We start from the raw sequence: 144,179 nt of genomic DNA on the forward strand, positions 1-144,179 counted from the left end.
AATGAAATTGTCTACACAAATTTAGCAACATGGTCATGTTTTTCTTTGCATCAAGATGAGGCATATCTAGAAGAGATCCAGCTTATTTATCCAAAATGAAACAAAGTGTAATGGGTAGCAACTGGCGAAGAGAGACCAAATAGATTGAGGTGCCACAACATTTCTCATCGATGGAAAATTTCTCTTAACAAGAAAATAAATATATGATAGTCTCGCATACCACATATAAACATATTTTAAAATGTTTAAAATGGTTTGGAGCCAGCCCTTTTCTAAATTTTTAGTAAACAATTATTTGTATAAATAAGGTATAAGAACATACAGCATGCTGCCAATATACTGGAGGAAATATGGGTGCAGTGGCTCTTATCAATGAACTTTCATAAACAAAAACAACTTGTTCATTGTTTTTCTCCACAAGCTGGCATGTAATGCAAAAAATAAAAAATAAAAGCAAAATTTTAAATAAAGACCATCCAATCTTTTACATTAATTTAAATTTAAATTAATGCATTATCACTGTGATCTTTTCCTGCATAGAATGTCAAATAAAAACTTGTTTGAAAAAAACCCAAAATGAGCTTGGTCTTCTCATAATTAAAGCATTTTTTCTACATTTCCATGTTAAAAAAACAACAACAACAGAGCTGGGAATGTTAAAGTCAAAGTGACCAAGCAACTATGTGCAGAAAGTAACCCTTTTATTATATTATATACTGTAATAGTAATAAAGTTTGTTGGAAGTGCATGAATAAAAAGTTAGTGAAATTACAGGAGGAACAATCTATATAGCAATAATAGGTGCATTCACTGTGCATCTGAAAAGAAAAGAGAGGGGGAGAGGGAGGGGAGAGGGAGAGGGAGAGAGAAAGAGTTTTCACTCATTTTGGCCTAAAACTTGTGTTCAGGTTTCCAGAATTCTGACATCAGAACCCAGATAACACTGATTAGAACCATAAGGCTTTACAATAAAAGCTAAAATATTGACCATATGATGGCAAAAAAGTCTTTATTTTGTGGTTAACTTATTCTCTTCTAGCTACTCTCTGATGAAGTGGGTGGTGCTGTAGAGGAAGACCTCCGTCTTCTAGACAAGGACCTTGATCGTTCTGCACTGTAGGTTACATGCTTATCATAATTTTGTATCTGAGCTTCAAGAAATTCCCTTTGCTGTTGGCTAATTGTCTGGCTAATCAGTCCAGGGAGAGCTTGGATGCTACCAATTAAAGTTTCCAGTTTTGTTTCCAGAGTAACAATCCTCTTCTCAAAGTCTTCACTTCGTTCATTCAAGTCCGAAATCATATCATACATGATGTTTTGAGTCTAAAAGGAGAAATAAAAAGTGAAATAAATTACAGCAAACAGATTTTTAAGCAGTATTTTCCAACGTTCAAGTTTCACTCATAGGCAAGGAGAATGTACACAAAAAGATTCCTAACTGGAATCAACCTATTTTACTTAACTTATCTTTTTATGCTATGTACTGCATTGAACTGAGGCTATTAATTTTTGGTGGAGCACTTCCATATGTCAAGCATGAAAAATCCGCCAGAAGAATAAAGATACACAAACCGGAATCATGCGTGTCTAGAAATCTATTTATCCCAGAAGCTGTAAAGATTCTCTGCCTGTGAAATAGATTTTAGTAGATCAATTGTTTCATTTTTCTCCAATATTACCAGAAGAAAAATGTTATTTTCTCAAAGATCTCAGTGCACATTATGCAGTAGTATTTTTTCCTGTTTTCTATGTAGTGCAAAATGATTCCTTAAACTCTATCCCATATTCTCCACTCTGTCTCTTGGCTCTGTGGTACTCCAATACTTTTTCCCACCAGGAGCCAACTAAAGGGTTTACAAAGTCTACCATCTGTTATATTGCAGAATTCCTCTAACCTAGAGCAAAGCAGGAAATACTCCTCTGATTGAAAAGAGATGTTGAGTATAATATAATCAGATAGGTAAGTGTTACAGGCAATGTGATACTTAAGGGTCTAATCTAGTCCAAGAAAAGGCAGTGCAATAAAAATAGAAAAATATGGTATTGATTGAGAAAACCCTGGCACTTATACAAATCAAAACAACAACCTAATGCAACTACCTGATAAGAGTCTTTTCTCTCACTTGGAAGCCTTGGCACAAAACAAAACAAAACAAAACAAAACAAAACAAAACCCTTTCAATTAATCTGAGTTGAGCCTTCTCCTCTTTTTCTTTTATCAACCACCACCATACAAACCCAACATAGAGTACTAATAGCTGACTGACTTTCCCTCAGTGTCTGCCACCCTCTACCTTAAATAACCATTATAGTTTATACATATTGTGTTCATACCCCCTATGCACCCTTTGCATACTCACTGGCCCTACACTAACAGCAGGATCCACTCTAAATTTGATGGATTTCATGATCACAGAAGAGAGAGGCTCTGGATAAGTCAGTTGCCATGGCCATATTATAATCTGATCAGCTTTGAGATGACTGCTGATATAAGCCTTCATGGAATAGTGAGCTGTTAAAACATGTCATCCCAGGAACTTGTTGGATCCTTAAGGGACCTGGAGATTTACTTTCTCTCTTGAGAACACAGAATACCCCAGGAACAGGTACTATTGCTTCAACGCATCCACATCTCTTTTACAAAGCTATTATCAGTCAATTTGGTTTGATTTACATCCTTCCTTCTACTGAGTCAAGCAGCATGATAGCCTTAATACTAATTATGTTTGTGTTTTAATAGGGAGTTGAGGGCAATGAACCAGAATGAAACATAAGGATGACATCTCAAAATAAACTGACTCAAGTACCGACTACAGCCTTTTCTGGAGCAGTATTCCATGTTAGTGAAGGCAGTGAAAAATGCACAGAATAGGCCAGAGTTACTGTGTGATTCCTCTTTCTTCAGGAGGGTGGGAATAAGGAACCAGAGTAGTACGGTGCTTGTTATCTGTAATTTGCAATATAAAGTAATTTGAATTCAACTTGACCTAAACTTCAGAGTTGGGACAGAGGATTATGATGTAAATTGGCAGCTCCTTGTTGTATAGTTTTAAGTTATATTCATTTTGAGGATTTGAAGGATACTGATAGAGGGTTTGAAAAAATAAGGGTTACCTCCTCCTATAACCCTATCCACCCGGTTGCTCAAATTGATAGCAAAGTCAGCCTCAATGCTTAAGAGAGATAATTAAGGCTTCTCTGGAGGATGGCTATATTTTTTGTGTCAGAAAAAAAGTAATGATAAATCTACTATTAAAGAAACGTTCTGTTAAACATAAAGAGCTGGAAAATGATCTACTTCAAACATACTATTTCCAAAGATAGTGTTGTATATGAGAACTTCAGACACATCCAGAGAATGCTAATTATGTGTCGCAATTTCAAGTAGACTTTCAGTCAAGTGGTGTATAGAAATTGCTTTGGGTACCTTGGTATAACAGTTACATCATGAATTTCTTAGGAATTCTTATGACTTCTTGGTTGCTATCCGGGCAGTCACCACAAGTCAAGAATGGCTCAAAGGTACACATATACACAAAAATCAAAGAGAGACTAAAGCTAAAGTTTAATTCCAGATTCACTTATTTAAATATTAAGTTTATACCCTGCCTCATTCTGGAGGTCCAGTGGTACTCCCTTCTCAGTTTTTCACACCACAACCTTATGAACTATATTAGGCTGAGAAAGAGTGACTGGTCCAAAGTCAACCAGTAAATGTTCATAGCTGATAATGAATTAGCAGCAGGGTCTTCCCAGTGCCAGTTCAACTCCTTAATCACTTCATCACTCTGTCTGTTGTGCCTCGTCCTCCCTCATCAACCCAGCCGGGCCCCTCCCATCTCCTGCCAGGCCTGCTATCAGATTCAGAGACTGATAATGAAGAGGAACGGCCTGGCATGCCTCCAGCCCCCAGCCCTGGCCCCATGCCTGGAGGGGATGTCAGGAATGAATAAACAAACCTCACTCACATGCAGCCATCAGAGGGAGTCAGCCACGGATTGGAATTGCCCGGGCCTGCTCCTTCCAATCCCTCCCTTTCTCAAACAGCAGAAGACAATCTAAAGTGGGAGGATCCTCGCTTCTGGAGATCTGAGAGGCGACGTCAGCAGAAGGAAGGGAGGGGCAGGCCTGGATAAGTGCTGAGTCATGGAGCCACACCCCATGGCCTATATAAAAGACCAGCTTGAGTCAAGCAATTTGAGTCAAGCAAAGTCTCATCTGGTTTGCTGAAGTCACACCTTGGATTCCTGCCTGCCCTGAGAAATCTGAAAGGAATTTGGCAAAGCTGCAGAGGCTTCGTGGCCACGCTTGATACAGACTTCCCAGACCCGGTCGTCGGAGGGGAAGTGGGACACGACACTGTCTCTCAAGTTTTCTAATTACATTTTGAAGCTATTTGTACTGAATCTCAAAGCTCAGAAATGAATTAAATGGATCGACAAAAGTATGAAAACATACTGTTCATTTATAACATTGTACCAACCTTCGCCAAGTCCACCAAAGTGTTTGCCTGATCGTTCAGTTTCCTCTGTTCCATTTTAACACTTCTTAATCTAAAAGACAGAAATCCACGTCAGATATCTCTTGTCTGAAAGCTCATAAAACCTGTATATGGCATGCATCTAAACAAATAACTGCATGGACAATGTCTTGAATACTTTGTGTACAGTCATAACTGGTTATGTGTCTGGGTACAATGAAGAGCATGCTTCCTTAACACCGCAAAAAAGAAAGAGAGAGCAAGAAAATGTGATGTCCCCGAAACTACTAATTGCCATGGTTAACGCTGAATTCAAAGAGGGAAGTAAGGATTTATCCGTAGTATATGAAAGAAAGCCAAAACATTCCTTAAAGCTCCTGTATCCTATCAAGTAGCCATAGGAAGTAATGAGTAATCTCCTCATTGTTACCTTAAGTAATTATACTTCTTCCTTATGCCTACATGATTAGATACAGGTAAAAGCCCTCTTCAGTCTGAAATGGATTTGGTTAGGAGGTGTTTGAACCTGATGAAAACACAGTGATAAGTGAGTTCCTTCTCAATATGTAAAAACTTTTATCTGACCAGCAGCTAAATGATTAATATGTTATTAATTATATTATGTCATTATTATATTATTAATAACATATTATGTTAATATGTTATTATTGTCCTTGTTGCTATGGCTGACCTAAGTACTTTAGAAAAAATCTGCATGGATAAATTTTTTAATTGGTTTAGTTAGCCTGTTTATCTGTCAGTGATTGAGCTGGAACATTTAGGCAGATCAGATGGGTATACTGTAAAAGAGACCCCTGGGTATATCCTTCCCTTGATGCCTAAGTCATTCCATTCATGCTAATTAACTGAACACGGTAAGAAAGGAAAAACAGGGTATATTAAGCTGCATTGCAATACGAAAGTTTTTGCTCAAAGTTTACATCCCAAAGAGGCTGATTTGAGATTGACAGAGACTGGCAGCTCTTTTGTCCTCATGATTCAAAGGGGGGGGAAGACAGAAATAACTATTTTGTGGTTCCCTCCTCCACCCACACTGTTTTTTGCTGCAATTTTTTTCTCCAAAAATTTCCTTATTCACACCAAAGTACATTCAGAGTTTTGATATGCAAGCATTCTTTATTTCGATCAGGGGAAGAAGTTTTACATGTAATAATTTCTTTTGTGCACCAGGAACTATTATCTATACCAAAGCCAATATGGAAATCCTGCAGGTAAGGACATTCTTTATGTTGGAAATCAATGGCCACAAAGAATTGCTTGGAGGATTATTTTCTAGGTGGCCATCTATCACCACTGGGTTGCACTGGCAATAAAGGCATCTGTGCAAAAACCTACAATCCACTGGTTTACATACATAGCCCACTGCTGATAACTGCATGAGGAAGTTATTTAGTCCATAGCATAGTTCTCATTTGTCACTGTTCTGTGCTCTATGTTTTTATATCTGAAAATCTATATCTCATTAAACAAAATACCAGTAACCTCAAATGGATAGAGGTTTTATTCTGTTCAAAGTCATATCCGTCAACCCCACTGAAATTGCCTTCTTTACATAATTTGGAATGCTTTTATTTACATATTTTAATCAATTTATCTTAAAAGTGGTATTACGGTATATAGCCTTTCCCGACAGATACCTATGGAATTTTTGTTCATCTTTTATTTCTTCAGAATGAAATCTGGCTAATTCACATGCCCAGAATTCAGAAATTTCCTAATTCCCTTTAAAAAGCCTGCTTGAAATGAGGATGAAAATATGGCTATAGTTGCACAAACTGACTATGAATAGAAAAGGCTGAACCTCATAATATCAGGAAGAGGAAGAATCTATGAGCAAACATCTAACAAGGTCCTGTGTGGTTGTAAACATAAACCAAAAAAGGAAATAAAACAAGAGTGCCAGTTAAATAAACACAACTTGAATATATCTTTAGGCATGGCATGTTGATTTGTCTGTACAACCATTCAGAACAGTGGTGGGTTTCAAACATTTTTACTACTGGTTCTGTGGCTGTGGCTTGGTGGGCGTGGCATGGCTTGGTGGGCATGGCTTGGTGGGCGTGGCAGGGGAAAGATACTGTAAAATCTGCATTCCCTCCCCAATCTAGAGGAAAGTTATTGCAAAATTCCCATTTCCTCCCAATCAGCTGGCACTTGGGAGGCAGAGAATGGGGGCAGGGCCAATCAGAATTTTTACTACCGGTTCTCCGGACTACTCAAAATTTCCACTACCAGTTCTCCAGAACTGGTCAGAACCTGCTGAAACCCACCTCTGATTCAGAAATGTATTAAAACTAGATTGCCAGTTATTTTTAAAAACAAAAAGGCCAGTTATTACTTTAGAATTGATACTCCTTCCTTCCTCATATGACATACGGGACAAGTATGGAAAAGTATAAACTCTGTTCCAATTTTTTTCCTCACAAATGTGTGTTACTAAAAGAGTATTTCTATCTTTCAGGATATGGATGTTCTTAGCCTTACTTAATCTGTGAGAGGAAAACCTTTTTACACTATTATTTTCTTAGCTGCAACAGTCAGATTAAAAATGAACATAGTCGGATCTTTCTCTGTAAATTATGAAATATTGATACTCTGATTCATCCCTTCTGAACTTCACTTATCACAGAAAAAATTCATGACTTTGGATTGCAGTTCCACAGTAGCAACCAGACTATAGAAATTCACAAATAAAGTATCCATTTGTTGCATGCAGACAGAGGTAAATTCTGCAAATTTTAAAGGAACAGCTCACACAACTTACTTCCGAGCTCTATTTTCATTGTTGAAATAAAAGACAAAACAAAGAAAAGAAACTGTAACATTTTCTAAAACAAAACAGTACAAGGGATGGTCTTCAAGTGAACGCAATTGGATCTGTATAGTTTGTACTTCTCACGTATTCCCTATGGTGCCAGGGGGCCCGTGCCTAATGAAATCTGTGCCCAACTCAGATGTAGGATAACATTGCTGTATCATTACACCTTCTATATCCCCATTTCACCACAACTGAATTAACTGATATTCTATTCACTTTCCTTGCTATACATATACAAAGTAATACGGGGTAACATAAAAGCTTAACTTCCCTTCCCAGCATGACTTTTATCAATAGGATCACCATAAAATAGCAATATGCTTTGTACATCTGTGTGATGAAAGTTTGATCTTCCCTCCTTTTCCTAACAAAAGGGTGCTTCATTTGCTACCACCAAAAGAAGATGGCAGAACCATTCAGCCTTTTGTTTTCTTGACCAGAATTTTCCTGGTAGGAAAGAAAGATGGAAGAATTGGTGGGATATTTCGGGAGAGGGGCATATGGAAAGCAATTGAAAGCTGTTCCCAGTAGAATAGGGTTCTCCAATCTTGGCAAACTTTATAACCTGTAGATTTCAACACCCAAAATTCCTCAGCCAGAGCATGAAACCCCTGCAGTAGAGTATACACACAACTTGGGTCACCCGCCGTTGGTTTTGTCTCACTTTCTGCAGTTTGTCACCGTGATATGAAAGTCAGGGATATAGCAAGGAGTTAAGCTCTTCAAATGAAAGACAAAGGGCATAAGAGATGCTAAAGGGTGTCTTTTTCTAAAGTAGATGCAGAGCAATGATCCCTATGCCCTCATCATCATTCACTGACCGATTGGGAAGATTGTCTGTTTGGGATATGTCATCATTAAATTAAATATTATTTTTTTAACAATTGGATCAAAGTCCAAAAGAGAGGGCCGATAATAGTATGAGAATGCAGGGGATAACTTCAGAGGGAGAAGCAGATTATTTCCTACATGTGGTAGGACTTAGTGATGCCACACAGACATCATTGAAAGGCCAAGAGATGCAGAACTCTGCATAAGAAAGGAAGATTATAAAAATGGTTCAAAGTTATTTCCTACTCAATAGCAGGAGAAGCATACCCTTATGCAGCAATCTTGAAATAAATGCAGCAAAGCTTTTAGAATATAGTTTTATTTCAGGAGGGAGTCTCAAACATCTTTCTTGAAATATAAACTATTACTAGCAGGAAGCATGATAAGTTTAAAAAAGAAATGTTAAAAATCACATTCTAGTGAATTAAGAAAAAAATGTGTTGCAATTAATTGCCATCCTGTTCTATTTAGGGGTCAAATCATTGCTGTGAATTCAGCTAGCATTAAATGTAATGATGTACATTTGATCATCAATGTACAGACTGATCATCTGCAAGTTCTCTCTCAAGATTATATATGTAAATATGTCCAACTTAATTCCAAGCATGCATTATATAATACTACTATGAAATGTGATCTGAGCTCAGATATATTTTGAAATTGTCATATCCAGTTCTTGCCTTCCAAAGGCAAGAACTGAACAAAATGCTGAAGAAAATGCAACAAATTCTAATATTTTCTAGTTTATACTTTTCAAGTAAAAAATAAAGGAATGAAAATTTCATGTAAATATATTTTTGAAAGCACATTTAATTTTATATTATTATGCCCTTTTCTATATACAGGACTGTTGAACCTCATGTTTGCTAAACCACATAAATATTTGTAGATATTGAATTTTGCTTGAACATATTAAATAACCATTGATTTAATTCAGCCTCTTCTATTCTGCTGAGGCTGAAACAGAAATACTATTACAGCTATTTAATATGGTCAAATCAATAAAGAAAAAAAAGACATTTACAAAATCTATCCCTCCCTCGCTCTGGCATATAATATATGTGACTAAATTCAAGCCTGCAATAGTGAGAGCCATGATCAAAATGTTCATTGCACAGACGGCCCCTTTCCCTTTTTACACTAGATGCAGTAAAAGGAAAAAAAGAAGAAAACAAATGTTTACTGTTTATTGGAATTATTTAAACTTATGCTAAACCGTAAATTAGCTTTATACATTACAGTGAGCTTCATGGTCTTCACAGCCATGATGAAGAGACTGGAAACTTTTGCTTTCAGTTTTGCTTAACAACTTTTAATGATGCCTAATTTATTAATAATATTAATATGATCTATTGAGATGAGTCACTTTGAAACCACAGTTGTATAATGTCTTGTTTCAGCAAATCATAATTAACATTAGGATTCAGAGTCCAGATATGGATGCATAATTTAAGATTATTTAAAACAATCTTTTTGTGTAACTGTCATATAGAAACATGACAGCACAACACTTTCTGCTTACCAAGATTTTGGTAATTAGTGTGGACACCTATTGGTGACTCCCTTTTCTGAGGAAACAGCAAAGGACTATTTCTCAAAAATGTACATAAGACAGAAATATAATGTGGAACATGTATTGCTTTTATTTTATTTTATTTGCAAAGAGCATACAGCTCCCAAAGTTTCCACCTCAAAATCATGGTTTGTTCTTACATTTTCTATGTTAAAGTGGAACCAACAAGTTTCTTTTTTCTTTTTTACCAAATATAAATCTTATTTTAGCAATATTGCTTTTTAAATAAGTTCATCATTCCAAATCATCACAGCTTTAATCATTAAATTCAATTGGCATATTGCCAGAACCTTTAATGGCTGTAATTAAAATATTTTGATTTGATTGTATTAACCTAAAGGTTAATACCAATATTATTTATTCAATTTTAATACTGTTTAACCCATTAAATGGTAAGATGATCCTCTAGATATTCTTATCTGTCATCTAATGTACTAGCACAGTTTATACTCTAAACAGTCATATATATGAAATACATTTGCTTTTAAACAATCAAAATAATTCATATTGAAAAGTTCCAGGTAAAGGAGATGGATATGGCTGCATGCAATATTTTTATTTCCATTCATTTTCCCATCTCCTGCCACCACAAATATTCATGCCATGACTTTGATATCTTTGGTTTTAGAACTACAGGCATAATTCTTATGTAGATTTGGCTGCTTATATCTATCTGCAGAATTTTGGGGCAGACTTCTTTTTGCTTTTGTTTCCTTTCAGCAGAAATGCATATTCAGAAAGAAATAACTTTCTTCCTGAGATAAAGAGTACTATTTATTCATGCCATTCTGTTGGAAAAAGGAATCTGCCAACATATCATTCAACTAACCTATCATCCCTCCCCATTCTCTCTTCTATTCTACCCAGCCTGCCCAAAATCTGTTTCAAAGGACAGGATCCTCTGGAGGAGATTTAGGGCCTATCAAGAAGTGAAACAGGAGGAAAATAGAAGGAAGCTCCATTAAATATGCAAATATGCTCAGTATCTGATGCAGTGCCATATATGGAACATTATAGAATATTAAATGGAATAAATAGAAAGTCAAATCTGAGGCAGTTGTCTGGAAGCCAGACCTATGGGATTATCACAACAGCCTCGCAAGGGCAAAACAGACAAATCAAAGAGTACTTACTGGTGAATAGCTTGCAAGAATTTGCGCTGATGTTTCCTTACTTTTGCATGGTCTATCTTTTTTACCAGCTTGGTGTTTTTATAAATTAACCATGTTTCCCTGAGTACATTGGCAGCTGCATTTTTCACCTATTTAACAAAAACAAAATAAAACACACATCAGGATGTCTGGATTCAAATTATGTCCCTTCCAAGGGACATATGAACATATTTTCTATCATAAACATTTACAGGAGAAAATGCTCCTGAGGAAAAGTGTTTTAGATAGCTTAGGGAACGATAACAACGATTCTTATTTTATGCTTTCCTTCGGTTGGTTCTTCAAGGAACAAACACCTGTTGCCTTCACCTTGTTGTTTGATACATGCAAAGATGTAAGGATGAGAAAAGTCAAGATAGCAGCCATGATGATATGTGATCAAAGCTCTGCTTCTTTTTTATGTGTGCCACACATACAAAAATGAGTGGAACTTCAATTGCACGACTGTGGCCTTTTTAAAAAACCATATTCTGCAGACTCCCCTGTGTGATGAACATGTTGGCCTACTGCCATATTCTCCATATGGAGGAATTTCTCCATTATTTTGTGTTACCATGGAGTGTTTTCTCTCCATGGGAAAAAAAAGATGAAACAAAGTTAAAGGTTTGGAACATAATTTACATATATTTCTTGAGAACTGATTACAATTAAAAGTTGGAATGCTGAAGAGTAAAACAGTAACTGCTGTTTCCAAACATTTTCATTTAAAAGTGTATTTAATATTATCTGAAAACAGAAAATACATTTCAGACATAACACTATGTGCTTGCTACATATAAATTGATTCAATACATGTACTGCAATTTAAATTATTTTTTACACACACAGACACCCCTTATGCTTTTCTTTGGATTATGCTCTGAGATTTCCAACCATAACAACTTCTTCAAATCTACCAAACTGGACCAAATACAGAGAGCAGATTGTAGTGGTTCACATCAGCAGAATGGAACAAGGAGTTAGGAATGTCTTCCATCCCTTTCCTTACTATCATTTATGATTTCGTGATTGGTATTTTCTAATATGTGCTCTTTTTAAACATTATTTTAAACTGCAGGATGTAATTAGTAGGTAGTAATTTTCACCAGAAAGCTGTGGGGAAGAGGAACAGGGGAGGAGAAAGAAGATGAGAAAATACAGGAGCAGAATGTTTTCTCTTTGTGCAGAAGATTTTCCGCACGTGACATTGGGTCCTGTACTTAAAATTGACATCGTGCTTCAAAATTTAGAAACTGAATATTCAACCTTCCAAATCTAATTGTTAAAAGTATCCTGATCAGAGAACAGAATTAAACAAAATGTTGTTATAAAAATATCCAAAAATGGTTTATATTATAACTTACTCTTTTAGTTAGCTGGGTATCCATCATGAAATTATGTACATGTTTTTCAGCTTTGGTAAGTTCTAGTTTTCTTGCTACCACAGCTACCACTAGTGCAGTGCAACCAGCACCCTGGGAACAGCAATAAAAGAAAACAGAATTAAGGAAAACAGAATTGACCAAAAAAAAAAGTAAGGGGATCAGTTCAGCTATTAACTTGGATAATACAGTCAATTCAGCTCAGTTATATAATGTTAACCAGGGTCTCCGTGCTAGAAGTCACGATCTGGATTTGTAATTATAACTTTACTTTAGCAGTTCTTTTGTCCTCTTCACAGAGTTTTTCCACAGTGGAAAACGGAACAGCAGAGAATTGTTAAGTATTTATGGTTTTCTCCGTAGCCATAATAAGAGGAAATGAGAAAACAAAGAATGGAAACTATTGCTTTCTTCCTAGGCTTCAGTTGCCTTCAGCCTAGATTTCCAAATTAAATCTTGTGAATTGTAAACATTTTATTGAGGACGAGAGAAACTTGGGACTTAATAGGTCCCCATAGGAAAAAAAATGTCTGAGAATGAAGATTCTGGGAGAATTTGGTACTTGTGTACCAAATTTGGCATTTGAGATAAAACATACAAAACTTATTGATGCCTTTTTAAACATTAGCCACTTTATGAAATAGTGATGGATGGTAAAATAAGTTCTTCTCAGGTTCAAAAGACCATTAGCATTTATACTACACCAATATTGAATATAATTGAATCAATCAATAATATATGATAACTGTGTACAGTGATTGCACAGAATAAGTGCAATCGTTTTAGGAACAAATGCAATAAAAGCAATGCTTGCTTAAACTTTATCTTTTTACTTTAATACAAGTCTTATCTTAAATCTAAATAAGCCATGAAATGTGAAATACTGTGCAATCTGTCCTTGTATGACCTATGAGGGTAATCTGGCATTCAATTTATGATCATTTGCAGGGAGAGCATATATCATTTTGGGGCTGGAATTTATATTTTAATGAATATTTGGCATATCTGCATCCATAAAATAATTTCTTATTTATGTGATTTTTAATAACAGTAAAAATTCATTTGCACTAAATGCACTCATTTATAAATTTATTCTGGTCTCATTAGTCTGTCAATGGAGAAAGTCAGAGGAAAATTTTAAAAGTAGCTACAGTCCAGGGGTGAAAATTTCTTACTACCGGTTCTGTGGGCATGACTTGGTGGAAGGGGGAGAATGTGACTGGGTGGGCATGGCCAACTTTTTTTTTTAACTTTTAAAAGCCTCTGATGATCAGGCAACTCAGCTGGGATTGCCAGAGGAACCTTTTAAAAGCATTTTTTTACAACCTCTCTGGCCGATCCCAGCTGAGTTGCCTGATGGCCAGAACCCTTTAAAAGCATTTTTTACAGCCTCTTCAGCCAAAGAGGTTGTAGAAAAAATGTTTTTAAAGGGTTCTGATGATCCCAGCTGAGTTGCCTGATCACCAGAACCCTTTAAAAGCATTTTTTACAGCCTATTCGGACGAAGAAGTTGTAGAAAAAATACTTTGAAAAGGTCCTGACGATCCCAGCTGAGCCATGCGATCATCAGAGGCTTTTTTTTTAACTTTTAAAAGCATTTTTTTGGCCGAAGAAAAAATGCTTTTAAAAGTAAAAAAAGAGCCTCTGATGATAGCACGGCTCAGCTGAGTATGTGGGGAGGAAGGGGGGGGCAGGTATTTTTGCTACTGGTTCATCGAACCACCCGCCGCCATCGCTACCAGATCAGGTGATCTGGTCCGAACTGGGAGCATTTCACCCCTGCTACAGTCTCTTCTCTTTCCCCTGCTCTCCTCCCAGCTACAGTAGAGGCCAAAATTGTTGAAACCTTTTAGGGAAAGTGTATTTTCTAAAATTAGCTAATAACACCAATTTTGGGGAGGGCGTAGTACCATAAAATTATATATCAATAGAAAGATAATTTAATCAAGAATGTAATGCAATAACTTTTATGAAGGATTTGCTATTAGAATTGCAGTTACAGTATAAAGAAGAAAAGTGAAACATGTAGAAAAAATGAGATATACAAAAATTATCACCATAGAAAAAAATCAGATATACAAAAATTATCACTTCAGTTAATACTTAGTTGGGTAACCTTTAGCATGAATTACAGCCTTACAATGTCTTCCCATGGAGTAAACCAAGTTTTTTTTAGTTCTGCAGCTGTTATAATGTGAAACCAAGATTGCTTCTATTAACTGGGTTTTATTGCTGGGTCGCTTTTGACTAACAAGTTTCTTTAGTCAGCTCCATAGATTTTCAATTGGGTCTGGGCTATTCCCAGGCCATTTCAGCAATGGAATATGATTATCTTGAAACTCCAAAAAAAAAGTGGTGTTATTAGCAGTCAAACCTCAAAAATACACTTTTCCCAAAAGGTTTCCACTATTTTGGCCACTATTGTATAGTCAACTAGCAAAGTGTAGATGTGAAATTTTTTCCTCTTAAGGATGTTCTCAACATCTTACATAAAGAGAACTTAGAGGATCTAGAGAAGCCTAAACTTCTTTTAAGTCAATTGTGGATCAAATATTATAAATCCAATAGATCAAATGAAAGCCTTCTTCTTCCTATATGCCTACATTTGGCTTACAACAAACTAACCCTAACTCAAACTTTGACTAAGGCTTCCTAATGTATGAATGATATTTTCTTTGAAAGGATTCTTTTAAAGCCTCCTGTATCCTTTAACCCCATTAGAAGTTTCCAAATTTATGCAAAGTATAGACTGATTCACCTACTTTCAAGTTTCTGCCTCTTTTCAGAAGAAATCTAGCATTTATATTCATTCAGGTTTTGAACAAATCTATACAATATATGGAAAAACAAAAAGCAGGACAATACCTGACGTGTACCAAATGTCTATTGTCTAGATAATGTCTAGATAATACTATCTATTGTGTAGAGATAGTTGAGACAGAGTGCCAGTTTACAATACATAACACATGCTTACGAATACTGAAAACAATAACATACAGGGAAACAAATGTGATCAGCAATACTACAAGCCGCTCTCACAGTTGTAATTGGATTTGTGAAAAAGACATACATGCATGCCCAGAGACTGGGGCATTATACACATTACACCACTTGTCATTCAACTAGAGAAATTTGTTTAGCATTATTGCTCAACATCATAATGGATTTGAATTTTTTTTTTATTTGAAGCTCTGTGAGTTTTGTAATACCTGTAGATCCATAGGATGAATCTGGGATACATAACTAAACCATGTTCTTCTAGAGCTTTTCATTGTGCTTAATGATATAAGAGGTGAATTGTGATCCCCTCTTAGAGCTGTTGCTCCATTTCTTGCTCATTGCCTTAGGGATCCAATGAGGGAGAAAGTAGACAGTGATGGGAAATTTATTTGTCACCAAAAATGCACAACAGTTTTCTTGATGCTTTTTATATTATAAAATGGAAAGCCTATAAGAATTTGAACAGGTATTCTGTTTGTTTCAAGATCACTAGGAGGATGGCCAACTGACCAGGTAATTCATAACAAGAAGCAAGAGTTTTATCTCAGATAAGAATCTCCATATGAAGCTGTTATTGAAATAATGAAGAAAAAAATAATCTATGAGGAGGATGTTATTGAAAAGCAGAGAAAATATTGTATTTTTGACATCTGCTGCTGATCTATTCTTATCTAATAAAGAAAAGAGTTTCATCCCTGAGGTTTCAACCTAGTTGTAATACATTTAATAAAAAGAATTGAATCATACAAACTGCCTTTTTCTCCCTTGAAATCGAGACTGGGGACAGAGCAGAGAGAGATCCTTTATCACTGTTGCTTTGATCTTCCTATCCTGTTTCTGTTCAGTTTCTTTTGTCTTTTTTGATGTTTCCACTGCTTTAGGTAGCTTTAAGTCAGCTTAAATCATTTTGTCAATAATATATCTGCATGTTAGAGGTTCTTTGAGCTATGTGAGGGATTTGTTCTATAAAAGGTAAGGACTACTGCAGGAGGAAATAAATTCTCAAGATAGAAGCTTATATGATGCCTAAAAATCAGTCTGTACAAATGGACAGCATCTATCATAGGAATATTCTTAACGTCCAAGCTCAGAAGACTTCAGTTCAATCTTCAGTGTCTTTAAAGTTAAATAAAAAAGCTTATGAAATCTTACGTATTTTTTGAAGCAAATATATTTCATTTGCTCCAAGAAGCTTACAATAATATAATTGGAAACAAAGCTAAAGTTTGAAAAGAAAATACTTGTTCAATTAAAACACCAACCATTGGTTTTCATTTAACTACAGGTAGATCATGTGGATGACTAAAATAAGTAAAGTTTCTTCCAAAATAGATATAAAGGTGATATACTATATAGCGTATTTTCATAGTTCTATTTTTTCACTACCTTGCCTTGAAACACAGGATCAGACTACTGTGTCATTATATGAATGGCATGTACTTCTATAAAAAAGTAATGAACATATTTCATACATTTATTTAATTATAGGAAGGAACATGGCCTGTGTTTATAATTTTCTAGTCACTCCTGTTGGGGGGCAAGGAGTGAGAAAATATTGAAGTTGCATTAATCCTTTTAAAATTTTCTTTAATTATTCCAGATTTTCTAATAACAATGATTCTCATATGATTTATATCCCTTTTAAAGAAATATGAGCAATTTCTTCTTTTTTGGAAAAACTCATTATATTTTAGTACCAGTCTTGCTTACTTAGGTCTAAAATGTGATCACTCTTTGAAATGAAGAGCTATATAATCATAATGTTACGATAATGAAGATCTTGGTTTAAATCACTTAAATGTCACCCTAGGTTTCAATTTACAATCATTTAGCTAGCTTAGGATCCCTCAGAAACTTTAAGACTTTCCATGCTACAGTATTTTGCAAGTCAATGTTTAAAAATAATTCTTCTGGCTATTTTTGTTTCTTATGGAACCATGGACATTCTTCATAGGGCAGTAAGTGATTATATAGCTATGAAAAAAACAATAGTAAACTCTTTGGTAATATGAATCATCATGCCATCGTATATCAGACCTGTTTGAATAGACCTAATTTTTGTTCTTTAACTTTGCAGCTACTTTTAACAAAGCCTGAGCAAAGGACATCAATAAACATGCTATAACCACAAATAGGACATTTCAACACAGGATATTTTCCTGTGAGTGCCTTAGCTGAGATGATCAGAAGAGAAAAGATTCTTACTATGAACTTTAATATGCAAATCACATGCATTGTTATATTTTTGTCTACCAGGAATAATTTGGTCTTGAACGTTCTATATTAAATTATTCTATGAGTACAATAATGATCAGGATGAGTCTATCCTAAATGTGTTTGGAAAGTCTCAAACAAGAGAAACTTGAAATAGCTATTTAGGATCATCAAAGGCATCGGGTTTCATTATATGGAAATGACATTTTGTATTATCGTGACATTTAAAATATTAATAACTTAATTATATAGAAACATGTTAAATTTATTTAAGGCCACTTATTTTAGAAGCCATCCTTCTTTCCAATTAGGACTACACATGCTTTGAACATCCTTTAAAAGAAATGCTTCAGACATCATGTAAGCACAGCAGCTCTCTGCTGTTCATTAAAGTAGCCTCCTTTTTCAGGTTTTTCTATGAGTCTGGAAAAAAAGGGACCTCTGTTTTAAGAGTAACGTTCACTTTAATGAGTTAATTCCTTAAAGCAGCAATACCTTTCTTCAAGTTCATGTAGAAGCCTGACAGAAGCTGGGTTTATGATTTCTGTTGTGACCCAGGCCCAAGGAGGTAGTAGTTAACTCAGTCAGTTTAAAAACAGACTTTATTAGAACAGCTGAGAATTAACTCATTCTCAGGGTAGTCCAAACTAAATCAAAGCAAATTCTTCATAGCAAAATTCTTCAGTCTTATCAGCAACCTTGGTCTAATTAGACAAACTGCCAAAGGCTTTTCTTGGCAAAAGTTCAAAAGCAGAAGACACCGACAAGAAATAAATGCAGCAAGACAAGGCTATCAACATTGTTTTCCGGTAAAGAACCCAAATGCCGTAGTTGGTCTTTTAAGCCTTATGGGAGGAGCCAATCATCTCTTGGCCCTACTCCCGAGTCATCCTCTTTGCTTTACCTCTTGCCTTCTGGCAGCTCTTCTCATGTGTGCATTAGGAAAGGCTCCTCCTATTCCTCTGTCTCACTACTATCAGCCTCAAGAGACTCCAGAGTCCACTCTGCCTCTGATGCAGAGCCCTCATCCAGGCCTTTCCCAGCCTCCAGGACTGGCCCATATTCTTCCTTAGCCTCATCGCTGTCTGACTCCGCTGCCAGCTCTGTAGGCTGCTGGCGGACCACAACTTCCAAATAAAATTTAAATCACGAACAAACCAATGTACCTAAATCTGCACTGCCAGAAGAGTTTCTTCTATTTGTTTAGCTCTCCTAGACTGTGCATATCACAGAAAAAAATATTTTAACAAATCGTGTCTCTTTTCAGTAACTTTGCCTATGCTTTGTACAGACTCTGCTGTCTTTCATTTTCCATTATGGCAGGACTAGCTGCAATGTTAACACAGCTGTTCTTTCTTCATGAAACAAATGTCCTTTCTTATTGACATTGGGCAATTCCAAATGTCCTGCTGCACACATTTTTATCCAATTATGATAGAGCTCCAGTGAAATTAGAGTTTGATAAGTACTGTGATGTTTTAGACTGGATCTAAATCAGAAAGACTCTGGTTCAGATGACTGTTTTATGAAGCTGACAGAGATCACATTGGACAGATAACTGTGCATCAAACAAAATGCCCAGGCACCAGTTCAGCCTCTCCTGCTGTTATACAAGGTTGAATGTATAAAAATAAAAAATTGTCTATTGGCCAAGTGTCTATCTGTTTTTATTTATTTTTCTTGGGATATGGTGTTAAATTCTTGTATTGCTTAATCCCATTCTGTTTTTTATTTATCTATTTCTAAATTTTGGGAATTAAGAGGAATCAGGAGTACTCCTAAGGAGAATTTTGTTTTCCTTTATGAACACACCACTCTTCCTAAAGCAGACCTGATCCACTGCACTGTGTATGAATTAGGCGGAACTAAGTAGTTCAAAACTACTGCGAAACTGTTTCGCAGTTTCCCTGGGGACAAAATTGCAGTTTTCTAACTTATTCTCAGACCCTTTGTTTATTCCTTACAAATTTTCATTTTTGAAAATTTTTGAATTTTTTTGGTTGAACCAAGCCAAATTCAGACTTTCTAGAAGTCTGTCACTTTGACAAATTACCCATCAATAGACACATAGACATAAACAATATCTATATACTGTGCAAAAAAGACAGTCAACAAGGGAACAGAAAGACCAAAACATCTCCCAATCGGCAATCTATGAGCATTGATTAATTTCAAGATTAATATCAAACCAACAATCAAGAAGTAAACAATACTCCAATGAAGGAATTGGAAAACAAGTGAACAGTAAACAATCAAACCAAAGAACCTCCAAGACCACCCCCCATCAATACTGATATGACAAGCCACTAGAATATAAACTGAGAGCAAATCCCAGGCCTTACTACCACTGATGATGTTACGTAGTTTGGTAATGAAATGTCTGCAAGGAAACAAGCAGGCTCAGAAAGTGCCAACAACCCCTCCAAGCCTTCAATACCTGGGTCTTACCTTTGATATGATATGCTTCTGTAATTATTAATGGGACATAAACTGAACTGGAGAGTTTAAACAACTCTCCAAAAAAAACCAAAAAAAAATCCACTAATGAATATTCCCTATGCATTGTGCATTGTGCATTCCCTATGCATTCCCTATGCATTGTGATACTGATTATACCTGCCGCAAAGAAATGGAGGAAAAGGTTTACTTCAAGTTCAACAAACTATCAAAGTAGAAAAGTATGCATTGGCTGATTATGCAAAAGTTTGCCAAAAGAAGCATTATTGCAAGTTAAAAGTTGGAACTTACTGAACGTACAGAAAGCAAAACATGAGTATCAAGATTAGGTAATAAAAACATAAATAGAATGCTGGTAAGGAAAAGCATTACATGATTAATTTCCATATAAGTATAAATCTAAAGTGGTTGAAAACCTGGCAATGGCTTACAAATGGAACATTTTTTTAAAAAAGGCTTATTTTGGCTGCTCAATTAATGCATTCAAGACCAGAATTGAAAAAAAAATCATTATATGATTCAAAGTGTAAAGTGTGCAAAGAAACAGAAGAAACAGTCAGCTCATGTAAGAAGATCGCACCAACTGATTATAAACAACAAAATAGTTATTCACTGGAACATTTGTAAAAATTATAATGTGCCAGTAACAAAAAATTGGGGGGGGGGGGCGCAGAAGAATTGAAAAAGTAGTTGAGAACGAGCAAGTTAAAATATTGTGGGATTTCCAAATATAGGCTGATAAAGTCTTGGTTCATAACATACCAGATATAACTGTGGTTGAAAAGAAGAAAGTGTGGATAATTTATGTAGCAATAGTAGAATAGAAGACAAAGATTTGGAGAAGATCGTAAAGTATCAAGATCTGAAAATTGAAATTGAAAAATTATGGCAGAAACCAGTAGTGTTTATTGGCACGCTGTGCCATACCAAAACATTTTGGATGGCAGTTAGAAAATATGTGCATTGACAAAATTTCCATCTGTCATTTACAAAAAGCCACAGTGTTTGGATCTGCACATGTATTACAGATGTGCTTTACTTTACAACATTCGAGACATTTGGGAAGAACTCAATGTTTATGAAGACCAATACCAGATAAAGAACTGGCATCTACGATTTCATATTGTAGTGCATATAATAATAATATAGACTACCACTGTAACTACAACATTCCATACACACTCTTAAACAATATATGAAGATTTTGTTTTAAAATCGTTCCTGCAGGCTTAGAATATAAGAAAAACAAAGGAAAAAAAACAAAGGAAAAAATAGAAGACGATTCCCCGAAAGCTTATCAAGGGTAATCCACATTTTTTATCCATATTATCTGTCTGCCAATGACTGTTAGCAGATAGTGCAGTGATACAGAATCCTAATGAGCTGGAATAGGACTTCAGAGAAGGTTGAACACCAGGTCCAGCTTTTTGTTTCCAGATTCAATTAACTGACCCAGAACATATTAAAACTCAGGACATATTAAAATGTTGTATTCAACATCTGAACGTGGTTTGCAAGATTGCAGATACCAACCCAAAGATTATTTTCTGATAATTTGACAGCTCATGCGATGACATATCATTCTGCAACATGATTTTTGTCTTAGCTGTGAAGGAAGTTTAACTATGTTTCATTTTCTAATTGTTTTTATTCTGTCTGTGAAGGTTTTGGTTTCATTCCTACCTTTAATTCAAGTCATTTTGAGTTATGCCAGTCTGAGGAAAAGTTGAATATAAATTACAAAAATAAGGGTCCTATCCAAAGCTGCCTTTCTCCACCTCACAAGTCCAGTTTCAAGCCACAGAAATATCGCCCACTATTATATATAATGGTATTATTACAGTCACATATCCAGTCCCTTCCTTGGTTGCATTTGCCTTTGTCATTGTTACTGTGTATAGTATTTATGTATTGTATTAGTATTTAAAACACAATAATACCAGATGAATTAATACAGGGAAATTAATTGGTTATACATATTTCCCAGTGACACAAGAGCAAGCAACATAGGTGGTAGTAGCTAATATAATAAACGTAATCTTGATTCACAGAATCACCATCAATCTAGCTAATTAAATGGCCTGAATTTTTTTGAAAAATAGGAATTAAATCCCTATGTTGACCTCAGAAGACTCTTAGGATCAAAAGCCACTTGCATTAATTAGATAGCACATAACAGGTACATTTAATACCTGTTTTAGAATATTAATTCTAATACGTTTTAAATTTGCCATTTTCTCCAAGAGATTTATGTAAGAGGAAAACAAGGAAGGAGGAAAATAAGCCCATAATTTAGAATAAAATTCAAAGAGAATTAGTTGCTTGATGCAGCATAGTTTATATAGTATTGTTTATTTATAAAATGTTATATATTTTATAGCAATCTTATACCTAGCAACTCAAAAGTAATCAAAACTAGTACAATATCAGTTTACATATTAGCAAGTAATCTTTGGTCTTTTTTTTTTTACTTTAGAATCAATTGAAAGCTTTATAACCAATTTTGTGTTGATAATTTCTGTTTAAAGTCATTGCAGACATTGTAAAAATGATTCAAATTCACAAAACATATAGAAATTAAAGCTGAAATCACTCACCATTATTCCAGTAAGCAAGCAAACTCCTTTCCCACAGTAAGTATTAGGTACCATATCTCCATATCCAATGGATAGAAAAGTTATTGAAATCAACCACATTGCTCCAAGGAAGTTGCTAGTAACGTCTTGTTGATCATGATACCTAAATAAAGAAATAGGATTTTACTACAATTTCTTTAGCAGTACTTTGGGATTCAGAATCAAAGGCATTATTGTTATGTGACACAAAACCAAATTATGTACGTTGTGGCATAAACAAATAAATACACTGAGCAGTAATTTAATTGTTCCAGCTCTATATGCAGATCTGCTTCCCAAATATAACATTGTATATGGTTTGTGGTCATCAGCTTTGACTGTAATGATCTCTTGTTAGAAGAGGAAAAAATAAAATACTTTTAACAACTGTAATGATAAAGTGTGATTTCAATTGATTTGTTGACTTGATTTACAAAGTATTATTTGTAACATAGCAATCAATAAAAAAGTAGCATATTAATATTAATTATTAAGTGTGTCCTTTTGGTAACCTTGAATAATTTCAAATGCAGATGGACTAGAACAGATAATGAAGAACATCTATCTCCACATAGCGTTTATTGGTGTTAAGATATCCAACTCATATGAAACAAGTACACATAGAGATATTCATCTAAAAAGGAAATACCATATCATTATGCTTATCTATGACCATAGTAACTATTTGATTGATATATCCCATTTTAATAGCAGAATCTTTGAAGTCACCATTGAACATTGCTTGAAACAAGAACTAGTATTCTTCAGATGATTTTTCCATGTGTCTCCCTATTTAATACTATACTTTATGGCCTGATAAAAATTTAGTTTTCAGTTACACACAAAGCAATGCAAGAAACAATTCATTATGAATTAAGTAAAACATTATAGTTATATAATAAACAGATCCAAAACCAAACTTGCAAGTGAAATTTCTGATATCATAGGGAAAAATGCACTAAGGATTTCTGCAACAGATTTGTTGATCTAATCATGGTATTACTAATAATGGTATTATTGTATACAACCTGGCTTCTACTTATGTAGCAATACTTTCCCCATGTGAGAGAATGTAGTGAAGGAAGCGTCCCTGAAAATACTGCAAATGACCATTATGGAAGAGTCAAAATATAAATTAATTTAAAAAAATTAAAAATGGCCCAAATATTGCAAGATATGTTTACTAGGATTCTTAAGAGATTTCAAATTATAATGTCATTCAAAAGTTGATTAATTATATCCCATCAAATCATTGTCAAATCTAGTTACTATATCTATCTATCTATCTATCTATCTATCTATCTATCTATCTATCTATCTATCTATATATAGGTCTTTGGTTGTTCGGGTTTTCTCCCGTGTAAAATTGGAAGTGTCTTGGCGACGTTTCGACGAAGTCTCATTCGGCATCTTCAGGCTTCAGCTTCGTGCTTCTGGGAGCAATGTGTGATTGCAGCTGTTTCTTCCTTTTTAACTGCTAGTGGGTGTTTGAAGTGATTGGGTGGGAGCTTGGCTGTGCTCTGATTGGCTGGGGGTGTGTCCTGTTTGGGTGGGGGCTTGGTTGTGCTCAGATTAGTCTGAGTTGCAGGGGGATTTGAGCTGGTGAGCTGCATTGCTGTTGTTTGGCTTTGTGTTCGTGGTCGTGCTACATCTTCATAGTGGGTGTCAGTCTGCTGCATGTATGGATTGGAGGGGTTTGAAATGGCTAATGTTGCAGCTGCGGTCTGGCTTCTGGTCCTTGGTCATGCTTCATGATCAGTGTGGGTTTGGGTCTGCTTTCTGGGTGGATGTGCGGTGGTGACATCTTGTGTGGACCTCGTGTGTGTGGGTCTGGTGTCATTTCTCGTGTTAGGGACTCGTTTGTCAATAAGGGCGGGTTTCCAAATGGCTGGTAAGCGGGAGGTATCATCTCGTTTGTTCATGCTGTGTGGGCGTTTTTCTATCTCGATGGCTTCTCTGATTATTCTGTTGTTACCTCGTGAGTGTGGGTCTGGTGTCAATCCTCGTGTTAGGGACTCGTTTGTCAATAAGGACGGGTTTCCAAATGGCTGGTAAGCGGGAGGTATCATCTCGTTTGTTCATGCTGTGTGGGCGTTTTTCTATGTATGTACATACCAAAGACCTACATACAAACACCCGCGAAAACCTCAGAAAACAAATATATATATATATATATATATATATATATATATATATATATATATATATATATATATATATATATATATATATATATATATATATATATATATATATAATATACAAACATGTGTGTGTGTGTGTGTGTGTGTAGGTCTTGGCATATTTGGGTCTTCTCCCTTGTAAGGTTGAGAGTATCTTGGCGATGTTTCAACGAGGTCTCACTCATCATCTTCAGGCTGGTGCTTTCGGCTTTGTGCTTCTGTGAGCAAAGCGTGGTCGGAGCTGCCGTCTCTCTATAAATACTGGTGGGGAGGTGGGGAGTGTTGCTGTGAACGGGTTGGCTGTGTGGTTGCATCTTGATTGGTAGATGGAGTGGGTGTTTGCAGATTGGTCGGCTGTTTCGTAGCATCCTGTGTGGTCCTAGTCTTTTGTTCCTGAGCTTGATGTTGTGGCCTCTGGAGTTCTGTGATGTGATGTCTTGAGCAGATGGCTGTGATGCAGCATCCCGGTTTTTGGTTTGGCTCCGACTCCGAGGTCTTGTCATGTGTTCCTGGCATGTGTCAGCTTGCTTTGTGTGGGGATCGGAGGGGAGCGTAGCAGCCAGTGGTGCCAGCATGGTCTGGCTTCTGGATGGTGGTTGTGTTTCATCTGTGGGATGAGTTTTGGTTTGAATCTGGTGAGGATGATTGGTGGTGGCGTTGTGTATTATCCTGGGTCTGGTGTCAATTTTCGTGGCTGGGACTCATTTGTTGACTAAAGCTAGTTTCCAGATGTCTGGTAGGCGGGAGGTGTCATCCCGTTTGTTCAAGTTGTGGGGTTGTTTCTCTATTTCGATGGCTTCCATAATTATTCTCTTGTTACAGTGTTCCGTTTTGGAGATTGATTTGGTTCCTTCAGTATTCGGGTTTTCTCCCGCGTAAAATTCTTCTAGAAATACGAAGCTGTAAGCACCTAGCCTGATGATGACAAATGGGATTTCGTCAAAACGTCACTAAGACACTTCCAATTTTACGTGGGAGAAAACCCGAATAACCGAAGACCTACATACAAACACCCGCGAAAACCTCAGAAAACATATGTGTGTGTGTGTGTGTGTGTGTATATATGTGTGTGTGTGTCTTTAGTTATTCGGGTATTCTCCCGCATAAAAAGACCTACATACAAACACCCTCGAAAACCTCAGAAAACACACACACACACACACACACACACACACACATATATTTTCTCCATGACAATTTGTCCCTAACCAGATTTTTCAGCTCTCCCAAGGTGTGCTCATGAGTGCATCCACCTTGCTATTGTTATCCTCTTATTTTCTCCTTCCACTTTTCCCAGCATTTAGAATCTTCACCAGAGAGTTAGGCCTTCACATAATGTAACTAGCTATTCTATCAATTTTAAAATGTCCTTGAAAACACTATCTAGCAAATCAAGTATATCATAATGTTCCCATGGGCTGTTTTCCTTATCAGTGGTTTACATTTGATTCATAAAATGTATCGTTTATATTACATAATGTTGATATAATGGTTGACATAAAGGAGAAATCAGAAACATTGCCTTACAGAATTTGAATGCAGCTCAGCTGATCTCAATAAGTTTTAGACATTTGTTAAATTGTCTACACCCTAAATATCAAAATATAATAAAAGTAGCATCAGTAGTTATGTCCATGATCTCTTTCTTGATACCGGTCTATGATCAATCTCATCACTTGCCACTTTTTAGATGGTTGTTTTGGAGGATCTTCTATCTTTGTATGGAAACCTATCAATGTTCATTTCTGATAACTTTATGCACTGATAAAATAAGCTGCCTAAACTAAATCTGCAATAATCAGCATAACATTATAAAAGATTTGAGATAGACCTTGTTATATCATCTGCTGAGCTTTTAAAACACAATGCACAACTGTGTATATACGTATGAGTCTAACAAACTGTACACAAATATGTATAACTGTACATAAATATGTATAATTGCCACATACTAATCAGTTCAGATATATAACAGGAAAAATGACTTTTATTCATTTTTAAATTCAAATTTGGTTTAATTTTTATATTAATTCATTCTGAATTAGAAAGTCATAATTTTGCCAATTCTTAAACTTTATAGCACAGTTCTTCCAAAATAAAATATAAAAATGAGTATATTAAAGAAAACTATATGCAAAAAAATATATTAGACTAAATTACTTGCATACATTCCATGTTTTAGGAGAAATGTGAACATAAATATAAATAAATGTTAATGTCAATTGCAAAAATTGTAGTTTGACTTGGAAAACATGTTTTAAATAGTATTGTAAAATCTTTTCTGTTTTTTGTTCTGTATTCAGCCTTCAAATAAAGCAAGATGGAAAAATAGCCATTGACTCTAAATAATTTCAACTGAAGCAAGACACAGAAGTGATCAGGAATTAGTCAAATTTAATTGCTTAGATGTTATAGATCTCATTTACATGTGACCAAAATTCTTGAAAATAATGTGTATCATACTTGAAAATAAAAAGCCTGACATTTTCAACTCATATCAGCATAAAAATTAAAAGACAACTGAATTAGGAAGGAATAAAATGTTTTATCTATTTACAAAATGGGCGTTGGCTTACCTGAGACGCCCCTTCTTGGTGAGGTGGGAACGCCTGTCAGGATGGGTAATATCTCGCACCTGCTTATTAGGACCGAGTCTGCTGAATCTTCTTTTAAGCCCTGCCTCTTCCTCTCTCCTGCAGCTTTTCAGCGAGGGCGCTGTAGCAGACTGATGCATCTATCTGAAATGACAAAACAATTAGTATCCTCCCCCCACGACCAGCCAAGGCCGGAGAGTAACTTAAGGGTGGGGCTGACAGGCGTTCCCACCTCACCAAGAAGGGGCATCTCAGGTAAGCCAACGCCCATTCTCCCAGTCGGTGGGAACGCCTTTCAGGATGGGACATACCAAAGCTGTTGTCCTGTTAGGGCGGGAAGATCCTGGTTCCGTGACGGCTGGTCGGTTATGATCTGTTGCAGTACCCCCCTGCCAAATGCTGCGTCCACCGACGCATAGGCATCAATCCGGTAATGTCAGATGAAGGGGGTAGGTGAGGACCAGGTGGCCGCCCTACAAATTTCCTGGAGATACACCTGAGTGTTCCAGGCTGCAGATGTAGCAGCGCTCCTCGTAGAGTGGGCTGAGATGTGTCCTGGAATGGGAATACCTTGGAGATGGTAGGATGTGGCGATAGCTGCCCGGATCCATCGGTTAAGTGACCTGGGCGTCACCTTAGTGCCTAGTGTACTTGGCAGGAAAGAAACAAATAGAGAGTCTGACTTTCGAAATGGAGCTGTACGCTGTAGATAAATTTTGAGGGTGCGGCGCACGTCTAAGGTGTGCCACAGGTGTTCTAGTCGATGTCCCGGTGAAGGAGAAAAGTCTGGGAGGACGATTTCTTGAGTTCTATGAAATATCGAACTGACTTTGGGAGTGAATGTGGGACCCAGACGGAGCACCACCCAATTGGTATGGAAAATACAGAGTTCCCGTCTGCTGGAGAGCGCTGCAAGCTGGGATACGCGCCTAGCTGAAGTAATGGTGATGAGGAAGGAAATTTTTAATGAGAGAAAACGCAGAGAAGCCTCACGGAGAGGCTCAAAAGGAGACTTAGTTAAGGCTGTCAACACCACATTCAGACGCCATGTTGGGAAATGATGGATGGTTGGAGAACGAAGATTAGACGCCCCCCCCAGAGGAAACGACCGATGAGGGGATCCTTAGTGGCTAACGATAGTGACCTAGCCCCCATAACAGAAGATAATGCTGATATCTGCCGCCTCAGTGTGTTAGGGGAGAGGCTCTTTTTTAAACCCATCTGTAAGATTTGTAGGATATGGAACACTGATGCCTCCGTTGGGTTGACAGAGCCGAATGTGTGCCACGTGGACTCATAGATCTTGGTTGTGGATTTTCGACGGGATGCTTGCAGGGTGGTGATGACCTCCTCTGGAAGGTTGAAAGTCCTTAGGAGATGCCGCTCAATCTCCAGGCGGTTAGATGGAGCCATTGCAGATTGGGGTGTATGAGCTGTCCTTGAGTGAGACACACTCTGCTGTCCGGTATCCGCCATGATGGTGCTATTGATAGCCGGAGGAGGTCCGCATACCACGGTCTCCTGGGCCATGCTGGGGCTAACAGGATTAGTTCTGCTCAGTGTAAGATCAGCTTGGATATGACTTTCAGGATCAGAGATAACGGAGGGAAGGCGTAGAGAAGGACTGGAAGCCAAGGGCTACGTAAGGCATCTACCGCCTCGACTCCCGGGGTTGGATATCTGGCGTAAAACCTGGGAACCTGGTGATTGTCCCTGGAGGCGAACAGATCCACTGCTGGTCGAATCTGTCCATTATCTCCCGGAACAAATCGGGATGAAGGGACCACTCCACTGGGTTGATGGAGCTGCGGCTGAGAGAATCTGCCTGTACATTGGATTTCCCTGATATATAATCCGCTGTGATAGAATTTAGATATGACTCGGCCCACAGGCCAAGGTGTAATGACTCTTGCATGAGTGCTGTTGAATGAATGCCCCCTTGTTTGTTGACATGTGCCTTTGCTGTGGTATTGTCTGTTAAGACAAGAACATCCTGTCCCGCTATCAGGTGGATGAAGCTGTGGAGAGCAAGGTAAATGGCCCTGAGTTCCAGGAGATTGATGGGTAGATCACTCTCCTGTTGACCAGCATCCTTGAGCTAGATTGGACCCTACATGGGCTCCCCAACCAAAGAGGCTCGCATCTGTGGTGACGGTAATTCTGGGAGGAGCCCGGAAGCAGCTGCCCTTGGATATCATGTTGGAAGACCACCAAGCCAGAGACTCCCGAACGTCGGTAGGGATGGAGACCCTTGCCCCGGATGTGCTGCGTTGACTTTTTTGGTAGGGTAGGAGGTACCACTGCAGGAGACGGCTGTGTAGACAAGACCATGGAACGATGCCGAATGAGGAAACCATTTTACCGAGCAGTTGCAACAATTGCAACAGGGAGGATAGAGCATGGACCCTGCAGTGATGGGCCAGGTGGGAGAGACTGGCCCTGCAATCCTCCGAAAGGAATACCATGGAGGAGGAGGAATCTATGATAGCCCCTAAGTGCAGGATTCTGATGGAGGGCAAGGTGACTCTTGGCCCAATTGATGGAGAACCCATGGAGTTGAAGGGCACTGATGGTGATCTCCACGTTCTGTTTAGCGGACTGAAGCGAGCTGGATTGGATGAGGATATCATCCAATTACGCTTGCACCCTTATGGGGAAAGAGCGTACGTGTGCCAAAAGGGCTGCTAGAATTTTGGTGAAGACTCTTGGAGCCGAAGAAAGGCCAAATGGTAGAGCTCTATATTGGAAATGACGGTTTGCATAAGCAAACTGAAGGAATTTGCGATGCCCTGGCTGAATGGGAATGTGGAGGTAGGCTTCCGTTAAGTCAATGGACGTTAAGAAGTCTCCCGGTCTAATGCCTTCTAGGATGTAAGAAAGGGAATGCATTTTAAACAGGCAGTAGATGATATACCGGTTTAAGGACTTCAAATCAATTATTGCCCTCCAGCCCCCCGAGGATTTTTCTACCACGAAGAGTCGGGAATAAAATCCCAGACCCTGTTGATCTGCTGGGACTGGCTCAATGTTGCAGATGGAAAGAAGGTGCTCGATGGCAGATTCGACTAGTGCCCTGTTATGAAGATTACGGGATAATGGGCATTGTAGAAAAACTCTCGGGGGAACAGAGGAGAACTCAAGAGAGAGACCGTACCTAATTGTGGATTTGACCCATGAGTCTGAGGTTATTTGATCCCAGTAGTCCGCAAAATGGGCCAGACGTGCGCCAACTGGGAGAGAAGTATGCTTATTTTTTACGTCTGAAGGGACGTCCCCTCCCTCCCCAGTAACCTTTACGGGCAGGGAATCTGGAGCCTTGTCTGACCTGGAAATCGGAAGATTGTCGGCCTCTGGTTGCTTGAAATCTCTGGGAATGTTGTCCATAGAATGCATCCATGGTCCAAAAGGACTGGTGTCGGCCATAAGGTAGAGGACGGGATTCACTCCTTCTGGAAGCTGATGGCAAAATTTTTCTCTTGTCCCTGGTTTCCACTAGGAGCGGTTCCAAGGGCGCTCCGAACAATTTGTCCCCTGAGTATGGTGCTGCTGCCAAGCGCCACGTATTCTGGGCGTCAGCCTGCCAGTTGCGGAGCCAGAGAAGGCATCTGGAGGCAACAGTTGTACCTATGGCTCTGGCCACGAACCGGGTGGCATTCAGGGTGGCATCTGCAGAATATTCTAATGAAGCCCTAATTTTATTACGATCCTGATGTGACCGAACATTAGAGGCAGGGATCCTTTCTTGTAATGTTTTCGCCACAACAGCAAAAAAAAGGAAGCACATGTGGCTGATTTAACAGCCCACGCCGCCGCTTGGTGATCTTTAATGAGAAGTTTTTCAGCCCGTTTGTCCTCAGGGCGTAATGTTTCATCTGAGGGTCCTGTAATAGGAGCGGAAGAAACTAACGCTACGATGGGAGGATCTACTGAAGGAACCTGTAAGAGCGTTTCGAGATTGGCAGCAACGTTGTAAAGGCGTTTGTCCATACCATTAGGGTTGGGGCCAGCCCCTGGAAGGGCCCATTGACGTTGTACTACGTCCTCAAATAACTTGGGAGCAGGAACCGTTTCAGTTTCTACTGAAGGTTCCAGAAAAAGAGCATTGGTAGGATTCTCCTCAGCCTGAGATCCTGGAATGGGACGAACTACTCCCATTCTGGTGGAGTTTTGGGCCTTAAAGAGGAGTGAGCGAAATAAATGAGGCTTGAATAAGCCTATAAAAGACGGCTGGTCAGGTTCCAATCCCTCATCATCAGATAATGATAATTCTCTATTCACTTCTTCATCAGAAAAGGAGCCCTGACCCTCCAGCTCCAATTCCTGATAATGGCTAGCCTCCCTCAAGTCAGCTGAAGCCTGGCTCTGAACCATTCTGGAGGAATGCTCTCCAAGAGCTGGTGAGGAGTTGGGCTGCATACATTGGGCAAAGCCGTGTTTAATGGCATCTGATATCATCTGGCCCAAGGCTTCAGGTAATTGAAATCCTGATGTGGTAAAAGGAGATGATCCCTGGGGGGGGGCTAGAGCTGAGTGCAGGTCAGGGAGAGGTTGAAATAAGGGCCCCAGACTGGCTGGAGATTGTTGATTTGAAGTTGCCGAACGGTCAGGAGACCAGGCTGAAGAACCCCCATGGTTGGAGGAAGTCCTGATAGGGCTGTGACTCCTGGAAAGGAGAGCAGGAGGCTCAGATAGGGCCAGAGGGCTAGGGCCCGTGTTTCCAGTTTGGAGTTGAGCTTTATTAATAGCTCTTTCCAGGGCCTTGTGCCTGCGTTCTTCTGCCCTGGCTGCCCTGGAGGACTTAGTCTTAGCAGGCTTGGAGTGGGAGCTGACCTCCCTGTGGGAGGAGGAGGATCCTTCCCCTGGGTCAGAAGCATGCCTGCTGTGGTCTCTGGGAGCCGTAGGGGCTTTATGCGATGCGTCCACCATTTTATAATCCGGACCTCAAAATGGCCGATAAGCCTGCCAAAAATTATGCCCAGGGTGGGGGGGGGAAGCCTGTACTCACAGCTTTCCAATCAGTCTGCCAAAAAACGACTCCGTTTGGCAAATCCTCTCCGCTCCGTTGTTGGATCGCTCGCCCTCCGGCTCAATCGCGATCAGAAATGGCGCGGAATTGGCTTCACGCTCAAAGGGAGGCAGAGCCCAGTCTTGGGTTGCCTCCAAATGGCCTTCCCTAAAGAGGTAGAAACGGGCCGTAAGGGGATTGCTCCCTTTCCCCACGGGGTCTGCCGCCCGGCAGACCCTTGCCGCACTGCGCAGCCTTCGGCGGTATCGGGCAAAACGCCCCTCTCGCCGGCTCTCGACTCCTTGGTGGGACGGAGGAGAAAAGATAAATAAATAGAAGAGAAAGAGACTAGCAGTAGGTAATAGAAGGGAAAAACTGAGAGAGAACACAGATAGACACTTCTGGTCCCTTGCAAAACTGAGTCGAAAAGCTGGAGGAGAGAGGAAGAGGCGGGGCTTAAAAGAAGATTCAGCAGACTCGGTCCTAATTAGCAGGCACGAGATATTACCCATCCTGACAGTCGTTCCCACCGACTGGGAGAATAAAATATATAATGAATAATGTTTCCAATAACATAATGCTTGAACATTTGGCTAGTGAATGCATTATATTTTCAGTTTATAGCAATTATCTTAAAAACAATCAATGTCTTCAGAGACAATAAATTAAGATACAATAGTTACATTACCTAAATTAACTTTACCTTTTAATAAAAAGCCCATAGTTTATCTTATTTTTAATTGGATTTAAAGAATAGTAAGAATAGAACTCCTGGCAGTTGACAACACTATATCAAACCAATAGTTCTTTTTCTGAGACTACATTATGTGAGAAACAGAATATAAAATGACTGCTTATGAATAATTTTAAAATAAACTAGCCTTTAAAAAACAAATTCTGACACAGTATGAAATACATTAGCATTCTATTTTTTAAAAAAATTAGCCACAATGGTGTACTTATTTCTTTCCAGAGTTTTGCATTGGTTTAGTCATGGTTAGAAATAGATGAATGTTTGGTCAGATAACTGCTTTAAGCTAAGAGAGCTTTATGAAATAGTGTGATAGTCTATGTTTTTTAAAATAGTAGCCTTTCCATTCCATTTTTACCTTGAGAACGGCAAAAACCAATTAATCTAATCCACCCAGTCATGTTCAAGGTGAATCCTGTATTAGTGATCCAAAGCTACCAGCCCTCCGATATGTTTATTTGCCTGAAATGTAGTTATAGATTTCCCATGAATATTCATCTTTATGGAAATAATAATAGTGTATTCTAGTAGGTGAACTGATTACAAAAATGTAATCAAGTAAACATGTAAGCAAAACTACCCAAGTTTACTCTTGCTCAGCCTTAAACCAAATGATAATTTTATTTAAGGGAAATAGATGAATTACTCAGTCTTAAAGTAAGGTAAAAGAAAGAACAGGCTTTGTTTCCAAATAATGTCAGCTGGTTTGATAGGTTAAAAACAATACAATTCTTGTATTGCAATTTTTTTTCTGAGGCAAACCAAGATTAATCAGAAACTAGGTCAGACTGGAAAAATCTCAATATATGGGGGGAAAAAATAAAACACGGATAGAAACTGAAATTGACATGTTTATCCATCTCTCCCAGACAATGTCTGTGTATTAGGTCACAGCACTAGCAGCAGGTTAATTTGTACCTTTTCCCTTAAAACAGAAAGAAAAAAGATTAACAGAATTTTAACCTTTTGATAGCTTCCCCTATGATGAGTTGTCCAATATTATAGGTTTGCTTTAATATAAAACATAACATACATTTGAAGGAACTGAACAAAAAGACATTGTTGGGTCTTTTTAATAGGAATGTTTTGAACCAGTCTTTCTCACTAACTTTCTCACACATATTGTGAAGCTTTCTCCTGCTCTATTCCCTCTGTGATAAAAAGATATACCCTTATGTTTACTGTTTCGTCTTCAAACATTGTCGACCAACAAGGGCACAGAGCAAACCTTGCTCACAATCAAGCAATTTCCTCATTTTCCATTGTACTTTACCCAGCTCTTTCTGCTCCATTTTCTGTACACGGTTGTTTTGGCTCCAGGGGAAAAAATAACTCATTAACTATTTTTCCTCTATTATCATCCAGGAAGCACTTCCATCTGTGAAAAGTCAACAGATGTGGAATTTTGAGAGCAACGGTTTTTCTGGATATTTGTAAATGAAGAAGACAAGAAGCTAAGTTCTCTATATTGGGATTCCACCCACCATCTCATGTGCTCAGTCAGAGAATGAAATCCTGGCTCAGCATTTGAGTTTGGACTTTTTCTTTTCTTTTCTTTTCCTTTTTTCTTTTAATTATTCCTTACATATTCTTTTTGTCCTTTACTATGTTTTGCTTAGATCCATTTGTTTTATCATCATACCTCTCCCTATGAGGAAGTGAAGCGGAGATGGTTGTCTCCACTTAGGAAAAATAACTGTAGCCAAGCAGAAATTCTCCCCAGCCCACATCCCCAAGGCTCAGCACAGTTCATGCTTTCCCTCAAAAGGCTGGAAAAGCTTACAGCCCCAGAGAGATGGCTTACAGCCCAACCTGAGAGATGCATTCACTCACTCACTCATTTATTTACAAGCATCCATGTCAGAAAAACAGCAATGACGTTGAGGCAGCACCTCATCCCAGCTAGAATTTTTGGAAGTAATCAAAGATTGTATACCTCTTTACAGACATTGAGACTTTTGTTTTGCCTAATTATTTTAAAAGACTGAACATAAAGGACTAAGTTTTAAAGATGTATTTATGTGGCAACATAATTTGTAGTGGCCTAGAAGGTAGGTATTAACAGAGCAACAAATTGTTGATGCGGAAGGTGTGTTGTGCAATACAGAATTGTATATAGATCTACTACGTTGTGGTGTGTCCAGTCCTTGAAAAACAAAGAACCATCATGTTCTGTCATCTCAGAATTTTTCCTTTCAAAAGTGTTCTTCGTATCCAGGGAAACATCTTTCTTTTTCCGAGCAATTTATTCTGGCTCTTTTTTCCCCAGTCACTGGCTACCCATACTTTGTCCGTCCAGCCTCCTTGGTGTCTACTTCCTTTCCATTCCACATAAGTATTCCTGTTGCCAATTCCACCCTCCCACACAGATGCTAGTTACATCACTCCACTATTGTTATATCCTTTGTATTAGAATTATTGCATGCCTCTATCCTACCAATGTTTTTCCATCACAATCTGTAATAAATTAACCTTGCTTAGACAACTGTGTGGGATGGCACTTTTCAGAAGAACACAGTGCTCTAAAATATTTCTATATACGTCAGGATTGCATGTAGAGAGTAAAGATGACCTTGAAGGAGATATGCAGGATCTGTTGCTAAGAAAAAGGAGATGAAGCATTTTTAAAGTCCAGATTGAGAGAACATTCAGAAATGGCTCACGCGGATGCCTCTCTAGCTCATTGAACTATGAAGAAGAGGCTTCATAGCTTTCAAGATTCTTTTATTATAGCCAATCGCAATAAAAGTAGTTTTAGCCTTTCTCTGGAGTTGATTCCTTCATCTGGTCTGTTAGTGGGGCTAACATTACATAATCAGAAATGAACATATCTATGCAAATGGGGAACAATTTAAGGTATGTTATGAAGGATATCTTCAATCCATACATGATCCTAGCATCCAGAAGAAGCATCTCCTTTCCCTTGGCAGTTTCCAGAACCATCTCTGACAGTGCTCCAGAAGATTTCCAACTATTTAGAGCAGTTATTGAGGGAACACAGTAAATTGCTAGAATAAAGGAGAACCAACAAAACTTGACTTTCTCTTTTTTCCCATTGGAAACATTCCATGAAAGGAATTTTATTCTATTATTTTTGTTCCCAATAGCTTTGGTGACAAAGTGATCTATCCTTCTTTAATAGTCATAAGAACTGACCATTATAGGAAGACAATTGCTATAGTTTTGCCTTGAGAGCTGTTTCACATCATCTTGATACCAATATGATTTTTTTTAAAAAGGAATTAAACTGTATATCTCAGTTGAATCTGCTATTTCTTACAGAGGGTTGCTTCTTTCAGTTTAGCCTGCTCAACACTGGCAATAACACTCAGAAAGACGGTCAGAAAAAAAAATTTATGCCTTCTTTTTTAAAAGCTTCCTCAAACATTACTGATCTGAGCAAACCATAGTCTGTCAAACACTATACACTTAGACTAATAATAGCAAAAACTGTCTCTGACTAAATCTGCAACTTGTCATTTTGACACTAAATGGAGTAACTACCTATTAGTTGTCTCTGAACATATTAAATCTTCTATCTTTTCATCACCATTTAAAATAAATAGCATAAAAGGGCTCCTCCCCTTTTTTTCTTTTTCATCAATGCATCAATCTTTCCATATGGATTTTCCTGATGAAAAGGAAAGAAAAAAGAATCCTAATTCCATTGTTAAAGTATAACTAATGTTAATTATTGCCAGAACAAAATCCTACTGACTGTGAAACTATAAAATGTCTCTTGAACTGGTTGTCATACTGAATGGCAAAGTGGTTTTTGCATAGATGAGAGCCACTGCTTTGCCTTCTGTACATCTAATATCACATGAAATACTCAGACTCCAGGCTCATCAAAAAGTATAGCCCTGGACTGCATCTACAGGATTGCCATCTGTATTTCTAATGCAGGAACTGTATTTTTGAGATTCTAGGGTCGGGTTGTTGTTTTCTGAGAACTTAACAAGAGATGACATAAGTCTAATATGTTTTTATGGCATTGACAATGTTTATTAAATGGGTTTCCATGTACTTGGAAAAGTGTAAATATTGGTGAATGAATTTCACTAGCATAACATGAGTCAGCAATAATAGGAAAATAATAGAAAGATATAATCTCGTAGGCTTCAAATACTATATTGGACACAGGTGCTCCACATAGGTGACCAATAAAAGCAAAGAAACATTTTATACCATTGCACCTTTGCCTTTTGATCAGGGTTTGTGAGATATTTTTTGTAAAACTCACAGCTTCCATAGCTTGAAAATACCCAGCCAACTCATGATGTTTCCATCAACAAATATTCCCCTTCGACCTCCTGACCTGCTCTTGCTACAGCCTCCTCAAAAGATCTGCAGCGACTCAGCCTATCACCCCCTCACTCACTTACCTGTTCCCTAAACTGCAGGTATTTTTGCTAGGATGTGAATTTTTTAAAAAGTTAATTTTTTTTAAAGTCAGATTTTTTTTGCATTATGCTATTTTGAACAAACCCACAAATAATGAAATAAAATATAAAATAAAAATAAATTAATTAGATAGTTAAATAATTACATGAAAACTTAAACAGCTACATAGGTTGTAACCTTGTCCATTTGGAGTATGGTCCTTAACATGCTGTGCATAGCCCAGTTTGGCTTTCAAGTGAGTAAGTCTTTTATCGCCAGTTACTGGTCCCTGTGACTTTCATGGCCTCTCAACTGTGAAAAAAAGAGAATGTGAATATTTATCTGTGAATAACATGGGTTATTGGTAACCCATAAGAAGCATCTGGGCCCCATATAGTATTTAAATTTATGAGATTATATCTTCTAATTATCTCTGACTCATGCTTTGCTAAGTGAAATTTATTCACCAATATTTACACATTTCCAAGTACTCATTCACTAAAAACATCATCAGTGACATAAAAAGATGTTAGAGTTTTCAATAGTTCAAAAATGTACTTTTCTTTTCTTTTACACTGCCAATATGAGTAAGCCATGGATTGGCACATAACACATAGCTTCCTTTGAGAGAAATAATTAAAAATAAGGAATCAGCACTGATGACCATCAATTTCTCCCAACCATTGTCATTCTAATAATTTTTTAAAAATGTAATGGACAACAAATGACAGCTAAAATTACACTGCAGAACTGCAGTAAATGTACAGTACTCATTTTGAGACATGCTTTGTACAAACCAGAAATTGGACATAGGTAGAGAAATGGGTCAATATCTCTACACATACACCAAAACTGTTCATAGAAGACAGTGAGTTGGACAAATTGGTGCTGTTTATCCTAAGATGAAAGAAAAAGACAACTGTGGATACTTCTAAATATGATTTACAAGACTCAGCTGGAGTTGGACGACATCCAAATTGAGTAAAATAAATAAAATGGAATAAATAATAAATAATGTAACTTCTGTCTTCTTTTCTGTTCTCAATTAGCATGGGTAAATAAGTTTCTTTTTTGCCTGTGCCTGCCAGTGAGTTTCGTACACCAATTACATCCAATTATTTCATCTGTCTTGCTATGTTTTCTGCCACCCACATGGGTTAGATTTATTGATTGGGTGACAGTTTCCTCTGCAAATTTATGTATACATGCTGTAATAAGAACTGATATAGTGCATTAATCAACTATGTCCATCATGGGCAAAACCTTTCAGATTTTTAATACTACTGGTCGGCAAAAAAAGAAACAAGAACCAAGTTAATCTATTAGTTTAGATTTTTAATTGTACTTCCAATTAAGCCAATTTTGGATTTTTTAATTGAGTAAAACATAAGAAATTAATAAATTGCTTTAGTTGGCACAGACAGATATAAACACCATCCTATTACTGTTATATATATATAAAAGTCAAAATGGCTGAATTGACTATGATTAGAACAAGTGCTAATCAATTCAAGTAATGTGTTTTAAGTAATGTTTTTATAATCTTGCTCAAAACAACAGAAATCCAGAAACTAGTTCAAGTGACTCAATCACCAGTTATCAATGATCATCGAGTTACATTTAAGTTTTACCTCTGAAGGTAAAGTTTTCTTTGTCAAGCTCAATTTCTGAAAACTTTGTTGTTGTTTTAAAAAAATCATATAATTTCCTTGGCTGCAATATAGAAATTAATGATTTGCCCCTGCCGTCTTCCAAGATTTTTATTTTACTTTCATCTATCCTACTGCCATAGGAAGATAGTTAAACCTTCATCGGTGATCCATCTTCCTGGAAATATAAAATCCAGAATATAAAAATTCATTATTCAGCCAGGTAAACACATAAGGAAAGTTTATGTGGTCTATAAATCCACAGCAAAAGAACCCTTATTTGATAACCTCAGCAGGAATCAGATTTAACCCACAAAAGAAGTGCAAATTTTATACCAGACAAATAGAAATAATACATAAAGAGAAAAGCTGGATGGTTCCCACTGCTGCCATCTTTCTAGACACATTCAATATAATTTCTAAATATGCATGCATGTTTTATTCAAAAGTTATGCAGAATGAATAAAAAAGTATTTTCCCTATGCACTGCCAGAGTATTCACAAATAATGTCTTCACAGTGTGGAAGATTACCAAGTGGAAGTGCCAATACCAAGATCAGACTTAGCTCCTAGTAATGGTAATTGCCACAGCAGTAACTCAGTTCAGACCCTCAATTCTAAAGTAGCAAATAGCAAAAAACATGGCAAAGAACAGAGAGAGCAAAACATTTTGGTCATGAAAATACTGCATTCTGAAACTGATCGAACCAGCTGCTGAAGAAACCCATTTTTATTGAAAAACATGCCTAAATGCCTTTTAAGCATGAATTGTAATCAGAGACAATTGCTTTTTTATCCATTCCAAGTGAAACTGCATAACTTCCATTTCTCACAGAAAGCCGTTGCTGCTATATGAGTTGCATTTTACAATTAAGCACTAAAGCCTTTATAAAAAAAAATTATGGAGTTATTTAGAAGAATATTATAAGAAATTGTATCTGGGTTGTTGCATGAGTACCCCTTTATTTTGAAAAACATCCACATGTTATTTCTTTGTTTGCTTTAGTAAAGTTTATTACTAATTAATATTAAAAAACATTAGAATAATCAGAGGAGTGTTGCTGAATATTTTGCTAGACAAACCTGGAACTGAACAATAGTTGCAACCAAGAATCTTAAAAATGTGGTGGACCAAATTGAACAAACATTTGGTGTTTTTTTTTTACTCTTGGTAAAAAAAAAATCCCAGTATTCAAAATCAGCAAAATTAAGGGAAATATACATTCACTGTACCTACATTCCACTGTTTATTATATTATAGTAGCAACTCATGGTCTCCTGTTGTTTATACAAAGATGGTTTTATATTCGATCTCTTTATGACAAACTGATCTCCAGAGGAACTTATGATAAAGGCAGCTTTTGTATCCCAGGATCCAGTAGGCTCCATCAATATTGCTGGAGCCTACTGGATACAAAATACGACTTCTGTAACAGAATCATCAGTGCTTGGAATACTTTACCTGACTCTGTGGTCTCTTCCCATAATCCTAAAAGCTTTAACAGAAAACTCTCTACCATTGACCTCACCCCATTCCTAAGAGGACCATAAGGGGCGTGCATAAATGCACAAATGTGCCTACCGTTCCTGTCCTATTGTTTTTCTTTTCTTCTTCCTATATACATATATGCTTATACCTCCTTATATTTACTCATATATGTGTTTATATATTATATAATCTTTTTTTATGATACCTACATATATTGTTATGACAAAATAAATAAATAAATAAATAAAATAAAATAAATATTAATCCACCATGCAGGGCAGTTATGAGTTATAAACTGCAATTTTACATTTCTTCAGATGTGATACAATTATTTTAGAGTATACAATTCTTGGCTGTTTGGGAAAGTGAGTGAAATAATAGGATGACTTTGCTCCATTTAAAATTTGCACTGTAAAATAGTATTCCAATTTGTGGCTAATGCTACTTTAGAATTCTTGCTCAATGAGAGACTGAAGCTATTTATTTGTTTGTTTGTTTGTTTGTCAAACACAACAGTGTATATATAAGTATAAGCATGAAATAACCATACGAATTGGATACAATCAAAGGGAACATTAGGACAGGAACGGTAGACATGCTGGTGCTCTTATGCACGCCCCTTACAGACCTCTTAGGAATGGGGTGAGGAATGGGGTATAGTAGATAGTCTTTGGTTAAAGCTTTTGGGATTTTGGGAAGAGACCACAGAGTCAGGTAGTGCATTCCAGACATTACTGAAGTCATATTTCTACAATCAAGATTGGAGCAGTTCACATTAAGTTTAAATCTATTGTGTGCTCGTGTATTGTTGCGATTGAAGCTGAAGTAGTCTTCGACAGGAAGGGCATTGTAGCAGATGATTTTATGAGTTATACTCAGGTCATGCCGAAGGCGACGGAGTTCTAAATTTTCTAAACCCAGGATTTCAAGTCTGGTGGCATAAGGTATTTTGTTGTGATCAGAGGAGTGGAGAACTCTTCTTGTGAAATATTTCTGGACACGCTCAATTGTAATAATGTCTGAAATGAGGTGTGGGTTCTGTATTCGAGAATTGGTCTAGCAAATGTTTTATATGCTCTGGTTAGTAGTGTAATCTTTCTGAAGAAGAAGCTACGCAAGATTAAGTTTACAACTCTTAAAGCCTTTTTAGCGATGTAGTTGCAGTGTGCTTTGCCACTTAGATCGTTTGATATGAAAACTCAAAGCTCTTTGATGGGGTGAGGGTCATCTACAAGGTAATGTCCATCAAGCTTGTATTTAGTGTTCTGATTCTTTTTTCCAATGTGTAAGACAGAGCATTTGTTGGTTGAGATTTGGAGTTGCCAAATTTTTGACCATTCCGATACAAAGTCAAGGTCTTTTTGAAGGGTAACCGCATTATTGGTAGTGTTAAGTAATTTAACATCATCGGCAAAGAGAACACAATTACTTATAATATGGTCACAGAGGTTGTTAATGAATAATATGAAGAGTATTGGTCCTAGAACACTGCCTTGGGGGACACCCCATTCCTATTTACAGGGGTGGGATTTGATATGGCATTTCCTATCTTGACCACTTGTCTGTTTGACAGGAACGCTGTTATCCAATTATGGAGGGGTCAGGAGATGCCGTAGGATTTTAGTTTTAGAAGACGTTTGTCATGTACCACTGAGTCAAAAGATTTACAGAAGTCTATGTAAATTGCATCTATTGCTTTGCCCTGATCAAGATTTGTAGTCCATATGTTTTTGCAGTGAAGAAGTTTAAATTACAGGATAAGTTTTTTCTGAAACCAAATTGTTTATTAGAGAGTAGGTTGTTTCTTTCAAGTGGAGGGTGATGGATTAGTTGATGATTGATTCCATTACTTTGCAGGTGATGCAGCATAAAGAAATTGGTCTGTAATTTTCAACTAGGCTGGGGTCTCCTTTTTTGAAGACAGGGATGACCGTGGCTAGTGACCATAGTTTGGGAAAGGAGCTGATCCTGAAAGATTTTTCAAAGATTATGCTTAGGGATTTTGCTATAACAGTGGAAAGCTTTTTTAAGAAGTATGCACATAGACCATCAGGTCCAATAGATAGAGATGGTTTCAATCTGTGAAGGGCCTTTTCAACATTATCTTCTGTGAAATCTATTTGTGTTAGATCGTCGTAATCATTGTTGGTACGACTGGGGAATTTTGGGTATGAGCCATTACTGTTAACAAAGACTGAGCTGAAGAATGTTTTAAAGAGGTTTGCTTTAACCGTTTCATCATTACATTCTTTACCGTTAGATCCCTTTGGGGTAGGATATGATCTCGAGTCTTTAAGTTTGTTGTTTACAAAATTATAGAAAGCATGATTGGATTTTGTGCGCAGAAGGTCTTCTTCTTGATTGATGTGGTAATTGGTGCATTCAGTCTTTATTTGGTGGCATATATTTTTGTAGCAGTTTTTAAAGTTGGCTACGTAGCCAGTTTTGATCCTAGCCAGCTAGGATCTTAGTAACAAATTGTCACAGACGAATCCAACTTCTCAAGTCAGAAAAAAGAATGACCAAAAGTCCACTTACTCAAAGGTCAGGATGAAAGGTACTTGGATTTAGACCCTGGGACTGACATATGTATTTATACATACAAAAAATTGTTGTGGTTCTATCCCAGGCAAATATTCTGCAAGTGTATGACTTCTGCCCTCCCTGCAATACAACAGCTTATTAGTTATATCATGGATATAATACAAGTAATGCTCGATTTATGGTCCCAGTTGAGCCCAAAATTTCTGTTTGCTAAGAGTCAGCAGTTAAATGAGTTTTGCCCCATTTTATGACCTTTCTAGCTACCAATCAATTGTAAAGTGATTCGCTGCAGTTGTTAAGTTAGTAACCTCCTTGTTAAATGAATCTGGCTTCCCCATTCGCTGTGTTTGTCAGAAGATCGTAAAAGGTAATCACATGACCCCGGGACACTCCAACCATCATAAATATGAGTCGGGTGTCAAACGTTTGAATTTTTATCACATGACTATGAGGATACTGCAATGGTGTTTGATATGTGAATAAGTATGGTGTGTGAAGTATGAATAAAGTGTGAACAACAGTCATAAGTCCCTTTTTTCAGTGCTGTTGTAGCTGCAGTCACTAAATGAACTAAATGAACTGTTGTAAGTGAAGGACTACCTATACTTCTGCTGTTAGCTAGTAAATTTAGGGTGGAAGGAAGAGAATTACTGATGTTCTTAGTATGAACTCTGACACAGAAGAGTTGAACCTCTCCATTTTAAAATACATCTGAAATTTAACCAGTCAGTTCTAACTATTTTCCAATTTATTGGGGCTTTACAATGATATGAGCTACACATATTTACGTATTTGCACATTTAAAATCTACACAAAACTTCTAGTTGATCATTTCAAATCAGTCAGCATTTGTGTTTTCTGGTCAACAGCTGAGCACAGAAAATTGATAGCAAGCAATGCTTGTTTGTCAACCATAAGCTAAATGCTTAAGTACCTCTCCCTTCGATCCATACTTTAAACACTTGTCCTTGCTTAAAACAACAACAACAACAACAACAACAACAATAACCACAAAATAAAGTCCCTATAATTTCCTTATGTCCCTAAAATTGTCATGGCAGCAAATTTCTCTGCCCTTCCAAGTTCCTAATGTTTTTCGTGTGCCAACTCTGCATTTGGGCTCCTTGAGCTAAACATGCCAGCATGCTAACTAGGAGTTGGAAGGAAATACTTTCCAGTGAGAGCACAGACTATCCTTTCAAATTCAAGTCAATGATACATTATAAGTAGTGTTGATGAACAAAATTCGATGTGAACCATTCTAGCAGTTTCTAATCAGGTTCATAACATCAAGTTTTGTTTTGTTTTTAAAAACTGTCTGGTTTGATATTATCACACAGCGCACATCAAATTCTTGCCTTACTCTGTCACCAAGCTGAAACTAGCTATTACTCTTTCTCAAAGATAAATAGAGTTTAAAGACTCCGTGCTGTAACCAACAACCAAGGCTTGAGTGATTGTGAAAAGTGGTTGATTATAAAAACGTCACCATACTATCTTTCTGGTATTTCAGCTAGGGGAGCTTAAAGCAAAGGGAAAGAAAGCAGGCTCAGCTTTGCTGCATAGCAACTGCTCAAATGTATAAAATGTGTACTGAAAAAGTGAAGGGAAAAAGCTAGTAGTCTCTTTTCATTCTCTGGTGAATGGAGACACAGGGAGGTCTATGGTCATTCTCAAATTATCCAGGTCATGGTTGTCTCAAAGGTGCTTTCTAAAAGGCAACTGGACTTTCTTTTTTTCTTTCCCTTGAAAACATTTTGTTTCTCATCTAACAAGCTTCTTCAGTTCTCCAGAAGAAACTTCTTGGATGAGAAATAAAACATTTTCAAAGAAAAAAATCAAGAAGAGTTCAGTTGCTTTTTGAAAAGCACCTTTGGGAGACACAGATAATTTTGCTAGTCTATGAACAGGGATAACTGAGTGTCCTCTGAACCAAGGGTCTCCAACCTTGGCAACTTTAAGCCTGGCGGACTTCAACTCCCAGAATTCCCTAGCCAGCTGGCTGGGGAATTCTGGGAATTGAAGTCCACCAGGCTTAAAGTTGCCAAGGTTGGAAACCCCCACTCTGAACTGATCAGAGTGATCAGAATGAATTGTTTCATGAGTTTTTCCTGTCCGTCAGCATTACAAAGCTCAGCAAAGAGTATCCTCAAACCTGTTTGTGATTGGAAGGTAGAAATGGTCTGAAAATAGGGATGTAGAAATGCCCTTCATTGGATGGATTAGAACAAATTTAATCCTCCTTGGGCTTTGTTTTTACCACTCCTAGAAGGTATTAGATTGGAGAAAGCTAGAATAGATTATGTTCCTGAAACTCTTGCCAGATCTATCACCTTAAAAAGTGAAAGATTCTTTGCCTGTTCTGCTAAAATTTCTGTTTCTGAAGACCAGTTTATTTGATTCAATGCTGCCCAGAGGATTACTGTCAGGTAGACAATGTTCAGGAGAAAGTCTTTAGGGCTCTTTATTTCTGTTAGGGAAGCTATCTAGACAATTTCTTCCTGCAGCTGAACTACAAAAGCAACAAAATTCTTTACAAACGTGATGTGTGCAGAGATCAAACTAAGATAAATTTCAGCATTGTGTTCCTAAACTTTTGAACTGAAATTAAAATTTTGAACATAAGTTGATTAAAAGGAGCATGCTTTTTGTAATTTCTAATTAAGATATTAGATAATGCTTGATCCATGCTTGATTAGAAAGTCATCAGTTTCGTAGTTAAAAACCACAAACAAAAGATTGAAAAGTTATCCTTACCTTCCAATGAACTTATCTGCATAGTCTACCTCAGCAGGAAGAAATCAATAATATTAGATTAATACCAGGACAGCAAACAAACTTTAGATTTCTGGACATGTCATGAGAAACCTGTCACTTTTAAATAAATAAACGTATTATTTAAAAAAAACTGATGCAAAAGGCTAGAAAAGGAAGCTTACTGGGGAAAAAAGAGATTGAGTTTCAAAGTCTTGTTGTCTGATTCATGAACATAAACCTTAAGATTATCAGAACCACTTTTCAGAATGACTTTTGATCTAAAAGCTGTTAACTAAGTGTTTTTGAAAAAAAATACATGGCCTTGTGCATTAGCCATTAAGATTCTTCATGAGCATAAGGTAAGTATTAGAAGGCTGGCTGAGACAAAATGCAGTTAAGTGAAAGCTTGAAGGATTTTCCTCTTCTCTGTGCAAAGATCAAAGACCAATTAATAGGAGTACTCCTAACCTTCTGGAATACTTCTATGCGCAAAACAAAAACTGATGGAAAAACCTCAGTTAAGGTTCAGTAGATTAATGAACAGATGGTGAGGAATTCTAAGGCAATCTTAAAGGAGTTTCAGAAAGCTACTTTTGATGGAACAGAGAAGCTATCCTGAAGGAGGTAAATTTTACAGTGACCTCATATATCCTCCCTTCATTTCCTTAACAATGCCCCCACCCCACAAATGTTGTGGGTACATGAATCTTGAAAAGGCATAGTAGACCTTAGCCAGGGTTGTTTTTTTTTCAGGGTTGCATTTTTTCCCCTAGAATAGTAGAAGTTTGAATTTTTTGTGGGGAAAAAAGATTATAAGTAGTATATTTGGAAAAGATAATGTATGTACTTGAGTAAGGAAAAAAAATTAACCTGGGTAAGATAAAACTAATAGTAAAAAACTCTGTACTTTAATGTCATTCAGTTAAGCAGGAATATCCTGTTCTGATTTTTGTTTTTAACTCTACTGAGTTAAGTGTCTAGCACCTTGCCCACATAGATCACTGGAGGATTTTACATTGATATAATTTTTTTGCAGGGGTGTGGTAGAATTTAGGGCTTGTGTCTGTTTTGAGTCACTGTTAGATATTCTTAAATTTACTATGGGATCTATTTATTAAGTTCCTTATTTTGTTGAAATAATGAAATGAAATTTAATAAATGGTTGAAAAGAAAAAGAGTTCACAAGATGATGAAACATTTTTCTTGAATAAGGAGTAAAGACTAAAATTAAACCAAAAAGATGCTTTATAATATAGAGGATTGTGATATTTTGAAGACAAAAATGACATGCAAAAAGAAAAAAACCTTGTTAAACCCAGCTGATTGTGAAGCAAAAATGAAAATGTTACTTCTGATTTAGCAAAGGAGTGGACAGCTCAATGTAAGCATGTGCATAATTCACCAGTTTCAGAATACAATATTCTGAAGAACTCCAGAACATTCCATTCCTTGTATGGATCACACTGAACCTCCTTTGGACTTTGCCATTTCTGGATCAGTTCAGTGGTTTCTGGAAGATAATCTTCTAAAACTGAAGCTCTTTGGTTTCTGGATAAAGCATATTTGTTTCAAGCCAGACCACCACCACCGCCACCTGCAATGACAAATGGCTTCTATTTCAGGTAATTTACTTCTAGAAACTTCCAAATGATTCTGAAATGACATGGCTAGCAGGAGATTCATCCTTTTCAAATTTCTTGAACTGGGCTCAGCAGCAGCTCACATAACTCCTGGCACTTTACAGCCCAGCTTAATATTCTTGGCTGAAAAGATTCAAGACACAGCTTGGCTAGATTAGAATCTTTACTGCAGATAGGAATCCAGCCATACAGAATGGATGATAACCCACTGCTAATATAAACCTTAAAAAAGATGTTTATAATCTCAGGCATTTAATTTTGCAATTTCTTCCTCCCCACCCCTTCAAATTAATAAATACTTGGCACAGAGTTTTGTGGTCTTGAAGCCAAATGGTTGCTTAATAGCCATCTCTGGCCTAAGAATTGCTGTTTCTCACCCCAGTCCTCACGAAGATGGTTATGAGGTAAAAGCTAGGTTTCCTAGGTTCGTATATTTGGTACATCCCAGATCTGTACCTCTAATGTTTCTTTGTCATTCGTTCTATCATTCTCCACTCCGGTGAGAAATGGCAGTCAGGATGATGGGGTTTGCCTGTCCGTCAAGCTTGAGGACCGAGTCTGCAAACTGTTTAAGCCCCACCTCTTCCTCCTGGGCTCCAGTTTTTGACTCGGTCCCAAGCTGGACGTTCGTGTCTTTCTGGACTCCTTCTCTTCTTTGATTATTTAGAATTTTTTCATACCTTACATTCCAGCGTGAAGGACTTTCAGGTCTGATACCACTGAAGGCTGTGGACAGGCATCGGCAGCACCGAAAAGCAGCATTTTTTTGCTCTGTGCAAGCTGCATTCTCCCGGAGGCTTTGTTTGCGCCCCGGAGCTCTTTTGGCCATTTGCAACTCTGTATTATCGGAGGACTGTGAGCAGTGCGCACGCCTCTTCCTGATCAGCTGAGAGGCTCTTATCTTCCCGATAGCATTTCGCAGCTGCCTGGCTCCAGCGGCTTGACTCAGCAAGGAGTGGAGAACTTCTGAAGCCCGTACGTCGCTTTTGCTGCGGGGGGCTTGTAGGCTATTTGGGCGGTGGCTTTGCTAGCCTGATTTCTGGGAGCCTTGGATTGCAACGAAGGTAGTTTTGGCGCCAAAATATCCCGGCCGCCATTTTGGAAACCGCCCCTCCTTTCAGCCTGATTGGATTTCTCTACTTCCCAGTTATTCGGCTGATACACTCATTTCAGAGGACAAGCCTATATTCTGCCATGTCATACCTCCTTAAGGGCCATTACAAGGGGTTTCTTCTCTTCGCTCCCAAACTAGGAGCCTTTTATTTTCCAAGATGGCAGACCAGCCCCAGCCTCAACCTAGAAAGGCTACAGCCAAATGATGCCATCTACAGGATCCCCTAGAGGGGTCATCTGATTCTCCAGCCCCTAAGAAGGGCAAGGGCCATAAACACACTAGGGAGGAAGCAAGGCGACACAAGGCCCTTGAAAAGGTTGCTAACAAAGCACAACAACGAACCCAGGTGGCATCTACCTCCCCCACCAGAACCCAAGATGTAATGGCATCTCATACTCAGCCAGATGTGCCTACAAATCTCCCTCCTGACTGGTCACCTAATCATTCTGGGGTGGAACCTGCAATTGATACTACTTCTCTTTTCCAAGGGATGTCCCATCCATCTCCTAGGGATCACACAGAGGATTCTTCTGTCTCTGCCATCCCAGGTCCTTCTTTAACTCACCCTGTCCAAGGAGATTTTTCTAACCTTCAATTGCCTCCAGCCTTTAGTGCTCCCATTGCAGAGGCCATTAGAGATGGCATCACCCAATGTTTTCCCCAGACCTCGACATCTGGACCTTTGGATGCCAGGGCACGCCAAGAATTCCATAGGCCAGACCTTACAGTCTCAGAACATGGGGGGCCCCAGTCACCAGATCATTCGGATCAAGAATCCTTATTCAATGAAGGTATTCCTTCAGATGATGCCTTATCAGAGGATGAGGGCTTGGAACAAGACCAGCCATCATTTGTAGGCCTGTTTAAGCCTCACCTCTTTAAATCTCTCCTTTATAAAGCCCAGGTTTCCACTGGTTTAGGAGATATTTCAACTACTAAGAACCGCAATCTCACAGGGGAAGGTCCCTCAGGTTCACTTTTCTCAGAACCAGCCACCTCCACTGATATGGTTCCTGCACCCAAACTTTTCACTGAAGTGGTACAGCGTCAATGGGTAGTCCCAGGCTCTGGTTCTTATCCGAACAATATCTACAAACGTCTTTACAACATGGCACCGGAGATGTCTAACCTTCTTCAGGTTCCCACAGTAGACGCTCCTATTATTGCTCTGTCATCTTTTACGCATCTCACGGGTCCTCCTGAGGAATCCCTCTGTCCGGAGGACAAGCGAGCGGAGAAGATATTAGTGAAAGGGCACCAAGTTAGGGTAGCAGCTTCTTTTTTTTTTATTATTATTATTATTATTATTATTATTATTATTATTATTATTATTATTATTATTATTATTATTATTATTATTAATTAGATTTTTCTGCCTCATTTTTCAACAGGGCTACCATCATTTGGCTCAAACAACTACAGGCTAGAACACCTTCTACTGATTCGAGGTCTCACCAAGACCTCAACAAAATTATCGCAGCTCTAGAGTATTCCGCTGATGCTACTCTCAACACTACCACATTTGCCTCTAAAGCTGTAGGTTCCTTCACCACTTCACACAGACTATTGTGGCTAAGAAATTGGCAAGCGGATAACAAAAATAAATGGAGGCTAGCCTCTTCCAGACTTCTCGTCTGGATTATTGCAATGCTCTCTACATGGGGCTACCCCTGAAGTGCACTCGGAGGATTCAGTTAGTCCAGAATGCAGCTGTGCGGGTGATTGAGGGAGCCACATGTTGCTCCCGGGTAACACCGCTCCTGCGCAGTCTGCACTGGCTACCTGTGGTCTTTCGGGTGCGCTTCAAGGTGTTGGTTACCACCTTTAAAGCGCTCCATGGCTTAGGCCCGGGTACTTACAGGACCGCCTGCTGTTACCTTATGCCTCCCACCGACCCGTACGCTCACACAGAGAGGGTCGTCTTAGGGTGCCGTCCGCCAAGCAATGTCGGCTGGTGGCCCCCAGGGGAAGGGCCTTCTCTGTTGGAGTACCTACCCTATGGAACGAACTTCCCCCTGGTTTGCGTCAATTACCTGACCTTCAGACCTTCCGCCGTGAATTGAAAACGTACCTGTTTATCCAATGGCTTAATTTTTTAAATTTTTACATTTTTTAAATTTTTCGAATTTTAATAATTTTAACTGGGGTATTTTATTTATGGGTCAAATTTGATGGTTTTAATTTTAGGCCATTTATAGAATAGGTTATTTTAACTGTGGTTTTAATTTATATATTGTACTGTTTTAATCTGGCTGTACACCGCCCTGAGTCCTTCGGGAGAAGGGCGGTATAAAAATCTAAATAATAAATAAATAAATAAATTCTCCTTTCTCGGGAGACAAATTGTTTGGTGCTTCCTTGGATCCCATTCTCATTGAAACCCATGACAAACGAAAGATTCTGCCTTCCCTCTTGAGACGCTCAGAAGCTCGAACTTCATCATACCCACGTCAGCAGTCCTTTCGGCAATCAGACTCCAGTTTCTATCAATCTAGAGCTAACAGACCTTTTCAATCCAGAGGAAGTTTCTCCCAGGAAGGACAGGTCAGATCCAAATTCAAAATTCCCCCCAAGAAAACTTTCAAGGGTGGCAGGGGCAGGGGATTTCGTGGAAGTAGATAATTCCCCTTCCTCTCTTCCCATTGGCGGCAGACTCATTCATTTTGCTGATCAATGGGATATTTCCATTTCTGATGCTTGGGCAAGACACACAATTCTGTTTGGCTTGTTCATAGAGTTTCTCTCCCCCCCTCCGAGGTTTTTCCTACCTTGTCCCGTATCTCAAAACAGATCTAACCAGGCAGTAATGGAGGACGCCATCCTCCATCTCTTACACATCAATGCTATTCAACGTGTTCCTCTCCTCCAACGAGGACAAGGATTTTATTCACGCTTATTTGTAGTGCACAAATCCTCGGGGCGTTGGAGGGCGATTCTTGATCTTAAATCACTTAATCGTTATGTCTCATACTGCAAATTTAAAATGCAATCACTTCAATCCATTTTGGATTCTATCAGACCAGGTGATTTCCTATCATCTGTCGATGTCACGGAGGCTTATCTCCAGATACCCATAGCTCAGCAACATAGGAAATTTCTCCGATTTGCCTATAAGGGCGACCATTTCCAATATACGGCCTTACCATTTGGGTTATCATTGGCCCCTAGAGTTTTTTCTAAGGTTTTAGGAGCTTTAATTGGCTACATACGCTCTAGACCCATCCGTATTCAATTTTATCTCGATGATATCCTTATCCTATCTAATTCGGCCCAGACAGCTCGTTCTGATCTGTCTTACACCATTCAAACTCTCCAAACACATGGTTTTTCCATAAACTGGGAAAAGAGCCATCTATCGCCTTCTACTAAACTTCTTCACCTGGGGGCGGAAATTGACACTAACCTTTCCATGGTTTACCTTTCACAAGAGTGCCAAGCTAGCCTAAAACAATTGGCAGAACGAACCATTTGGGCTAGTTCAGTATCTCTTAAATCCCTTTCCCAATTATTGGGGGAAATGGTTTCTACCTTTGGAATTGTACCTTGGTCTCGCCTCCACAGCAGGGATCTACAATGGATGCTCCTCCCATACCAGAGAAGACACCTAGCCACTTCTCTTTCTTGACTACATCTTCCACAGTCGGTTCAATCATCACTGCATTGGTGGACCACCGATGCCATCTCCAAGGAGAGCAGGTTCAGAGAACCTGCCAGACTCACTCTCACCACCGACGCAAGTTTCATAGGGTGGGGAGCTCATCTTGGTCCTCTTATGGCTCAAGGCACATGGTCTCCTCAAGAACAGGCTCTCACCATCAATCTGCTAGAATTGAGAGCAATTTATTTGGCTCTGCTGCACTTCAGCAATCAGGTGACCGGACGCGATGTGCTGATTCTCACAGACAATGTCTCTGTGAAGGCTCACATCAACAAGTGGGGAGGGACTCATTCAAAATCACTCATGAGAGAGACTTTCAAAATAGGTCAATGGGCAGAACATCACCTTCTTTCCATCCGTGCGGATCACATCTCAGGAGCAGCGAACATCCAGGCGGATGCTCTCAGCAGACAGAGAATAGACCAATCAGAATGGAGCCTTCCTCTGGATCTCTTCATGGAAATAGTTCACCGGTTCGGCCCTCCAGAAGTAGATCTGTTTGCTTCAGAGACCAATCACCAACTGCCACAGTTCTTCACCAGATTCCCTTCCCCCAGAGCCGAAGGGGTGAATGCTCTATGTTCCCCATGGCCTCCGGGCCTACTTTATGCGTTCCCTCCACTTCCACTAATACACAAGGTAATTTGCAAACTCTTAGAGGAGAAAGCAGAGTTGATCCTCATCGCGCCCCATTGGCCTCGGAGGCCATAGTTTGCAGACCTGTTAACTCTATCAGTGACCAAGCACTGGAGAATACCAGACAACAGGATTCAACTCCTCCAAGGGGCCCTGTTCCATCTGGAGCCCCAATGGCTACAGCTAACCACTTGGAGGCTGAGCGAGACATCTTGATTTGTTTTAACATTCCGCCTCCAGCTATCCCTACCATCCAGGCATCTCGTCGTCCTTCAACTATCAGGATCTATCAGACCACTTGGAAGAGTTTTGTTTGTTGGTGCCACAGGAGGGCTGTTCCTCCTACACAAGCAGAAGTACCTCATGTCATTGGGTTTTTACAAGATGGATTAACTTCAGGTCTGTCTTCCAACACCCTCCGATGACAGGTGGCAGCCATCTCATCGGTCCTCAACTGCACCACATCCGATTCCTTGGCTACTCATCCAGTCATTCGCAGATTTCTTCGTGGAGCCACGAATCTGCACCCTCCTATCGTTCACTGCTACCCATCCTGGGATCTCAATAAGGTCCTTTCTGCTTTAACAAAGGCTCCATTTGAACCCCTTTGGGATGTTTCCTTGAGGTTCTTAACTCTGAAAGTATGCTTCCTTGTTGCCATTACGTCGGCTCGACGCATTTCAGAGCTTGCTGCACTCTCCATCCATAAGGACCTCTGTATTTTCCACCCAGACAGAGTCCCTTTGCGACTTGATCCTACTTTCATGCCTAAGATCAATTCCCTCTTTCATCGTTCACAGGACCTTGTTCTTCCTAATTTTTGTTCGCTGAGCTATCAAGATTTATTTACAACGCACTTCAACTTTCAGAAAGACGGAAGCTCTGTTTGTATCATTCCTTCCTGCCTCCTTGAGCCTCAAGGCATCTGGCCCAACAATTGGTAGGTGGATTAGGTCCACTGTTGCGTCTGCATATGACCTCCAATCCCTTCCTCGACCTTCGAATATAACTGCACATTCCACGCAGAGTGCTGCCAAGTCGGTTGCTTGGGCTACTCAAGCCCCCTTACATGAGGTTTGCAGAGCTGCAACATGGACAACGCCTAATCCTTTCATTCAACATTACAAGCTGGATCTCTATGCTTCGTCGGATGCAGCATTTGGCAGGAGGGTGTTACAACATGTTCTTGAGGCATAGTACATCGGTGGGCCGGCTTCTTCCCACCCGAACGGACAATGAGCTTTGGTATGTCCCATCATCCTGACTGCCGTTTCTCACCGGAGTGGAGAATGGGGCGTTGGACTTACCTAACACGCCCTTTCTCATGACGGTGAAAACGGCAGTCAGCCCCTCCCTATGCGGGCCGGCCACCAGCCGAGGGGGAGGGCAACCACTAACTGTTTATCATTTCAGAAAGACACATCAGTGTGCGACAGTCCCTTTGCAAAAACTGGAGCCCAGGAGGAAGAGGCGGGGCTTAAACAGTTTGCAGACTCGGTCCTCAAGCTTGACGGACAGGCAAACCCCATCATCCTGACTGCCGTTTTCACCATCATGAGAAAGGGCGTGTCAGGTAAGTCCAACGCCCCATTTTCTTTCATCCATTACAACAGTTAACATTATGATTTGCTGGGGGGGGGGGTTGCACCTGATTTAAGTTAATGACTTGGTTCCTTTATATACAGCCAAATCAAAAGCTATTCAGGTAAGCTTACCTTAAATATCTTTATATTCAAATCTAGCTATAAAACTCTGTAATTTAATGTCATTCAGTTAAGCAGAAACATCCTGTTCTGATTTTTGTTTTTAACACTACTGAGTTAAAGTTTCTAGCACCTTGCCCACGTAGATCACTGGAGGATTTTACACTGATAGAATTTTTTTTGCAGGGGTGTGGCAGAATTTAGGGCTTTTGTCTGTTTTGACTTACCATTAAAGATTCTAAAAAATCAGCCAAGAGTATTACAATGACTATTGTCCTCCATTATCTGTGACTTCATTCCATGCATTTTCCCTATTTAGACACTGTAATTCCATCATGCAATACACTTCTTATATTTGGTCCTTCCTACACTTTAAGTTCATTTTCATTATAATTTGTGATTTATCTCCCTAACTATATATTTGTTTACATAGACTGCTAAAATCAATGTATCAGTACCACATTGTAGTCATAAAACTATTGATATAATCAATATACTCAGTATTACCCTGAATACTGATATATCAAATATTTTAACCCAAACAAAAGTTATTACAAGGAATATTGGCTATTAATGAAATATTTCGTCATTTCCAGTTAATCTTAGCTTTCTTACTTTTCCAATACAAGGGTTCTTTTTGACTCCTCTATCCTGAATACTAAATATAATTTGTAGTTTTAGTATCAGTTGACTGAAATATCATAATGGCAAAAGGTGACTACAAATTCAATAGTTATGCTTTAATTAATTTCAATTCTATTGATCTCAGCAGCAACCACGTAAGTAGAAATATAGTATTACATTTAAAAATTTACAAACGAAACAATGTATTCTGTCTGTAGAGAAGATTATCATTATTTTCCTGTCCAGCATAGGAAAACCTCTGACAACTCATTACAATTGTTGAAAAGGGCAACAGCTTTCTTTTCATCCCCCTATTCCCACAGTGGTTGAAAACAGGATAATAAAAACTAAGAACCCAAAATCCCACATCTTCACTCAGTATAATGCTCAGAGAAGGAACCATGGTTCCTTGTTTTGTTACTGGAGCACTATGCTCCGGTGAGGAGCCTGACCGCAACAATTTTAGGATTCTAATGGAGTTTCTGTGCCAGTGTGTGTAGTACCATATGGGTTGAAGATGAGGCTTCAACTGCAGAGATACTGGTGATGTGACTAAAAGGGACCACTTAGGTGGACCTGAGGCTGCCTATCTGACTTCTACACCAGTGCAGGATGGTCCCTGCTTCTACTCTCACCATGGAAAAACCCACTCCTGCATCCCAAGAATTAAGTTAACAAGAGAAGATAGATATAAGAGGGAGCGTCAGCAGGTGAGATTAAAAGGAAACCTTCTGGAGAGGGAAGTGAACAGGGAATGGGGCGTTGGTCTTACCTGACACGCCCTTTCTCGGCGTGGGGAGGAAAGATCATCCATGTATGGGTAATACTCTGCTTCTCTGATTGGAGACCGAGTCAAACTTTGTTAGCCACACCTACTCCTGCCCGGGCGCTCCCCAGTTCAATGAAGGCGTACCAATGTTGAAACTCACCATCTGTAGAAAAAAAACAAGAACCCCTCCCGGACTACGGACCAGCAGGGCAGCTGGGTGGGGCTGGATGATCTTCCCCCCCAGAAAGGGCGTGTCAGGTAAGACCAACGCCCTATTCTCCAGCATGTTGGGGAAAGATCATCCAAGTATTGGACATACCAAAGCATGGTAGCCATAAGGGAGGGAAGCCGGCTGGTCCGAATTTCTTCACCCACCTGTCGCCGCAGATGAAATGCATCCTCCCACCTACAAATGCGGGAAGCAGGAAGGAGGGCGACCAAACCGTCTTACCGACCTACTTGCCAGACCAGGTATTGTTACGCCGCCGCATGGTTGCGCCTCAGAGGAATTTCCGGAATACCCGAATCACCTGGAAACAGTAATCCCTCCAGCAATTGAGGGGCCACTCAGAGACCAAACTCCCCCGGAGAAAGAACTCTGAGGTGCGTCCAAAAGGGATCTGAAAAGAGAAGAACTCCGTCTCTCCACAGGGAAAGGAAGTCAAACAGTATAGGGAAGAATCTGAGACGTCCAGGACCAATCAGATCTAATGCAGGGTTGGAAGGAGAAATAAACGCACCCTGACCAAAACACATCGAAAGACACTGACTCGAGACATAACCCATTTGAAGAAGGGTTAAAGAGACACCTCTATGTGAGATAGAACCCCCGGACCAGCCCCCCGAGGGGACGCCAGCTATGACAAAATCTGCCGGTCAACTTAAAAACCACCAACCGTCGAGTCATTCCTACCATAGCCCCCTCAGTCTGCCCAAGGGCCTGAAGACACTGCATGATCCAAAGGGTCCTGACCTATCTGTTCCCAAAGGTGTTGGAACAGGAGTTCCGAGCCCAGTGGTCTATAATGAATAAAAGAAGCAAACCTGAGATAAATGACCAACTGGGAACAAAGGAAGTCTCCTGAAGAACAACCAAGTAAGATTCCTCAGGGGAGGTAGGATAACCACCTTACCTAGTCAGTCAATGGGAGACCTGAACCAACCTGGAAATTCCTCACCATGTGGAGCCCTAGGGCCCAAAAAGAATCCAGAGCTCGCTATGGGGGTCCCCCAGCAGCCTACGGAACCGGCAACGGAGTAGGACAGTGATGAGGCTGAGGCGAGGTGGAAGCAAAGTATGGACTCCAGAATCTCCAGAAAACAGGTGCACTGAGGCAGAGGAACAGGAGGAACCCACCCAGAAGAAAAGATGCCAGAATGCAAGAGCAGCTCAAACAGGGAGGACAACTTGGGAACAGGGCCAAGAGATGACTGGCCCATCCCACAATGCACAAAACAGACCAGCACCGGCATCTGAGGTTTTGCCAGAAGCTACAAGTAGCTGCGTCTCCTGCATCCTAAACTGTTTTGTAAATCTCTTTGGAGGTTGCGGCTTCTGGGCGTTTGTCCGGAAGACCTGTAGCAGGATACCCAAGTGGCCTAAGTTCTGAGAGACGAGGAAGGGATTCGTGAATGGATCCCTGTGTTATCTTAGGTGAAACGACGCTGGGAATGGGGCAATTCCCAGCGGTTAGAACAAGTATGTTTTCCCAAGGACTAGGTTACTATACCTACTTATTTATTTATTTATTTATTTATTAAATTTGTATACCGCCCTTCTCCCGAAGGACTCAGGGCGGTTCACAGCCAAGTAAAATAGACAATATATAAATACAATTTAAAATACACTTAAAAAACTTATTAAAATTGGCCATAATTAAAATTTAAAACTAAAACCCATTTAAAAACCCATAAATTTAAAAACTAACCCAGGCCAGCGCAGATAAATAGGTAAGTTTTAAGCTCGCGGCGAAAGGTTCGGAGGTCCGGAAGTTGACGAAGTCCTGGGGGGAGGTCGTTCCAGAGGGCGGGAGCCCCCACAGAGAAGGCCCTTCCCCTGGGCGCCGCCAGACGACACTGTCGCGCCGACGGCACCCTGAGGAGTCCCTCTCTGTGAGAGCGCACGGGTCGGTGAGAGGTATTCGGTAGCAGCAGGCGGTCCCGTAAATAGCCCGGCCCTATGCCATGGAGCGCTTTAAAGACGTTCACCAAAACCTTGAAGCGCACCCGGAAAGCCACAGGCAGCCAGTGCAGCCTGCGCAGGATAGGTGTCATTCGGGGGCCCCGAGGGGCTCCCTCTATCACCCGCGCAGCTGCATTCTGGACTAACTGTAGCCTCCGGGTGCCCCTCAAGGGGGGCCCCATGTAGAGAGCATTGCAGTAATCCAGACGAGACGTCACAAGGGCGTGAGTGACCGTGCATAGGGCATCCCGGTCTAGAAAGGGGCGCAACTGGCGCACCAGGCGAACCTGGTGGAAAGCTCTCCTGGAGACGGCCGTCAGGTGTTCATCAAAAGACAGCCGTTCATCCAGGAGAACGCCCAAATTGCGCACCCTCTCCATCGGGGCCAATGACTCGCTCCCGACAGTCAGCCGTGGACTCAGCTGACTGTACCGGGATGCCGGCATCCACAGCCACTCTGTCTTGGAGGGATTGAGCTTGAGCCTGTTGCTCCCCATCCAGACCCGTACGGCTTCCAAACACCGGGACAGCACTTCGATAGCTTCATTGGGGTGGCCCGGTGTGGAAAAGTACAGCTGAGTGTCATCAGCGTACAGCTGGTACCTCACACCGAAACCACTGATGATCTCACCCAGCGGCTTCATATAGATGTTGAACAGAAGGGGCGAGAGGATCGACCCCTGCGGCACCCCACAAGTGAGGCGCCGCGGGGTCGACCTCTGCCCCCCCGTCAACACCGTCTGCGACCGGTCGGAGAGATAGGAGGAGAACCACCGATAAACGGTGCCTCCCACTCCCAATCCCCCCAACCGGCGCAGCAGGATACCATGGTCGATGGTATCAAAAGCCGCTGAGAGGTCTAATAGGACCAGGGCAGAGGAACAACCCCTATCCCTGGCCCTCCAGAGATCATCCACCAACGCGACCAAAGCCGTCTCAGTGCTGTAACCGGGCCGGAAACCGGACTGGAACGGGTCTAGATAGACAGTTTCCTCCAGGTGCAGGGGAAACTGATATGCCACCATACTCTCTACAACCTTCGCCGCGGCGGGTTGGAGACCGACGATAATTACCTAAAACAGCCGGGTCCAGGAAGGCTTCTTGAGGAGGGCCTCACCACCGCCTCTTTCAAGGCGGCCGGAAAGACTCCTCCAACAAGGAAGCACTCGTAATCCCTGGAGCCAGCCTCGTGTCACCTCCCGAGTGGCCAGCACCAGCCAGGAGGAGCACGGGTCCAGTAAACACGTGGTGGCATTCAGTCTACCCAGCAACCTGTCCATGTCCTCGGGAGTCACAGGGTCAAACTCATCCCAGACAACATCACCAAGACCGCCCTCGGACGCCCCATCCGAATCGCCACAATTTTGGTCCAGACCGTCCTTAAGCTGAACGATTTTATCGTATAGATAACCGTTAAACTCCTCAGCACGTCCCTGCAACGGGTCATCCCGCTCCCCCTGGTGAAGGAGGGAGCGGGTCACCCGAAACAGGGCAGCTGGGCGGTTATCTGCCGACGCAATGAGGGAGGAGGCGTAGCAACGCCTCGCTTCCCTCAGTGCCACTAGGTAGGTCCTAGTATAGGATCTAACTAGTGTCCGATCAGCCTCTGAGCGGCTGGACCTCCAGGAACTCTCTAGGCGTCTTCTCCGGCGTTTCATCCCCCTCAGCTCCTCGGAGAACCAAGGAGCCGGTTGGGATCTGCGCCGGGTCAGAGGCCGCAAAGGCACGACACGGTCTAAGGCCCCAGCCGCAGCCCGTTCCCAGGCTGCAGCTAGTTCCTCTGCCGTGCCGTGAGCCAGACCCTCAGGAAGTGGCCCAAGCTCCGTCTGAAACCTCTCTGGGTCCATTAGGCGCCTGGGACGGTACCAACGTAATGGTTCCGTCTCCCTGCGGTGTTGGGTAGCGGTCAGAAAGTCCAGGCGAAGGAGAGAGTGATCTGACCATGACAAAGGTTCAATGACTATTTCCTTTAAGTCCAGATCTCTCAACCACTGACCAGAGACAAAATCAGGTCCAGTGTGCCTCCCCCGATGTGAGTGGGGCCATCCACTACTTGAGTCAGGTCCAAGGCCGTCATGGAAGCCAAGAACTCCCGAGCTACCGTCGATGACGAGCCAGCAGATGGCAGATTAAAGTCCCCCATGACTAAAAGTCTGGAGGTCTCCACTGCCACCCCGGCAAGCACCTCTAGAAGCTCGGGCAGGGCAGCTGTCACGCAGCAAGGAGCCAGGTACGCGACCAGCAAGCCCAACTGACATCTACGACCCCACCTCACAAAGAGGGATTCACACCCGGCAATCTGAGGTACAGTGGCCTCCTCGGCTCTAGACTCTCTTTAATAACAACCGCCACCCCTCCACCCCTACCCTGGGCCCTCGGCTGATGGAATGCACGGAAACCCGGTGGGCACATCTCGACCAGGGGCACGCCCCCTTCAGTACCCAACCAGGTCTCCGTAACGCCTATAATATCCGTGGCACCCCCCTGAATCAGATCATATATTAGGGGGGCCTTATTGGCCACGGACCGTGCGTTGCATAACATCAGACGAAGGCCCAGGCTCTGAGAGTCTTGACCATCCGGGAAACGGGTGAAGTCAGGGGGATCGGGGCACGCGATCGCCTGCATACATCGAACGCGTGACCCCTTGCATCGATACGATCCCCCCCTTCCGCCATATCTGCCCCTCCCACTTACCGTGCAAATAGACTCACCCTCACACAAAGGAACACACTCCCCCCCCATAACCTCCGAACCCATTTGACAGTCGCCACGAGCATGCGCTGGAACTGGTTTCCTCCCGACGGGCTACCCCATCACCCGCCCTACCCTCCCACCCCTTAAAATTGCCCTGTCTAAAAACCCCCAAAGGCTCTTTCTTCTCGCATGCCACCTCTGTGGGTCCCAAGACCCGTCATTGAGGCCGGCCCTTGGTAGCGATATGGGCCATTCCTGCGAGGCGGGGGCACCTCGCAGGCGCAAGAGTTCATGTACAGTGTAGCGCATAGAAAAAGTGCGAATCGACGAGGGATGCTAAGATGGTAAAATCCCAAAGAGATAAAATGGTAAGTCTTCCAGCGGGAGTCCAGTTGGTAAAGGACAGATGGAGCAGGAACCGGATAGCGATGACAGAGCAGGAACAGACAGGCCGGCAATCTCCATAGTGTGCCTATGGGGAATAGTTCTACAAGGTCTTAGTCAGGTAGAAATGGCTATCGGTCTGTCCGGGTCCATAGACCAGTCCAAGCTATTCCAATCCAGTCCAATCCTCTCCATAACCCGCAGATGGACATGCATGACCGACCAGTTTAGGTGATCCAAAGTCCGGTATGGGAGGGGAAGGGGAGGTAGAAATACGATGGAGCAAGCCAGGCCTCCAAGGGCCATTTGATGACACGCAAAACAGGCCACAAGAGGGGACAAACCTCAGCCATGAATCCGGCCTCCTCTCCCACCGAGGCCTCGCCACACCCATCCATTGGTGGGACTGCCAAACACAGGGCGCCGTTGGGCAGGCGCCTCGCAGTCCACAAGGCCTCGCCGGGCCCAACCAGCACCGAAGAAACTGGCGCCGATGGAGCTGGCGCCAACGGAGCTGGCAGGCCCACTGACAGCCAAAAAACGGGTCGGGATTCGAATCCACAACCCGAAGCTGTCGGAGCCAGGCCGGGACCGCCGCCGACGATCTCCCGCCGCTGGAAATTGGCCAGGATCGCCGGGGTCGCCGCTGGAATCGCCGCTGGGATCGCCGCTGGGGCAGGGCTGAGATCACCGCTGGGGCAGGGCCGGAGCCAAGGCCGGAGCCCGCAACAAGCCGCAGGCCTCCCTCGCCTCTCTCGCCTCCCTCACGTCCTCGCCGCCTCCAAAATGGCCGCCCCTTCCGGACCGCCTCTCCGTCCCTCGGCCCGTTCTCGGCTGCCGTATATCCCGAGAGGCCACAAACCTCTCCAACGGCAGCCAGATAGATCATACCCCACACCGAGGGACCGGAGAAGCCTGGTGAGTCAGCCGAAGTCTCCATTTCCTGGGAAAGCCCCCATCGCCGAATTCGGACTCTTCTAAACCGCCACCATTCTCGCGCATGCGCAGAGCCTCAGGTCATAACACCTGCATGCCAGCCCAAGGAGCCCTGGCATCATGTTAATCAAGGGAAACCACCAAGGAAGACCTGAAGTGGAATACCTCAGGAAGTAACCCAGGAACTCTGAGCAACCATCGCAGTATGCCAGGATCTCCCGAGACCTGGACACTGCAAGGTCCCCAGTTCAGAGCTGCCAACCACCCAGCCTGAAAGGCTAAAACCAATATGTCCCCCAGCTCCTAATGGGTCCAGGATAGATCACGACCCTCCGATAGCTGGGATGACAATGGAAGCGGAACCTAAGCTACAGGTTACCGAAGATTGGAACCCCGAAGGAAGCCAATCAGTGACCAACTACCAATTGTCTAAAATGGATCCCTAGTTGATGAGGAAGCCTGAAAGGGGTACCACCTCTGGAAACTAATGCATCTGCATGTGAGAGCACCAAAATGTTGGGATCAAAACAACAGTCCTGGTCTTTTAATTTATAGGGTTAGTAGTCTCTGAGGACCGAAGGCTGTTACCCCTGTCCTATTCCTGTTTGCAACTCACGTAGGAGACCTATACAAGGGAGAGGAATCCCCCAAGCCACCAGTCTTACCGACCAACCAGCACAGTGTCTCAGCCACTGAGCCACCTATTCAAGCCTCCTACTGAGGCCTTTAGAGATCTGCCTCCAATCGAACCCTGGATATCCTCAGACAGACAAGGCCACTTGCTAGTGACCTGGCACTGACACCTGCTTGGAATCCAGGACAGAGAAAAACAGGCTAGTACTAAGATGTGATCTAGACCGTTGCCTTGCACCACCTGGAATGTGATTTCACTAAACCAGCCCTGGAGGCTACTACACAAACATGAACGATATTCTCCAGAGAACACTCCCCGGTGGCCAGGATCAGAAGGATACATGGGCAGTCATAGAATGCCCTAGGATTCTATGGAATCCTGGAGTAGCATCCTGTAGAATCCTGGTAGCATCCAGGAATCATCCTGTACAGGGGAGGGATCCAGAGTGGAATGTGACCCAAAACAGCCACAAGTCTGCGAATAGATAATTCCACCAGAGGAAGGAAGTGACCCCCTCTGGAAGGCTCCACATGCTTTCAAGGAAGGAATCTGTGAAAGAAGAAGGAATTACCTTCACCACCCAAAGGATAGGGCCTGTACCCGAAGCAACCACACGGAGCCTGTGAGTCATAGGAGAAGCAATCTAGACCTGTAGTGGCTTACGGAAGAAAACAGCAGTTATATTAACCTCTGAACCACCAGTTGTCCTCAGGAAGAGTAACGGGAAGAAACCTCTGGATAATCATCAAAGGCCATGGAGGATCCCCCGGACCTGCACTGGTTCAAGGAACTAAGGATCAATTCCACTAACATAGCTCTGTGGTGGGGTTTACTACCATGGATAGCAGGCCTCGTCCCCTGGGTGGGGTAGAGGATTCTCTCAAGGAGAGAGTCGGGTCCAGACCAGGCTCGTTAATCCTGGACCGCTGAACCATGGACCTACTGTCACCCAAAGGATATCTAGTAGATGGATTTTTTTTTTAATACGCCAGTAGAGGCCCTACAGTATCACGGCCCCATAGCGAGGGTGGAAGTGAAATCCCAAATGCTGCTGCAAGTGAAGTCCTAGGTCTTGCACAAGGTCCCCCAAGAGACGGGTAGGTTGTAGTCCAGAAGAAGAACCCCAGGAATAGCCTGATCATCAACAATAGGAGAAGGTCGGAAGATCTGACCCAGCACCCTCCAAGTGGACTCCACCCGCTAGAAGGGACATTATGAAGAACGAAGGATAAGGACCTCTAAGGAGTCAAGGTTAGTAATAAGTAACAGGGATAGTTCAAAACCTGTGGAACAGCAGTTCCTACTCTGCACCCTTTAACCTGAAGGGGTGGAGGGGTATGAACGGGTGAACCTCTTAAAGGAAATTTATGCCAATGAATTGCCATAAATATGTGAAAGCCTCCAGCAAAAGATTTACCAGACCTGGGAAAGATATATGGAATCCATGTGAAGGATGAGCCTGCCGTAACTGTGAGAATGGGCATGGATAAGATTATAATTATTATTATTTCATCATCTTCATTATTAGTATAATTATAATTATTATGATTATGATTATGATTATGATGATGATGATTATGATTATGATTATGATTATGATTATTATTATTATTATTATTATTATTATTATTATTATTATTATTATTATTATTATTATTATTATTATTATTATTATTATTATTAAAATTCCCGAAGCTGCCCAGTGAGCGAAGGTCAATCAGAGTATTAGTAGAGCATTGACCGAAAGGATTGCTGAAGGAATTAGAGTCTGAGAACCATAGGAATAGATATAAGGCAGGCCAGCCGTCCAGTTCTAACTGGAGCTGTGGCAAAGGCAGCAAATTTTCCACCATTAGAAAAGGCGGAAAGGTGGGAATCTGTAACACTGCCATGTGGTACATGCACCTTGCAGTCACATAGGTCTACGGAGCACTCTGGTATGACCGTCAATGTATATACAACCAGACTGACCGCAGGGGTCTTTCTTGGGTATCTATTTTCCTATCCTTTGCCCGTTATTTGGGGCGGTCTGAAGCGATGATTCTCCTGCCGCCATTGCATTACCGCCAAACTTTCCCACTCTTTACCTTTTCGATGGGCCCGACCAAACTCCTCTGGTGGATCCTGTCAAAGTGTAAACGGGGGGGGGGGAGATTCGAACAATCACATCCATCATCCCCTGGCAGCCTGGCTCCTCAAGAGCTTTTCTGCTTCAACTTTGGAGAACGTGAACTTGTCTGGATTGCTATATGCAAATCCTGCACTTGTAGATCATGTAGACCGGCTCATTACAACCACTCCTGCCAAAGCCGCATGGCGCCAAGCGCGCCAGCTGTTAGGTTTAACCAGGCAGCCTGGGAAAACATGAGCTCCCCTGCCGAGCCCAAACAGTGCCCATCGTGCTATCCGCTCCACATATAGAGTGCAGTATAGGCAATTAGGCTCTGTATGAGCTCTGCCGCTGCGGCTGTAATGGCGCTAAACTCTCCCTTATTTTCTTGAGCAGGGCAGACAGCCTGGCTTGTAATGAGCTGCTCCTGCTGTGGGAGAAATGGCGCCTAGAGTGCCCGCCACTCTCTTCAGAGGTAGGGAAGCCTGGCTCTTAATAAGTGCTCCTGCTGTGGCTGTAAGGCGCCTTGCGTTCAAGTCACTTCCTCCACATTCCGGGCAGCCTGGCTTGCCATGAGCACTCCTGCTGTGGCCATAAAAGTGCAAGTCGTGCAACCGCTCTTCCGCAATTCAGATAGCCAAGCTCTGAAGGAACGTTCTTGCTGCGGCTAAAGGGCATCTCAAGCGCCAGCCACTTTACCATAATTCGGACAGCCTTGCCTCTGGTGGCTCAACAGACTAATGCAGTCTGTTATTAACACAGCTGCTTGCAATTACTGCAGGTTCTGGTCCCACCAGGCCCAAGGTTGACTCAGCCTTCCATCCTTTATAAGGTAGGTAAAATGAGGACCCAGATTGTTGGGGGCAATAAGTTGACTTTGTATATAAATATACAAATAGGATAAAGACTATTGCTAACATAGTGTAAGCCGCCCTGAGTCTTCGGAGAAGGGCGGGATATAAATGCAAAATTAAAAAAAAATGAGCGCTCCTGCTGCGGTTGAAGACGCCTTGTGCTCAAGACACTTCCCCCGCAGTCCGGGCAGTCTGGCTCACTATGAGCACTCCTGCCATGGCCATGATAGTGCATATCGCGCTAGTCGCTCTTCCGTAACACGGACAGCCAGGCTTTTAATGAGCATTCTTGCTGTGGCTAAAGGGCATCTCAAGCGCCGGCCACTTCACCGTAATTCGGGCAGCCTGGCTCCTAATGAGCTTTCCTGCCGCGGCTAAAATGGCGCCTAACGCACCAGTCACTATACTGCGGGTAGGGCAGCCTGGCTCGTATGAGCACTCCTGCCGCGGCTCTAGTGGCGCCCGAAGCGCTGGCCGCAATAGTGTACCTAGATAAATCTAGGCAGGGACCAAGCCCCTCTCTGCAGATGCAGACTAATGCCAGGGGCTGCCTGTTAACATGCAACACCCCCTCCGCTAAGCGTGGGAATGGCAGGGGCCTCGGCTGAATATATATGCCAGAAGGGAAGATTACCAGTGGCTGGTAACCCTCCAGATCACTCATCAGCAATAGCTGTGCCTCGCTCGGAATAATATATATATAAATATACTACTTATGATATCTTACGGTATGAAAGAAATCCAAGGATGGGAGTCTCATTCCTCAGTCTCAACTCATCGGAAGACCGAGTCGAACTGGGGAGTGCCCGGGCAGGAGTAGGCGTGGCTAACGGTCTCCAATCAGAGAAGCAGAGTATTACCCATACATGGATGATCTTCCCCCAACATGCTGGAGAAAGCAGGGTAAAAGTACATACAACAGTGGTGCGGGTTAAATTACTGAGATTATGCTATTGCCAAAATGTATATATATTATAATTTAGTTTGTGTTACTATGTATATTTTCTCCAAATGCTAAAAAAATAGGGATAGGAAGGTTTTTGCAAGTTTTGGCGTGCTTTTTTAAGCGACCCAATCTTGTTTATATTTTCCACTCTTTGGATTATTTACTTCTTTTAATTTTGTAATGTAGTCTTTAGCTAAAAAAGTCAGTTGATTGATTATGTGCCATCAAGTCAGTGTCAACTACATAAATAGATTTTTTAACCCCCAGGGCAATTTCCCTTAATTTGGTCTCTCAGGCTATCCAACGGTGCACTCATTGCTACTGCAATTGAGTCAATTCATCTTTCTGCTCATCATCCTCTTCTTTCCTTCCACTTTTCCAGCATTAGAGCCTTCTCACAATAACCAGGTCTTCACATAATTAGTCTGAAATAGGATAAACTAAGTCTGGTCGGTTGATTGCTCTACTGAGTCTGTGGTATATTTCTTGACTGCTTTTTCCTTTACTGTTGACAGCTGACCCTCAAAAGCAGAAACTATCCACCACTTATATCAGAGGTCTTCAAACTTGGCAGCTTTAAGACTTGTGGACTTCAACTCCCAGCTATGTTGGCTGGAGAATTCTGGGAGTTGAAGTCCACAAGTCTTAAAGCTGCCAAGTTTGAAGACCTCTGACTTATATCATCATTGTCAGTTCTAAGGCTAATCGTTGTACCTGCTGTCATTAGCTTAGTCATCTTTATTTTTAATTTTAATCCCATTTTTTTCACTGTGCTCCCTGACTTTTATTGCTAGAGCTGGTAATCCTTTGCATTTTTGACTATCACAGAAGTATCATCAGCAGAGTACAACCTATTAGCATTTCTTTCTCTACTTTAAAAACCATGGTCATTTTATTCCAAACCAGCTTCTCTTAATTCCTATAGAGCATATGTTCCCTTTATTTAGCATATAGGTTGAATAAAAAAGGAAAAAAGTACATAGCTTTTTCTCACTTCTTTGGAGCAATCGGTTTGTGTACTGTAGCCTCCTTGCCTGTTTCACATGAAGGCAATAAGATATTCTGGGACTCCCATTTTTCTAAACATACTGTATGTGCATTAAGAAAAGTTGTTTGTGACATGTTTATATTACTGATATTTGCATACAGAGTCCATCTTGGTGGAAACTGGGAGGCAAAGTAAATGAATATTCCTGCACCTTTCTTCTAATTACATATATTTAAGGTACAATTAAATGTGGTAAACTTATGATAATCTTAAAATGGCAAACATAAATTGATTTATTCATTGTTAAGAAAAATATTAGTTACTTTTGCTGAGGTATTCTGGTTATTCACAGAGTAAAAGATTTGTATAGACTATTCACTGCAACAGAATATATTCTTACCAGGCCTGATCAGCTGCATGGGAATATGAATGCTTTTCTACATTCATATATACTGTTTTCTCTTTAAGGACAAAGAGAAAAGCATTTATGCTATAAATCCATTTATTATAAGCAAACTAATTATGTCAGCAGGTCTGCAGCCTCCAGTCTTGCTAGATAAATGCATCTAGCTGAGAAAACAGGGAAAGAAGTTTTGAAGCAGATGCCATTATTAGAAAGCAAATTTAATTCAGAGATAGACATTTGCCTTGCTTTAAGTATAGCTACCTATAATAGGAATCCAATATTTGAACATGAGACAAAAAAAATTAATGCCACAGTGCTTAATGACAAATAAGCAAGTATTTAGTTCCCCTCTGACTGAATCTGTACTGACTCACAAACTAAATTTGTCAATGAAATATGGATGCAGAGCCAAAGGAAAATTCAATAAAGACAAATACATGGGGAAAAGATAGATGAAGTACAAAAGAAAAATTCAATAAGAAATAGACAAATATATGGAGAGATGATAGGACTTTCTTCTTGTATTCCTTTCAATGTGCACAGAGTATTATAGTTTATCTTCTATCTGTTTATCCTCAGAAAATTCTTGAGCTAGGTTAGATAGAGAGATGATTTCCCAAAACTATCAAGACTAAACTTTAGGACTAAACAGTAATCATGCTTTGTGTGATCCTGTGACAAATAATCATTTGAATGAATCACCTTCTCTCAAAAAGGATAAATCCAAAATCTGGGCAATTTATAACAGAAATCAAAATAGTAGTTGGCATTTATACCCAAGAGAACTGTTAATCATCTCAACATATGAGACACTCAAATTTTGACTCAAGCTATTTGTCAATTTTTGCTTAGTATTAACCATTGTGACTGATATGGCTCTCAAATATCTTGAGAGAAAACATTCATAGTCTTGATAATGGAGCTACAGAGTTAGTTAGGGATCCAAGGCACTGAATCCAAAACCTTAAGAACTAAGGGGTTGCCACAAAGGAGTGTCAACCTATTCTCCAAAGCACCTGAAGGCAGAAGAAGCAATGGATGGAAAATGATCAAGGGGAGAAGCAACATAGAGTTAAGGAAAAATTTCCTGACAGTTAGAACCATTGATCGGTGGAATGGCTTGTCTCCATAACTTGTGAATGCTCCAACACTGGAAGTTTTTAAGGAGAGACTGGAAAACTCTTTGTCTGAAACAGTATAGGGTTTCCTGTCTGAGCAGGGGGTTGGACTAGAAGACCTCTAAGATCCCTTCCAACTCTGGTATGCTGTATTCTATTCTGTATCATTCTTGTGCTGTTCAACATATGCACTGGATAACAGGCTGTTTTTAAGCACTGTTATCCAATGAATGCATCAACTATGGTTGTAATCCTTTATTCGAATATTTTGCATTGAATAAACTAAAGTTTATTTTTAAGGAAACATGTATGGAGCTGTACATTTGAATAGTAGAGGCCTGGCCACATTCATGCCCTGGTAACATTGAGTAACCATGCTCTATGTATTGTAGATGAAGACTTTAGGTAAAACTAAGTATTTCAATAGAATTATTTCTGATACAAACTAGAGAAGCAAGGATTTTTTTCTACTAAATCTATTTATTCTACAACTAAACTAATTGCACAAGATTTTTTTTAATTTCTGAAAACAATTCAAAATGCATTTTATTAAGCTAAATAAAATCCACATAAATATTCTTGCCAACCTATAGAAATACCATGCTATCTCTTCAAATAGCTTAAAACTCAAGAATGTGAATCAAGATACATGTGGAATTCAATATTGTTATCCTGGAGTATCACAAGTTAATTATGATAAAAGAAAACTGTTAGGTTAACAGAAAAAGAACAATATTTAGAAGTTTAAAATTTAGAATATTTTACTTTAATTATGAGCATACAAATACTTTTGAACACACTTTTCAGATGCTTTCCTGTAAAACGTTGAATTAGATTATGTTATGTTTCTTGTCTTGAAATAATGGTGTGGTAAGCTATAATTTGAAGAAACGTGTTTCGAATTGATAATACACGCATTTTCTATGTAGGCAAGCAATATAGCAAGGAGATAAAGCACAGTTTTACATAAAATTTGCATATACCAACTTATAGATGGAGGTGATAGTTTGAATGTCTACAATTAATTAGAAATATAATATATTCTACTGTCCTGAGAAATGATAAGGTAATCTGTGGCAAAATTACACATATAAAACACACTTTTTTGAATTGAAGGATTTGATCAAGGCACAAGTAAATTAAGGAGATTCAAGTTTCATTATTAGGGTTAAAAACTTTAGGCAGTTTAAAACAATATTTTATTTCATATATATATATCTAGTTTAGTTTTCATAAACTGATGTTTTATAACACATATTTTGAAATGTTTTAAATGATAACAGCAAAACAAGACAACTGACAACTGCAGCATCATTATTATGTTGTTTATTTGCACATAATTGCCATTAACAAAATGTGTTTAGCTAGCTGAAAGATATTATGCAATATGATTACTTGATAAAGCTATCACTCAATTCTAAAATTATCCCGGAAACGAAAGAAAATGCTACTTTTTGCAATATATCTCTTAGCCCCTCTTGTCTTTTTAAATGAAGAAAGATAGTAGGTTGTTTTACTCTTATCAGCTGAAGTTTGAATTCTCAAAGGGAAATACATGTATAAAGCAATGAGGTGCTTTTTAGCTACCCAGCTCTCATTAACCTTGTTTTCAGATGTTTGCCTTGTGCTTCACAAGGCTCTGAAAGTTGCTTCTTTCAGATCCTCCTTTCTTCCTCTTATCATGAAGAGTAAAACATGCTGCCTTTAAAAGTAATAAAAGACCATTTTTGCCTGAGTGATTCAGACATGTTTTTTTCTTCTTCTTCAGAAGGCACAATCAGGTTTTGAAAGAATTGTAAAAAAAATAAAACAAATTTACTCAGGCTACCTTTTTCCCCCCCCAGTCTGTAGTTTGTTAAATAAAAAACAAAAATGTGCAAATGAATTAAAAATAGTAATCTAAGCCAGTGGTGGGATTCATTTTAACTACCGGTTCTGTGGGCGTGGCTTGGTGGTCATGGCATGGTGGGCAGGGGAAGGATACTGTAAAATCTCCATTGCACCCCACTCCAGGGGAAGATTATGGCAAAATCTCCATTCCCTCCCGATCAGCTGGGACTTGGGAACATAGAAGGGGGCCAGTCAGAGGTGGTATTTACCGGTTCTCCGAACTACTCAAAATTTCCGCTGCTGGTTCTCCCGAACTGGTTAGAACCTGCTGAATACCACCTCTGATCTAATCAAAATGAGCCATAATGATGTTAGTTCTATATCTGTTCATCAGTGATCCCAAATTCAGAAAATAAATTGATGGGAAAGCCAAAAGAGTTTCCCTCCCCCTTTTTTTAATGCTTAGGAGGAAAAAGTGCTCAGCAGCTAAATATACAAAAGCTGGAAGAGATACAAAGCAGTGAGAACGGAGCTTATCTGGATAGTCAAATGGTAAGAAAGTTGACAGAAAATATGACTTTAGTAACAGAGTTGTTAATGCCTGGAATACACTACCTGACTCTGTGGTCTCTTTCCAAAATCCCCAAAGCTTTAACCAAAGACTATCTACTGTTGACCTCACCCCATTTCTAAGAGGTCTGTAAGGGGTGTGCATAAGAGCACCAGCATGCTTACCATTCCTGTCCTAATGTTCCCTTTGATTGTATCCAATTCATATCGTTATTTCATGCTTATACTTATATATACTGTTGTGTTTGACAAATAAATATATAAATAAAAATCCCTTCAAATACATCCCATCCAGTTCAGCCAAAATAATGTTTCCAAGAGCTTCACAGTTCTCGAAATGGTCAATGCTTCATTAGATTAGACATAGCTAGGAATAATTCACTATAATATACAATAGGCTATTTATAAATCTTATCAACCAATGAAAGCTCCAAGTGATCCTGGGTTCCAAGATCACCGCAGATGGGAACTGTAGCCAAGAAATTAAAAGACGCTTGGTCCTGGGGAAGAAACCTATGGCAAATCTAGACAGTATACTAAAAAGCAGAGATATTACCCTGCCAACAAAAGTGCATATAGTCAAGGCTATGGTTTTCCCAGTTGCAATGTATGGCTATGAAAGGTGGACCATAAGGAAGACTGAGCACCAAAGAACTGAGGCCTTTGAACTGTGGTGCTGGAGAAGACTCCTGCGTGTCCCTTGGACTGCAAGGCAATCAAACTGGTCAGTCCTACTGATCAACCCTGACTGCTTTTTAGAAGGCCAGATCCTGAAGATGAAACTCAAATAGTTTGGCCACCTAATGAGAAGGAAGGACTCACTGGAGAAGAGCCTAATGCTGGGAAAGACTGAGGGTAAAAAAAGAAAGGGACGACAGAGAATGAGGTGGCTGGATGGAGTCACTGAAGCAGTAGGCATGAGCTTAAATGAACTCCAGAGGATGGTAGAGCACAGGAAGGCCTGGAGGAGCATTGTCTATGGGGTCGCGATGGGTTGGACACGACTTTGAAACTAACAACAACAACAAACCAATGAAAGCAAACAAACACAATCCCTCAGTTGCAATTTATAAATAAAGCTGTACAAAATCCAGTCAGCCCTATTTTAAATTTATTTACTATCAAAACTAGTTTGATTATCAATTTAGTCCTGCCGAGCCTTCTACTTATTATAGATCTTAGTTATAGTTCTAAACCATTTTTCTTGGTTTTACAATTTGTGTTTGGGCTTGCAATTCAACTTGTCAAACTATAGTTATCAGCTGAATTTAAAATATAATCTATCAACAAATTAATTAATTATATTTTGGCTCATGAGGTTATGGGACAATGGTTTGTAACTTCTATGTGTGGGCTTTGTCTGGAATCAAGGTAAGAGTACAGGTGATGGCTGCATGTATCCTCCATCCAACATCAAGCACTTTTCTCCAAAGCTCAATTCATTTACAATATGGCACATGTTAGCATAAAACAGCCTGAAGCAACAGAGTAAAAGAGCAAGAGTAGTAGATAGGGAAGATTCACTTAACCTTGTCTTTGTTCATCTTTATTAATAGCTCCACTATCTCTATTGCATCTGAAGAACATGCATGGCTGGCTGTATCATTTAAAGTTTGGCTGTATGTTTGTCCTCAAGTGACTGCATAGTCTGGGGTTGATGTTTGCTTTCATTTTAGAAGACTTAAATCTTTTTATCACACCTCACAGTTCCAGATCATGGTAACAGCTCCAGATCATGGTAATAGTTCCTATATCTACTTCCCTCTAAATCAAAGTCACCATGACACAAAGGAGCTTATAATACTGGCACATAAAAACTTTGCAACCATTTCTATGTCATAACATAGAAAAACCAAAGTAATAACAGTACCATTAACATTCAGGTTCCTTACTTTTGCTCCATTCAAGAGTAAGGCTGTACTGCATAACTTTTCTTTGCATAATGGCTAGCCTATAATACCTATGAAACGTAAGTATGGGACATAATTCTAAGCCCAATTTTGTTTAAGAGACTAACTAGTTGCCTATGAGGAATAGATGAATAATTGTTTAAGAAAATTATCAAAAACAGAGTATTTGCTTTTAAATAACATACAGCAAAAAGATGAGCAGCCAACAACATGAGATAGGCCAAGTTCTTTTATGGCATTTTGCTGACATAACTAAGGTATTGCTTTGAATATTGCTCTCTATGTTGCTGTTCTTATCTATGATAATGTTCTGGCAGCTTCTGTGCCATTTTTTCATCTTTTTAGAGATAGTATTTAAGTATCAGGTGAATTCAGTACTTTCTCACGGAGATGTCTTCCTTGTGTTTTGTCAGCTCTATTCTCAGGTGTATAGCACTGCAGCCATAGTAAATACAGGGTCCGCATTTATGATCTTATTTAAATTGACATTTAAAGAAGACTAGTTCTTAGTATCTAGTGCTTAGTATTTCTATTTCAGCATTTTGCCTAAAAACAGGAACTCATCAAAAAAAACTCATCCGAAGGGTAATGGTTTACGGTGGAAATAAGAATATTTGAACTGTTTAGTCATTATTTCTCAATCACTTTTACAGCATTTAAGAAACCTGATCTTATGTACTATTTTAATTTCAGTGCCTGGAATTAATAAAAATAAGAAATAAGAAAATAATAAGAAAATCATTAGTTGAAATTCATGTTTATAAATAAATAATATTTTCCTTGGTTTTTCTTTTGGTATTATTTAAATAGATTGATCCTAAAATGAAGATCACTTTTATAAAAGAAATTGATTTTCAGCTTTATTTGAAAATAGTTACTTTAAGTAATTTTATTTATAATTTAAGAAAAGTAACTCTCAAATTTCTGAAAGATTACCAAGCAGTGTTCTTCCAAATAATATTGCAGTAACAGGACAGACAGAAGAACAAAATACAAATTGCCTTTTCTTCAGAAAAATCTTGCTTCTCATTATAATATTGTATTAGTTTCAAACCTTTTGTGTTATGGTTTCAGTCTCTTTGTAGTTTTAGCCTTCTAACTTTATTGCTTTTGTCTGTTGACAACAAAATTCATTCTTTCATCAAAATCTAATTATGTTCTAAACCAGTTCTATTTCATCTTCTCTTATCCCAATCCTTCTTTTTTCTTGGTTCATTACGTACAGATCTCTCTCTTTTTAAACTACGGTATGGCGTTTTGTTTATTTGAATTTTTTTAAAAATTATCCCTTCACTCTTTTTGTTCTAGCTAAATATATTTTCTGGTGCTTTCTAGTCTGTAACTCCTAATGTTTCATTCTTTCTCTCTTGGTTTGTATAAAAGTTCCCAATGCTCTTTAATTACCATCGTCCTTTGAATCATTTTAAAAGATTGCAAGCAAATACATAGTTACATTTTTTAATAGACAATCCAGTGGTTAAGGAGGAAACTAACAAAAAAATTTCTGACATCATGGTAAAGTGGACTGGTAAACTTGACATGAAACTCATAAACGTGCATTGGGATTGTTGTAATTTTTAAAATAAAATCTTTATCGTTTAAAAAGCAGCATGATAAGCCATTAATGAAAACAACTAATGTAGGTATGTACCAAATAGTGTAAAATACCTTAGAGATGACCTGTATCAAACAATAGTCTTTCTGATGTTATGCTTTCCTGAGTTCTAATAACAACAAACTGTATATTAGCCTAAGTGGCAGCAGAATAGAAATAACTTCCCTTTCAGTTTCATGTTATGAAGTTTCTTTATGCTCTGTTTTTCTTCTTAAAGTAGTTAGAGTTTAGTTTATTTTTGTATTTTTTTCTGTTAAAATAATAATCAAAGCATTTTACACTAGAGGAAAAAGTATAACACAATGAAAGAGGAAATAAAAACATCAAAGGACAGCAGTGCTAACAGTTAAAGCAAAACTTCAGCAAGAAAAACAGGAAAACAATTAAACACTGCCATGACTTTCAATGTCAAAAATGAAAAAATAAAAAATAAAGATAGAAATACTGAGAGAGCTTGGTCACTCTTCACTGACAGAAAGTTTAATTTCAAATTTAATTACAGCTGCAGAAAAAAAGCTCTATCTTTTTATAGTTTATTCTTCAGTGGTGAGATTCAAATTTTTTTACTATCGGTTCTGTGGGCATGGCTTGCTGGGCATGGCATGGCTTGGTGGGCGTGGCAGGGGAAGGATACTGTAAAATCTCCATTCCCCCCCCCCCACTCCAGGAGAAGTTAGCGCAAAATCCCCATTTCCCCCCAATCAGTTGGGACTCAGGAGGCAGAGAATAGATGGGGGCAGGACCAGTCAGAGGTGGTATTTACCAGTTCTCTGAACTACTCAAAATTTCCGCTACCGGTTCTCCCGAACTGGTGAGAACCTGCTGAAACCCACCTCTGTTGTTCTTGATATACGACCATTCATTCAACAACTGAAGTTAAAAGAGCACTGAATGAAAGGACTTATGACTTCTTGCCTGAAGTTACAGCCATTGCAGTGCCCCACAGTCATGTGATCAATATTTGGCACTCTGAAGCCCATCCACCCTTGCAATCGCAGGGACCCTGCAACCTCCTCCTATCTATTTATCTTACCCCCATGTATGCCCTTTTGATCCCCTGCCACCCCACACATCACTACCCCAACTCACATTTATCATCTTCCTGTTCCTGCTGCTAATGAGGCATGCCTCACCCAAATGCTGGCCATGGCTGGAGATGGCTTTGCATTAAGAGCAAAGGTGGTGGGTGGAGCCAAAAGCAATACTCACCCCCTCTTTACAGTGTGCAGCCAGCTGTAGACCTGCCCAGAAGCTCTTTGCAAAGGGACATTATGGTGTGTGGGTTTTGTTTTTTGTTTTATTTCTTCACCGTGTGAAATCAATCCCAGGAAGGTCTAACAGCCAGGTTGGATATGCCTCAGCAACAGCAAGAACAAGAAGATGGTGAAGGCAGCAGAGGTCTCAGAGTGCAGAGTAACAAGGGCAATGGGGTGGGGTGGCTACAGCTTCTTAGTACATAGCAAGCAAACCCAGATCCATGCAGTACAGGGTGCAGGAAAGCCAAAAGGACACAGATGTGTGTAGGGGGGAGATAGGCATGTGTGTGGGGAGAGATATGAAGAGAGGGGTGAGCTTAAAAACCTTGAAGAGCAGGAAGCAGCACAGAACTATAAGGACTATAAGCACAGGACTATAAGGGGCGTGCAGAAGAGCACAAATGTGCCTACCGTTCCTGTCCTATTGTTCCCTTCATTATATCCAATTAATATAGTTGATGCATAATTTTAATTATATATATATATATATATATATATTTCTTCAAGATATGCTGTTTTATCTATGACATTTGTTTGTGTATACTGTTGTGACAAATAAATAAATAAATAAAAAGAATCCCTGAAACTTTTATTTGGCCATTTCCGAGCAGAATGCAGTTAGTCTGGTGAGTTTCTTGTAAATAGGCATGCAGCAATAAATAGGTAGCCTTGATCAACTCATGGTGTCATTTTAGTTTCTTGTGCTTGGCATGTGGGTCCTCAGCTAATAACTGGTAACATGAAAGCAAAGGGGATTGTTGGGATTATAGTCACAAAACAACTCACTTTATTACTCCACTTAGGAACCAAAATCCAGGTCTCCATTGTGGTCATAAATCAAAAACTACTGGTACTTTCAATACAGAGAAAGACTGTATATTCTTTAGTTGGGAAAAAGAATTGATACATGAAGAAATCCCATGAATACAAGCATAATAAAGAAATTCAGGTTCAGTCCCCAAAGGGTGGATTCAGAAATCAACATAGGCCAGTGATAATCCTCTTTTTTTTTTCTTTCATTTGGAACAGTGTTGGAATTCCTTGTGCCAAACTGATAAATAATCTGGGACCAGGTGGCAGCTGTTGCCAGAAGGTCCCTTAGGCTCCATTTTATATGCCAGTTACAGTGTGACCTATTCCTGGATCAGAAGGCCCATGGACCTATCAATTATGGCTTGATTATCTTTCAGTTTGAGTACTGAAACCCACTTCATGTGAGGCTTCCGGTGGAGACTATCCAGAAGCCTCTGGTGGCTCAGCAGACTAAGTCTGTCTGTTATTAACACAGCTGCTTGCAATTACTGCAAGTTCAAGTCCCACCAGGCCCAAGGTTGACTCAGCCTTCCATCCTTTATAAGGTAGGTAAAATGAGGACCCAGATTGTTGGGGGCAATAAAAGTTGACTGTATATAATATACAAATGGATGAAGACTATTGCTTAACACAGTGTAAGCCACCCTGAGTCTTCGGAGAAGGGCGGGATATAAATTCAAATAATAAAAAAAAAGCAACAACTGACCCAAAATTCAGTTGTGTAATTTGTTACAGGTATCTAGTTTTTCCCACTTATACTACTAAAGTGAGAGCTGCATTAATTAAATATGGAATTCTGGGTGCAACTCAAAATGTTGACCTGAAACCTTCAAAGTTTCAAACTTCAAACTATGCCGCCTTCAACATGACCTGAGTTTAACTCATAGCATCATCTATTACAATGTCTTTCCTGTCAAAGACTACTTCAGCTTCAATTGCAACAATACACGAGCACACAATAGATTTAAGCTTAATCTTAACCGCTCCAATCTTTATTGCAGAAAATATGACTTCAATATCTGAGTTGTTAATGCTTGGAATACACTACCTGACTCTTCCCAAAGAGTCTCTTCCCAAAATCCCCAAAGCTTTAACGAAAAACTATCTACTATTGACCTCACCCCATTTCTAAGAGGTCTGTAAGGGACGTGCATAAGAGCACAAGTGTGCCTACTGTTCCTGTCCTAATGTTCTCTTTCATTATATCCAATTAATATAGTTATTACATACTTATGCTTATATATGTGCTTATATATCGTATAGTTATTTCATGCTTATGCTTATATAAACTGTGTGACAAAAATAAATAAATAAATAAAAATAAATAAAAGTCCAACATGACCCAGAACCTGTTTTCTGTATTTTCAATAAGATATGGAAAGGAGGACTACTTTCAGATACCTACTCTGAGAAAGTGTCATCATTAGAGGAAATGAAGATGACCTTTCTAAAAAGAAAGAGGACCTCGAAAGAAAAAGAAAGAAGAGTATACTCCTAAATGTTTAAAATCAATTCTCCTGGCTTCATAGTTGTGCCATCCAGCTAGCTACAGAACAGCTGATTGGCCCATTAGACGCTGAGGCTGACCTCAGCTGTCAATTGGCTTGCAAACTGAAAATTTAACAATCGATTCTCACAAGCTGCAGCAAGCCAATGCCAGCATACCACTGTCTGCTTTCCTTCTTTGGAATAGTTGACGATCTTCCTAAGATAACACAGTCACCAATTCTGTAGGGCACGGGTGTCAAACTCAACTGCATCACGTGACATATCGTGACATATCGCGACATATCGTGACATTTTTTGCCTTTGTGGAGCCGGAGTGGGCGTGGCCTGCACAAGATGCATCCGGCCCCTGGGCTGCAAATTTGGCAGGCCTGCTTAGGGGTTTAGAAAAGTCAGCAAGACTTGCCCATTCCAAAAGATTTCTGGCAACTGACATGATTGGATTCCTTCCTACAGTAAAGTTATGGTTTATATGAATTTGGATTTCCAATTGGCTTTGTGCTTAAGACTGGACTAGAACTCACGTCTTCCCGTTTCTAGACAGATGTCTTAACTACTATAGTTAACTGGCTCTTTAAATGATATATAAGCCTACATAAATAAAATAACCAAGTAAAATAACCATTTTGTATCTTCTGCATGTGAATGCAAGAAGCATGCCATTTATGGACTTCCACCACCAAGCTCTGTTTCCTTATCCTTTGATAGCTGCTGATAAAAAACTAGGATTGTTATTTTGCATTTGAGCATTGACAATTAACCTTACTGGATCAGATAGATTAAATTAAGAGCTGGTAACTAACTAATACCAGCTTGTTATCTTTTTCTCTTTCCAAGAGAAGAAATAGAACAAAAATAATTTGACTGCTGAATGCAGTTTTAGACAGTCTTTCAAAAGCGAATAAATGAAATGTATTCTCAAATATATGTGTGTAAGTCAATGACTTGAGAAATATGTGGAAACTGATTAGTCAAATATATTTTTCATGATGTTGCCTTACTATGCATAGTTATTTTTTTAAAAAAAGTTAATTAAGAACTTGTACCCAGACCAGATGACAGTGATTTACTATAGCATTTTTGGAAACCAATATGTCTAGCAGAATATTTGCAGCAAGATTTGGAGGACATGAAATATACAGCTCCAAATAATTAAAGGAAATAAGTTAAATAAAATTCTCTTAGCATCATGCTAAAAATAAGCTTTGACTTTTAAAAAAAACAACAACCATAATTTGCAAATTACCATTTTTGCAGTTTTTCACAAGGCAATGTTTTAGATCAGCAAAAGAAATATAATGGGCCACAGTGATCTTTTTTATAAAAATGAATGCTAGGAACATTCATTCTAGCAATATTTATTCTATAAACAAGGCGAAAAAACTCATAGAATTAGATTGAATCCAACTGATTCCTACTCATTTGTCCACTGGGATCACTAATATACATCACAGGACTGAAGGGAAGCAATAAGTCATCCACCCCATGCTCAAGAAAATTCAGATATCCTCAGTGGGTTGCTATCTGACCTGTACTTGAACACATTCATTATAAAGGACCTTGCTACTCCCTTGGTAATTGTCTATTGTCAACTGTTCTGTTACACATTCTTGCTTAATATTCAACCAGAATCTTCCCATAACTACAATCCATTATTCCCGGTCCTGCTTGGTAGAGAATAGATTTTGGCCTTCTTTATGACAACCCTTCAAATATTTAAAGACTGCTATTGTATTCCCTTCAGTGGGAACATATAGTACCGTATATACTCGAATATAAGCCGATCCGAGTATAAGCCGAGGTCCCCAATTTTACCCCAAAAAACTGGGGTAAACTGGGGACTCGAGTATAAGCCGAGGGAGGGAAATGAGGCAGCTACCGGTCAGGGAAAGCCTCCCTCCCTCAGCCGAGAAGGCTGGCGGCTCCCCCGCCCCGCCCTCTCACTGCACCGGCAGGGCTTCCCCGCGCTAATGCAAAAGCCCGCCAAGTTTGCACCATCCGGTATAATGTGAAAAAAAGAAGAAAAGAAAAAAACTCGAGTATAAGCCGTATATACTCGAGTATAAGCCGAGGGGACGTTTTTCAGCACAAAAAACGTGCTGAAAAACTCGGCTTATACTCGAGTATATACGGTAATTGCATTCTGGTCCACGGTTGTAACAATGCAAATAGTTCCTTGTTTGATTTTGTTTTCTTTTTCTGTCCAATTTTGGATACTAAGACTACTGACAATCATCTAAATCTTTTTTTAATGATACCGGTATGTTTTATTTATTCTACTACTATTAATCTTCTCATAGTTCCCATCACCAATCTCTTTCCACTTATGACTGTATGACTGTAACTTTGTTGCTGACAATCCTTATGATTTATATTGATATATTGACCATCATTTGTGTTGTAAACGTTGTACCTTGATGAACGTATCTTTTCTTTTATGTACACTGAGAGCATATGCACCAAGACAAATTCCTTGTGTGTCCAATCACACTTGGCCAATAAAAAATTCTATTCTATTTTATTCTATTCTTGATAAATATAATTTTCGTAACAATAAAAAAAATGTTTAACACAATCAGTGACTACAACCATTTACAGGTTTGTCCCAAAAATGATAAATAATGGGTGCTTGCAATCTGATATCTCTTATCAGTCCTTAGTTCAATTACTCCAGTTTTGAACATTATTTTCTGATTAAGTAAACAGTGGAGGAAGCAGTGGAAAAAAACTTACAGAGTTTTACAGATGTAACCTTACAGGTGAAGGTGACTTCATTTGGACCTTCCATGCAGTTCTGTGAAAGATTTGTTCCTAGAACATTCTATCCTGTCCTATTATTGTTGGAGAGTTCTGACCAATGTTGTTAGAGAGCTCCATATAGTGATAATGTTTATTTATTTCAAAAGCTGCAATCATTTCTTTTCTAGTAGGAAGAGGACAACTCAAGGACCTCTCCTTGTTTGAGCTGCATTCCAATTCCACTTGTATAATGTTGCCCTCGGGTTAAGTTGTAATAAAATGTATCTAGATTCTGAAGAATTAAATACTAGTTCAACTGGAAGTGAAATAAATTACATTCAGTAAATGACCCTATAGCAAGAGGAAATTACAATTTAATCTTCTCGTTCAAATGCTTAAATATAAGACATTAAAACTGTAAGGAACCAAAAAGTTATAAACCAAAAAATAATTAACATCCATTAGAAGGGAATACTCAAATGGATAAGCAGTGGTGAAAGCAAAATGTGTACAAAATATCACTGAACCAATCATAAAGTATACTTTATGGCAGCTTACCTTTCACAAGCTCTGACAGTCCATGCAGCAATTATCCATAAGGAGATACTAAAAACCAAGAGTACAGTTCCCGGGCATATTGTCATTAAGGTTTTCATAACAAAACGTGTATTGAAGTTGATCTTGTTTAGTGCTCCAATGCTTCTGGATGAGGCATCAGTGAAAAGTTTGCTATGCAAAAGCATAACTCTGGCAATAAGATAAAGTCTCAGGAACATAGGTATGGATAAAATTATATCCACATCAGCTATTGTTGTCGATGGGGTATAGGAAAAGGCAAGACGAGCTGTCCATGTAAAAGTGTAGTTGCCAGGGATAGGATGAATAGCACATACCAAAATTTCCAAGCAGATGAAAAAAATGCGCTCATAAGTCATGGCTATTCTCCAATCATCTGCTCCATTGTCCACCATAAATAACTGGAAAAGAAATGCAGACGTTCAGTATTAGAGAAATATTTGCTATAAAAAATATGAAAAAGTGTATTCTGAATAATACTTCCTCTCTAAAGCAGTGTTTCTCAACCTTGCCAATTTTAAGACATGTGGTATGGACTTCAATTCCCAGCATTCTCCGCTCCATATGCTGGCTGGAAAGTTCCCGGAGTTGAAGTCCACACGTCTTAAAGTTGCCAAGGTTGAGAAGCAGTGCTCTAAAAGATAATCTAAGGAGCCTATCTTGTCATTTAAATGTGTTTCAATCTTGGCAAATGATGTAAACTGGGCCTGTTTTGTGCCTGAATACTCGATATTCCAGCAAGATCAATGGAGTAGGAAAATCATAAATGAAATATGACCCTGGTTAAAACTATTCGTATTTACCTGATTTGTTTTTGATGTTGTTACTATTAGGCTTGTCACCAATATATTTGTTAGCCACTGGTCTAAGAAATAATTGTGCTTTCTTGCTCCTTTTTTCTCAATGGTGATAATTAAAGCACTCAGAGCAATCTATGATTATTAAAGGTATAATTTGCTTTTTTTACAAATTCATTTTGATACACTGAAGTGAAAAATCAAACTGTTTTTAAAAAGCAAATTTCTATTTCTCTTTTTTTTATGCAAATGAGAATAGGAATTATCAGTGCATATTTAAACTTATCTAGAAATAAACATTCCCATTAACTCATTAGGGCTCTCAGGTAAACATATAACGGAGTGCAGAACATATTTTTAAAAGCAATAGGTGACTAAGTTTGGCATTCCTAAAGATTTTAAACCCTTACTTCAAAAATGTCAAGTAATGATTGCTCTCTAATTTATTTACATGGGTGAAACAACATGTGATTGTACTGATGATGTGGCAATCAATAAAAAATATTTAAAAACAACAACAACCCAGCATTTTTACTCTAAGTAACAAATCCAAGATATCCTCCCAGGATATCTTGGATGTGGTGTAAGGTTAGGTGTATTTCAGGAATAATCAACCAAATTCATTGAAAATAGTCTTATCAATATATTACAATACTTAAATTTTCTTATCAAAATTAATTAAATACACTTGTTTTATCTTCCCCATCCACCTCATAGAGTTATTGTTATGGGAAAAACAGGAGATGGAATATGTTTGCCTTTGTGAGTTATTTATAAAAATAATATAGATGGGATATAAATAAATAAGTAAATAAATAAGTAATAAAACCTGGTAGCCATATTATCTGGTGCTTTCAGTGTTTAAGTTTGCCTTTACCAAAAGCTGAAGTATTTAGTATAAATCAATTTTATTTGATAAACATCTACAGGATATACAATTATTGAGTGAGGTTATCAACCCTAGAACTGCATTTACCGGTAAATTGGGAGCAGATGAGGCCCCTAGTAGTAAAACTATCACATTTACTATTTTACCATTTTGTTACAATTGAAAACAAATCATTACAACAATCCCACACTCATATTGTTTGGCCTATTCAGACATGTAACTAGCTCATTTTTTCCTGTGCAACAGGAAAAAAGCATAAACAAATATGAATTTGGTGTTTGAACATCAGTCTCCAATAGCAACCCACTCCCTGTACCACTGGCTTCTACTTGGTCTAAAATAATTATAAAATTCACATAAAGATGATTTAACTGTTCAGGGAACAACTTTTTAAGGCGATTAATATAGTTCAATCTCAAAATCAAATATGGATCATGATGGCATAGCCATTTATATTCTATTAGAAAATAAACTATTTTGATAAATCGGATAGGCACATTTAGATTTAGATGCTCTTTATTATCAACATAAACTTCTGTGATAAAAAGATTTCTGTCTTGGCAAAGAGGGATATTTCACATTTTAGCGGAATAAGAAAATATTTTTCATTTGAAAATATATGGTTGTTAAGAAGAAACTTTAAAAAATAAAAATTGGCACAGGCAATTTAGAATGTCTGGATCTAGAGTTTATACAGATTATATAGATTATACAGAGATTATAGAGAAAGGCAATCTGTTTCGACTCTTAATAAAAATAATCAGCATGCTCAGGAGTTATGGGAGTTTTTTGGCTATATGTTTAAATGTATCTTTTAATTATATTATGTATATATATATATAAATAGCAAATAAACATTCATGCTATCTCATTCTAATGATTCATTAAACAGTTAGGTAACAAGCAATTCAAGTATAATTCAATTCAAGATAAAACTCTTCTGATCAGAAAATAAACAACGTAGTGGAATAGAACACCACAAATGTTAATTTATGAAGTCAGCTGTTTGGTGGGGAAACAGAAAACAAAGGTATTACTCCACATTAATCCAAAGGTTTACGAGGAAGTAACAAAAATGTTTACCCCTTCCACATATCTGCTGATTTGTCCTGTCAACAATGAATATACTAGCAGTGTTCAGAATGTTTCTGTTATCCCTATGTAATCATATCAACATGATCTAATACAGGTAGTCACATCTGAATTATAATCCTAGTTTAAAATCAGCATGTTTTTTACTTCTGTTCCTAACTTTGTTCTCTGGTCTGTTCACCATTCTTGCATCCTGATAAGCCATGGTTTCATTTACAGAAACATATTGTCTGATATTACAGAATGTGTGAAACCAAAATCAACCCAGATGTATTAAGATTTGGCATAATGTGTGGATTAGTCCTTATGATGGGTCTGAATTATATGATTAACTATTTATTTACTACCATAATTTTAAGTCAAGAGTTTCTTTTTTAAAATACAACACATCATTGTAATAACAATGCACTGTAATAGTTAATTGTCTCCTCAGAGTGCCGTCCGCCAAGCAATGCCGGCTGGCGGCCCCCAGGGGGAGGGCCTTCTCTGTTGGAGCACCTACGCTCTGGAACGACCTTCCCCCCAGTTTGCGCCAAATATCTGACCTTCGGACCTTTCGCCGGGAATTAAAAACTCACATATTTATTCAAGCGGGGTTGGACTGATTTTTTAAATTCTAAATTTTAAAGTTTTTATTCTTGGTAATTTTATATGGGGTATTTTAGGTTAGGTCAATCTGACGGTTTTAATTCGGCCTTTATGGAATAGGTATATTAAATTGATATTTTAACTTTGTATACTTGCTGTTTTTATTTTTGGCTGTATACCGCCCTGAGTCCTTCGGGAGAAGGGCGGTATAAAAATTTAAATAAATAAATAAATAAATAAATAAATAAATAAATAAATAAATAAATAAATAAATAAATAAAATTGTAATATGCAGATGAGTATATGTTTGCTGCTATACATACTGTCTTGATATGCATGGAGACCAAGTATATTTTCTCAAAACAGCTTTTTTCTTCCCAAATTGTAGCCGTAATGGAGATGATAAAGTATACAACATCCCTAAAAAGTTTACATTCAGATCTGTGGCACAATTCAGCATCAAGATAAAATATATAATTATTAATGTTTTTGGTTCTATCTATTCAGATTAGTATTCAGATTAATTCATATTATTAATCCAATTTATGCATCTCAGTTTATAAACAAAAATAAGCTGTTATTTCATTTTTATTTGCAGAACATAGAGGAATGTATGTTTTAAAAGAATTGAAAAGATACATTCTTCTAAAAGAATGTATCTTTTCAGTGTCAATTCACATAACTTTAATTTTCAATACCTCAAGGTGTTACTGAACAATATTTATACCTATATAACATAAAAATGGTGAAACAACTTATAATCGCAAACAAAATAAAAAAACAGAAAATAAAAAAGGAAATTACTAGAATTAGAAACTTAAAAACAATAAAATTGTCTATACTGTTATATCACAGTTAATTCCAGATAAGGAAAAATTCAGGTATTAAGAGTATTTCCATTTACACTTTTAAAGGGAATCATGAAATAAGTCATTTTCTGCATTATGTTTTACTGGGTCCAGCTTTGGTACAGTGAATATATGAAATCATGTATTTACTGAAATCAAGACAAGAATATGTCAGAGCTTTTTCATTATGATTTATTTTTGTAGTCCTATGGTGTTCACCAGAGTAGATAGCTGAAGTATAAATCAAATCAAATCAATTAGTCAATACCAATACATATTTTTTTTAAATTCACATCTATCACAGTAAGTCATAGACCTAATCCCAAAGCTCCTGAAGTATATATATATATACACACACATACACACACACACACACACACACACACACAATCCTAAATCAGGAAACATGAGAAGTACAAGGTCAGTACAATGAATTGACTACAGAAAAAGAGCAAGAAACTGGACAATACAGCTGAATAACTAGAGTTCCACTGTCAGCAACAAACTCTAAAAAAATTGGATTTGCCTCCCAAAACCTTTCCAAAAGTTAGTAACAAATTGTATTGTCATGGAAGAATGGAAATGATTAAATCCACTGTAGATAAATGTATTATATTTTTAAACAATATGCTATTTGCTATTTATTAAAACGTTTTTAGTGAAAGGCTAAATAAAGCTATGACTATTTTAAGAGGCATATTGACTTAAATAAATCAATTCCTAAAGCAGACAGATCTGAAAAAGATTTTAATGAGTAGAAGAAAAGTACTGAGCACAATGAAATCCAAACTACTTTCTTCTAAATTTTTTTAAAGTTTACATACTCTTATTAACTATATTTAACCAATTCAATTTGCTCAAAATTAAATTCTATTGAAAACAGTTTTTGTTTTCACTCTTTGGTTTTTGTGTGTGTGTTTATGAAAATAAATCTCTTATTTATAGGATGAAGAAGAAATAATCTAAAATATAAATGTTTTTAAATTAATGCTAAATTATGAAAGGCTTTCCCCCATTTTATTGCTTTTCTCTGTTTCAGTAATGTTTCAGCCAATAACCTGGCTGCCTCATTCATTTCTTATGTAATAATCCTAAACTATCTCACTCCAATTCCAACTCCTTCAGAAAAATGGCCCATCAACCATATATATTCAGTGGCAACACAAGAAAGGCAAAAATTAATAGCACCAGAATACAAATAATACGACATGTGTAATGCCACATCACAGCATTAAATCAATGTGCTGTTTTATCATCTTTTCCAGCCATGTATATAGAATAACAGAGTTGGAAGGGACCTTGGCGGTCTTCTAGTCCAACCCTCTACTTAGGCAGGAAACCCTATACCACTTCAGACAAATGGTTATCTAACATCTTCTTTAAAACTTCCAGTGTTGAAGCATTCTCAACTTGTGGATGCAAGTTGTTCCACTGATTAATTGTTCTACCTATCAGGAAATTTCTCCTTAGTTCTAGGTTGCTTCTCTCCTTGATTAGTTTCCACCCATTACATAATTCTATAATTATTGCATAATGACATTGAGATACATGTGTCATTTTGAAACCAGTGTGTTTTGTCATGGCCTCTGCTCTACTACTAAGTGTGCATATTCCAACATCATTCCAAATGGTTCTAGAGGTGTTTCTTCTAGCTGACTAGGAATAAAAGTACATTGCTAGGTTTTCTTTTCAAGACAATAGAAGGGTTGTTTGGAAAGCTACACTAGAATGATAATAGTTTTTTCACACGCTTGCTCACCCTCTAATTTCCATTTCACTCATTACTCTTGAGTACCCCCAAAAGTCCAAGGTAACTTGGAGGAGCTTATCAGATTGCAAAGGAAGAGAAAATCGACTCTAATTTCATGTACGCGTACACATAAGGCTTATTTCAGGGATATTTTTATACATGTGAATATTTTTTAGCCTGTGAAATTTAACACAAGGGACAATGATAAAAAAAAATCTGCACAATGAAGTCATGTGTTATTGTTACTGCAATATTTTGATTTATTTTTTATTATGAAGAAAAGCAGACCTTTTAGTTGACTTATTTTACTAATTTAGAATAATCCAGTTAATAAAAGCACGTACTATAGGTAGTTTAATATGAAAATTGATTCCTGTTTAAGATTATTAATAATTACATTAAACATCCTTTGTGCCTTGATGATTATATCATCCAAAATAAATTGTAAGAAAGGTGTCCATGTCTTTCTTTCTTGTTGTTTCCTATCACCAAATTCAATAAACTGACTCACGATGGTTTAGAGCAAAATATAAACATCCGCAATAAGGAACAATAAAACATCCATGGTAATAGAGGTCAAACAAATACAGCATTGAAACACCCACGGTAGATTTAAAAATAAAACATTTAAAATGTGAAACAATAGCAAAAAAAATCTCAGGATGTCCATTCCCTCGGAAAATGTCATATGGCAGAGCTCCATCTTTAGTTGTTTCCTGAATGTTCTCAGAGAAAAGGCAAGCCTGATATCAATGGAGAGATTATTCCAGAAGGTCATCATTGCAACAGAACATTAGTTCCTCTTGAGATGATCTTGATGCAGAATTTAGTTGCTTCAAGCTATGCAGGGCTTTTATAGGTTAAAACCAGCATTTTAAATTCTACCCAGAAATCAATAGGGAGCCAGTGTAGGATTTGAAGAACAAGTGTTTTATACTGCCAATAGTGAGTGCCAGTCAGAACTTAGGCCACTGCAATCTTGTAGTTTCCAAGTAGTCTTTAAAGGCTGCACCATGTAGACTGCACCACAGTAATCCTTTTTCTTAATGACAAGGGCATGAGTCATTGTAGCCTGATCGTCTCATTCCGAGTAAGGTTATAACTGGCATATCAGTCAGTTGGGCAGATCTTCCTGATCACAGACTCCAGTGGCTAGTTTAGTAAGAACCCCGAGTCCAGAAAGGGCCTCAAGTCAAGACCAGTTCTTTCAAAGATGTTGTTTTTCCATCAAACAGTAATTGATGGATAGGAGAACACCAATGTATCAACACTAACACTAGGTTTATCTCAAGTGTTATTGTTCTCATATATATCCTTATACTATCAAGACACTAGGAAAGAACCTCTACAGCATCTCCAGTCCAGACAGAGCAGCTGATGATACTACATCTAAACTGTTCGACATAATGGTCAACAACCTTGACGAAAAGGAGGAAGAACCACAACCAAGGCAATAGTCAGATAAAACAAATCTAAGTCCAAAACAGGAATGGAATTGGGGAGATGCAACTCAGACTTATCCTTCCCGGGTTTTCTTTACAATAAAGGCAGGGAGGCACATTCCAATTTACTGTATCTCTATAATAAAAGAGTGTTACTATTCATAACTTTGATGTTCAAGTTTGGTCTACCTTGAAGTGCTCATACATATCATTTCTCTCCAGCAACTTCATGTCAATATTAAACTGTAAGAGAAAAGGGCTATCCGCTGCAGCAGTGCCCAGACTGGCCACAAGGATTACCTCTCCTTGCCCAAAACAACTGATTAGAATTGCCTAGTGCAGAAAGACAAGCAGTGCTGCAGAACAGTGGCCCAAATACCCAATTACTGCAGGCAGTCCTAAACAATACTATATCGTAATTAACTATGTAAAGAGTTGAAAAAAAGATGAGAAACGTGCATTCTTCCATCCAGATCATCTATTAGATATTGTCTAAATGTCTTTACATTTAATTTAAATTAAATTAAAATTTAATTGACTTAACATAGAATACCATCTACATTTCTTCTTAGAATAAATATTTATTTTGGCCACTGGTCAAATATATAAAAACTAAATTATTCTATTTTAATTATTAGTAGCATCATAAATTACAGATTTTGAGAATATTCATGTATCAATGAGCCCAGGGGTCCCCAATCCCCAGGCTGCAGAATGCCAGAAACCAGCCTCACAAACAAGTGAAGCTCCATCTACAGGATGCAGGAGCACATGAAAGCACATCCCCTCCAGTTTGTAGGAAAATCTCTCTCCACAGAACTGATCCCTGGTACCCAAAAGTTGGGGGCCGCTGAACTAGACCATATGAAAGAGACAAATTTGATCTCTGACATAACTGCTTCTTAGTTTCAGAAGTCTAAAATTTATATTCCAAAATGAAAACTGACTCAAATATTGTTAAACCCAATGATTAATAATTGCAATGATTTCTATTATCATATTAAATTGAAGAATAGGACCAGGGATTCAATCAATATTTCTGCATAATACCTATAACATATTTCTGTCAATTTCTGGTTGTTTGTGGACACTGATGACAGGACTAGATTGAAACTATGTAAGGAACTATTATTGTATATATGCGTAAGGCTCATTTCCATGTTTTAAGTTGAATGCATGTCAGCATCAATGCTTAAAACCAAGCTGATACTAATCTTATATTTGAATTCTTATATTTCAAAACTTTCATTCACATGTATTTGATTTAAAAGCAATAATTTAGAGACACTACAGCAGACCTCCATAAGTTACTCTCCTATATATCACACAATTTCAAAACATCTGGAGAGTACCATGCTAAAAAAGATTGCTTAAGAAAAACATCTTTGCACCAGGAGGCACTATTTATATATATTTAGGTCCAGATAATTATTTCCATCCCATTACTCTGTCTACATTTTCTTGGAATTGAAATATAAGAGATTTAGACTAATGGATCATATTCTGTAATATAACAAACAGAGAATCAAATGTCTCCATGCAGTTGTAGTTGACAATAAGGATTCTGAAAATGGAGGATTTTGACAATTTCAATTTTTAAAAAAGCACCAATAAGATATTAAGATTTTCTATGTAGTTTAAAAATTTTACAGAAAGAAAACATATATTCCCCTCAGTTGGCAGTCTTATCATGCCACCGTTAAAATAAAAAGGTCATTATTCTTCACCAAGAAGCGGAATTATTATATTTTTTTTCAAACACTAACATATGAGATATTATAACTGTGATTATTTGTCATTCCAAAAACTTTAAAGTTTTGATCAATGTTTTGAAGGAAATGTTATTTATAAAAAAAAATTCCTTTGCCAAATGAAAAAAATGTATGCCTATTTTTTTGGAACAGAAAAGTTAGATTTAGAGCATGTACATTGCACTAATTTTATTAACTTGAGAAATCCACTAAACTAAAAAAAAAAAAGTTTCCAGGTAAGATGTCCTCACCTTTAAATATTTTTTACAGAAAAGTGAAATGCATTTTTTTCTTTCTTTTCACTAACATATTTATCTCATTTATTCAGAACACAAAAACAGCAATTAAATATAAATATATGCTATGCTATATAAATATACCAATAAGAAATAAAACCATTCAGCATAAATACAAGTTCAGGTTTTCCATAACACTGTGAATAACATGTGTGTGTTTGTGTGTACACACACACACACACACACACACACACCAGTACTTAAATGCGGTAAACTGGTGCAAAAAAAACCTTTTCTGATACTTAGAGCTGTCCATAGTGCTGAACAAGGTAGATTGCTGGGTGTGTTATCTTTCAATACAAACTGAGTTTTTAAAAAACTATTGACATTCATTTAAATTCATGCAGGATCATTTATTTTTTCCAGTAGAGTAAAGTTTAATATAGTAACCATTGTTTTATTGTATGCATTGTGTGTGTGTTTTTTTAAAAAAATATTTCTGTTGTTCCAAATAACAGTAAAAAAAATGAAGATCACCATTAGAATAAGAGATAATGAAATTGTATTTCCAAAATATAGTCATGAAATCTAGATGAGATTGTTTGGGGTGTAGTTTTATATGCTATACAAACACTTTTATGGTTGATTTTAAAATGCCTCAGGCCGATTCTTTAAAAAAAATAAGTGCAAGTGTTTGAACTTTCTATCACTAAGATCTCTAGGGACCATGTTACTGGAAAGCTCAAGGAAACAGTTTGCACTGAATGATTTCATATGACACTTTTTGAAACTAAAATAACCTCTGAATTAAGTGTCACTCCCAAGACAATCATTATTTGGTACTCTGACATTTCTGAATACAATGTATGTTACTAACTTCATAACTGAATGATTCCTTGTAGTACAATTATAAAAAGCTTTTCTTGCTTTTGCTAAATTGTATCATGTGAATTAAACTTGCTTCAAGGGCATTTAAATCATTAAAGAAAAGCTAAAAATGATTTAAAATAAAATATGAATTAAAATAACATCTTCCATCACAGCACTTAGGTGAATGCAAAAAATCTCATCTGTCCATGAGATTTGTCTTGTTAAGGAGGGTGAATTTACTTTCGGAAAATTACTATATTCAGCTTTGTTTGGGTGCATCAATTTTGTTATTAATATTTCTGTGAATAGTGAAGTTCAATAATTAGAAAATGGTGGAGATTTCACAAGGACAGACTAATCCTAGGTAAAATGTGTGATGAAAGAAATGAAGCAGAAAGTGCATATTTTAAAATTTATGAAGGCCCAAAGATATATAGCAATAATAACTGCTGATAATAGTAACAACTACACAAGAAACTATATTAAAAAGACTATTTAAAAAACTTTTAAAATGTTTATTTATATTACATCCTGTTTGCAAATAAAAAGGTAGAAGTGGCAATATTCCAATGCTGATGAATGAAAAGTTGTCATAGTTTATTTAATATCTCTTCAAATATATAAAAATAAAGATTCTCTTGAGTAAGACTACAAGTTATTATCTATTAAGTTTACTAGGCAATAATAGAGATGCCTTTATCACTTATTTCTTTTGGGACATGCAAGGAATATCTCAAAATTATTAAAAACTGGTAGCTTTTTCCTACATAATCAGTTAATCAGAGAGGTTTGATGGTTAATGAATTTGTAATCTGTAAATGCATTTTATATTAATGCTTTAATCCAAATTAATTCCACCAGATCATATGACCTTGGACACCTTCATAATGTATGGCTCAGTTTGGGCATATCTTAGCAGACTTACGGTGATTGCTCACTACATACTAATATTTACCTCCACCAATGAAAACATTTTCTGTTCATGGAAAAAAATTGTATCATTTTGTTCAATGTTGTATAGGTCACACACTTTTATGATGTTCCTCCTTTATAGAGCTAATGACCATGGTGAAATTACTTTAAGACGAAAAAGAGCTATGCCTTTTAATCTTGAAATGAATCAGATGAAAATCTTTCTTCAAAATCAGATCTAATCAGCTATCTTTTAACCAAAATGTACTTTGAATTCTAAGACTACTGTGGTTATTGCAAGTCTTGCAACATTTATGGATAGAATTTAGAGCCTTTGGTCTATGTTTTTATAATCTTTTCATTTTTAAAAGCTACTCAGCCTTTTTACATGAGATGTTTAACACAGCATCACCAAGGTTTAACATTTAGAGGTTACTGGAGACTTCATAGTCATGTGATCCAGAATTGATTAACAAATATACACTTATTGCAAAATAGCAGGCATTATGTCCCTCACTTTTACATTAATAAATTAACTGCAAAGACAGATAAATACAGCTAGAACACGCAGATTTCTATATTCAGGTCTTATAAGTAACAATATACCATCTCCAAGGCAGTGAAAAAAATGCATTAATGCAGTCTGCTGAGTTTCTATGAGATGTCCTTGAAAATTACAGATTCATAAGTGGTACATACCTGAATTTCCCTTGCATGGTATACAATTATCAGACCAAGCAGAATGATTGTAGAGAGACTAATAAGGCATTTGAGGGCTAATGAATACAACGACTCCTGCAAGAAAAAAATAGATATTTTATATGTTGATTTTTTTTGTCCCTTGTTTGGAATATCTCAGAGAAAAATAATGGCTATCTTGTTAAAAAAAGATTTAGTTCACTGGCCAGGTGGTACTCTTTTTTTTAATAAAAAAAGTTACATGACCACAGATTAATACTTAAGTAATGGAGAAGAATAGAATTGCCCTTTCCTCCCTTCTCATATGCTACAAAGCTGGGCAATTCTTTTTGACAGCAAAAGGCTAAGAATTTCAGAGTCAAAGGAAAGATTACCAGGAAACACCATGGCTATAAATTAGACTGAGAAGTTGAAAATACTGCAGAAGTCAGTGACAAAACTCTTCCATAATGTTGCAAAGAAAACTGCGTGGACATATCCAAGTTGATTCAACTCAAGACACTTTGCTTTACTCAAATTATAGCTTCATAAAAAAGACTTCAAAGCCACTCATTTAAAGAGCTGACTTTCTCAAGGTTATTACTGTTATCAATGAACTAGCCAATATCTTTTCCAGCTTTGCAACATTGGCAGCAAAGAAAGAATGTTTAATACTCAGCTGTTGCTACTCTGTTGAGAAGCTACAATCTGCTAATGTCTGTGTGCCAAATGCAGGGAATCTTAGTGGCAAAGCATCCCTAGTATTCATATGGAAGATGAAAAATGATGCAAAGCAGATATTAGAGAAAATATTCCAAGGGTAATGTCTATTAGTTGTACAAATCAGTAAGTTCCCGAGTTACTCTTTGAACAATGTAATGCATCACACCATTTGCTAAAAAACAAAAACAAAAAAGCATGGCTGAGTTGGCATTGTACCTATCTGCAGGGGGAAGACAACTTAAAACAGACACTCATCAAAGCAATCCAGAAAAGTTGCCTTGAAGATGATTTCCCATAAGGAAAAGTTGACAACTGAAGCACTATCATTGACAGCTCCTTATGCTGGAAAGCTCCCCATTCCAGATTCCCTAGAATGCAGACTCAGGAACATCACTCCTATGGCCATAGTTACTAAGAATCTGTGATTACCAGAAGGGAGCAGAAAGGACTACATCTGGGAAAGGGTTTGTTAATAATCAACAATCTTCATGGGGCTCAGTCAAGCATTCAGGATCAAAGTCTGAAGGATGGAGAAAGTGAAGGAGAAGGGATAAAATAGCTTGGGATAATGCGAAAAGCAGAAAAACAAAGAAAAGGGAAAGGGAGGGAAGGAAAGGAAGGGAAGGGAAAGGAAAGGAAACGAAAGGAAGGGGGAAAGATGCTTTTAGAAATATGATACAAGAAATACAATACACGAAAGGCGAGAAGGTACAAGGCGGTTGATCGTGGGGGGCGGAGAGTCTCTCTACCTTGGTGTAAGCGCCCCAAGACAGTTCGGTTTCGATCACCATTACTACGATCCCGAACATGCCGAAGATCAGCGCATAGTCGCTCAGCCGCTTCCGCTTCTCAAAGAGCGCGCGGCGATGTCCCAACTTGTAGCCGATGTTTTGGTTCTTCTTCTTGCTGGTTTTGCCGCCGCTATTGGTCTGGCTGCCGCCGCCGCCGCCGCCGGATCCGTAGAGCGCTAAGTTGTTGGAGTTGTTGTGCTCGGGCTTGGACACTACGATCTCGGGGCCGGCGGCGGCCGCTGAGGCGGTGGGGCTGGAGTGCGGCGGCGGCGGCGGCGGCGGCTGGGGCTGCAGCGGCTGAGCTTCGGAGTCCAGCTCGTGGAGGTTCCTACGGGACGAGCTCAGGTTGCTGAGAGGACGCATGACGCCGCCGTTGTACCTGCAGCTGCTCATGGCTATTTCTGTGAAAGGGTTGCTCTCGCGGCGCTGCTGCTGAAGTTGGTAGTGGTGGCTGCCGCTGCCGGTGCTGCTGTTGGGGCTGCCCGCCGGTTGGGGCGGCGGCTGCTGCTGGTGCACGCTATGGCACGGGTGAGAGTGGGAGTGGTGGTGCTGGTGGGGCTGGGAATAGTGGTGCGGCTGCCTGAACGAACTGGCATGGCTGGAAGGGGTCAGCTCGCTCACGTTGAGCTGGCTGCCCTGGCGGGAAGAAGCTGCGGAGCAAGACAGAGGCGAGGAGCGAGTCCGGAAAGCGACCGACAGAGGCGACGAAGTGCGGAGGAGCAGCGGCAGGTTATCGCCCGTGGCAGCCGCAGCCCCGTAATAAACGCAGCTGTTGCACTGGAAGCACGGGCTGGACTGCTGCTTTGGCTGCCTCTCTTCGCTCTGCTGGTGGTGGTGGTGGTGGTGCTGCTGCTGGTGGTGGTAATGCGGGTGTGGGCGCTGCTGTTGCTGCTGCTGCTGCTGCTCTGAGCAGAAGCTCGGCTGGAACTGCAATGGGGTTTCCATGTCAGAGCTGTTAAAGCTGCAGGAAGACCAGGCGGCGGTGCACCCTGCGCAATGCGTTATGGTCGGCAGAGGGGAGTCCTGTTGCCGCCACGACGGGCCCATCCCGGCTCCCGTAGAATCCAGGCGACGAGTCCGATTGGTCGGGCGAACCAAAACAACGGGCATCACGTCACCTGGAAGGGGCGAAAAAACTGCAGCGTGAGAAGAACACCGCGCGGGGAGGGGAGCCAAGAAAATCCCAGGAGCGGCGTTTGCTGTTGCTGGTGCTAGTGACAGCTATCAAAGTGGGGGGGGCGCTGCTTCTCTCTTCCCCCCCCCCTTCGCTTGTCCTCTACAGGGGGGAATTCCTCCCTGCCGGGGGGAATTCCTCTTGCCACCACCAGAAACCCCTCACCCCAGTGATAGTCCGGGGGGGAGGAGGGGAGCTATCACCAGTACCATCCGCTGTTGATGCAAGAACTGCTCAGACAGGTAAGGGTGATTCCTCTCCTCCTCTCTATCTGGATTCTTCCAGAGCCTGTTGAACCGGGGCTTCAGACCTTAAATGATAGCTTGGTGTTTTATTATATTTCGCTATGATATCCTACCTGCCGCACCATATGTGCTCTTCTCCCCCACCCCACCCCGGAAATAAGGCTAAATATTGTGGGTGGGGGGGTTTCGGGGAGAGGGAGTGAAGGACAAAGGAGGGAGAGCTACAGGGATTTATATGCCGTATAAAAACCTTTGCAGAAACTTTCAAGGAAGGATTCCACAATGTTTGTAAATTGCTCCCGAATCGGGGTCTCGTTTCGGGTGAGGAAGCGAAAGGGCAAACCGTTTGGGGAGCGGGGGAGGATAGGTCTTCCCTATGTTGTGATGGGAGGGGTTGCCCTCAGAGGAAACAAAAGGATGTGCGTGGCGTTTGGATCTTCGGCTGGCAGTTTTCAGAGCGTCTACTCTGCAATTGTGCTGGGAAAGCCCAGGGTTGCCCGAGCATGAAAAAGCAAGAGAAGATAGTAAAGCAATAATCCAGTTCTCAAACCGCTTGTTCCAGCCTAAAGTATAGGGTCAACTAGAAGAGCGATCCGGAGAGAGAGCTCTGATGACTGCGGCAGGGAAAGACCGCTGAGGAAGGAGGATTCCCAGCTCTAAACAAAGGGAAATCCCGGAATGCCAGCGCGAAAGGCGGTGCTCGCGTTCCTCCTCCCTCCCAAGCGACGAAACGGGAAAACGCTCTTTCGGCTGTGGGGGAGAGGAGGGAGGGAGGGAGGCTGGCTTATTCAACCCTTCCCAGCTAGCCAGCCAGCCCTTCCCAGGAGAAGGCGAGGAGTTTTGGGCGAGCGACCTTTTTGCTAGAAAGCGGCGGCGGCTGCCCCGACACCACCAGTTGGGGCGGGAGCTGGGTGAGCCGCAGTAACTCCCGCCAGGCTGTGCATTGGCGCGGGGAAGCCCTGGCGGTGCAGTGAGAGGGCGGGGCGGGGGAGCCGCCAGCCTTCTCGGCTGAGGGAGGGAGGGTTTCCCCGACCGCGCGAGCTCGCCGCCGCGAGAGCCTCTCCTCGCGCACATTTACGCTTTTTCCGAAACATGCCGAGCGCCGCTCCGCTTTCACCGTTCGGCTGGACTGGGACCTGCTCGGCTCGGGTCCGCGCGGCGAACTGCTCAGCCTTGGGCAAATCCCGCCGGACGATCTCGCCGCCTCTTTGGCGTCTCCTGTGCGGGGTTCCCTTGAGCTTCCGGCGCCGGTGGGATTCTGCAGGATGGTGGGCAGACAGACAGACAGGCATATAAATACAGAGGATGCAGCGGGAGCCATCACGGGCGCTGTTGCTCCGCTGCCTTGGGCGGGGGAGGGAGGGGGGGCGGACAAAAAAAACACTCCTTTAACGGGAGCGAAGGAGCAACAAATAGGTCTTCTGTGTTGTCTTTTGACAAGAGTGCCAGATTGTATAGTTGAAACCGACCCAGTCGTGACTTTCAAGCCTTTGTTGTAACCAAAGTAGAGTCCTCTTAGAGACGCCCCCTCCCCCTCTTTTTTTTTCTTCCCAAATCCTTTCTAACTCTTGCTCGAAATAATAACTATAAACCTCGCAGTGAAAAATCTCTTTATTTAGATGTTGCGACCAGGCTTTTTTCTTAAATTCGGTTGTCATGCTTTTTCAGTCGCTAACACTGAAGCAAATGACATCATCTACTTTCTCCCTCTCCCCCCCCCCTTTCTTCCAGCCCCTGACACTGAGGCAGATGACAAAATAAAATTATAAAGAAAGATCCTGGATATAATACTGTCCATATCTGTCTGTGCCAGGACCTTAGGTTTGGTTTATCACTAGCTAAGCTAGCGGTTGCATGCATTTAAAAAATACTGCATTTTACTCCCTTGATTTAATGCCACTGAGATACAAATATTAATGCTTGTTCAATTAAAGAATGCTTCATTGTCTATGGCAAGACAAAAATCTTTTCCTTTTTTGTGGAGGGGAGGTGTAGCAATGAGCTTTCTGCAGTGTGCTGGGAACTGCATTGTCCAAATTATGTGAGAGCCAAACAAAAAATTGATTCAAATTAAAGTAAAAATAATTTTCATATAAAGAATAGATATATATTTAATAATTTCCCCTTTTGCCCAAATTATACTTTGGTGGAAACCTGAGGAAAGAAAATTTGGGGATGCCCCCAGATTTAGGCTGCACAGCTGTGACTTTTAGGTCATAGGTTTGACGTAGCTGGTGTAACCTCTGCAGCCTTCCACTAGCCTCCCTGGTATATTTACAGTATTAGATTTCTGCCCCATCCTTGATTGTGACCCAGGATTCTGAGAATCAGCTAAGAATAGGTTTTAGGAAGGGAGAAATTTTTGCTGTGTCTTAAGTAAAATTTATATTCTACAAAATGTTTGTATTATACTGTGTTGTGTGATATGACATTGCAATGACATTTAAGATATTGAAAAGAATATGATACAGTAAGAAGGATGGAATGGAGATAAGATTTTTTTTTAAAAAAAGTGATTAGTCCAGTTCATGAAAGTTACTGTAATCCATGCATACTAATCAAAGCTGTGATATGTTGCAACAATGCAAATTAAATATCAGTGACCAAAATTTCAATGTGACTATAGACTAATGAAAATGTCATATATTACTATTGATTAGCATTTTCTTCTCATTTTTCTCTAAACAAACCATGTTAAAATCAACAGTTAGGTTCAGGATTTTTAAAATCGCTTTAATATTGGATAATATTGGAAAGATTTAATAAGTTTAGCATACAAATATATCATTTTACAGGTTTGACGTATTGTCATATTTCTGATTTTACTGGTTATTTACTGATATTTTTGGTTTATAAAATATACATTCAGGAACTATATATTTCAATCATTAATATTTCTTTGGAAATTAAAATCTCAGAATAGAATAGAATAGAATAGAATAGAATAGAATAGAATAGAATAGAATAGAATAGAGAATAATCTGCATTAATCAATGGCAGATTTTTCACTTCTGTAACTACTGCAACAGTCTACCGAATGATCAAAAGATTCACATGATAAGGGCACTCCTAATGGGTCAACAGAAGCCAAACAGTGAAACAAGATCATTTTCATTAAGTAATTGAATTTCTGACTTGGATCCAATTTCCTGAAATTCTATTCTGCAACAGCCCTAAAGTTGATCATCTGCTACAGTTTTGTCTTTTTTTTCCAGCATGTTCACATAAATAATTCATTTTTACAGGTTCCAGAGAGAATATAATGCTAAGCACATTTGCTGCTTGTTTTTTGTTTTTATTCAGTTCTCTGTATCAAACATTTAATTGAGAATATTTTCATTATCTATACTTACTTTGAACTTCACCCTACCTCTTGTTAAAGCCTTACTTCGTATATTAGGCTGCAAACTGAAATGTTTTGTTTTCTAGTGTGCTCTAATATAGGGGTCACCAATCTTTCAGACTTCAGGGACCACTAAATTCATAATTTTAAATCCTGAGGACCACTAATATGATTTTTTTAAAAAGATAAATAGTATTTAGTGCAATATAAAAAATGCAAATAATTTTTCTGCGGACCACCAAAATTTTCTCGCGGACCACCAGTGGTCCACGGACCACTGGTTGGTGACAACTGCTCTAATACATTATATTAGTGACATATTTTTTTCAAATAAGTTCTTTTTTAAAAACTTACAATATGATTTATTATATCTGCTTAAGATTGTACATGTTTCAAACATGATTCAGAAGAAGTGCTTGGACTTTCATGAGTACAAGCATAGCATCTCTCTGCTATTAGTTAAAGACAACATTTTTTTTCAAGCTTTTTCATGAACATGAAAAAAATGCTGCTGCTTTAGAGTCAGATTGATAAAGCAATCACATCTTTTATTCAGACTCGTCCAGAAGCATTCACATGAGGTCCAAGCACCTATTTCAAATCATTATGCAATAAATATTTAACTTGAAGTGAAACCATTATGTTCAGAATCGATTAAAAATATAATTGCATATAACAATGTTATAATAATATTAAAATCAAGGTATTTTTTGTAGTTGTTCAGTTTTTTGGACAGATTTTTATAATCCAAGAAACTGTAGTTTCATAGTATAATAATCCAGGTTTGTAATATCTTCAGAGCTGCAACTCACAGCATATTTCCTTAACTTTTATTTAAGTCAATAAAATTTAATTCTAAGTAAATGCAATTAGAATCCCATTGCCTGTTATATTATTGTTAAATACAAGTTGATTGAAGCAGATGCCTTGTTAAATCAATGGACAGTATTTTTTAAAAAAAATGTGTTGTATTTTATATTATCAAAACAAAGTAAAAGGAAAAACTAAACTTTTTATTATTCAAAATTCTTAAATAATTTGTGTGTACTTCAAGTGATAATGCTTTCAAATCAATGTAGTTCTACATTGAAGGAGTAATTTGTAACATTGATGTATGGGATCAATATTTCCTGATTCAAAAAGGATTAATGAATTTTTGATTTTGTTATTGCTTACTATTTTTTCTTTGAAATAAAGCTTAACAAACACTTGTCTTTGGCTTTACTTTCAATTATATTTTAAGTTCACTCCCTCGGAGAAATTGAAATCCATATCCATAGTTTCCATATGTAATTAAGTAAGCATGTATAGGATTGCATTACATTAACATGGCTTATAAGAGCAAAACTCAACAGATGGTTCTGAGGAAACCTCCATTTTAATTTCACACCAAATATAAGAGCTATTAAATCTTCTAGTGATTTGTTAACATCCTATGTCTTCAAACCTTCATAAATAATTTTGTTGCTAGTTTTTGGAATATTATATGCATTCGAGGATAACTCAGCAAGACAAGGACTAATATGGCCAGTATATAACACAAAAGTCATTCATTTTCTGCACTTTTTAAAAAGCACATTTAAAATCATTTAAGTTGTTTTAATTATGTCTATGGAGATTCTCAGTCATCAAAGTCATGGTTATCTGAAAAGGTGTTTTTCAAAAGGCAACTGGACTTTGATTTTTCTTGAAGACGTTTCACTTGTCATCCAAGAAGCTTTTTCAGTTCTAACTAAAGAACTGTTTTAATTATCTAGCAATTGGCTTTGAACAAGAAACTAACACTACAATTCCTTGTTGATGTATACATTATAATCAATACCTACAATCACACATATAGTACATGGCATTCCAATAGTTTTAGTGCAGTTTTAAGCCACTAACACTTAAAATTACGGTAAGGCATTTGTGACATCCTGAATTATTTGAGATTTATATCCCACTTTTTCTTCAGGAGCTTGTAGTGGAATATAGGTGCAATCCTTTGCTTTTTCCCGACAGGACTAGGAGTCTGTGTGTGTGTGTGTAAAATCATTGGAGTAGGAACTGAGTGACCTATATTCAAGATTGTTCTCAGTTACCCACAGAAACTCACTTCTGGGTGACTTTGGGCTCATTATAATATGGTGAATGAAGAGAGATTCCATACCAATATTCCCAAATTGATTTTATGTAGTCTGACTTTTTGTTTTCAAAAACAGTTAAAATGAATCTGATTTTCATTCTTTTTTTTTAAAGGCAACATTATTTACCAACTCTCATATTTTTTCCCTGCCTCATTCCCTTTTCATACATACACATAGAAATACATACATACAATTTATCAACTTGGAAAAGAGCATTCAGAGGCTTCCCAAGTTGAGTTGGGATTCAACTCATATCTTCAGTTTAAACTCTGAAGGTAGATATTCAATACTTTTTTTAAAATTGCAGGCTAGCTTCACTGAGCTGAGCCTGATAACTTTGATGCAATGACATTGAATTTAGCTTGTTGGAAGAAAAAGAAAGAATGCTTGTTTTCCTTTTGTTTTGCATTGCTACTTCCATGATCTTCATCACATAGTTATTTCAGTTTGACATAAATCCTTAAAATGTTCCAACCCCTAAAAAGGCTGTAGAGATTTAGGAAGAATGAATATATATAGTCCTGCTCAATTGGCACTAGAAAATGTCAGCTAGACAAGAATAGATGATGGCTATAAGAGAAAGAAAGAAAGAATGATCCGATCATTCAGCATTTTGAAAGCATGGCCCTCAAAACTATACTTTCCCAAACCCCACAGTCTTCACCAATTCTTTTAAACATTGTTGCTTGTGTGAGAAAAGCTTATTTTAAAAAATCGAATGGTGGAAGATTTGTGTTCTCATGGACATTGACATAAACTGGCGGTTCCATGAAAATAAATCATGTGACAACATAACTTATTTATTTACTTACTTATTAAAATTTATTCGCTGCCCAACTCCAGTGGAATCTGGGTGGCACACAAAACTAAAAAAAAAAAACCCACTATAAAAACACTGAGAAAAACATAAGCAAAGCTCCTTATGAATTTGCATGTAATGTCACAATTCAAGTACAGAATAGCTGCCCTTTGGTTCCCTATGACACAATGTACATTTGCCTTTTGTCCCCCTGCTCCTTCTTGCAGATGCCTGTGCCTCATATCTGATGCTGCACCATCTCTTTTCCAAACAGTGTAATTGGAAATGATTTCAGTAATTCCCCATCGCTTTTATCTGGAGAGCTTGGGGGGAAATGGACTACAACACCTGCACACATGTTATGTGTCTGAAGTCTCAGGAGAGTCAGAATCAATTTAGTCCACTTCAGATTAAAACCTGCTGAATGTTTCCAACGTCACTGCATATTCCCAGTTACATGCCCTAATCTTGTATATACTACAAAAGGACATAGGCTCTCGTTTAGAGTAAATATCCAGTAGCAGTTTTATGCATAAAATGAACATGTGAGCTTGAAGAATTTGGATGAGATCAATTTAGCCAAATATTTTCTTTATGGCCAAATAAAATATTTTCTCCATACTTCACTTGAGAAGCAAAAATACCCCATTAAACCAAGATTGTTGACTGACATTTTGCAACACTGCTTTGAGTAGTGTAGGCTCTGATCATACAGGGGACAGAATTATTAATCCTTGTTCAACAATAAGCTACCAAATTGCCTTGAGTCCGATCATGGATTGTGAAACTCTTACTCATTTCTAAACATATTTATTTAATAAATATTAAGTAAGTGCATAAAATCCTACATTTGATTGCACCAAGTAGCTTTTCAAAAGCAATCCTAAGCAAGTATAAATAAGGTATATGGAATGTAATTATTTTTAACAAAGAAGCAAACTAATGAAACTACTGTAGTAATAATATCAAACTGTGTTTAATAGTAATACTTTCCAGTCTGAAACATCTGGCTGACTGTGCCATGAACCATAATAATAACTCCCAGTAAGACACTATTGTGATGGGGTTGTGGGGCTTGTGTACCCGGAGGAAGATGAAAGATATGCCAGAGGGTCAATCATACTGAACAAGTCTCCTCCAACGAGTCAAAGAGTGTTCCTCCCATTAATAATATGATGAGATATAAATTTTAGAAACCCATACCTGCTCAGTCATCATCTGGGTCAACCAGGACTGCACTATTTGTTGGAGTTCCAAGATATTTGGTGAAAAATGGGCTACAAGGTTCAGGACGTCTTTGCTGAACAACCAGAGCCTGCAGCTGCAGAATTACTGGAAGAAAAGTTGTTTATCTGTCACAATATACAGAGCTAGAAAACAAGGAAATAATGATCTTTTATTACATATCAAGGCCAACAGGAAGAGGATGTTTGAAATGAATGCATCAATTCTGAAAAGAACATCCAAAACCAGAATTAACAAAACAGAGGCAAGAAGATCAATGTTGATTTATAATGTGAAATAAAGTATTCACAGAAGCAGAGCTGGAAGAATTGCAGGCCTACCCAGGGCAAAGAAATCAAAGCCTTGCCAGAAGTAACTCAGACTTTAGAGGCAATCCAGGGGGAATTGGCAGTAGCGGAAGCCAGCACAGCTATTGAATTGTTTTCATCCCAGATCCAGGCACCCTCTCCTGTGCCTCACAAAGAACAAAGTTCTCTAACTAAAGAAATAACAGAATTAAAACAAGGAATAACTGAGCATCTAGAACAGCATGAAAACCACAGAATAAGGTTGTCTGCATTGAAGCTTGTTCCAAAGAAACAGCTAGCACAGGCATTAAAATATGCCAATAATGTAATATCAACTCTAAGCACTGCAAGAAATAAACCAACTAAGATACAGCATAGCTGTAGTTATAACTGAATATCTGGGATGCAAAATCAACAAAGAAAGCCAAACAGCGCATCACCAAAATAGAAGATAATAACAGTAGACTAAAATCAGAAGCAAGCAAGCTAGAACAGCTGAAAGAAGAGAAACTAAAGAAAAAGAAGACCAAAGAATGTCCGATTAAGAAATATTACCTAGAAACAAGGAAGATCAAGAAAATAATAAAGCAGCAAATAACAGCCATAGCCAAGAAGATCAGCAGATACTAATAGCATACTATAGGTAGAATCTCCAGTTTCAATCCAATGAGAATTATTTCTACCAAACCTTTAATGGACACATTGCAGTAAATCAGTCAACACCTGTCAAAGAATAAACAGTGCAGTTCCGGGTGCAGATATAGGACAATCTAAAGAAACTCAACAAGAACACAGCTTAGCTAAAGGAGGTAGATAAGAACAAAAAAGATGCTGTAAGGAAAGAATTTGTAATAACAGCAAAAATGGAGGAGAAAAAGGCAAGGAAGATCAAGAATTGGTCAGCAGCAGGTGAAGATGAATTGAATGGATTTTGGTTGAAACATCTGACTAGGCGACATCCTCTTCTCACTAAGCAGTTTAATAACACAGTGCAACGAAATGAAATCGAAGAGTGATTAGCATCTGGCAAAACCTACTGATAATTTATTTATTTATTTATTTATTTATTTTATTTTATTTATTTATTTTGTCAGATACATATTAAATAATATATATAAGTATGAATTGAATACATAATATGAATAGAACTAACGGGAACATTAGGACAGGGACAGTAGGCACACTGGGGCTCTTATGCACGCCCCTTACCTTATAATGAAAAATCCAGGAAAAAGGGGAAGCACCAGGCAACTACAGGCCAATCACCTGCTTACCAACAACCTTCAAATTGCTAACTGTTGTGGTAGCTGATGCAGTTCAACAGCATCCAGTTGAAAACAAGCTCTTTCCATCTGAGCAGAAAGGAAACTGCCCAAACAGCAAAGGAACAAAAGATCAGCTCCTAGTTGATAAGCTGATCCTGCAAAACTGAAAGAGAAGGAAGACCAACTTGAATGTAGCATGGGTTGACTGCAAAAAAAGGCATTAAACTCTCTGCCACATGATTGGATAATCAAATGCCTAGAAATAAAAGGTGTCATCAGAAACATCAGAAGCTTTCTGCAAACTTAGATAGCACAATGGAAGATATGGTTGCAGGTCAATGGTGATAAACTGGGATAGGTTAATATCAAGAAATGACTCTTTCGAGGAGATTCACTATCGCCACTGCTGTTTGTCATTGCATGGATTCCTTTATTAATAATACTGAATAATTCAGGCCATGGCTATCAAACATCAAAAACATCTGCTAGCCTATTCCATTATCTTTACATGGATGATCTGAAACTGTATGGAAAATAGAATCTGAAATAGAATTGCTGCTAAACACTGTCCATATATACAACCAAGGTATTACAATGGAGTTTAAACTGGATAAATGTGCCACAAGTGAAAAATAAAATAGTGACAACTGAAGGAATCAAGATGCCCTATTGAAATAACCTCAAAAGTCTGGGTGAAGATGTTCTCTACAATACCTGGACATCCATCATACTGACAACATCAAAAACACTAAAGCCAAGAATAATACTAGAAATTAATACATTATGAGACTTTAAAAGACTTAAAACTCAGTTGAGGAAATATTCATCATCATGACAATTAACATCTGAACTAAAAGCCTTGGAGAGGAATACCAGAAAATAATAGTGGATCATGCCCTTTATCCATGTAGCAATGCTGTCAAACTCTACTTATCAAAGAAATAGATGGTTGTAGAATGTTGCAAGTAGCCCAGAGATTTGAAAAAGAAAAAGGAGCATTGGAAGACTATCTGAAGGACAGTGAAGAAGATGCACTGCAGCTAGTTTACCATGAAGGTTTATTGCATACTGGAGAGACCGAAGTGGCCTAGAAGAAAGATCAAATGAAAGACAGAAAAGAGACATGAGAAGACAAAGTATTACATAGCCAGAACATTAAAAAAAATAGCAGGCAAAGCAAATAATAACAAGATTTGGCAATGGCTAAGAGCAGAAAAGTTGCAGAGACAAACAGAGGAGCGATTTCTGGCTGCACAAGACCAAGTCTTATGAATAAATGCATACAAAGTCAGAATTGAGAGGGTAGCAACAGAAAAAAAAACCTCTGCAAAAAAAAGCTGGGAAAAAAAACAGTGGATCACCTAGTTAGCTTCCGCATGAAGATTGTACAGACTGGCTATAAACAATGGCATGAAAAGTAGCAACAATAGTACATTGGAAGAACTGGTAGGACTATAAAATAATAGAAAATAAAGAAGCTAAATTGGTCTGAGACTTTAAAATTCAAACATGTAAAGCACCTTCCACATAACATCCCAGATTTTACAATTGTTGATAAGAAGGACAAAAAAGTCTGAATAGTGTATGTAGCAATACCTGGAGACAGCAGACTAGAAAAGAAAGAACTGAAGAAAAATCACAAAATACCAAGAGCGAAATAGAACTACTGTGGCAAAAGAAAGCAAAGGTAAGACTAATAGTATTGGTGTCTTGGATTTAACTCCAAAACATCTGGAGCACCAGTTAAACAACATTGGTATTGACAAAATCAAAATCAGTCAATTGCAAAAGGCAGCTTTCCTTGGAGCAACTTAGAGCCTGTAAGAATTCTATATCTTAAATACCATAAAACAGCAACCCAATCTCACGTCCTTGGGGAAGGACTACGTCTGTGGATAAAAAGCCCAAATCAAGTATAAACAACTGGCTAGCTGTGCAACCAAACATAACGATAAATAAAATACAAAATAATAATAATAATAACAAAAGTAGTAAAAGTAAAACTATATTATACTTCCATGGGCTAGATAAATACAATATTCAAATTCTTTGGTGCAAGACTTGTACTGAAGCAAGAAAAAAAATACATAAATTTGTAGACATCACTATCATATTATGGAACCCTTAGAAGCAAGAGTTCTGGCATATTTCCAGTCTTGGCTGAAAAGATTAAAATTACAAAAGGTTCTTCAAGGGAAAGGCAGAAAATAAGAAATATCAATTGTGTTTGAAGCTATAGCAACAGCAAGCCTGCAATTTCCAGAGCCATTTGTATTTAACTGAAGACAGATAAGACTAAATCTATTAACCACAGTTTTAGAGATTGATTTGGAATGCATATTAGAAAGAGTGTCAGGTGAAATAATATTTAAAATATTCTATAACTGTTCAAACATATAAAGAGGATATCTTAGTTAAGTGGCTAGCATAAATGATATTTTGTGAGAGTTCTACCTCTCCATATAATGATTTATGATAAGAAATTTGAATTGCATTTATTTCTGCCTTATTTCTTCTGAGATAGCAGTAGTGTATCATCATCAGGCTTTCTCTGATTTTCGGCTAAGATCTACTGGCACATCTCTCCTCCTACAATACCTTTCATTGTTTGTATTAGTTCTATAAAACTGAAATACAGCATAAATATTTATGATTCTTATGTGGAAACTGACATTATAAAAACATACATTAGAGTTATAAAACAATTTATAAAAATAAAAGCCTATTTTCAACGTATGCTTCTTTGCAATTTGTCTAATTCCTGGGTACGCTTAAGTAACAGCATCAATGCATTTGTATGCTAACAGATTTGGGCGGGGGGCGACTTCTAACATGGCATACCTATCATAGCTCCTGAGTTTGTTTATATTCTTTAAATATAAACTTTCATATTCATACTTTGAATATGAAAATAGCCTTGAATGCTTTCTACATTATACTGTAGTTGAGAATAAGGAAAGTGCATGTAGTCCTTGGCTTACAATCATTCATTTAGCAACCATTCAAAGTTACAGTGGCACTGAAAAGAGTGACTTACAAAAGATCCTCACACTTATGACTGTCACAGCATCCCCAAGGTCACATGACCAAATCCACGTGCTTGGCAACCAGCATTTGTTTATGACAGTTGCAGCATCCTGGAGTCAGGTGATGCCATTTGCGACCTTCTCAGCTGGATTCTGACAAGCCAAGTCAATGGAGAAAGCTGGATTCGCTTAAGAACGATGTGATTTACTTAACTGCAGTTATTTACTTTACAACCATTGGGGGGAAAAGGCATGTAAAATCGCAAAATCAGGCATGAGTCACTTAATACCCACCTTGAAATTTTGATCCCAATTGTGGTTATAATTAAAAGACTATCTGTATTTTTTCCCCTTAATCGTTTCTGATTCTTGGAGGCTGCCTGGACAAGTGTTTGCAGTTTTCTTGGCAGTTTTTTTAAGTAATAGCAATAGCACTTAGATTTATATACCGCTTCATAGTGCTTTTACAGCCCTCTCTAAGCGGTTTACAGAGTCAGCATATTGCCCCCAACAATCTGGGTCCTCATTTTACCAGCTCGGAAGGATGGAAGGCTGAGTCAACCTTGAGCCTGGTGAGATTTGATCTATCAAACTTCTGGCAGCCGGCAGTCAGTTGAATTTAGCCTGCAGTACTGCATTCTAACCACTGTTCCACCACGGCTCCTTTTAGAAGCGATTTGCCATTGTTTTCTTCCTAGACCTGAAAGAAAGTGACTAACCAAGATCACCCAGCTGGCTTTGGGCCTAAGATAGAGCTAGAATTCAAGGTCTCCCCACTTCAAGCATAAAGCCTTACCATCAAAAACAAACTGGCTATAGAACTAGCATATTCAAGCTGTAGCAATCTATTTATCTACCAAAGGCAACTTCAGTATAAGAAAATGATGCCATTAAATAATGAATTGATATATTTTGTCTCATCCTGTCTTTTGGCTATTAGTTCCTGATAATGTTATTTAGAAGAACAAAGCCTGCAATGTTCTGTGTAAGTGTCAGAGCTGTCGACTTCAAGAGATGACACTGTTAAATGATTGTCAGTTTAGTAGTTTCTAGCATTTGCTCAGGTTCATTACTAATTCAACAGAGTCACTTTAGCTCTGATATGTTCTATCTTGCATGATTCAAAGAGAAATAGATTTTTAATAATTTGTGGCATAATACGAACTTCTGCATTTAAAAGGTTACATTTTAGTACTTGAAGTATAAATATAGGTTTAAACTTAATAGGACATTTTTTAAAAGTGCATATATATTTAAGGCTCAGCTAAATTTATTCAGAGCAAGAAAAACTACTTCCCTTACCTACATATTTTTAAAACTATTTTTTTAAAGCCCAATAACTAGCTTTTCATATGAAGAATAATCATCCAAAAGAGAAAAGAAAAACTACAGTATTTTTTATTTATCTCAATGGTCTGTTTTGTTCAAATAGTGATTTGATTATATTGTCTTTACTATTTTTTTAATGAATGTAATTAAAGTTGACATTTATTAACTAACATTATTTATTGACACAAAAACGTTGAGAACCCTCACTCTAGCAGATGTCCATATTAGGACCTTGATGGGGTACTGCACTCCTCTTGGTCTTATTACGCCTTCTGGGTGTTTTTGATACACAATAACCTTCAGGACCCCAATTAAGGTTGGGAATTGGAACATTGTATTGGGAACACTGTTCCTACTTCAGTTCAGCAGCTCCATGCTGCAGTAGTTGGGAGAGAGGTCAGCCTAGTACAGTGTTGGCGAATCTTTTCAGCACCAAGTGACAAAATGGGAGAGCACGTGCTGGGGAGCACAAGAAACTGGAAGAACATCTCCCCAATGCACATGTGTGGGAGTGCCGGAAACCGGAAGAATAGCTCCCCAGCACGCATGCACGTACTGGGAAGCTGAGCTTTCAGTATCCAGAACACACATGTGCACCAGCCACCTGGTCTTCCAGTCTCTGATGTGCATGCACGCGTGAAGCCCAGCTGACCTACGCACATGCGCATGCCAGAAACCAGAAGCTCAGTTTCCCAGCATGCGCATGTACATCGGGGAGCTACTCTTCTGTTTCTGGCACTCTCACATACGCACATCGGGGAGCTGTTCTTCTGGTTTCTGGCACTCCCACACACATGAAGACCAGCTGGCCAGTGCGCATGTGCGCGCTGGAACCTGGAAGAGCAATGGGTGATGGCTGGCATGCCCAGAGAGATGGCTCTGCGTGCCACTTCCGGCACATGTGCCATAGGTTTGCCATCACGGGCCTAGTAGCTTTTTATTTGTGGAATTTCATAGAAGTTGTCCCTTATAGAGGACATAGTGATGGCCTTGAAGGACAGGATGAAGTGCCACTAGCAAGGCAACAGTCAGTTAAGCAGGGATTGAATTTGTTCCAAGAAACTGATTTGAAAAAGTACCTCAGCTAGGCCTTTTCCTTGACCTTGGTGTGATAGAGCTGTTAGTTCTCTACTTTTTGATCTTTAATAAATGTGGAAAGGTCTGGCAGTCCAGGAGGCACCATCATCAAGATGCCAATAGTCCTCAACTTTATATTTCTGCACTAGATCCATCTGGAAATCTTGTCCTGATATTCAAAGCCTGGATGGATGGGATCTGGATGAGACAAATCAGGCTGAAGTCATATCCTATTAAGATAGAATTACTGGTCATTGCAGGTCTCTGCAGACTTCAAAGTTTCTCAAGAGGGTGCCATGTCTGCAATTTGAGAGTCCTCTTGGATTCTAGGCTATTCCTGAATGGGCATGCAAAAGTTCTACAGTAACCAAAGGACCTTTAACCCGCTTCAGCTAGTATACAGTATGTGTCCCTTCCTGTAGTAGAAGGATCTGGCTAAAGTGTTCTTATTATGAGATTAGACTTCTGCAGTGCACCATATAAGGGACTGCATTGGAAGAGCATTTGGAAATTAAAGTTAGTTCAAAATAAAGAAGCTCACATACTGATTGACATCGATCATTTTAATCAAATTGCATCTATTTTGTGGACCTGTGATGGTTATCAGGTTTTTGGTGCAGTTTGAAATGTTCATCAATTTCTTTATAGTTTTCTACCTTGCTGATAGTAGTCAGGATTGACCAATCCAAGGAGATCCTCCAGCAGTGCGGCCTTTTACATTTCACTCATGCTTGGATCCACAGATGTACTATGCCAATATATTATTTTATTTATTTATTTATTTATTTATTTATTTATTTATTTATTTATTTATTTATTTTTATTTATTTATTTATTTATTTTGTCACACAGTATATATAAGCTTAAGCATAAAATAACTATACAATATACAAGCATATATATAAGTATGAGTATGTAATAACTATATTAATTGGATATAACGAAAGGAAACAATAGGACAGGAACAGTAGGCACGCTTGTGTTCTTATGCCCTTACAGACTTCTCAGGAATGGGGTGAGGTCAATATTAGACAGTTTTTGGTTGAAGCTTTGGGGATTTTGGGAAGAGACTACAGAGTCAGGTAGTGCTCGTGTATTGTTGCAATTGAAGCTGAAGTAGTCTTCGACAGGAAGGACATTGTAATAGATGATTCTATGAGTTAAACTCAGGTCATGTCGAAGGCGGCGTAGTTCTAAATTTTCTAAACCCAGGATTTCAAGTCTGATGGCATAAGGTATTTTGTTGTATTCAGAGGAGTGGAGAACTCTTCTTGTAAAATATTTCTGGACACGTTCAATTGTATTGATGTCAGAAATGTGGTATGGGTTCCAGACAGTTCCAGACATTACAACCAGAGGTGGGTTTCAACAGGTTCTGACCGTTCTGGAGAACCAGTAGCGGAAATTTTGAGTAGTTCGGAGAACCGGTAGTAAAAATTCTGACTGGCCCCGCTCCCTTCTATTCACTGCCTCCCAAATCCCAGATGATTGGAAATGGGGATTTTGCAGTAATCTTCTCCTGGATTGGGGAGGGAATGGAGATTTTACAGTATACTTTCCCTGGAGCAGGGTGGGAATGGAGATTTTACAGTATCCTTCCCTTGGAACGGGGTGGGAATGGAGATTTTACAGTATCCTTCCCCTGCCATGCCCACCAAGCCACACCCACCAATCCATGCCACACCCACCAAGCCACACCCACAGAACCAGTAGTAAAAAAAAATTGAAACCCACCACTGATTACAACATCCTAAGTTCATGGGAAAAACTCAGCACGTATGAAGGCCAATACCAGCTGAAGAACTGACAGTCATGACTTTACATTTTTGTGTATATAATGCTAATGCTAATATAATTCAGTTTATTAAAGATGATGAACAGTATTTTCTACTAAAATAAGTAAATCTCTCATTTGCATATCTCATAATGTTTGCGTGTGTGTGTATTTTTTTCATTAACCTTGTAAAAATAGGCTATAGTTTTTGCTCCAAAGCAGAGTTCTAGTTACCAAAGTTGGATAAATCATCAAAGGTTTATTGAGAGATTTTTATCATCTCAGGAGAAAATTGAGTATTAATTAATAGATATGTATGCCAAAGTAATATAAACTTATTTATATCGGTCTAGGAAACGCACAGTCATGCCTACAAAAACACTTACAAACAGAAAAAATAATATATTTTGAAATATATTGGGCAAAAAAGGAAAAGATAAGAGTTCAATATAGGATTGATAAATTATTAATATTAATTAGAAAATAGCCTGAAAGAATCTTTCTTTGCTCTTCAAAAAAAGAACTCTTTTACTGTAAAATATAAAGACAGCAATGGAAAATCTAGACAAAACTTTTCTTAAGCTGTTCTGGTTTCTAAAAACATTTGCTCACCTCGATTGTGATCTGCTAATATTGATAATAAATAAAGTGATTTTAAATAATTTAAACAGAAGTGTAGAAACTTAATTATCTCAACTATTATCCAAACCCTATTATCTTGTTGCAGTGGTTAAGTAAATGAAAGAACAGATTTTAAAAGAAAAACAACATTAAAGAGGGAAGCAGAAGATGAAGTTATCAACTTTTTGTGATTACTTTACTAAGCCTTAGTTCATAATACGTCTCCATGCTTACTGTGTATTTTATTGTAATCATTAACCAGGCACAAGAACAGTATTTTTCATTTGGTAATGATCCCATAACGTATTTTGAAAAAAAATAGAAGGAAAAATTATTTTGTTTGAGTGTACTGTTGTATGTAAAGCATAATAATATTGGCTTTTAATGATTTCTTGAAGCTTTCATTGTGGTTTAGTATTACAAGGGAGGTTGAAAATTGCTTTACCAAAATATTGTAGTTCAGCTCATTCTACTTCTCACCATGGCATCAATTGCATGTCGGAATATATTTCTAAATATTAAATTGCTTGCCAGCCTATAAAAACAGTGTTTGTATGGCATTTCTAACAAACTTTAGTCTATCCTTGAGCAATGCTGCAGTATTAACAATGTGAAATGTTCAGTTGGCATAAATTTGATACATTCAGCAATACATTTAAACATGGATAAATAAGTAATAGCTGTTATGAAGCCATAATTCCCACATTTAGCCTCAAACTTCTCTATTCAGAGATCCTTCAGTAACAGGACATGTGAAGATGCTGTACAGAGCTAAAGAAAATCAGGCCGTAAAGTAGAAGGCATGAAGGAAATGCATTATTCCAAATATGTCTTTTAAAATAAGTATAAATATGAAAGTTTAAGGGGTGTGGGAAAAAAGCATGCATTTTTCAGATTGTAATTTGATTTCTCTCCCCGAATATCCTAAGCTTTTTAATAAATAAATATTTGCATCTTTTATATCAAGAATAAAGATGAGATTCTGTATATCTGGTAGCATATCCATGGTTTTATTTCTGTTAGATTAAAACGAGATTAAAAGAGAAACTGACCAGCCTCCAGCATCTTGCATTCTTATTATGAATGTTATTTACAGTAATGGACTCGGTAGGCAACTTTAAGGAATAAAAACTGGCTTTAGCCATCGGTCTTCTAAGCAAATTTGCCTAACTTTTCAGAAAACAGGCTTTGTTTCCACTGCCAGTATGTCTGAGAATTTTAAGGCACTGCCAGTTCATTGAAAGAAGGAATAAGCATATGTTTGTAATGCCTGACAAATATAAGATTTATATGGGCATGTAATTTTGGGAATTATTCTGCAAAGCTTCCTAAAGTCTCTGTGGAGACTGTTGATGTCCCAAAATAGCATTCACAAGGAATTTGATCTGCATATCTCCTAATTTTAACTGAAGATTTAAAAAAAAAAATGCCTCCAAGTATTTAGTACCAAAAAACAAAAATGATCAATTACAAAATTGTTGTAATGAACAAAAACATTGAAATGAATGGAAAGGAAGGAAGGAAGGACCATAAAATTTAACAAGCTTGTAAAAGATGTTCTTCTTGATTATATTGACAAATCACAAATATCAGCAATCAGCAATTCATTGCTATAAGTCAAATATAGATTCATCGCCCAATAATTATTATTTTGACCATTCCCCTTCTACAAATATTCCATAGTTCGTAATGTTTTGACAAATCCATATACTAAAAGTATAGATAAACAGAATATATACTGCCTATCTGTATAATCTGAAAAATTCTTGATCAAAAGTCATGCTTACAGGCCTATGGATAGCCAGCCCAATTATTCCAATAATAGAACAAACCCAAATTCTGTTACAATTGTGTTTTCAACAGCAAGTTGGTTGTATTCAGCGCTCACTAATTCTCTGAGGTGTTCAATATGCACAAAGGAACTAATGACCATGGAAATAAATAGCCTTCAAATAACTATGTTAACTGAATAAACTGCCAAGAAGTACAAGAAGTACTGTTATGTAAAACATGCTCCCTTTTAAAAATAGTCATGTTTTGAAAAGCCCTAATTATCCCCAAATAGATTTATTGGCTATTTCTATAGTCTCAGATTATCCTACAGTGTAAATTTTACAATTATAATCTTAGTTATATCGGCAACCAATAGTTTCCATGTAGGTCTTGTAGCATTAAGAACAAGTTTTGAATACAATACATGAGCACTGAAGGATCTAATAATTTCCAGAATTTCTCTGGGGTCAATAATAGATTTTAAATGGAAACAAAAGAGGCAATGAATGTTATAGTTCCTTATTACACCTGATAACCAAAGTAACATACACGAGAGTCAAATGCATCCATAGGAACCAATGCTTTCTTTAAAATGATGGAAGGATAATTTTGGAAATATTATAGAAATCCTGCTTCTTTCATATATGTGTGTAGATGCTTCAATGTTTGCATAAATAGGTATACCTTACAGTAGCAACCCCCAACCTTTTGGGCACCAGAGACCATTTCCATTGAGATAGGTTTTTCCACGGACCGGAGGGGGCGTGGCTTCGTTGCCTGCATCCCATGGATGGGGCTTTGCTTGTTTGTGTGGCCCAGTTTCTGCCATGCCACAGAGCAGTGCTGCTCTATGGACTAGGAGTTGGGAGTTGGGGACCCTTGCAGCACAATGCATTTATCATTTAACTTTCTCACGTGCCTCTGATGAATCTGTTTTCCCCAGCATGTAATTATAATTTGCATAGTGAGCATTTTGAAGGATACCCCATCAGAGAAGAACAGTATCCCATACATTTTATATAAATACTAAACTGGTGGCTAGATGTTTATATATTTGTGAAAGAATCAATAATAGAATGAAATATAATACTTGAGAACGCTTTTAGAATCCTTATTCTAAGATATATAAAGGAATCACCACACAATGTAAAACTCCAGTCCTGCTATCAACATTATTATTGTGACTCACTTGTATCAACTATGACTTGCAGCAATGTACCATACACAGTAATGAATAAAGTAGAGTGTTATATCACATTCACATTTTAATTAATGATATTAGGAATGGATGTTTTTTTATTTATGAAAGAGTGGCATATTTAAATGAAAGTTATTACAAGGTTATTAATTTAAACCAAGCTACACATAATGTATAATAACATGTGTTTTGTGGGTTAAGTAGAACACGTCATTCCAGGCCAAAAAAAAAAGACAAATCAAAATATCCTTTAGAAACTTGATACAAATCATATCAATAGGACTAGTTACTACCTTTTTAAATTAAAATAATTATATCAATTAAAAATACTATATATTATTAGGAGGACAACAAACACCATAATGGAAAGGACCTGTAGTTTGCCTTTCCCATTGGATATGATGAATTGAGTAGACACAATCCAAGATCTATCTTTCTGCACATGTCAAAGATGGTGGTTTGACGAATTCTCGGAGTGAGTGTCTGTAGACGACCGGGTTGTCCATGCCTACCTGGCCGGATGGGAAATCGTCTCGGCAGCCGCAAGAGGGGGTTTTCGCCCTCGAGAGGTTTGCGGTTGCTGAGAGCCGGGCCAGGGGGTGATTGACGGCGAAAAGGTGGCGGCCATCTTAGGCAGGGCGGGGCGCAGCTCCGGCCTATTCCCCGGCAGCATTGTTTCTCTTGGCTGCAGCGTGGGCGGCGACAGTGGCGACGAGGGCCCCTGCAAGAAAACAACGGCATGCAATAACCCCTGTGAGGTCCCCCCCATGGAACGGAGGTTGCTGGGGGGGGCGGCCACGGCCGCTGCCGCGGTGGCAAAGACGCCTTGTTGGTGATGGCGACAGCGTCGGAGCTTTCCTCGGTGAGGGCGGAAACAGCAGGCTCTCTCCTCCTTCCTCTTCTCCCTGGATTTTCTTCTGGACCTGCTGGTTTGGGAATGCCAAAGGGCTGGCCACCTGGACCTGGTTGTTTATGTGTGATGGTGCTGCCCCCCCCCTGGACTCCGGACTCTAGTTTTAGGCTCTGGAGCCAGGATGGGGGCTATAGGCGGTTCGGGGCTGCCATACCAGGACCATAATAAGACCTGGCGAGGGCTTTGGACGGCTTTTGATTGCTGCCCGGGACCACCCTTATCCTGGTAAACCAGGATAAGACTAGCCTCTATCCTGGACCCCTCCCCCCACACTCCCGTCTTTGCTGGGAGTGAGGTGTTTTGAGGGGGAGAGAATGCTGGCAGCGGCGACCTTTCCATCTGTCTGAAGGGGGGGATTCCATGAGGGAGCGACCATCTTATTTTCATCATATGTGGGCCTTATGTCATCGGCTCCAAATATGACTGTTATACTATCGACATTGGTTCGGGATGAACTCATTTATGCGCCAATTCTGCTTGACCTGAGATATGAGATATTCTCCGTTAGAACTCCATCGCCTGCGAGGTTCCTCCACCTCGCAGAAATGGCCCTCTATGTTATCGGGGGCCTATCTCAATGACGGGTTTTGGGACCCATAGAGATGGAATGCGTCAAGAAAGAATCTTTGGGGGTTTTTAGATAAAAGGTTTTTAAGGTGAGGGAGGGTAAAGACGGGTGTCGGGGGAAACCCGTTGGGGAGGGAGCCAGTTCTTGCGAATGTTCGCGGCAACATCTTAGTAGGTTCGGAGGTGACGGGGGAGGCTCATTTTCCAGTTCCAGAGGGTAGTTCCATCAGCACAGTAAGTGGGAGGGGCAGATATGGCAGAAGCGGGGGGCCTTATTGGGTTCAGGGGCTGCGCACTCGCTGTTTAAGAGCGATTGCGCGCTCTGGCCCCTCAGACTTCTCCCGTTCCCTGAGTGGTCAACATCCCCAGGGCTTGGACCTGCAGCTGATGCTATGTAATGCAAGGTCCGTGGTGAACAAAGCCCCCTGATTTATGATCTTATACGGGGGGGGCATGGACCTTATGGGCATTTCGGAGACCTGGTTGGGCACTGAAGGGGGGGTTCACCTTGTAGATATTTGCCCACCAGGTTTCCGAGCACTTCATCAGCTGAGGGCCCAAGGTAGGGGTGGGGGGTGGCGGTTGTTATTAGGGAGAGTCTAGAGCCGAGGGAGACCACTGTACCTCAGATAGCCGGCTGTGAATCCCTTTACGTGAAGTGGGGTCGTAGGATGCAGTTGGGCTTGTTGATCACGTACCTGGCTCCTTGCTGCGTGACAACAGCCCTGCCCGAGCTGCTTGAGGTGATAGCCGGGGTGGCGGTTGATACCCTAGGCTTATGGTCATGGGGATTTCAACTTGCCATCGGCCGGCGTAGCATCAACGGCAGCCCGGGAGTTCATGACCTCCATAACGGCCATGGACCTGACCCAATTAGTTAACGACCCCACGCACGTCGGGGGAAGCACGCTGGATCTGATTTTTGTCTCTGGACAGTGGTTGAATGATCTGGAATTAGAGGAATTAGCCATTGAACCTTTGTCATGGTCAGATCATTCTCTCCTTTGCCTGGACTTTTGGACCGCCACTCACCACCGCAGGGAGACGGGGCCAATGCGTTGGTTCTGTCCCAGGCGCCTGATGGACCCGGAGAGGTTCCTGACGGAGCTTGGGCTGTTCCCTGGTGATCTGGCCCACGGCTCGGCCGAGGAGCTCGTCACGGCCTGGGAACGGGCCGCGGCTGGTGCTTTGGACCGTGTCATGCCTTTGCGGCCTCTGACCCGGCGCCGATCTCAACCAGCTCCTTGGTACTCCGAGGAGCTGAGGGAGATGAAGCGCCGGAAAAGACGCCTAGAGAGTGTCTGGAGGTCCAGCCGTTCGGAAGCTGACCGGACACTTATTAGGTCTTACATTCAGACCTACCTAGTGGCATTGAGGGAGGCTAAGCGGGTTTACGTTGCCACCCTCATTGCGTCGGCAGATAACCGCCTGGCCTCCCTGTTTAGGGTGACCCGCTCTCTTCTACATCAGGACGTGCGGGATGTTCCCTTACAGGGGTGTGCTGAGGATTTTAGTAAGTATCTGTACGATAAAATCGCTCAGCTTCGGGACGGTTTGGACCAAAATTGGGTAGATTCAGGTGAGAGGACGGAGGCTAGTCTTGTTGAGACCATCTGGGATGAGTTCGATACTGTGACTCCTGAGGACATGGACATGCTGCTGAGACGGCTGAATGCCACCACATGTTTATTGGACCCATGTCCCTCCTGGTTGGTGCTGGCCACACAGGAGGTTACACTAGGCTGGCTCCAGGGAATTGTTAACGCTTCCTTGATGGAGGGTGTTGTTCCCACCGCCTTGAAAGAGTCGGTGGTGAGACCCCTCCTCAAGAAGCCCTCCCTGGACCCAGCTGTTTTGGGAAACTATCGTCCAGTCTCCAACCTTCACTTTGTAGCAAAGGTTGTTGAGTGTGATGGCACATCAGTTACCCCAGTACCTGGATGAAACTGTCTATCTAGACCCGTTCCAGTCCGGTTTTCGGCCCGGGTACAGCACGGAGACAGCTTTGGTCGCGTTGGTGGATGATCTCTGGAGAGGGTCTCCTCAGGGTACCGTCAGCCAAACAATGCCGGCTGGTGACCCCCAGGGCGAGAGCCTTCTCTGTGGGGGCACCTGCCCTCTGGAATGAGCTTCCCCCAGGACTTCGTCAACTTCCCGACCTCCGGACCTTCCACCGTGAGCTGAAGACGTATTTATTCTTCCATGCAGGACTGGCATAAAATGGGTTTTATTAGGATTTTAATGGGGTTTTTATGATACTATGTATCTTATATTTGAATTATCAGCCAAATTGAATAAGTTTTTATAACTCTGATTTTATTGTATTGTATTTATGATTGTTATTTTTATCTGCCTGTAAACCGCCCTGAGTCCTTTGGGAGAAGGGCGGTATAGAAATTAAATTATTATTATTGTTGTTATTGCTGTTGTTGTTGTTGTTGTTGTTGTTGTTGTTATTATTAGAAAGGGTCCTTCAAATAACTCAGCTCCATGCCATGCCACTTTGTTAATGCTTTTTTATTTTATTTTATTTTAAAAAAACTTTCTTTGCTGTATGCAAACAAACAAGCAAATCCTTGTTTCACTTAAATATAATATGGATTTACACATAATCTTATTTCTGTAGTACAAGATCAGTGAAATTATATTTGTACAACTAAGAAGCTCTTTATAGCATATATGCCTATAAACTAAAAGGCTATTATTGACCATTATTATGGGTAGCATGTTTCAGTTGTTGTAGAGCAACAGTCCCCTTCATGGATTATTGCCTTGTCATGGTGAAGGGCCTTGTGTAACTCAATGAAGCTATGAGCTATGCTGTGCAGCGACACCCAAGATGGACAGGTCATAGCAGAGAGCTCTGACAAAACGTGATTCACTAGAGAAGGAAATGGCAACTCACTCCAGTATCTTTGTCATGAAAACCCCATGGACAGTACCAAAAGGAAAAAAGATATGACGCCGGAAGATGAGCCCCCTCAGGTCGGAAGGTGTCCAATATGCTACTGGGGAAGAGTGGAGGGCTAGTACTCGTAGCACCAGAAAGAGTGAAGCGACTGGGCCAAAGCCAAAAGGACACTCAGCTGTGGATGCATCTAGTGGTGAAAGGAAAGTCCGATGCTGTAAAGATTTTTTCTCCATAGGAACTGAAATGTAAGATCCATGAATCAAGGCAAGGTGGACGTGGTCAAACAAGAGATGACAAGACTGAACATCGATATCTTAGGAATCAGCGAACTAATTTTTTTAAATTTTATTTATTTATTTATTTTGTCAAATATACATTAGATAATACATCTAAGCATAAATTGAAAACATAAAATGAATACAACTAAAGGGAATATAAGGACAGGAACGGTAGGCACGCTGGTGCTCTTATGCACACCCCTTACAGACCTCTTAGGAATCGAGTGAGGTCAACAGTAGACAGTTTTGAGTTAAAGATTTGGGGATTTGGGGATGAGACCACGGAGTCTGGTAGTGCATTCCAGGCATTAACAACTCTGTTACTGAAGTCATATTTTCTACAGTCGAGACTGGAGCGGTTCACTTTAAGTTTGAATCTATTGTGCGCTCATGTATTGTTGTACTTGAAGCTAAAGTAGTCATTGACAGGAAGGAAAATGGACAGGAATGGGTGAATTTAATTCAGATGACCATCAGGTATACTACTGCGGGCAAGAATCCCTCAGAAGAAATGGAGTAGCCTTCATAATCAATAAAAAGAGTAGGAAAAGCAATACTGGGATACAATCCCCAAAATGACAGAATGATCTCAGTTCAAATCCAAGGCAAACCATTCAATATCACAGTAATCCAAATCTATGCCCCAACCACTGGTCCTGAAGAGGATGAAATTGACCGGTTCTATGAAGCCCTACAGCACCTTATAGAATTAACACCAAAAAATGATGTCCTTATCATCATGGGGGATTGGAATGCTAAAGTAGGAAGCCAAAAGATAACCAGAATAACAGGCAAGTTTGGCCTTGGAATACAAAATGAAGCAGGGCACAGGCTGATAAAATTCTGTCAAGAGAATACGATGGTCATAGCAAACACTCTTTTCCAACAACCAAGAGACAACTCTACACATGGACATCACCAGACGGTCAACACAGAAATCAGATTGACTATGTGTTCTGCAGCCAAAGATGGAAAAGCTCTATACAGTCAGTAAAAACAAGATCAGGAACTGACTGTAGCTCAGATCAATTTAAACTTAAATTGAAGAGGGTAGGGAAAAGCACTAGGCACCACTCAGGTATGAACTAAATCATATCCCTGATGAATATACAGTAGAGGTGACAAATAGATTTAAGGAATTAGATTTGATAGACAGAATGCCTGGACAGAGGTTCACAACATTGTACCAGAGGTAGCAACTAAAACCATCCCAAAGAAAAAGAAAGGCAAGAAAGCAAAATGGTTGTCTGAGGAAGCTTTGTAAATAGCTGAGGAAAGAAGGGAAGCAAAAGGCAAGGGAGAAAGAGAAAGATACACCCAGTTGAATGCAGAATTCCAGAGAACAGTTAGGTTCCAGATAAGAATGCATTCTTAAATGAACAGTGCAAAGAAATAGAAGAAATGGAGTAGCCTTCATAATCAATAAAAGAATAGGAAAAGCAATACTGGGATACAATCCCCAAAATGACAGAATGATCTCAGTTCGAATCCAAGGCAAACCATTCAATATCACAGTAATCCAAGTCTATGCCCCAACCACTGGTGTTGAAGAGGATGAAATTAATCAGTTCTATGAATCCCTATAGCACCTTCTAGAATTAACACCAAAAAATGATGTCCTTATCATCACGGGGGATTGGAATGCTAAAGTATGAAGCCAAAAGATAACCAGAATAACATGTAAGTTTGGCCTTGGAGTACAAAATGAAGCAAGGCACAGGCTGATAGAATTTTGTCAAGATAATACGATGGTCATAGCAAACACTCTTTTCCAACAACGCAAGAGATGACTCTACACATGGACATCACCAGATAGTCAACACAGAAATCAGATTGACTATGTGCTCTGCAGCCAAAGATGGAAAAGCTCTATACAGTCAGTAAAAACAAGATCAGGAACTGACTGTAGCTCAGATCAATTTAAACTTAAATTGAAGAGGGTAGGGAAAAGCACTAGGCACCACTCAGGTATGAACTAAATCATATCCCTGATGAATATACAGTAGAGGTGACAAATAGATTTAAGGAATTAGATTTGATAGACAGAATGCCTGGACAGAGGTTCACAACATTGTACCAGAGGTAGCAACTAAAACCATCCCAAAGAAAAAGAAAGGCAAGAAAGCAAAATGGTTGTCTGAGGAAGCTTTGTAAATAGCTGAGGAAAGAAGGGAAGCAAAAGGCAAGGGAGAAAGAGAAAGCTACACCCAGTTAAATGCAGAATTCCAGAGAACAGTTAGGTTCCAGATAAGAATGCATTCTTACATGAACAGTGCAAAGAAATAGAAGAAATAGAAGAAAATAATAGAATAGGGAGGACCAGAGATCTCTTCAAGAAAATAGGATATATGAAGGGATTGTTTCATGCAAAAATGGGCATGATAAAGGACCAAATGGTCTTAACAGAGGCAGAAGAGATTAAGAAGAGGTGGCAAAATTACACTGAAGAACTATACAAGAACAAGCTTAACATCCCTGATAACCACGATAGAGTGGTCACTGACCTCAAGACAGACATCCTAGAATATGAAGTCAAATGGTCCAAGATCACCGCAGATGGCCACTGCAGCCAAGAAATTAAAAGACGCTTGCGCCTGGGGAGAAAGCTATGGCAAATCTAGACAGCATACTAAAAAGCAGAGACATCACCATGCCAACAAAAGTGCGTATAGTCAAGGCTATAGTTTTCCCCAGGTGCAATGTATGGCTGTGAAAGTTAGACCATAAGAAAGGCTGAGCGCCAAAGAACTGAGGCCTTTGAACTCTGGTGCTGGAAAAGACTCCTGCGAGTCCCTTGGACTGCAAGGCAAACAAACCAATCAGTCCTAGAGGAGATCAACACTGACTGGTCTTTAGAAGGCCAGATCCTGAAGATGAAACTGGAATACTTTGGCCACCTAATGAGAAGGAAGGACTCACTGGAGAAGTGCCTAATGCTGGGAAATATTGAGGGCAAAAGAAGAAGGGGATGACAGAGAATGAGGTAGCTGGATGGAATCACTGACGCAGTCGACATGAGCTTAAATGGACTTCAGAGGATGGTAGAGGACAGGAAGGCCTGGAGGAACATTGTTCATGGGGTTGTGATGAGTCAGACACAACTACGCAACTAACAACAACAAGAAGAGCAACAGTGGGAGAACTATCACTGTTATAATCTATATGGACAATTTCTGAGATGTCTCTGGTTGGCCAGTAGCCAGTCTAGATATCTCTTGTCCTAATCCAGCAGATCCATTCTTATGTTCATTTGGATATTTGACATTTTTAAGGTCTGGGTTCCATTAATTAAAATAAATATGCCATACAATCAAGGACAGAATTTTTAAGAGAAATAAGCACAGTCAGTGTGATATTCCCTTTGTGCATGTTTGTCAGTATTATTCAGGTTGCAAGCAGTTCCATTCTGTTCCCTTGAGAGAAAAAGAAACTGATCTTGCCAGAAATATATTTTGTTCAGTGGTGAATCATTAAAACAAAAGATAGCGTGATTTTTTTTTGTCACAACAGTATACACAAACAATTGTCATAGATAAAACAAAATATTTTGAAGAAAATATATATATATATGTAAAAAAAATATGCATCAACTATATCAATTTGATATAATGAAGGGATCAATAGGACAGGAATGGTAGGCACTTTTGTGCTCTTATGCACGCCCCTTATAGCCCTCTTAGGAATGGGGTGAGGTCAATAGTAGAAAGTTTTTGGTTGAAGATTTTGGGATTTTGAGTAGAGACTATGGAGTAAGGTAATGAGTTCCAAGCATTAACAACTCTGTTACAGAAGTCATATTTTCTGCAATCAAGTTTGAAGCGGTTGACATTTAGCTTGAATCTATTTTTTGCTCTTGTAATATTGCGATTGAAGCTGAAGTAGTCTTTTATAGGAAGGATATTGCAATAGATGATTTTGTGTGTTAAACACAGGTCATGTCGAAGTCGACGGAGTTGTAAGTTTTCTAATCCCAGGATTTCAAGTCTGTTGGTATAAGGTATTTTGTTGTTTTCAGAAGAGTGAAGAACTCTTCTAGTAAAATATTTCTGGACTCTTTCTATTGTATTTATTTATTTATTTTATTTATTATTTATTTATTTATTTACATTTATACCCCGCCCTTCTCCGAAGACTCAGGGCGGCTTACACTATGTTAAGCAATAGTCTTTATCCTATTTGGATATTATATACAAATATTATATAAAAATTTTAATATTATTAATTTTATTATATAAAAAATTTATGTCAGAGATGTGGTATGGGTTCCAGACGGATGAGCTGTATTCAAGAATAGGTCTGGCAAATGTTTTGTATGCTCTAGTTAGTAGTGTAGAGTTTTTAGAAAAGAAGCTGCGTAAAATTAGGTTTACAACTCTTAGGGCCTTTTTTGCTATGTAGTTGCAGTGGGCTTTGGCATTAAGGTCATTTGATATGAGAACTCCAAGATCTTTGACAGGGTGGGGGTCATCAGTTAGGTAATGTCCATCAAATTTGTATTTGATGTTAGGGTTCTTTTTTCCAATATGTAAGACTGAGCATTTGCTGGTTGAGATTTGGAGTTGCCAAGTTTTAGACCAATCGGAAATTAAGTCGAGGTCTTCTTGAAGGGTAGAAGTATTATTAGTGGTATTAAATAGTTTGACATCGTCAGCAAAGAGAACACAATAACTTGAGATGAGGTCATGAGATCATTTATGTATAGTATGAAGAGTGTTGGTCCAAGAACACTACCTTGGGGAACGCCACTTTTGACAGGAACAGGATTAGATATAGCGTTGCCAATTTTGACCACTTGTTGTCTGTTTGACAGGAAGCCATTTATCCAATTGTGAGAGGTCCCGAAATGCCGTAGGACTTTAGTTTGAGGAGTAGTTTATCATGTACTACTGAATCAAAAGCTTTGTAGAATTATTGGCAGAATACATATAAGTAGTGAAACCAGCAATTTTATTGCAAATTCTTGAAGCATATCTATTCTTCCTTTAAGAAATCTTTGCGGAAAACAATTCTGTGAATATAGATTGATAAAACTTGTAAATACTACTTTATAAAGATTGGAAACAATGAAACAACATTGTCATCTTATTGTAAGGCCTCAGCAACTATTTACAGAGTATTGCAGAGGAATGAATATTAGGGGTGAAGAAAAAAACTTATTTTGAAAAAATATATTTATATATTTTTTTAAATGACATCTTTTTGCCAATGTTTTCATCTTTTCACTAGCAGATACTCATTCCTACTATGATTTACAACAGTGTCCTAGAATAACTATTTGATAATGTTCTAACTGAGGAAAAAAACATCATGTTTCACACTCAGATAACCGCCTTATCCTTCTGGAGATTATCAAGGATCAACACGTACATTGTCTTCTATCTTGAACCAAACATGTCACCCTTGCTGCATCTATAGATCAAACAAATGGAAATCATGCATGTAGCACTGTTGTGTAGGTACATGTATGGTTCTAGATGCAGAAGGGAGATAAGCGTAAACATCTCACGTATTTCTGGGTACAGAATTTATTTCCAGATTACATCCAAGTATATTCTGGTTAGTATAAAATAATAAAAATAGTGGTACAAAACGGAGGTGGGTTTCAGCAGGTTCTGACCAGTTCTGGAGAACTGGTAGCGGAAATTTTGAGTAGTTCGGAGAACCGGTAGTAAAAATTCTGACTGGCCCCGCCCCCATCTATTCTCCTGAGTCCCAGCTGATCGGGAGGAAATAGGGATTTTGCAGTATCCTTTCCCTGCCACGCCACCAAACCACACCCACAGAACCGGTAGTAAAACATTTTGAAACCCACCACTGGTACAAAAGTATTTTCAATATCAACTTAGTCCAGAAGACTATTTGCATAAGTATGAATTGTACATAAAATTCAAAACAATCAAAGCCTAAAACAGAATGCTTGGAACTCCCCCCCAAAAAACAACCTTGGTTTTTTTATTTCATGATATATACCTTGCCATTTATACCAGCATTGTTTTAAGTCTTCTGGACTGTACTAGGTGCTGTGATTGAATTTTTCTGCTAATTGAATTTAGGCAGGGGCAAAAAATAGCATAGCAGTAAAACCACTCACGTTCCTACTGGACTGGATGGTTTGATTGGGCAAGGTGAACGGAGTACTTGGGTCAAAGCCACAGTTTCTGAAAGAGTCCTTGTGGATTCTTGCTTTACCACAAGAGACAAAGAACAATGACCTTTGCATCTGATTGGTGAGGGTCTTATGCTACTGATCCTGTAAACCAGGGGTCTCCAACCTTTGGCAACTTTAAGCCTGGAAGACTTCAACTCCCAGAATTCCCCAGCCAGCTTTGCTGGCTGGGGTATTCTGGGAGTTGAAGTCTTCCAGGCTTAAAGTTGCCAAGGTTGGAGATCCTTGCTGTAAACTATACATGCAAATTACAAGTGCAGTACTGAGGGGAGTTTTGGTTAATTTGTTAAAATTGGGAGAACGCAATCAGGGTTGCTTTGTGCATGCCCCATGTGTGACAACAAAAAACTTTTCTCTCCATCTGGATTGGTTGGTTGATTTTGTTTATTTATATGCCACCCGTTGCCAATGAAGGCAGTAACACGCGGCAGTTTAAAAATAGAAAAATGGATGGTAATTGGATCTAGAAATAAATAACACGCAATAAAATGAAAGTTTTGTAACGCTAAGAGTGAAGCCAATCATCACAATGGTTCAGTGTCACAGCAATAAATAAAACTCCTGGAGGCTTGAAACCTCAGATAGGGAGCCATATTAGAGAACCACAGCCCCCATTAATTAGATGAATTGGAAAGAGTTTCTAACTTTCTAGACTATGATTGCGGTGTTGGCACTAAGAATTTTGTGAATGATAGGGCTGGTGGGTGGAACCAAATACACTGAGAGCAGGTGAGTAAAATCAATGTTTTTGAAATAGATAATAGTTGCTACTTCTCTTTTCAAAAGTTCTGAAATCTTTTCTAATTCTTATTTCTCATCTTTCTCTTTCCCTTTCCCTTTCCTTTTACCTTTTAGAAGTTTTCATTTTATTTTTCATTTGTTCATATTATTTGCTTTCATTGACACCAAGGAGATACTGTGTTCTTTCGGATGGATTATTTATATTTCCATTTATAAATTCAGTTACCATTACTGGCAACTGAATATATAAATGATATACACACATTATATGATGATAAAGGCCCATATTTATTGCTGCGGCATTTTAATATTTTCTGAAACAAATTGTATATCAGAGAATAATCCTTAGATTAAGCAATTGTGTACCTGTCATGCATATATGGTAGTATTGTATGGCGCTGTTATGAAGATGCTTTTAAATATCTGAAATTGTAGACTATAACAGTACTTATGTTTATGAAAAAGCCATTAAAATAATTCTGTTTACTAATTTTGCAAATTATTGTACTTATTAAGGTACTCAGAATTACAATGTTATAAATTATTATAACTCTCTCATTATAAAATAATCAAAAGTCACAGTCATACATTAACATTAAAAGTAAGTGGGTAAGAAAAATGATAAGGCAAAATCTACTGTACATGAATTTTCTGAAACATGCTAAAAAACTGCAGATTAAAAATTCCAAATAACACGAAACTCAGGGATCATCTTCTCTTTATATGTCTCTATATCTTCTCTTTATATGTTATATAATCACTAATGCAAATGTTAGAAACTTCTACCAACAGAATAGTATTTTAAATTATTTGGACAATACTTTCTTATTTAAACTAGCTGATTTTAATCTCAGACTGCGTTTAATTGGCTAGTGTTGGGGTTTTGATAGCTTTATTGGACAAGGACTTGCTTTCCTCGATTGATTCATCGCTGTAATGTATCTTTAAAAGTTTTGGCGGGAAAAAAGCACGTTGCTGATTGGTTGAAGCCACCGGCTAAACTGTATATAAGGAGAGGTTTTCCCGGGCACTGGTTGCTGGGTTCACCATATAGTAAAGAGCTGTTGTCACTATCCTGGTCTCCTGCCTCGTTATTGCCCGAATCTAACACTGGCGACGAAGGTGGGATCTCGAGGCTAAGAGCGCCAGGAAAAGAGCTGAACTCACCAGGAAGACGCGAACCCAGCAAACAAGGGGCGGAAAGCAGCGATGTCCGGCTACACACCGCCAGCGCCATTCGACCCAGCTAAAGAAAAATGGGGGTCATACATGGCTCGTTTCTAGTGCTTCCTCGAGGTGAACGAACTTCAAGGAGTTTCAGACAACAGGAAACGAGCGTATTTCCTGAGCCACTGCGGTCCAGATGTTTTCGACACCGCAGAATCCCTAGCTGAGCCAACGCCGGTACAGTCGGTACCGTGGCAAACTCTGCAAACTTTATTGAAAGCCCATTTTGCACCAACGCCGTCCAAGTACGTGCAACGGTTTGAATTCGGGGAGCGCAGACAGCAAGAGGGCGAGTCCATCAGCGCATACATGGCCGCCCTGAGGAAAGCCTCAAAACATTGCGAGTACCGAGACCTGGATGAGGCATTGCTGGAGCAACTCATCCGCGGGGTCAGGGACATCCGTTTGCGGAGGCGGCTGCTGTCTAAAAGCAACCTTACGCTGGCAAACGCCTTGGACGAAGCCAGGGCTCACGAGATGTCTTCCCAAGCGGCGGAAATCCTACAAAAGCAAGTCACACCAACGGCTGGTGCGAAATCAACCCCGGTCCACAATGAAAAGGTCCAGGCCGAATCGGAGGGTGAGGAAGAGGAAGGAGTCTTCCACACCGGGAGGCCGGAGAATGAAGACCGCGGGGACTGCGCGAGTTGCGGAGGGCAACACCAACGACAACAATGCAGATTTAAGGATGCAACTTGTCGGCGATGCGAAAGGAAGGGGCACCTAGCACAGGTCTGTCGAGCTCCCCAACCTTCCCGCCAAAAATTCAAACCGGCCAATCAGAGCGCGAGGCGGCGCGGCCCGCGAGTGGTCAGTTTAAAAAAGGCGCGAAGTTGAATCAGACTGTCGTGAGAGTGGGTCACGCATCAACACGCCTAGAGAAAAAAATCTTTACAAAGGCAAAGATTGAGGGGGTGCCGTGCCGATTGGAGGTGGACACCGGCTCATCGATCACGATCATGTCCTGGGACACTCTCGTGAGAGCCTTACCCGCCATCGCAAAGCGGAAGCTGCAACCACAGAAATTAAAGGTACAAGACTACCAAGGGAATCACATCCCTGTTCGAGGGGTAACGTCCGTCCACGTCGAGTATGGACAGTACAAGAAAACTCTGCCCATCACCATCGTCGATGGGACCCTGCCAAGCTTGTTGGGACTGGACTGGTTCCGAGCATTGGGCATGGGAGTGACTGGAGTCTTCAGAAACGAAGTCGACCTCAAAGACGCTCTCGTGAAAGAATTTGGGGACGTTTTCAGAGACTGCCTGGGCAAGTACACGGGGACCCCTATCTCTTTTAACTTAGACCCCCAAGTTGCCCCTATCCGTCTAAAGGCTAGGAGGGTCCCGTTCGCCCTAAAGCCCAGGATTGACCGGGAACTGGACAAGCTAGTAAACCAGGGAATTCTAGTGCCAGTTGACCATGCTAAGTGGGAGACCCCTATAGTCACCCCAGTCAAACCGGACGGATCGGTCCGGATTTGCGCTGACTACAAGGCAACGCTTAACAAAGCGTTGCAAAAGAGTGCTTACCCCATCCCGGTGGTACAGCACTTACTGCACTCAATGGGGCAAGGGCAAGTTTTTGCCAAGCTAGACTTGGCCCAAGCCTATCAACAGCTGCCCGTAGATAGCAGCACAGCCGAAGCGCAGACAATTGTGACTCACAGAGGGGCTTTTAAGTGTACCCGATTACAGTTTGGGGTTAGTGTGGCTCCAGGGTTATTTCAGAACCTGATGGAGCGGCTATTGCAGGGCCTACCAGGGGTGGTACCATACTTTGATGATGTACTGGTATCCGCTGAGAATCTAGAGGAATTAGGGGTAAGGCTGCGAAAAGTTTTGGGCATTTTCCAGTCTGCCGGTCTCACGGGTAAACTAAACAAATGCCAGATCGGGGTTGAGTCTGTGGAATTCCTGGGCTACCGGATAGACAGGGAAGGGATTCACCCCACTGAGAGCAAGGTACGGGCCATCAGGAAGGCCCCGGTTCCAAAGAACAAAACGGAGTTACAGGCATTCTTAGGTCTGGTCAACTTCTACGCAGTATTCTTAAGGAATAAGGCAACAGTAGCCGAGCCGCTGCATAAATTACTAGCAAAGACGGCTGCATGGTCTTGGGGAAAGGCAGAAGCTAGGGCATTCGAAGGGGTAAAGAATCTCCTAACGAGTGATAGCCTCCTTATCCAATACAATGGCACGCTGCCATTAGTGTTAAGCTGCGATGCATCTCCCTATGGGGTGGGGGCTGTGCTCAGCCACAGGCTACCAAATGGCACAGAAACCCCTATTGCATACTACTCCCGAACCATGTCAGCAACTGAAAGGAATTATAGCCAGCTTGATAAGGAAGCCTTGGCTATAGTCTCAGGGGTAAAGAAATTCCATGAGTATGTATTTGGTCGTGATTTTGAAATCATCACGGACCATAGACCTTTGCCAGGTCTGCTGGCAGGCGACCGCCCAACGCCCGTGGCACTTTCGCCAAGACTGACCCGATGGACTATCTTCCTGGCAGCATATTCTTACAAATTACTACACCGGCCAGGAAAGGAATTAGGGCATGCAGACGCACTGAGCAGATGCCCGTTACCAGAGACTATCGAAGACCCCACTCCGGGGATACCAGTTCTGCTAATTGACTCTTTGGACTCTGGCCCAGTCACATCCAAAGAGGTGGCTCGGGCTTCGTATAAGGACATTACAATAAGAACTGTAATTGGTTGGGTACAAAGAGGTTGGCCCGCTGCGCCGGGCGAGCGTTTTAAAGAGTTTGTAAAAAAACGTGGGGAACTCTCGGCTCAAGGGGGGTGCCTGCTATGGGGGGATCGAGTGGTGATCCCGGAGAAATTGAGAAAAAAGGTATTGGATCTCCTTCACGAAGGTCACCCAGGGATCGTGAGGATGAAGGGTCTAGCGAGAAGCTATGTGTGGTGGCCCTTAATGGACTCGGAAATTGCTGAGAGGGTAGGGAAATGCCAGGCCTGCCAGGAGTCCAGACCGCTACCCCCAACGGCCCCGATTCAGGAATGGGAGAGACCCCAGGGCCCCTGGTCTAGGATCCATATCGATTTTGCCGGCCCCTTCCACGGCCAAACCTTTCTGGTAGTAGTCGATGCCTACTCCAAATGGCTGGAAATCATTCTCATGAGATCCATGACAGCCGAGGCCGTGATCTCAGTCCTACGGCACCTATTTGTAACCCATGGGTTGCCTGACACTTTAGTCTCCGATAACGGCCCGCAATTCACGGCAACCCAGTTTGAGGGGTACTTGGCAGAGGAGGGCATCCGGCACGTCCTCTCGGCGCCTTTCCACCCTGCGACGAACGGCCTTGCAGAACGTTTCGTTCGGAGCGCAAAGGAAGCATTGTCCAGAATCAAGCCAGGCGATTGGCAAACAAAAATCGATACATTCCTAGCAGTCCAACATAGAACCCCCTGTGTCACAACTGGCCGCAGCCCGGCCGAACTATTAATGGGTCGGAAGCTTAGGTGCCCACTAGACCGTTTAAACCCAAACTACACACCAGACAGTTACAAAGGGGCACACGGTAAAACAAGAGAGATGGCAACAGGCGACCTAGTGTGGGCACACAACTACAGCGAGGGCCCGACCTGGTTAGCAGGAACAATCCTAGGAATAACAGGACCAAAGTCATATCTAATAGAGTTGGGGGATGGCCGGGTATGGAAGCGCCACATAGACCAGATAAGAAAACGCATAACAGGTAATACAGAATCAGACGAAACATGCCCTGACTATTCAATGTTGGAATCCACAGCTGACTCAAACCCGGGGCTAACGCGGGACTTATCTGAGTGCCGGAGGGTCCAGCGACGCCAACTGGTTCATCCTGAAGACAGCAGGGAAGACTCTGCAAATAATCCAGGGCCGGATGGCCTAGAGGAGGAGCTGAGAGGAACAAACAGTCCCTCCGGCCAGCTCGACTCACTCCCAGAGAATGAATTGCGCAGGTCTGAAAGAGTCAGGAGACGCCCAGTCTACTTGCGTGATTACGTCGAAAAATAAGATGTAAATATTATGTAAATAGTGGTAAAGTGTTTTCTGGGAGGGAAGGAGTGTAATGTATCTTTAAAAGTTTTGGCGGGAAAAAAGCACGTTGCTGATTGGTTGAAGCCACCGGCTAAACTGTATATAAGGAGAGGTTTTCCCGGGCACTGGTTGCTGGGTTCACCATATAGTAAAGAGCTGTTGTCACTATCCTGGTCTCCTGCCTCGTTATTGCCCGAATCTAACAATCGCCATTTTGCTTTTCTTATTATTAATTGCTGTAGTCTTGTATACAGTACAAAAACAATTGCTTAATAAAGAAAAACTAATTTTAAATATTTCTATTATAGTTGGGGAGGGGGAAGCCATTTTGTGCTTGATTCAGAGATCACATTAAATATCAATCTGATTAATTTGTTTTTGGTTTAAAGAGATGTACAGATCAGCTGTTGTAATTTCTTAATTATAATTTATGTTTTACTATGATGTGTGAATCATAGCACTCTGGCTTACTCATTAATCCACAGTTCAACAAACTGTGATTTGGAATAATATGTAAATATTTTTAACTCTTAGTGAATACAAGATGCATTAGAGCAGTGATGGCAAACCTTTTTTTCCTTGGGTGCCGAAAGCGAGTGCTGATACCCATAATGCAATGCCCCCGCAGCGTCCCCATGCATGCGATGCCCCCCGGTACCTACATGTGACCCCCCATGTTCTCACTGCCCCACCATGCATGCGTGCACGACCACCGTTTTGGTGCTAGCAGACTTCCCTGAAGCCTCCTGGGACCAAAAATGTGGGGTAGGGATGTACCACACCCCTCTACCCCCATTTTTGTGCTAGCAGGCCTCCCTGAAAAGGGCACGGGGTGGTTGCTGCACCCCTCCACCCCCCGCATATGCGCATGCACCTCCTGGCAGAGACCCGAAAATCAGCTGGCTGGCAGGAGGCACATGGGTATGCGCAGTGGAGCTGACCTTGGCGTTGGCTCGCATGCCCACAAAGATGGCTCTGCGTGCCACCTATGGCATGGGTGCCATAGGTTCATCATCACGGCATTAGAGTAAGCAAAATATTAAATTTTCTATATTACTTTTGAAGCACAGATGGAATCTTTTTCTCTTATAAATAGTGTTCAGATTAATTATTACTCTTACATTGTGGACTTCAGCACATAACTATGCATAGCAAATTATTTTAGATTTTTTTAACCTGCCCAAGATAAGTCACACTTGCTAACTTGCCATGCTTTTCTTGCCAATCCAGAAAATTTAGTCAATAGTAATTCTTCAGAGTCTTATCCAGAAAAGATGGGTTGTGCCTAAAATTCAACCAAAGACAGTGGTAAAAGCAATATTTTCTGAAGGAGCCAAACCTGCCAACCAGCTATGCCAGCCCTCCTAGCAAATCTGAAACCCAATGGTGAAAGGAAGCATATAATCAAGCCATATGTTCAAGCTGCTGGTTATTTATCCCCAGGAAGGAAGTAGGTAAAAAATGTTAAGTGTTTTAAATATTATATTTTCTTCATTGATTCCATATGGTTTGTGCTTTTCACTAAAGTATTTTGAAAACTGATGTATTGCACTCTTTTAATCCCAACTATTAATGTAAAAGAGTTTGTAGAAGAAAATAAACTATTGAAATTAAAAAATCCTATTTGTTTTTAATCTCATACTGATAAGATAAAACATTATTACAGTTTATCGACATATCCTTTTCTAAAAATGACCTTGAAAAATTCAAAATAAATTCAAATAAATATTGGTTAACCGTTGAACATAAACCTGAACAAAATAAACTTGAGAGTTTTATCCATCACTACATTTAAACTGGCATTTAGTCAGAATTTTGGAGAAAAGATATGGTAAAATGCTACCAGTTTTAACAGAAAAAAAAAGGATTAAAAAATAATTCAGTTCTTTTAGGGAGCTGGAAAAATAAACAGGTGATATCTGATAGAGGATGAAGTCATCAAGTTCATGGTGGAAGATTATGATGTTCAATAAATATTTTTCCCCACTGGGAAAGATTCAAAACTACAAAAAATGACAATTTCTCCAAATGATACGTAGTAAGGATTGAGCCCAATTTGCAATTCTATTTTCTTACTTACAATTCAATTTACCAGCTATTTTTTTTTTAAAAGTCTGTTACAATTCAATAGAGAATTAATAATTATTGTCAAATGTTCACTTTCTCCTATGCTTAAATAATTTCCATTGGCATTCCAACCTAATCTAACAACAGAATTCCAAAATCAGTCAACAAAGTTTTTATTGATAAAAGCATCCGTTTCTGTATTTAAAATTCTGGCAACTGATATGCCCTTTAAATTAATCATATAGTAGCCATGGTTTCAGCTATGGTTAAGGAGTCAGTAGGTTACATAAATAAATAATAAACCGCTGTCTAGTGATTTTAGGTACTTTAAGTGCTTTATATATGTTATCTCTGTAACCATTATAATAACTTCGAAAACAGAGCATTATTTGCTCCAATATTGCTGAAGTGAACAGGCTGAAAGATAGAGTACTAAGAAAGAAACACAAGATTTGAAGGAGAGACTCCTAATTTATTTTCAGCTTTGTCAAATCTCTATTAGAAAAGAAACTTGACAAGTAGTTTATCAACTCTCATGCCCCACCCCACCCCACCCCACCCCCCGTACTTCCCAGCCATGGATGACAGAGGGGAACATAGTCGTAATGATACAGAATGTGCTAAGGCTCCTTAGTGGACAATATTATAGGAATCCAATGGAGCAGTGCTATAATTATATTGCCCAACTATACACTGGAGGAGCTTTCAGTTATCATTCCTGAATTCAGTACTACATTTGGCTAGAGAAGAGGCAGAAGGGCAAGGTTTGGCATCTAGGCAGCTCTATTTCTATTCTGCTCAGCCTTGGAAGAAAAAAAATGGCATGCTCACATTCTTCAGAATCAAAGATTTTCTACCAATAACCACACATGAGCAGAGCTTAATCTCTCATGTTGGCGGCAGTTTGAACGTCCCTTGAGGCGTCTTGAGAAATGTCTTCTGCCCACATCTCACACCAATAAAGACAACCTCATTGTTTTTCATTGTCCACAGGAAAAGATATTAGAGCCTGATGATTCCCTGGATAATCTGGATAATGAAGTGATGACACCAAAAGAGCAGTCAAAGGTAAGGACAAATATAAAGGAAGTGCTCAGAAAAAGCTGGATACTGTCCTTGTGGAAGATGCTAGTGACATCTGTAGGAAATGTTAGAAGGAACATCCAAAGAAAGAAACATGGAACAATTTAGAATTATTTCCAATCATCATCTCTGCACCAGTTTAATTGTGATTAAATGTACATCTGATTATACTATAAAGAGTAGTGGTGGTGCAGTGGTTAGAGTGCAGTACTAGAAGCTACTTCTGCTGATCACCGGCTGCCAGCAGTTTGACAGATCAAATCTCACCAGACTCAAGGTTGACTCAGCCTTACATCCTTCCAAGGTTGGTAAAATGAGGACCCAGATTGTTGGGGGCAATATGCTGACTCTGTAAACCGCTTAGAGAGGGCTGTAAAGCACTATAAAGTGGTATTTAAGTCTAAGTGCTATTACTATTGCTATACTTAACATAAATTGTATATTTACACAATGTAGGTTTAAGATGTTTTCACGTAAGAGATGATTAGGTAAAATTAAATCACTTTTAATTTAATTCAAATTATTTTAAAGAGGAAAGAAAGCCCAATAGTTTAATTGAACCTTAAAAGTATTCAGTATGATCCCGCTCATAAACAAATATTGCTATCCTATTTCCTAACCCTATCCTTCAAATATAGTGGGACTAATCTGCAGAAACAAAATTGCAAGCTCACTTCTAAATTGGAGCAAGCTATTCTTTTGCGTATAGAATAAATTGCTCTGAATATTATTACTGATTGTTGTGATTAATCGTAGGGCAATACATATAAAATGTGCTTCTAAATGTATGTTTTGGCTTTGGCAGAATAAATTTGGCTGTTTGAATAGATTTAAGAGATCTCTTTCTTTAAAAGATATGTTTAGGAGATTAATAAGAAGGCAAGAGACACAGAGAGTATATCTTGAAAGATTGATTGGGTTGTCCAAAGAAGGTTGTTTGTCTCTGCTTCATTCAAAATACATTTAATTTGTAACAGGGTCCATTTGGAATATAAGAGTTCTATTGACTATGTGGTCCTGCAAATCCCTCTTTAAATACAGACAATAGATGGATGGATGGATAGATGGATGGATGGATGGATGGATGGATGGATGGATGGATGGATGGAAGGAAGGAAGAGAGGAAGGAAGGAACTCTTTGGCTCTGTCTTTTAGACAATAGTCAGTTGTTATATCAGCAAGCATTTTCATTTCCACTCACGGCTATTTAATGTTTAATATTATTATTTTTTAATGAAATAAATTGGGTCCTGCACAGTAAACAACTTTTGTGTCTTTTTAGATTGTAAGTTGCTAGCATAGATTTGCTTTATTATGAACAGCGGAACAAAGCTATTCATAAGCAAACAAGTTTATGATTATTATACTGATCTATATAGTAATGTGTGGATTATTAGTCGGTGTGGATGAAATGATTGATGATTTGTTACAGCAGCAGATACTGTGATTTTCAAATGATTGTAGAAGTTTTTACATTTGATTAACTTCCTAAGTATATCAGATTAGTCAGTATTGCATAAGGCAACTAAGTGAAAATATATGTTCTATTTTCAGTCCTTTTTTTAAAAAAAAATGTTCAACACCATTTCTTTTGGTAAGGATTCCTTGAGAAGAATATAGTTTGACTTTTTTTAAAAAAAATCAGAATATGTGACAATGAATAAGGCCAAATAATGGATAATGTTTCTATCAAGGTCATTTAAGAAGTATAGGTCTCTATTATTAAGCTTCATTGTTCTAGATCAGGGGTGTCAATCTCAATTTCATTGAGGGCAGCATCAGGGTTGTGTTTGACCTTGGAGGGCTAGTGTGTGTGGCCATCATGGGTGTGGCTATGGTGGGCATGGCCATCATGGGTGTGACATAGGACTCATATCGGGGACACCTGTGGTGGCCAAGTGCTAAGGCAGGACTTCCCTGAGACCCTCACTAACTCTCATTATAATCTCCTTCCTTCCTTCCTTCCTTCCTTCCTTCCTTCCTTCCTTCCTTCCTTCCTTCCTTCCTTCCTTCTTTTTCTTCTTTTTTCCTTCCCTCTTCATTCTCCTTTCTTTTCCTTCCCCTCTTTCCTTATTTTTCTTTCCTTGCTCTCTTCCCATCTTTCATTCTTTTTCTTTGTATTTCTTTCTCCTTTCTTGTCCCTTCGCTAGAAATGCTCAAATGCAAAAGCGTAAACATCTCACGTATTTTGTTTTGTTTTTAGTTTATTTCGATAGCCCTCGGCCAGTGAAAACAGAGCTTGGGGGAGAGGCCTGAGCTCCATTTTCCTGGCAAGAGCTGCAGGAGGGCATCATAGCCAAAAACGGGGCATGGGGGGGCACACACACACACCCCAGCTCCATTTTCACTGGCAGAGGCACCACTAACTGGTCCTTTGCTGTTTCCAGCAAATCTAAATACCCCATGGGCCAGATCTGGCCCACGGGCCTTGAGTTTAACACCCTTGTTTTAGACTATTGATATTTTCAGCATTAATTGAATGAATATCATAATTATCCTTTGTTCATCATTCTCTTTATGAAACTGATCTAAAAATCGCTGCATTAAATTTGCTGTGATTCTTACTAAATAACTTCTGTTACAAATGCCCACAACCATTAGTATAAAATAAATGCTCACACAGGATTTATCAAATGTCTTTCATCATAATGTAAATTTCATTATTGAAACAGTATTTATGTTTTAGAGTATTGCCCATACACAGAATAAAATAGTTGTGATCTGTGTCCATTTATTATATATAGTGTATCCATATTAATCTACAGAACTCTCTAAATGCAGATCTTGATCAACGTACAGGAAATTAGGCAAGATTCACATGAAGAAATTTTGCTGTGGTATTTCTTGAATTTCCTTTGGGAAAATTTCCTATTGCACAGTAAATAAATATTCATTAAGATTTTTTTAAAAAAATCTAGTATGTGGTTTTACTAGTCATATGATGAGTGCATGCTATAAAACAATTTTTAAAGTAAATAAATAGGAATAATTTATAAGAATTTTTTAAAAAAGATTGACCTACTTCTAAAGGAAATTGGTGATTCTTGCTGCTCCTGACCTGCATCTATAACTATGCCTTGTGGTTTAGGAAAAATGGTTTTTTCTAAGATCTAATATCTTAATTTTTGAAAACATATTTGGCTACATAAATCCAAATGACATACCAAGCAAGACATGAGATATCCACTATATTTCTCAAATTCAATGAAGCTGGTATATTATTTGATTCCAGCAGACTAGTTAATATATAAACTGAGCTAAAGATATGCATTAAGGCTTATTCATAAACTCAAGATTGGAATGCCAACTAATGCAGTAAATATGTAACAATCATTTTGAATATATAGTTTATCCTGAAGTTGCTACATTAAAATTTCTGTAAAGTACAAATTGGATGCAGCAGTCGGTCCAGGGAAAATATATATTCTGCTGTATGCATATTTTTTTAAAAATCCTTTATACTCTGTAAACAGTGAAAGCACATCTAAATTCTCCTAAGATGATGTTATGATTTTATGCTTAAAAAAAACTAAGCATATTTGTTCTGCATAAGGTTCTGGACATTCCATGTATTATCTTTATTCAATCTCAGTCATAAGAGGATCAATGGAAGTGATTATAAATCAAGTACATTGTACACCAAATTGTCTGAATTAGAAAACATTCTGCTCTGCTGTTTTAGAAAATCCAATCTGTATTTTAAATAAATTCATTTTAAAGTAAGATCTGAATCTATTTTATTATTTTCAATTTCAATATTTTATGTTTTTGATGATCCTAATGTCTTATCGAATGTGTGTTTTTCCACTGCAATTTCCACAATGTACCTTCTTTCAGGGATGAAATGCTACTGGTTTGTGCCAGTTCGCCAGAACCAGTAGTGAAAAAATGCTTTAAAAAGTTTTTTTAAAGTTCCAATGATCGCACGGCACAGCTGATTGTCACACGAACTTTTTTTTATTATTTTTTAAGCATTTTTTTACTACCGGTTCACTGGAACTGGTAATAAAAAAATGCTTTAAAAAGTTTAAAAAAGTTCTGACAATCAGCTGTGAGACAATCAGCCATGCCACGTGATTTATATTCTGCTTTCTAGCGAATCTAAATCACGCAGCACAGGTGTTCCCCCACCCCACTGTTCTACTTTCCTTTGCAGACTCAGAAAAGGCTTTTTAGCACCTGCAGTGAGCATGCACGCAAAGCATGCATGTATGTGCAAAGCAAAGCAGTAGCAGACTTCAGAGCATTTCAGCCCTGCCTTCTTTAAGCAAATGTCTTGGTATCCTGTCCTAATGCAAATTTTCCCACTCAGAATTTAAAAAATGTGAATTTCATTGTCATAATTTATTTCTTATACCTCTTTGTACATTTTTTTTTAAAAAATCACAAAACTTCCCAATCTATGCTTTTTTGAACAAAACTTTCAGAAATATTTGGGGATTTTATTTATCATTGGAAATAAATGGCTTATGTGCAGATTTTTGACTAGGGAAAAATAGATACGATAGATATGAACCATTAACAATAGTACATTACTTCAGAATATGCCCTTCAGAGCTACAGTATATTTATTTAAGCCATTTATTTGACAGATATTGCCAAAGAATATGCTAGTTCCTTATTTCCAATAGTAGAAAGTGTATCACTGGCAATTTCCCGGAATTACTTTCCTACAGAAATCAAGATGCATAAAGAAACCAACAGCATTTCAATAGACTCCATGATGCTTAGAGAAAAAGACTTTCATTAAAGAACAATAGCACAAATAAATTGAATTTTTATGTTCCTGAAAGGAAATCACATTCCACAGAGTTGGAACAATAGCAACAGCAACAGCAAAACTTATTCCTCTTTGCAAAGCTAACTTTATTTCTTTTTAATAAAATATATTTCATATATTATTACATATTAATAAATGTTAAGGTCTATGCTTTACAGCAGGCATAAACAACAGCCAACTCAGAGCCCACAAGTCCATGGTTAAGTATTATCACTACATTGACAATACTTAGTTATAACTACCCTAGACTGGTCAAGTGATGACAACAATATTCTTTTAGAGGCAGATGGAGAAAATCAGTCTTCAACTAAACCAAGCAAAATTGAGTAGTTGCAGGTTTTAGGGCCCCTTGAGTTTTCATATTTAATTCTGGATAAGGTTTCTCTTAGTTTTTAATGGTACGCTATTTGGGGGGCTGCTTAGGCTAATGTCTCTTGCTGAATGGAGTCTGTCAACAAGTCTTCCATATGTGGTAATTGCAGGCCCTGCTCACAATCATGGATGCATGGGTGGGCTTCAAAAATTTTAGCAAGGGGTTGGTTCTCTGCCTGGTTGCTGGGTAAGCGTGGCCATGGTGGGCGTGGCCTAGTCGGCCTCCTGCACCATGGCAGGGGAGGCATTTTTGCCCTTCCTGGGCTTTGGAGGCTTTCCTTGAGCCTCTGGGAGGGCGAAAACGGCCTCCCCAGGCTCCGGAGGCCCTCTGGAGGCCAGAAATGGGCCTGTTTTCGGCCTTTCCAAACTTCCAGTAGGCCTGTTTTTCTCCCACACCGAGCCTCCGTGCGTGCCCTACACTTACCTGCATCCAAAACAGGCCAAAACAGGACTCCTGGGAGGGGTGGGGCAGGGTGGGCTGGGTTGGGCTGGGCAGGGCGGGGCGGGGCGGGGCCCACCAGAAGTGGGATTTGGGGATTCTCCAAACTGCACAGAATCTTAGCTAGAGGTTCTCCTGAACCCTGCAAACCCCCAGCAGCCCACCCCTGCATGGATGCCTTGGTCAGCTCCAGAAATTATAAGTTATCCAGAATGCAGGGGTGTGGGTAACAATGAGTGCAAGATGGTATACCCAACACTATTTGTCAGGTTTCCTATAGACTTCTAGATGCAATTCAATAAGTTGATTATCATTTATAAAGCACTTTATGGTAAAAAAACCAGATTATTTATGGAACCACCCTACTCTAATTGTGTCTGCTCATCCCATGAGATTTGACAAAGTTGCAGGCTTTAGTTTCCCTATGTCAAACAATGTTACCCAGTGGATCCCTGGAGGCATGCCTTCTTTCTCAAGGCACCTGCATTTTGAATAGCATATATCCCAAGATTTAGATGTGCCTGATTTGTAAAAGTTTAAAAATTTGGATATTCTTCTGAGCACTGGGCAAGGATGTTGGGTAAGGTCATCTAGCAAATAGTTTGGGCTATTGAACCAGGGGTGAAATACAGCAGGTTCTGGAGAACCAGTACCGGAAATTTTGAGTAGTTCAGAGAATCAGCAAATACCACCTCTGGCTGGCCCCAGAGTGGGGTGGGAATGGGAATATTGCAGTATCCTTCCCCTGCCACGCCCACCAAGCCACACCATGCCCACCAAGCCACACCCACAGAACCGGTAGTATAAAAATGAATTTCACCACTGTGTTGAACACATTGGGTTTTGCTTCTCTTTATACTGTTTTATGTCTTGCTTTCATGTGTTTTATGTTCATAGTTTATCTTTTATTGCCTAGAATTACATATACTATTTTATCACATGGCCTATTTCTGTAGTAACCTGTGAAACTTTCAGAATCATGAAGTAAACATTTCAGGCAGCTTATTTACGGGTAATTTAGATTATTAATAGATTTGGCTACAGAATCAGTAAACTAGAGTTAGAGGAAAAATAACAGGTAATGGCAAGATGTTTTCAATATATTGGATCAATATTTTATTTGGAATTTCAAACATATTTAAAATTAAACCTTTGGAAGTGCCATTTCAGATATGTAAGCAATGTTTATAGACATTTAGATGTAGGCTGGATCCTAAGTTGTCTATATAGTCTTTTCTATGTGCAATTTTCCACAAGATTTTTACTTTTGTTAATGGAACCAGAATACAGACATAGACTTTCATTTGTGCAATGACTTAATACAAGGTGCTGTTCAATATCATTAGTGCTTGTACAACAGTTCATAGAGCAATGCTAGAATCTATCTCTAGATCCATGCTTATAATAGGTTAAGATACAAACTTCCCTTTTTAAGAATGAGAAAGGTAATCTTTGTTTCATAGAAATATTATATTTCCCGTATCAATCTGTCCTCTATATATCAATTTATCATCTTCATATTTATTCCATTACAGCACTATGATTAATGTTTTGTTTTATGTGGCTAGACACATTCTTTGGCTGTTGTAGAAGTGGTTGTTACTGAAGGTTTATTCTTAAAATTGTAATTATATCCAGTAAAAGCTTTTGATCTTAGGAAATCTTGAAATGTTTAGCACAAGATTGTTTTTAGTCGTCATTTTTAGTCTTACAGAACACTTCTTGCCAAAATTAAGTGTCTAAGTGGGAATGCATAGTTATATCTAAGGAAACATATATAATAACATATAAACATATATATATTATAATGCACATTATTC

The 144,179-nt window shown here is 39.3% G+C and overlaps 1 protein-coding gene across 2 annotated transcripts; it reads right to left on the bottom strand.

Moving 5' to 3' along the window:
- Nucleotides 1-595: 595 nt before the first annotated feature.
- KCNN2 (potassium calcium-activated channel subfamily N member 2) lies at nucleotides 596-104,465 on the bottom strand. 2 transcript variants are annotated; one of them, XM_058166253.1, is made up of 10 exons: nucleotides 104,369-104,465; nucleotides 97,970-98,155; nucleotides 95,437-96,596; nucleotides 93,986-94,081; nucleotides 82,094-82,512; nucleotides 22,525-22,666; nucleotides 12,239-12,349; nucleotides 10,857-10,984; nucleotides 4,484-4,553; nucleotides 596-1,323 (listed from the first exon to the last, which is right to left on the bottom strand). In XM_058166253.1, exons 2-10 carry the CDS (start codon nucleotides 97,989-97,991, stop codon nucleotides 1,036-1,038), a joined length of 2,436 nt encoding a protein of 811 aa, XP_058022236.1. In that variant the 5' UTR covers nucleotides 97,992-98,155; nucleotides 104,369-104,465; the 3' UTR covers nucleotides 596-1,035. The 2 variants fall into 2 exon arrangements, with proteins under 2 accessions (XP_058022236.1, XP_058022237.1); XM_058166254.1 differs by lacking the exons at nucleotides 82,094-82,512; nucleotides 93,986-94,081; nucleotides 95,437-96,596; nucleotides 97,970-98,155; nucleotides 104,369-104,465 and adding an exon at nucleotides 37,625-37,669.
- Between the last annotated feature and the right edge of the window lie 39,714 nt (nucleotides 104,466-144,179).

The sequence above is a fragment of the Ahaetulla prasina genome, chromosome 2, assembly GCF_028640845.1.
Source record: "Ahaetulla prasina isolate Xishuangbanna chromosome 2, ASM2864084v1, whole genome shotgun sequence".
Taxonomy (NCBI): Eukaryota; Metazoa; Chordata; class Lepidosauria; order Squamata; family Colubridae; genus Ahaetulla; species Ahaetulla prasina.

What these genes read in the sequence shown, in the direction of transcription:
- KCNN2 (XM_058166253.1), bottom strand. Translation starts at nt 97,991, where the DNA reads ATGTTTCGGAAAAAGCGTAAAT. An exon ending in CTTGGGGCGCTTACACCAAG is followed by an intron (nt 94,082 to 95,436) that starts GTAGAGAGACTC and finishes TTTTTCTTGCAG; the next exon opens with GAGTCGTTGTATTCATTAGC. An exon ending in ATACCCAGCTAACTAAAAGA is followed by an intron (nt 10,985 to 12,238) that starts GTAAGTTATAAT and finishes TTTGTTAAATAG; the next exon opens with GTGAAAAATGCAGCTGCCAA.